At 37.7% G+C, this 121,896-nt stretch overlaps 3 protein-coding genes and 1 long non-coding RNA gene across 8 annotated transcripts; 3 read left to right on the top strand and 1 right to left on the bottom strand.

The window, feature by feature from the left end:
* Positions 1-368: 368 nt before the first annotated feature.
* On the top strand, positions 369-16,782 carry opn6a (opsin 6, group member a). Its single transcript, XM_007246116.4, has 6 exons — positions 369-701; positions 2,910-3,115; positions 10,360-10,459; positions 13,192-13,296; positions 15,004-15,227; positions 16,109-16,782. Exons 1-6 carry the CDS (start codon positions 575-577, stop codon positions 16,619-16,621), a joined length of 1,275 nt encoding a protein of 424 aa, XP_007246178.3. The 5' UTR covers positions 369-574; the 3' UTR covers positions 16,622-16,782.
* A 2,155-nt stretch (positions 16,783-18,937) lies between these two features.
* On the top strand, positions 18,938-33,505 carry LOC125782190 (uncharacterized). The gene is made up of 6 exons (XR_007424785.1): positions 18,938-19,116; positions 23,590-23,656; positions 27,080-27,199; positions 30,172-30,343; positions 31,712-31,902; positions 33,389-33,505. It is a non-coding gene; the product is annotated as an uncharacterized LOC125782190 (long non-coding RNA).
* On the bottom strand, positions 27,457-89,220 carry strn (striatin, calmodulin binding protein). 2 transcript variants are annotated; one of them, XM_049465423.1, is made up of 18 exons: positions 88,791-89,220; positions 56,618-56,721; positions 52,427-52,500; positions 50,381-50,462; positions 43,372-43,548; positions 42,510-42,645; positions 42,220-42,382; positions 39,124-39,234; positions 37,896-38,039; positions 35,983-36,119; positions 34,889-35,064; positions 34,565-34,612; positions 33,635-33,756; positions 33,368-33,535; positions 31,717-31,863; positions 30,215-30,316; positions 29,493-29,579; positions 27,457-28,297 (listed from the first exon to the last, which is right to left on the bottom strand). In XM_049465423.1, exons 1-18 carry the CDS (start codon positions 89,004-89,006, stop codon positions 28,128-28,130), a joined length of 2,364 nt encoding a protein of 787 aa, XP_049321380.1. In that variant the 5' UTR covers positions 89,007-89,220; the 3' UTR covers positions 27,457-28,127. The 2 variants fall into 2 exon arrangements, with proteins under 2 accessions (XP_049321380.1, XP_007246180.3); XM_007246118.4 differs by lacking the exon at positions 39,124-39,234.
* Positions 89,221-91,851: 2,631 nt separating this feature from the next.
* map1lc3c (microtubule-associated protein 1 light chain 3 gamma) lies at positions 91,852-93,991 on the top strand. 4 transcript variants are annotated; one of them, XM_007246121.4, is made up of 4 exons: positions 91,852-92,006; positions 92,096-92,151; positions 92,288-92,394; positions 93,577-93,991. In XM_007246121.4, the coding sequence occupies exons 1-4, from the start codon at positions 91,949-91,951 to the stop codon at positions 93,758-93,760; spliced, it is 405 nt and encodes a 134-aa protein (XP_007246183.1). In that variant the 5' UTR covers positions 91,852-91,948; the 3' UTR covers positions 93,761-93,991. The 4 variants fall into 4 exon arrangements, with proteins under 4 accessions (XP_007246183.1, XP_007246182.1, XP_007246181.1 ...); XM_007246120.4 differs by having other exon boundaries at positions 91,871-92,006; positions 92,093-92,151; XM_007246119.4 differs by having other exon boundaries at positions 91,871-92,012.
* Positions 93,992-121,896: the final 27,905 nt, after the last annotated feature.

The raw sequence follows: 121,896 nt of genomic DNA, 5'->3' as shown, positions 1-121,896 counted from the left end.
TTCAATTTCAATTTTAAATCTATTAAATAAATAATAAAAAAAAAAAAAAAAAAAATATATATATATATATATATATATATATATATTTTTTTTTTTATTTTTTTATTATTTTTTTTTTTTTCCCCCCTCGTTTGGGCTGTTGGGGCGGCGGAAAAAATCCCTTATTTTTAAGTCCAAAACTTGACAGGTATGTGCTGGGTGATGTGTCTCGTTAGTAAACAGTCGCTGGTGATCTGCGGATCTGGCTGGTGTTAATCTTGTCACTGAACTTCCACCTGCTGGGGGGGTTAGCTGGATTACCGAAGCCTCACGTCACCGCCTCGAGCTGCGGGCAGCACCGCGCGGTATTTTAGTGGGGATTTGTGTGTGTGTGTGTGTGTGTGTGTGTGTGTGTGTGTGTGTGTGTGGAGAAGCAGCAGGGAGTCCAGAACGGCTTTGGAGTTTTTTTATCAGCAGCAGCTCGAGGCTCAGCCGCTCTGCGCTCATTCAAGCCTGTGGTGGTCTGAGGTGGAGGTGTGTAGAGGTGTGTGGTGGTCTGTGGTGCAGGTGTGTGTGGTGGTCTCGCGCTGCCAGCATGTCTCTGAGTCCGCCGCAGGTGGGGAACATCCCCTGGAGGAACAACAACTTCAGCCTGACGAGTAAAGACCCTCCACTGTCCGACCAGGGGGAAACCATCATAGGAGTCTACCTGCTGCTGCTGGGTGAGTTTCAGCTCGGTCTCGAGCTTTTCTCTGAGTTAAGATCTTTAAGCTTTGGTTTTAATTTAATGGGAGGTTTCTGGTGGATAATATTTACTAGTTTAAAGGCAGATAGATCTGTGCTCATACAGCCTTTCTGTGTTTTATGTGTGACTGATTTAAGGCAGTAAACAGAAGGTAGCATTACGTTTTATGTACTTTAATAAAATTTACCCGTATTAACTTTAGTTTGGAGCCCTGATACAGTAATGTAGTTTGTATGATTATTTTTTTTCTGGCAGAGAGTTATGGAAATGTGTGTACTGTATCTGTAGAGAAAAGGAGAACCTAATATATGATATGATATGTAGCACCATGCAGGGGTTATGATTTAATATATGGCAAAATATATTGTGAGTCTGTAAGCATGGGGATTTATTGAAATTATTTAAATCAAAATTTTGGAAAACTGTCATAGTATAAAAATATATATTTATGCAATTGGGCAAAAAATACTTTATGCAATCAGAACAGTGAGAACTAATGTCAAGTCCAAGTCAAGACCAGATTATTATTTATTTTATCATATAAAAATAAGAAAATAAACTTGATTCCTGCTACACTAGTGGGAGCTGATGAGTACAACAGTACTAAACTAGCAGTCGGGGCTTAAACACAACACTAAATCCTTACATGTAAACTAATAAATAAATCCCAATAGATTACACTGGATTTAAAATGGGTTCAGCAGAATTGTAAGCTTCTTCTACTCTAACCCAATTCATCCACTCATTTCTACAGTACTGTGTATTTAAGTACATACATCTCTGAAAAAAAATTAGATCACTTCAGTTTTTTTCAATTTATAGGTATACTGTATGTTTGAATACAATTAACATTGTTGTTTTTTTCTATAGAATAAAGACAAAATTTCTCCCAAATTCCAAATAAAAATATTGTCATTTAGAGCATTTATTTGCAGAAAAAAGCTTTCAGACATCAAATAATGCAAAGAAAACAAGTTCATATTCATAAAGTTTGAAGAGTTCAGAATCAGTATTTTTAGTGGAATAACCCTGGTTTTCATGCATCTTGGCATGCTCTTCTCCACCAGTCTTACACACTGCTTTTGAATAACGTTATGCCACTCCTGTTGCAAATATTCAAACACTAAAATTACAATAAAGATAAATAACATTCATTCATATTCAGAAATTCTCTAAAATAGTCTGTAGACTATTATTTATATTAGTATCCCACACCTGGTTTGAAAAATCAGTGTTTAATGCAGCACAGTACTTGTATTTCTCTATATATGTGTATGTTTCTATATATATATTTGTTTGGTTCATTATTCATAGAATATATTCATGTTTACAGAAAGAGGTCTGACTTTTATTTATTTATTTAAATTTAAATCTCATAAAGCACCATGTGTGATTTCGCTGCTGGTTTATCAGGATTTATGCACAGTCTGGAGCAGATTTCAGGGTATCAGCAGGTATCAACACTGTGAGTGTGCGTGTGTGTGAGAGTGAAGGGGTTTTGTTTATTCAGTCCTGTCCTGTGTAATCTGTATGGTGTTTTAGTCACACGATAAAAGCTGAAACAGGGTTTTGCACTCTTAAAAATGTATGAATATGAACTCGTTTTCTTTGCATTATTATTTTTTGTTTTTTCAGTCATTTCTCATTTTCTGCAAATAAATGCTCTAAATGACAATATTTTTATTTGGAATTTGGAATAAATATGTCCATTGTTTATAGAATAAAACAACAATGTTCATTTTTAATTAAACACATACCTATAAATAGCAAAATCAGAGAAACTAAAGTGGTCTCTCTATTTTTTTCAGAGCTGTATATATTGTATTTTAATGCATTATATATCTAATTGGGCTTAAATGTTTTATTAAAAGTCTAATAACTAATTAAACAACTGCTTATGCAATTTGTAACTACTGTAAATTATTCAGAAAGTTATTTAAAAAGTTAGCTTTGTAAATAAATGATTAATTACTGTAAATAATTTGGATACTATTTTAATTGATTCAGGAACTACTATACATATATTATACAAAGTCACACAGCGTAAGGGATAAAGTGTTAAACGCTTAATTTAAAAGAATACAAATAATTACCTATGCTTTACATTTCATACAGCTAGTAAACAATTATAAGGTCTGGTTGTTTTATTTATATATTCTGAATCTTTGTGTTGTTAATTCTGCAGGTTGGCTGTCGTGGTTTGGAAACAGCATTGTGATCTTTGTGCTGTTTAAGCAGAGGGGGTCTCTGCAGCCCACGGATTACCTCACTCTAAACCTGGCCATATCTGACGCCAGTATCTCTGTGTTTGGATACTCACGCGGGATCCTTGAGATCTTTAATGTGTTTCGGGACAACGGCTACCTCATCACTTCTGTCTGGACCTGCCAGGTACGACAGTGTGGGTTAAAGGGGGAAAGTCTCATTTTTTTCTTTTATTTGTACTTGGTTTTGGACTTGAGGTCCACTTATTGTGTTCTGTGGGTGTTCTATTTATTTCTTAGAAGGAATAATCTGAGATACACTACTGTGGGTTAACAGTATGTAAATTGATCATAAAGGGTTACCTCAGGGAACAGCTTGGGAACACATATCTGTTATGAGGTGTTATCTTGTGAGTGAGGATGAACACCAGCCAAAGAGCTCATGGCAACAATGTGTGGGTATTTAAAATTCCTCGCTTCACAGTGTAAGTCTGTACCAGGAATGTGTCAATTAATTAATTAATTAATATGTTTTGTTAGAATTGTCTGTGCCAAATAACATTCACATTCAATGAAGGAATCCACATAGACATATTCCATAGGTCAGTTTAGCATGCTTCAGTCACTAGTTTCTGTCCAATGAAATATTAGTATATACAGCTTTTTAAAAAAAAATAAGAGAACACTTCAGTTTCTGAATCAGTTTCTCTGATTTTGCTATTTATAGGGATATGTTTGAGTAAAATAAACATTGTTGTTTTATTCTTTAAACTACCGACAACATTTCTCCCAAATTCCAAATAAAATATTGATAAAATAACAAAATAACAAAAAAAGATGCAGAATGTTCAGACCTCAAATTATTTTATGCCACTACCTTTTTTGATCATCCATCTCCCTCTTGATTATATCCCAGAGATTTTCAATTTGGTAAAATCAAAGAAACTCGTATTTATTAAGTGGTAGTGCTGTATATGAATGATTTCTGATAAATTGTATTGTTTTGTGAATACGTGAATAAGTGAAGCTAAACTGCAGTAGGCTGAATAGTAGGTGTATATACTGTATGAACTGTAAATATGTTGGTAAAACAGTTCTCCTTAACACAAGCAGTGGAGGTGAGAATCAAAATCATGCTGGAATAAAGTCGTTTTCTCACTGTCTCGTCTGAAGTGGACAGACCAGACAAAGTGCCCTCCTGTTTTGGCTGGATTTGCACAAACATTGTTATTACCTTGAGATAGGTGGCAATCCACAGCTCTGTTAATAGGCCATTAGCACGGCTAGTCTCATTTGAAGAACAAACTGGACGTCCTTTGTGACCCAATGTGTCTTTGAGCCAAAGGACTCTGGGTGTGGTGTTAACAGCCTTAATGCATCCTGGTATCACGTCCCGCTAAAAGCAAAGTGACGCGCGACTCATTTGCGCTCATTGAAAGGTGCAGAATGGGTCTGAGAATAATGACATTTCTATGAATAACCCTGAGATTACAGCTTTAGAGCCGAGTTCTTGCCGGTGGATAGGTAATTTATCAGTACCTCCCTGTGTAATTTCTCATAGTGAATACAGAGTTTTTTTCAAGTACAGAGGACCTGTTATAAAGGGACTAAACAGACATGAAGTGGAAGTCTTTTTTTGAGGTGATTAGACATAAAGTCTAAAAAAGTCAAGTCTTAATAAGACAGTCGCAGAAGGAAACTCAGAATTTTCAGAAACTGTTAAAATAATATCCAAACAAAATAGGACAACAGTGGAAAGCCGTGTAGATATTCAAAACACAAAGCATTCATCTTTGATAGTGAGATTAGAAACAAAATCCAGCCCCATTAATCATATCTGTGTTAGATCTGTAAACATCTACAGATATTTCTGTCTCTTTTTACTGACAAAAAAATCATTGGTCAAGTCAACCTGCTGAAGCTGCTGCTGCTGCTGTTCTCAGAACAATGCACCAACAACATCAGTCCAGACCTCAACATCATTGAATGTGTTTGGAACAATACCTGCAGAAAAACATGGATGCAGTGGCTCCATTCCTTCCCATTGTATATAAATTAAACTAAAATATCCCCCTTGTTGTCGAATTTGGATCCAGATTTGCATAATAGAGACCAGAGTTAGAGACAGACCTGTGTACTCATCTGAGATTTCCCCCTAGACTTTACTGTACGTCTGAGGAAACCAGAAGCAAAGTGCATTTTTCCACCTGATAGTCTAGTGATTGTAATGTTTCAACTCTGGTTAGACGAGACGTTACATTTGGAGAGAGTGCTGGCTGAGACAAAGTACAAAAAATACCAAGTCCAGCACATTTAACTACACTAACACCTCTGGCTAATATCCAATCACTGGTCATTTTTTTATGCCAACATTAGACTTATAGTAAAAAATGCACAATGCACTAATGCAGTTCATCTGACCAACAGCACAACATCACCTGTTTAGTAATAGTATAAATGTAATAATAAGTAATAATAGTTTAAGTGAAAAGCTAATACTTGTTTCCTGATATCTCAACTCATCCAACCAATTCGATTTTTTTGTAATTAAAGTTTTTTATTACACATTTCCTTCATACAATTTACAATAAACACAGGCAAATCAACAGGTAGATAAGGGCATAAGTATATTTGTCAGCATATCTATAGAAGGAACAAAATAGTTAAATAAAATAGTAGTGGAATAGTGGATAAAAAAGTAAATTAAATGAGTCAGAAGAGGATTGGGCAGCCGAAGGGGTGCGATATGCTTGTATTACACTTGTATTAGGTTTTGCCATGCCGTATTTCTAGTTATGCCTTTTACCGACATTCTAGCTAACATATTTTCATAAGAAGCAGTTTCTGTCATTAAATTCAACCATTCTTTTAACTCTGGTATCTTAGTTTCCAATGTTTTAAAATTATTCACATTGTTGTTCATCCAGTTACCCTGCACTTTCAACACCCCTTTCCAGAACAATTGTAACAAAGCACATGCCCATATACAGTGAAAAAAGGTGCCCCTCTCTTTTAGACATCTCAAACAGCAGTCATTGTTTATAAGGCCCGTTCTATATAGTCGGCATGGTGTCCAATAATATCGATGTAATATTTTTTTATTGGGTAAATGTAAATAATCTAGTAAATAATGAGGGTACACTTTTATGTTTGTTTTATGTCTGATGTTTATCAGATGCTGCATTTTTTTGTCTATCCCTTTTTATTCAGCCAGTTGCTCCCAGGAGAGACTCGTCTATCACTTTACTGCATCTACTTTCTTTAACAGTTCCTCTAAATGCAGGCGGTAACTACAAATCATACTGCAACCAGCCAGCAGAGGCATTAGAAAGAGTTATGAAACAGTTATGAAATACTCCCTGAAAACAACGAAAATGATATTTAACAGAGATATTTATCGCTAATTTGCCCTCAAAAGCAGATTAATCTGCTCCAATAGCCACAACAGGTTGTGTCTTCTGGAAGTGAGCGAGAGTGAGTGAGAGAGTGAGGCTGAATTAAAGAGGATTACACAGAGTAATGCTGGCTGAATCACAGGACGTGTGTTGGACAGACAGAGACAGTGGATACGCTTAGACATGACCAGTCAATCTGTCTTTAAGAGTCTTGAGAGGATTCCCGTCTCCTGCCTGCTGATCAGCTTGTTTGATGTTGTTGTTTTACTGTCTGTGTGGAAAAACTGCTTCATTCTTTTAGCGTTAGTTTGGTTTAAAAAAACGTAATATAATAAAGTCAAGACTTGTTCAGTGCCTAAGGTTTGCTTCTTTAGTATAAAACTGGAACTATGAGTCTATCTTAGTTTACATGTAAGGGAAGATTACACAATTTACATAATCCTGCGTTTTATTTGAAGTTTTATTTAAAAATTTCAATTGGAACACCTGCAAAAGTCAGATTGTATACTGTATCTCATTAAGTCAGTTGTACCCACAATACTGTCCAGCTTCTATCTGTGGAAATGTTTTAATGTTGTGCAAGACATGAAAAATGCCATATCTACTGAAATCACTAACAGTGCTAACATTGAACATGAATAGTGTGACATATTGTTACTGGATTTACAATAAAACACCAGTTTTGGTAAACTTCAGCTGTTTTTGAATTGTTTTAAAATTTAAATACATTAAAACAGTTATCGAAAGAAGCTTTTACTACTGTTGATGTGTATTGCAGACACTTTTTGGATTTTGGTAAAAGTAAAAATAAATATATTGTCAGGCTGTTCAGTTTTAGCTTCAATAAAGCATTACGCAGACCAGGCACAGGGAGAATAAGAAAGGTAAAGATTAATTCGGAGCTAGTGAAATTCACACTTAATTTGTATGCAGTGTTACCTACACTTTTAGCACAATGAGATCATTGGTATTTATGATTATATTATCATTATTATTAACACTGGTTCAACTTAGGAACAAAATGTTATTTTTTTTAATTGAAACAAAATGATCTAGGATCATATTTTCACCATTGTTTAAGACATGGCTGTCAAGTTTTGAGATCAGTTTAAAGTAAGAGAGATTGTCGGAAAGGGCTGGGTGGTATGTACTGGCTGGAGACAGTATTACTCAACATGAACTTTCATTATTTTTATGATGCAAGTTTTCATTTGATCAGGAAATACAAAATTAAATTATGACATTTTTAAAATGTTCTGTACTGTAGGCTGCTTATTGAATATGGTGTTCCTGCATCCTTCAGTCTGTGTTGGTCTGCATCTTCTTTTTTGAAACATTATTGGCAGGATCACAAAAATTTAACCAGAATACAACAATGCATGAGATTTCTGTGCATGAGAGATACAAGGTGTAGTTTATGAGCATGTGCACTGCTTAAAATGTGCGTGCTTCACGCCCAGTTCGTGAGACTTGAGAGCCCTGTTATGACTTTTCCACCATCATCAATTCAAAAGGTATAATATTTTCCAAAATGAGTGCAGACCAATGTCAACTTCCAGGCCTGGAGAACTAAAGGCCATTGTTTCCATATTATTTGAACATGTGATATAAATTAATTGAAACTTTTGCTTACTGAACCACCTGCGTTCCCAAGGCTCTGTATCTTTTCCTGATAAATGTGGTAATGGCTTAGGGTGAACTCAATGTACGCTTATGGCCACCACTAGCTAACACAGCTAACAAGTAATGGAGTCTTGAAGCAGCACATTTGTTCACATAGAGAAGACCTAGAGAAGATTGTTGAGATACATAGAATGTGATATTATTGTGATTTTCACAAATTTGACCCACATTATACTAGAGTTGCACGGTGTACCGAAGGTTCGATTCTTTTTCGATACTACGTCATCACAAACGATTCGGTTCTTTAGCGTTCGATGCTTTCGATACTATATAGCCCAGTCACTAGCTTCAAATGAGTCAAATTAGTAGGCGCGATTTGATTCAGTTCATAAGAAAACTGATTCACACCGCAGCAGTCGGTGTGGCAGGATTCAGATAAACTTAGTGTTCTGAACAAATGAATCGATTCACGTGTGAATCGATTCATTTGACTCGCTTGAGCGACACACGCACGCGCAAGCCAGCAGAGCAGCGGCGAGTGTAGAATGGCGACGTCTAAAATAACAGATGTCTCTCGTCCGCGAATTGTGGACAAAACGGGCGCGAGGAGTGAAGTGTGGGCAAATTTTGCTTACATCGCTGATGAAGAAGGGAATCCGACCAACACCACAAACCCAGTTTATAAACGGTGTTATAAGTCTATCCAGTGCAGAGGAGGGAACACCAGCAACCTGGCTACGCATTTAGCAGACAAGCACCCTGATCTCTACAAAGAGCTGAGAAGTCGACAGGTTAGTGGAGTTAGTCAAGATACACTCTGTCTGTAGCTTTACTAAGATTTACTAGCCCTGGCCCGCCGGCGGGCCAGAAATTTATAATATTTAATATCTGGCTGTGTTTATGAATAGTTATAGGTTCAATATAGACACCCAATATGCCATTTTAAAGCTTAGAATCTCGGCTTTTCAGTTATCCAGCCTATTTAGCTGGATCTCCTTTCAGAAAATAAACATTTAGGGCGAAATATGCCTTGCTTCTGAAAATATGAAATCATAATTTTCATATTTCCGTTTCTCGTACGTCCATATTTGATCGAATGCGGACATGTTATACACCATTCGAACCGTCTGTCTCTCCGGATTCGCTCCGTTTTACTGTAGGATGTACGGTTCCTGAATTAGAGCTGAAAGAGCGCGTGTTCAGAGTTAAAAGCTGCTTGTTTTTCGCTGCAGGGTTACCTCAGGTCACTCCCTCCACCCCCTCAACCCCCACCAGCGGCTCCCCCACGCTCTTACCTTCAAAACCAGACTTAAGAGAATCCATCAATCCAGTCTCCTGCAATCCCCAATTATATACAAACAGCGCATGAAATAAACTGAGGCAGAAAAAAAAATAATATCCACTTTATCTCCTTATTAAAAGCGTAATTTTCGAGGCTGCATGTGATAACGCACGTGTGGTTAATCTGCAGTCCAAGGAGAACAAGGTTGACAGAAGACCATGTGGACACACTTGTTTTCCTGGCTAAGAACCTTAAACATGCAAAGAAACTTCCCACAGTGTAGTTTCAGAAAAGAAGAGGTTTTAGTTTTTAGGAAGTGTTTAGATAATTATGTTATAGTTAAGGTTATAATAACGAAACTTGTTTTTTGTTCAAATGTTTCATTTTAGAATAAAAACGTTTGCACCGATTGTTCAGTGTTCAATACAGTCCAATCAAAAATAAACATTTTATGTTCAGATATTTTTATTGTTTTTTTTTTCTTCCAAGTATCGTTTTGGTATCGAGAATCGTGATACTACAGTTGGTATCGGTATCGAAGTCAAAATTTTGGTATCGTGACAACCCTACATTATACAGTGTTCATCAGTACTGTAGAGAGGGTTTTTGCCTCTCCACCAACTTTCCCAGTGACAGATCAATATGATTCGGAAGCTCCTATTTTAGGATACAATTGCTATGCGAGTTTCTTTTAAGACATTTTAAATTGTTAAATGCTAAACACACTTTTCTCCTTTTGTTCTTCTTCCTATTGAAAAGAATAGACACATTTCCCCCACAATTAGCACCAGGCAGTCTCTAAAGTGACTTTCTGAATCAAGCCTTTTAGACGCCACAATTAACAGTTTATGAATCATGTTCCAACAGACGTACACCATTAAGAGCCAAGCGCATTTACTTTTTGTGCATAATTGATTCATCCATTTCAGGAGACAAATTTGACAAGCGGCCACCCCAGCAAACAGCACAAGAAGTGGTTTCTTAACAAACAGGAGCTCTTTAATGTGTCTGAGTTCTCTATGAATGGCTTAATTCTGTATTTGAAATGACTGTAGGCCTACATTTCCTTAGCTGCTAATTGGCTTATTCAGTACTGTTATGTGTCATACTTGTGTTTGGTGTTTTCTCCAGGTTGATGGATTCTTCACGCTGCTCTTTGGTCTGGGCAGCATCAACACGTTAACCGCCATCAGCATTACTCGATACATCAAGGGATGCCACCCGAACAAAGGTGAGGCGAGAGATTAGTGACCTTGGCTTAAATTTAGGAACCTCAGAGCTTCAGCACAAAGCGCTTCTGCAGGCCAGTCATGAATAAGGTCAGTATGTCACAACAGCTAACATCACTGCTGTCATGAGGAGACGTTTTACCTACAAAACATTTATTCCAATATATTACGATATGGTTCATCACTTATTATGAACAAATAAATAAAAAAAAATACAATAAAATTAAATAAAATAAGTAACGCAAGGCTTCCGCTTTTATATGATTGACAAATATTTCACAAAATTTCCAAAATGTAGTATTTTCTCTGCAATGAACAGAAGTTTAAACATCCACATGGGATGATCATACATTTGCTGACTTTGTGCAACAGCTGTGATTGGCTGGGCAGTTTCAGGGGAGCGGAAAATGAGCATTGTGATTGGCTTTTAATATCCTATTAAAAGGGATCAGGTGTCCCATTTCCCCATTTACTACTTCTCCTTCTCTCCTTTTCACCAGGAGGAGTAGAGGAGGAGTAGACAGTTTGAATAAAGGGAATTCTTTGTCACATTTAAATATATCGTTTGATATATTATGAAGTTAGCTTAATGAATGTTATAAAATTATATGAAAACATTGTTACATTTGTAAGATATATTTAACACTGTATAAAAGGTACAAAATGTACTTTGTTAATTGTAATAATTTGTGTTCATTCTGAGTAAATCTTGAGAATATTTTGTTATACAGTGTTGGTATAAAATGTAAACAGCTAAACTAAGTTTAGTTTGATTTTCAGTCATTTTTAATTAAAATACTGCTCATACTGCAGACCGAACCTGCTCCAGGTTAAGCAGGTCAGATCTTGGATTTTGGATCATCAACTGCTCTTGGGTTAATTAAGGCTGAGTCTGACCTCTCAAGTCCTTTAAGCCACTTTTATTCTCTTCCTCGTGACACTTGTAGCAATAGACACGTGAAACCAGATGATAAAAACTCACATTTTAACCCAAACTCTGTGCTGTGGAGGCTTTGTTTTCCATAATTTCTCACAACGAATTGGCTAATCAAAAGCCTGGAAGGATACATCAGTTGTGTCCTTAAAAATCGTAACTGAAATCTGGGCTGCATTTCTCGGTTGGTTGTTGATGAAGCAGCTGAGAAATATAGCCTAATTTGGCTGCAGTCTAAGCTCTGGAACACAGCTACTGATCGGCTGTTTACAGTAAACACTACACTTTCATGAGCACAGAGATTAATCCTGGCTAGATCTAAACCTGGGTTGACAGAAAGTTTGTTAACTGCTTTCGTGGAACGAGTTAATCTGAAACCTAACAAGGTTGAGCTTCACATGGCACTCTCTGTTTCCCTGAGACATTATCACCACCTTAACCCAAGGTTTGGCGGAGAGGTATATAGAGAATTCTGTTTGACAAAATGATACCCAAAGAATTTCATTATTTTTTATATAACATCTATTTTACCATTATAAGCATTACATATAAAACTCAGTTTGTTCACTGAGTGTAATCATGTACATATTGCAATCTTGATATACATTTAACACCAATTTCCTATATATATATATATATATATATATATATATATATATATATATATATATATATTTATCCAGTTTATTATTTCTTGCTTTATTGTATTTTTCTACTTTTCTCTTTATCTTGGCAAGAGGCAAGAAATCATTTTATCCTTACTGTGCAGATGACAATTAAACTTTGTACTGTGTTTTATAGTAAACAAAACCATTAGGTTTGGGTTCCTGTTACCACCAGTATAAAAAACATTGTTCAGTCTATTTCTCTATCAATTAAACATTTCACATCAGATCCATTCTGAATGAATATTGATTTACCCCTTAAAATGCCATCTCCCGTATACAGAATACAGGTGTAGCCATTTTTCTGCAGTAAAATAACTTATTTACATTCTGAAAATTTGAGGGCTTTGAAATCTCCTACAGGACACCTGGAGAAGCTGCCTGTTTTCTCTCTTTTCCACTTAATAATTCCAGATCAGTAACAGGAATCAACCTAAATACCGCACGTTTAAAAATAGACGTAAAAAGTAGACAAGCATAACAAAACTAAAGGTTTGGAGGACATGAACTGTTTAATTTGTATTCAGGAAATTATTGATCTTAAGATGAAGTTCAGGAAAGAGACAGTTTTATGATTTTATTCATTATATTTTGACATATTTACTTAAATATTAAAACTTAGATTTCAATTATGCTCTTCAGTAGTGTTCCTTACCAAGCATGAACGCTCTTTATGTAATGCTTGAATAGAAATCATCAAGATTTAGTGGTGTAATGTGAGGCAGACAGGAATGTTAAGGAATGTGGCGTGTTAAGGAATTTAAATGATTCATTCATTTGTAAACTTTTGAAAGCTGGGAAAAATGGAAAAATATAACATTGTGCTGAAACAACTTAAATTATTTGCTACTTTATATTTTAATGGTCGATTCATCTGGAATACAATGTAAAAGGCTTTTAAAGTAGAGCATGGCTTTATTTATTAATATGCCCTCAATAATTATTAAGGGCCCTTGACAAAAAAACGAAATAAATACAAATGTTTTACTCAAAAGCTTTCTAATTATTGGCACAGAGGCATTCTCACAAATACACTTATTGGTATTTTTGTATATTATTTAATATATATATTTTTAAAAAATCAGTTAAATTAGTAAAAATACTCATTTAATTTGAATGTGTCTTCTGTTCACAGCACACTGCATAACCAATGCCACTATAGCCACCTGTGTGATGTTAATATGGGCTGGAGCTGTGTTCTGGTCTGGATCACCGCTGCTGGGATGGGGAAGTTACACAGGTCAGTATAAATGTCAGTCAGTGTTTTACCAGTGAATATTTAGACTCCCTGATCACTTTATCAGAAACATCTCCATATCCTCCTGAGACACAGACTTTTGCTTAGCGTGTATTTTTTATTTATCCCAGCAATTTGAGATTAGCAGGACCAACCAAGTATAAAAACTAAACTTCGACTTTTTACAGGAACTTGTTTTTGCAAAAAAACAATGTCCTTATATGGGGGCAGTAGTAAAACAATTAAAAAATATCCTTGCCTTTTAGGAACAGAAGGCCCCAACTCTACAGTGAATAAAATGAACTACTTTCAAACATAGAATTAAATAACAATTGTTACCTGGACCATTTATCTGCCTGGACTGGCTGTAAAATCTTCTGAATGGGATTCCTTCTTTTTTTTTAATCAATTGAGTATAATAACTAGTATATAACTAGTTTTTATGGACAGTATCTCTATATGTCTCTATAAAAATTCTAGATATATTATAAATGTAATTTATTATCATGGTGCAGAGAAGCAGAAATTTAATGTCCACTTATGAGGACGTAGGGTCTCAAGAGGTTATAGGACCACTTGTACTGCTTTATAGGAACATTGAGGTTCTTTATATACAGTAAATGTAAAATTACAGACCCATCGGATATCATGAATTATTTATCACCCCTCTGCACCTCATTCATCATGTCAATGATGAAGTTTGATAACCCTAAAATATCCAGCCAAGAGCAGCACTGTGGTCGGAAACTGACCGCTGATGAAGGCAGAGAGAGCAGGGATATTGATTTATAATCCTGTAGGGCTGGCTTTATTCCTAATTTCACTCTCAAGCACAGCAGGAGTGAAATTAAACACCCCAACTTCAGCTTTTCATTAGCGGACAGTTCCTGACCACAGAACTACTCTAGAATACCTCTGGGCTGAAAAAAAAAAACAACCTTTATAAATTGAGTATTAGTGAACGGGCTACAGATACTGAGCATGTTCATGTTCAGGTTTGTGGACACCCCTTTTAAATCATGCATTTAGATTCTTTAAGTTACTCATTCATTACTTTTGGGATGAGATGGTGATGAGAGAGGGTTAAGGGTGATCATTAAACATCCTGACCTCACTAACGCTGTAACTGTTGTATCTGAATGCAATCAAATCCTCACAGCAATGCTCCAATTTACGTAGAAAGTCCTTTCTGGGTAGTAGAGACAGTTACTCCAACAAAAGCAGGATAATTTATCTTTATAATTTATATTTTAGAAAAAAATACCAATATTTCTGTCTGTATAGTGTATTAAATAATGTGAATGGTGTGGATTTGGTGATTTAAAAAATACCTTTTATCAATTTACAAAATTACAATTTGGAGCACTTAACAGGATTAAAGAGGATTTATTAACTGTTTAATACCTCTTTGAATAGAAAAGTGCAGTTGGTTGGTATTGTTTAAACAGTGATGATATCCACAATATACTTACTATAACAAAATGTATCATATAATTTATGTAATATTGTCATGTTGCCCACCTTATATCCCACAGATAAGCCCCAGTTTAAACCCGTCAATTAACATTACATTACATTGAACAGCCTTTAAATTGACTTAAGTTGTATTTGACTGGTCAGAGCGTAACTTATATAAACTATAGGTATATTTAAATTTCCAAAAAAAAAAACAGTTTAGTTAACATAATCTGTCATTCCTCTCTTCTACAGATCGAGGGTATGGTACCTGTGAGATTGACTGGGCAAAAGCAAATTACTCCACTATCCACAAATCCTACATCATCACCATCCTCATCTTCTGCTTCGTCGTCCCTGTGCTGATCATGCTCTTCTCCTACGTGTCCATCATCAACACAGTGAAGAGAGGAAACGCCATGTCCGCAGAGGGAGACCTGACAGATAGACAGAGGAAGATCGAGAGGGACGTTACTATTGTGAGTGCAGTTTATTCCTCTAACATCTTGCTTTTCTGATTAATATGGGGGAAAACAGATTTTACCAATGTATCCATGATAAAACAGGACCTTAAAATACATGTGAAGTTTTAAAGAGTTCAGATAGATTAAATAATTTAGATGTGAAGAATGTCATTCAGAGGGGATTTGTGTAAAACCAGAAAGGAGTATTTTTTTAGTATGAAAATTATTAAACGTTTATAGAGAATGATTTTGCTCAAATGGCCCATATGACCCATTCATTTTGGACTCGCTTTGGAGCACCTTTAGTGTCTGACGAATACAAAAGACAGATTTTCGAATACTGTTCATGCAGCATGCCATTGGCTACCGGAGCCCTGGGAGAGCACAACTGGCCTTGCTCACTCTGGGTGGGAATATGGGGCTCTCTCCCCTCATCACTCCAAAAGGTTGATGTCGATCAGCACAGGGTGTCTGTGAGCTGATGTATCAGAACCGAGTCACTGTGCTTTTCTCTGAGTGCACTGTGATGCTACTTAGCAATGCTGCATCAGCAGCAGTATGCAAAGAGGCGGTGTCTGACTTTACATGTATCGGAGGAGGCATGTGCTAGTCTTCACCCTCCTCGTGTTGGGGCATTACTAGGGGAGTCCTAATGAGTGGGTTGGGTAACTTGTAAATTTTGGAAGAAAATGAGGGGGCATTCTCAGGCAGTAATTCACCTTTAAAGAGGTTTTCTGGGCTTTGTATAGAAATGTACCAAGTTATAATTTTTCAAAGCAGTTCTCAAGTCTACATTTCACATAAGCAAGTCTATTAGAGATGAATTAACAACTGTTTATTCACTCTAACTGCTTTATGATTGATAGTCTTTGACCTGAATGCTCTCTGTATCTCAGGTCTCTATAGTAATCTGCACAGCTTTCATCCTGGCCTGGTCTCCGTATGCTGTAGTCTCCATGTGGTCAGCCTGGGGCTTTCATGTGCCCAACCTGACCAGCATCTTCACCCGCCTGTTCGCCAAGTCAGCCAGCTTCTACAACCCCCTCATCTACTTCGGCCTCAGCTCCAAGTTCCGCAAAGACGTGGGTGTGCTGCTGCCCTGCGCCAGAGAGGGCAAAGAGGGGGTCCGGCTCAAACGCTACAAACACATCAAAGGCAAAGGTGAAGGCCCGCCCCCGGACATCCTGCGCCACAGGCCCAGAGTCGAGGGAGCGGAGAATCGCGCTCCGGCCAGAATAAGCGGTGAAAAGAAGCCTCGATCAGGTGGAGAACCTCCTAACCCTGCTCCCAGCCCTGACTCTGGGGTGGGCAGTCGGCCCCCCAGCCCCCCACCAGCCAATCAGGAGGTGTACTTCATTGAGGTGCCCCAAGAGTCTGAATCTGCAGAGTATCAGTGCGACAGATTGTAGAACATGTTTGTTTTTAATTCATTATTGTATTTATATGAACTGAATGGAACTGAATTACTTGAGACTTAGAGAATTTAAAATATTATTTTTCTATGATATTATTAAATGTGTGAGATTGTGTTTGTAACAGTTAAAATCTGAAAATAAATATTTTAATCCAATTTGACCCCAATTTTCTTCATCCATTTCTTTTGATAGATTAGACTAATAGATAGATGGATGGATGGATGGATGGATACACAGTTTGTTATTTTGTTGGAGTAAGTCACTAGGATTTGTACTAGGTTTTGGAACATTGCTGTGAGGATTTGACTGCATTCAACAAGAAAAGCACTAGTGAGTCCAAACTTTTGGATGATCACACCCAAACCCAAAAACTCCAAAAACATGTTGAATGTAGTACGGTCACCCTCAGTACTGGGGGGCTTTTTACCCCTCTTGCCCACACCTGTCGTTAGGCATGATGCCAAATATGCTCATTTTTATTTGCTCCAGTCAGAGACTCCTATTCTATTAGCAATACTTCTCTAAAGGGTCTACACTGTAAGCTGTCAGTGTGTGCATTTGCACATCTGTGTCAGCAATGGATTTTACCTTAAGTAGCTGAAAAATACACTCATTAGAAGGAGTTTCTACAAACATCTGGACATTTTATATTATAACAATCTTCTGAATGAAATCTTCCGCCTGCTCATCTTTCTTATAAAGTTCATCTAAAGGTGTGATTTAGTCATCACACACTCATTCACACACACAGTCTCTTCCCAGCCTGCGTTCGGACCATTTCCCTTAATGAAAGCAGTCAATGAAGCATCTTTAATGGAGTAAATGAGATTTGAGTCAGTCGATCTGAAGCAGCCACTGAGACGAGAACTGCACTTCCAGCTTTTTCTAATGGACACAACCAATAGATGACGACAGAGCGTGTGGGAGTAAAAACCTTGACATATAGACTTAATGCAAATTAATAATAATAAAAATATGCTCATCATGTTTTATACACAAGACTGAGCCTCATTTAATTTCACCCACTGGGGTGAGTTTCTTAAGATGACCTGAAACAAACTTTAAAGTTTTCTTCAACTTTTAGACTTTTAGAGTTTTTGAGGTGAAGATTTTGAATAATTTAAAAATAAAATTCATCATCATTTTATGGAAATGAAAATTGTCTAAAGGCCCCTTTTTGTGGTAGAAACAACTTCCTGCAGAAGCATGGCCATGGAGCAGGCCAGTGTTTCTCAGTGCTGGTGCTGGAGCACTCATGCCCTGCACATTTATTGCTTATACTTCTCCCAACACACCTGATGCAACTAATATTATATAATATGACATAGTGTATGAGGCATCAGGCAGTTTAAAAAAAAAACATTTCATGCAATAGCTTTTAGTGGTAAAGCTTTTAGTGGCTTTAGACATTTTGGACATCTAATTTCATTCACCAATACTGAGAAATATTCAGACTCTAAGCCCCTGTCCACACGCATAACCTTTTTTTAAAACGCACTGTCTAAAAATGCTTTCATACATGGATATTTTCTAGATAAAATCTGTTTTTATTGTTGATATGCGGACAGAGAAAACTTACTGCTTAATGAGCTTAATGAAAATGATGCTTTAATATGTTATTATTATTTCTGGCGGTATCTCATATAACTCCTTACTCCCTATAAATGTACAGCTCTAGAAATAATTAAGAGAGCACTTCAGTTTCTAAATCAGTTTCTCTGATTTTGCTATTTATAGGTATATGTTTGAGTAAAATTAACATCATTGTTGTATTCTATAAACTACAAACAACATTTCTGTCAAATTCCCCCCAAAAATATTGTGATTTAGAACATTTATTTGCTGAAAATGAGAAATGGCTGAAATAACAAAAAGATGCAGAGCTTTCAGACCTCAAATAATGCAAAGAAAACAAGTTCATATTCATAATTTTTTAAGAGTTCAGAAATCAATACTTGCTGGAATAACCCTGTTTTTTAATCACAGTTTTTATGCATCTTGGCATGTTCTCCTCCACCAATCCTACACACTGCTTTTGGATAACTTTATGCCACTTCTGGTGCAAATATTCAAGCTGTATATATATATATATATATATATATATATATATATATATATATATATATATATATATATATATATATATATATATATATATATATATATATATACAGCATTTATAATAAACAGCTTTATTAAATAATAATAGATGGGTTACATTGTGGATTTTTTGGCCTGGATTATTTGGGCCTGGTCTGAGAGCTCTACTGTGTGGACAGTTTTTGTCACAGGTAGCTGCAGTTCTTCATCCTGGGGCTAGATGGACCTCAGGAGCTGGAGAACACCTGCAGATACTCACAGCAGCTCATCAGCGGCCACACGTGCTACACACTCAGCTCAGCATGATCAGTCAGGAGAAAGAGAATGAAGATTTTAACACCAACAACCGGATAATACCGCTCTCCAGAGTCCATCTTTCACCTTATACTGTGAGTAGCAGAGCTAACAAACACCACTAACCACACACACAAACACACCAAACACTGCAGACCACATTTAAACTTCACCCAAACTACAGCAGCTACAGCAACCACCAACAGTTGCAGGAGTCAGACAGATAAAGGAATCATCTCCAATCTCATCTCTGTTTTTAGTGCTTAATAAACAGCAGTTTATGCACAAGCAAATAGACAAGTTTATAGACAGTTTATGCATATTGTTTATGCACAAACAAATAGACAAGTTTGGTACTGTTATCTCATTGCATTAAAATAATACAGTAATATTATTTGATACTTTTATCAATAATTCTTCTTTAAGGATTTCATGGTGTTTTTGGATAACAGATTGAATTGCTGGTTTTATAGCACTCAGGTTTTTTTTTAATGTTTTTAGTGTTTTTATTTAATAAACAGCAACTTCATGTTGTTTACCTGATCTCCACAGTTTAGACTCTCTCAGATTCTCTCAGCTGGAGCTAAGCTGAGTGGTATGTTATATTGTTGTTATAATTAAAGTAAAATCAGGAAATATGGGCTGTTTTAAGCAGTTAAATAATTCCGGGAAACACGCAGTGAGGCGATTGATGTTTTGATACCCGTTTAGGCTCCTAATCTGCATTTAGAAAACGCTCGGTCAAAACACGACTGCGCGTCTAAAACGTGTTTTACGGAAACCGCGTGCACAGCGGAGCTGATTATTAATAGATTAATTAAAGATATTACGCGACTTTACGAAATTCTTAAAGAAAGCTTTTAATATTCATGATCTTTTTTTTTTTTATAATATTACTGTAAGAATTTCGAGTAATGGGAAGGCATTGGGAATGGGAAAATTCCCAGCGTCTTATTCAGATATTCAGTAAAAATATAAAAGAAGCACTATTTAGGGCATGTACCCAGTGAAATTCCAGTAGATGTACGTAATTAGATTTGGATTGCATAATTAATTGTATCATGGCAAAGTTATAGTAAATATAGTTCATTACAAACTGCTTTTGTATTTATTTATGATAATCATTGTAATTTTTAGTTTCCATTGACACGTTTGTGCAATGACAGTACGTTCAGGTTGTTTTATGCACATAAACCCCCCTAAAACAGATTATAAATAAAACACGAGAATTAATTAAATTGTGTAGGTCAGCGCATGCGCAGTACCTTTGGGAAGCATGTATCGATGGGTAGGAGAATTCGACAGAACACCGGTCACCTTAAAAACTAAAAATACCAGCGATGCGCCAGTAGAGAGCGGGATCGGGCCGAGTAAAACGTAAAACGCATTTAATTAATATAAATTGAGAGTAAATTGCCTACTCTGCGTATTTCCAGTTGCTCCAGATTATCAAACAGTCTGTTAAAGTTGACACCACATTATGAAAATAGAACTATAAAGCTGTGAATACCCTAAAGATCAAGAAATATTACTGTACCATTTTATTATGACCATCTGAACTTGGCACTTGAAAATGTTTTAAAGGAGAATAAATTGCTTGTTCTGCGTATTTCTAGCTGCCCTAACTCCTGATTATTAAACAGTCTGTTGAAGGAGACAGTACTTTATGAAAGTTTACTAATTAGGCTGATAATATCCTGAACAACAAGGAACATTACTGTACATTCTGTATTACTGCTAACTTCAGCCTCGTGAGAAAAAGGGTGTTCTATAAATCAGTAAAATCAGCTGAAATATCACTGGGGGAAATATCACTAGGGGTTTTTACTGATATTTGAAAAAAACATTTTGAATACAAATGTTAATGTTTAATGTTATATAAACCTTATATAAGTGCTCCTTGTATTAATATTTGTGTAAGTGCTATTAATAAGTGTTATAAGTACTGTATTAAGGTTAAACTAACTACTTTGCTATTTACTTTTTTTAAATAATTTATCTTTTAAGTGATGTAGAGTGAAAGTATTGTTTATGATGTCAAAGCTAATATGGTGGTAAACAGTAATTAAGTAAGTGTGAATACTCTACTTACATAGATCTATAGATTAAGCTTAAAATTGAGCTTTAAAAAGTGACTAATATCAAAAAGTGGTTGTGTGATTGGCTTCGGTCTAAAATAATTGTTGTGTCCTCCATCCATTAATTACGCCCTCTGGTAAAAAAAAAAAACACCACTGTCTTTTCAGTTTCACGTGTTATTACTGAATTAATGAGTCAAAAGAATCCCTATTCTTTAAATCATACTTTAAATGTTATAAAAAAAAAAGTCCAGTAATAAAATTGTTTTCATAAAAACTCTGGATTTTGAGGATTTTAAGGATTTTATAGTATCGTTGGATAAAGGATTGGTTTGTTGGTTTTATAGAACTCTGAAATGTTTGGCTTCACCTTATTTTAAAATGTGACAGAAATATCACTTGATGCTTCTATGTAACGTACTCTTCAAGAATTCCATGGTGTTATTTGATAACTTGATTTCTTGGTTGTATAGGACTGCAAAATCTGCTTTATGCAAAACTGAATGGAATTGAATAAGGTTTTGTAAGACTCTGTATTCTGGTTTATTTACAACCCGAATAGACATTAATTCTAAGTTTGATATTAAAGCATTCAAAATTAACTCAGCAAGAAGCATAATTTAGTAGATCTGACAAAACAAATAACAGTAACAGAGCAATAAAAAAAACTTCAGATGTGAAATACAACATTCTCTTTTATTATTGTATTATATTGATAAATGTCTTCCATCTGAAAAAAGAAAAATACAACATGAAAAAGAATAAACTATAGTATCCATAATAAAGTATGTACAAGTGAATTCATATATTTATCCAATCTGTATGATCCTCCATACTCTCTACACAAGCACGGGTTAAAAATCCAAAAGTTCATTCTTTACAGAGTGTTTGTGTAAAAAATGAACAACAAAAAAACATAAACAAAAGAAACTTGTCCGCAGCTCGATTTACTACTTATATAAACCCTGTTTGCTCTCACACTGCCTGTAGTGATGGCATACGACTGCAAAGCCACTCTTGGTCAAAGTGTACTGATGGTGTTTAAAACTGAACACGCTATAAATAAGCCTCTGTTTATTCTGATCAATGCTGACTGCTTTACACTCACTGGTTCTAATCACTAGGATTAATCGTCAGACTTTTCACTTTAAACAGGCCATATTTCAACCGGTGTCCACAGTCCATGCTGTGATGCACTGATTATTACAGACAGCCTGTCCTGTGGTGGATCTTTCATTTAAAGTGCCAGAGTAGGTCTTTCAGTCTTTGTGAAAACACCAGAAATCAGTAAAGTGTGTACTTTTTTAGGCTGGGTCAGCTAAACTTTCCCCATCTCTGACCAGCAGGGGGCACTATATTTAATTGTGAATTAATAGAAATTAATCCGACATCTGATAATCCAACTACTTCATTAGTTTGCCATGAAATAAATGCATTAGGATAAAGTATGTAGAACTCAAATAGAGATATGTTGTGTTCTGTTAACCACAAATTGTAGATGTTGAAGCTGGGAATGAGGTGACAAGGTTACAATTAAACATTCAGATTCTACATGATTTCAAGCTATAAAAACAGTCATTTAAAGACTTTGGCGTTTCCCACATCTGACAATTCTTTACTGGGGTTTTATGACCAATCTACCTAAAGTCCAATCTAAACTCCCAATGTCTTAGGTTAGCATTGTCTCAGGTTAGCAGTTAACATCAGATTATGTAATATTTTCACATACGTAGAAGTTTCAATGAGCCACAGATAGATATGTGATAATAAATTGTATAATACTACTGCTTTTACTAGCTACTGTTGATGTGCAGTGCAGCCATCTTGGATTTTAAACTGCTGAGATTCTTCTTACTTTCTAAATAAGAATTACGAATTGTGAGGCTGTTCCAGTTAAACTAGGAAATTTCAACATCCAAATTAAAATGGAACGCTGAATTATAATCACTATTACTATTAACAGAATATATACAGCTCTGGAAAAAAATAAGAAACCACTTCAGTTTCTGCATCAGTTCCTCTGATTTTGCTATTTATAGGTATATGTAAAACTACGGACAACATTTCTCCCAAATTCCAAATATTGTCATTTAGAGCATTTATTTGCAGAAAATGAGAAATGGCTGAAATAACACAAAATAAAAAAAGATGCAGAGCTTTCAGACCAAGTTCATAATTATAAAGTTTCAAGAGTTCAGAAATCAATATTTGGTGGAATAGTCCTAGTTAATAATCACAGTTTTCATGCATCTTGGCATGTTCTTCTCCACCAGTCTTACACACTGCTTTTGGATAACTTTATGCCACTCCTGGTGCAAAAATTCAAGCAGTTCAGCTTGATTTGATGGCTTGTCCTCATCCATCTTCCTCTTGATTATATTCCAGAGTTTTTTTAATTTGGTAAAATCAAAGAAACTCATTATTTTTTAAGTGGTCTTATTTTTTTTTTCCAGAGCTCTGAGATAATTTCTATCATTTTCTGGTTCACAGAAGTTCAAGTGTGTGCACTCATTTATCACATGGCAAACCAGTGGAGCAGCAGACCATCTGCCAAAAGGTCAGTGTTGTCCTGTTAAGACTGTTCACTACTGAAACTCGCATTATTATTATTGGGTAACATTTGTTAGATTTTTGCAGTTTATTATACACTGTATACTGCACTCATAAATAGGTTGTTTGTAAAGACTGTAGAACTGTACATATTTAATTCAATCTTTTCCCACTTTTAAAATAAAATGCACCAGAATAAAAAACAAAAGGATACACATATTTACCAGTATGATACACATACACACATTCTCACACGCATTTTCTGCCACTTTCTCCGGCCATTTATTTATTTATCCATTTCAGATCTGTTCAGATTCTTATTTAATGGCTATTTGTAGAGTAAAAAGTTAATCTATTTTAATCCCATTAAATTAAGACTAAATTACCTGATAAAACTGCTCTCTCTCTCTCTCTCTCACACACAGACACTATTTGTTTTGTAGTGCTTGAGTTATTACAGAGGAAAATCCACAGATTTTAAACTGTATCTGCATAACTGAATTGTACATGGACATGCCAGATGTCATGGGACAGGAACTAGTCCTATGGAAGATTATAATAAACTCTGCTCTGATCGTCTATTAGAGTCGTTTGTCTGTTGGCACGGACAATTCTAGCCAGACACAACTTTTACCAGTTACAACTCACGATCAGGCCTTGCTTACACTCTGATAAAAATCTGATAATTAACACTGCCTTGCCATGAGCTCACTCACAAGATAATACCTCACAACTTGCGTGCACAGGTGTGGGTGTTTCCAAGCCACCCCAAGCTTAAAAAAAAAACACTTAATGACCAAATTATACACTGCTATCCCATGATTTCTGGCATGTCTCTGTGTACATCTACTGTACTTCAGTCATCTGTGTATCTGTGTTTCACCTTTAAAAAGGCATAGAATTCTGGGTAAGACTGGCAAATCTTGCACACCTCAACTAAATAACTAAACAGGAAAATAACAGGCACCCCCGGAGAGAGAAACACTCCTACATTTCAAGTAATCAAAGATGGAGAAGGAAAAAAAAATCATAATAAAAAAATCATAATAATTCTGCATTAAATCTGAGTTACGATTCGTTTGTAACCATTAGTCGTTGAACGTACAGAAAAGAAATAAAAAAAAAAAATAGTATTTTGCTTCAGAGATATATATATATATATATATATATATATATATATATATATATATATATATATATATATATATATATATATATATATATATTCCAAACAATAGATTTATTTAGAATGTGTAACCAACCACTCCAGCAGGTAAGGGTGTATCATCAATGCAGGGGTGTAGCTGAATGTGCAAAAAGGTAAAAAAAAAAAAAAAAAAACACATTGAACTTTGCATTGATTGCAGGATTAATGTGTAGTTTTCTGGATTCCATCATTTCCTCACATTCCACCCGTTTTTAAGCATCTGAAAACCAACACTTTTCATACAGGTTCAACACAAAGTTTTCAATTCTGAGCTTCGAAAAAGTCTGACGAAAAAGGCGAACATAATAAATTAAACAGAAAACAGAAAAATCTGTAAATCCCTTAAAACCCATTATATAAAAAGCTATGTTCAATCACTGCAGCTTCAGCACGTCCTGAAAGGTTTGTTTAAACACAAGCAACACAGGATCACTCTGCGATCCTTCGCTCCAGAGCATTATCGACTCACTGTGTTTGAATCCAAAACACACGACGCACCATTCATACGACTGATCTAAAGCTAGGCAATTTAAAATCACATGACAACAGTTTTCAATTGGACTTCACCACTTTTCTAAAGTCTGTTGGAACATTACAATAACGTTGGCATGACAATATAGTGATGGTGTCTCAGGTGTACAATAAAAAAAAAAACCTAGAATCATCCAAAATAATAATAATAATAATAACAATAATATTTAATAATAAAAACCCCAAAATAGAACATAATTATACTGTAGATGTTGCATAAAATACACAACCCTACTGGATCAGTTGGTGCCCTCTTCAGAAAAGAGGGCAGTGTAGGTTTAATATTGAGAACTACTTTTTCTAAAACCAAGCTTAGATATCACCACCTAAAGCTTTAAAGAAAAACAGCGTAAAGGAACCTACGCAACAGTTAGACTGACCGGATCAGGGCGGGTAAGTGGGGTTTACTAGCTACGTTAAGTTAAAGGTGCTTAAGAAATTAGAGGATCAAGAGGATCAATGCAGCACGATAAAAATTCATTCGTATTTAGATGTAAAGCCACAGAGAACATTTTGGTAATGGTTTCATCAATAAATAAGTTACTTTAATATCATGTCATATCATCATTCATCCTATGTACAACTCTAGCCCTGCTTGAACGTTAAACTCAACTATGGATAATAACTATATTTTAAGATGATGTATAAAAAATATATCAAACTCTACCTCAGAGAAACCAGTTTAATTAAACACGTCTTCTTTAGAAGAGACTGCTGACTGAATGGGGGAAAAGTATGGAAAAAATAAATGTTTTTGCGCAAGTCAGCTTTGGGGGGTGACTTTTTGAAACGCCACACTGTGTTACACAAATTAAAGCATCAGGTTGGTAGGGATATTTGTTGAGAATGATGTAAGGGTGTAACAGTGCACATACTGTCAGATTATGGATGTCTCCATAATTTTGTTTGTTAAACAGAGAATATATGATAGATGCTAAACTGCGACAGAGTTCTGGAGACATCCACCCAGTGATCAAAGACTAATGGATAGGGCTGCAACTAATGATTATTTTAATAGTCGACTAATCTGAAGATTATTTTTTCGATTAGTCATTAGGCAATGATTATTTCTGCCATGTCCTCCATCTCTAAAAACAATAGAAACAGCTGAACATGAGATTTAAAAGGCATTTAAATGTCTAGATGTTGTATAAACTTAGAAAGTACTGAATATTTAGTGATTGAATATGAAATCTGTTGAGTTTGGGCACTTTTGGAGACACGGACTAAGTTGAGTGTAAACTCTGTGTGTGTGAGTGTGAGCCATCTAACCATCTACAATTGCGCTTCTGTCTCCAGCACTTTGTGTAATACAGCATTGTTACAAATTATTAATTAATCAACAATGAAATTTGTAGTCGACAAATTTAAATAATCGACATTGTCAATTATATCTACTAATCGTTGCAGCCCTACTAATGTACCTAATACTTGAATCTGAAACCTGTTAGTCTTTGGAAGTGTCAGATTAGCTCAAGTTGATTGGTGTCTGACTATGGCGAGTGCAAACGACCTTCCTATTTATTTTTATTTCAGCCGAGCAGGAATATTTTAGATTCCCAGGAATAGAATTTGGAAGAGATGGTATTCTGGGTATTGTAGTGAATGCACAAGTCATGATCATTATCACATTTCTGTTTTTTATCTCTAGCGTTTATATATATATATATTTAAATATATTTTTATCCACAGACACCTGTGCTGGCCAACATTACACAAGGATTGATGAGAGGAGAGAGAGCTATCTATCCAACAAAGGGGATCAGGTCCAATTGTGCTCTCTTTAGCTCCAACTGCTCCCAGAATTGTAAGGTAAGGTCTGTGAACCAGCTACAAACATTAGGTGGAACAAACTGTAAATTGCTTAATAGTGTATTTTAAGGAATTTAAAAGAAATTAAGTAATTCAAATTAAACTGCGAGGTCCAACTGCAAGGCGAATCACTGAAATGTGATTTTGTGTCCTGTTACACCCCTAATTTACAGCTAGGCTCTTTATGCCTATAACTAAATGTAATAAAAGGAATAAGGAATAGTGGGTAGTGGGGAATAAAGTCCAGTAAGCTTGAATTCAACTGAGATCTACACAAACTGTATTTGTAAGCAAAGGCACATCATCATTAAACTGATTCAAATGAGAGAAGATAAAAGAGGCTCTCTGGACAAGGAACTGATGTGTGAGCAGCTGAGACTCATCCAGCTCTTTGATGATCTCTCATTTAAAAAAAAGTGAAGTAAAAGTAGAATAAGAAGAAGAAAATGGAGGGGGAAAAAGTGTGGGAAGCACCCAACTTCCGGTGAGGCTGACAAAAAAAAAGGGAGCAGCATTGGCACCCCCTGGTGGTGGAGAAGAGTAATGTTTGGTGTTCTGTTAAAAGTTTTTTTGTTTTTTTTTATTGTTGTTCCAACATCCTGCACATGTCCACATTACACACCCAGGCCTGCCCGGATGAGGGAGGTTATGGATTTCAGCCAGGGGTTCGTGGGTAAAAACGGCTGGAGCGAAGTCTGTGCCCTTTTTTTTTATTTCTTCACGCCACCCACCATCACCACACATTCCAATCCAACCAAGCCGCAACCCGCCTCCTCCAGCCTGCACTTCACCAAGCGACCTCCTCAGCTCAGCTCCGTCTTAAAAAAAAAAAAAAAAAAAAAGGCACCTCCTGCCCGTCCTGTTCGGGTCCTGTTGGTGTTCAGAACTCAAACCCCCGCTGGTCCGTGGAAGGAGCAGAGGTCTGAGGTCATACGAAGACTTTGGCCAGGGCGTCGGCTCCGGCGCTGCCGATGTAGCACTTGCTGGGGTGGAATGCCACATCGTTGATCGACTCGTCAGACTTCTTCCTGTGAGCCGTGAACTCCTGAATGCACGTCTTGCTCTCCATGTTCCACAGGCGGATGGAGCAGTCATGACCTGAGAGAGAAAGGGAGATGGTTAGAGATGTTATAGAAATAATAATACCAATAATAGTAATAATTAGGGGTGTAACAATGCACTTTGCTTTGATTCGATTCCAGATTCAATTTTCTCACAATAAATAGAACAATTTTTGATTGAGAAAAAACAAGGAGATCCATTCCTCTTTTTTGTTTCTTAGTATGTAAACAATCAAAAATACACCTTGTAAATAAATGCTCCCTGTACTGTTATAGGTGTAAACAAACTTCTGTGCTGTTTTATTTCTCAGTTAATCACTCGTTTATTAAGGCAACCAAGAGTGAAATTATCATTGTCTAAGGGGACAATAACAAGAAAATATAATATGTTACTCTACATAAATAGGTTTTTGCACATCTTTTTGCACAAAAATATTTACTTTGTTTGTGACCTTTTTAAAATTAATTTGGCTGCATTTGAAATTTAAACATCTTACTTTTCACTCCACTACATTAGATCTAAAACTTGCGACCACGGTGAGCCGCCCCCACATAGCGGAAAAAAGCACTTGTATGATTGGCTTTGGTCTACAATCACTGACACATCCTCCGCTCTTTGCTTACGCCCACTGGTTCTATAGCCAGCACTAGCAGGATTGCAACCCCTGGTGTTCAAACAATGCAACAGTATAACATTGAAAAAGAAGAAGAAGAAAAAAAAACAAAACAGGATTGGATTGCATGTTTTCAGAAGGGATGTTAAAAATTTCCATCGCAATGCATTGTGTGATGATGCTGTTACACCCCGAGTAATAATAATATAGAGATGCAATACATGTACTGTACTACACTACTAATTAAAGTCATAAGGTCATAACACACTAGAATCTCTACAGTTCTATACAGATGCTTTTTCGTCACGAAGCCATGAAGAATAATATAATCCTAAAGTGGAGAAAGTAAGCAATGTAGGGCAGAACAGGATGTCAGGAAATTTATATAAAAATAGAAAAAAACAATATATATAAAAAAATATGAATCTAAAAAAAAAACCTAAGATTAGATACAAAAAAATCCCAGGAATGTATGTATATTGTGGTAAGCACATAAGTTAACAGCAAATAAATATTAAATAAGTAGTCCTATTGCACACAGTGATGGTAAATGGGTTTTGCTACACATGGTGAATTGACAGATTGCGCAGTAGAGCATATTAGACAGCGAGTACTTACTACCAGACATCAGGTACAGGCCATTGGGGTCCACTGCTAAACTAGTCACAGCATCGAGGTGGGCCACCATGGAGTGAATCAGTTTGCCTGAATATAAACATAATAATATTACATCAGCTTCAATTGCTTTTAAATTGCTAATAAAAAAAACAGCTTTAAAAGTATTGCTACAAAAGGGTGTTCACAAACATCAAACATTTAGACATAGTGTATTTAAAAACTTTTTCCGGTTTTCCTGAAAATATCTCCAGCCACACAAGATTACATGGAGAGCACACTAGCCCAGCAGGGGGCGCTATAAAGTTGTATATGAAGTTTAGAAAAAAAAAAATCATAGAAGTCAAAGCAGACATTAATACAGCCTGAATTCCACTCTATATATGTATTTAACCAGCAGGCCTTTATCTCTTATTTTTATATTCAGAATCACACACAAATCCTAATTCATACAATAAAAAATAAAAGAGTTAAAAGGCTCCCTCGTCCTCTTTTAAATATATATTTGAGGTCAGTACATTCCTAAAGTTTTAAAAAAGCTGAGCTTTGCCTGTTAACACAAAAAAATGTGACAAACAAAGTGACAAAGTCCTCATCAAAAATCTCCAATCTGCAGTAGTGCTACACGACTCCCCTGTGTAAAATATTGATTTTCTCTTTGTTGTTTCTGATGTGTGTTCAGGGCTTTTGGGAAATATCTGAGCTCTAGCCTGGACTGGTGTTACCTGTGTTGTTGTCGAAGAAGCGGATGTGGCGGTCCTCCTGCGCTGTGATGGTGATGGGCAGCGTCGGGTGACTGAGAACTTTATTGATCTGATGAGGAGCATCTGAGGACAAACAGGACAAAACATCAGGTAAATAAAGTGCTCACAGCTCTGTAGAAAATCCTTATATGTAAAAAAAAAAATATTTTAATATTCTGATACTAAAACAGTTTAGGTGTCTCTAGCTAATGACACATTAAACAGTGTAATTGTGTCAAATTCTAATGTCTGAATGCAAAACAAAAATGATTAGTGTGACTTAAAAGTGCTAAAGTTTAAAAATCTTCACCCATAAGAGCTCTGACCCATTTCTAAGGACAGATAAATTCAGTGAGATTTTTTTTCTTAGTGTAGTAAAGAGAGCATAAGACTAAATATTATATAAGGGTAAGATCCTGATGTAACATACAGTGCGTGACAACAATTATTTAACTTGTATTATTAGCATTTTGCTCTAGAAATCAGGTCAGAACTAGTTCTACTGAATGTACAAAATCTAATTAAAACATTTAAATTGTTAAACCCTCCTGTTATGTTCATTTGTCAGGAACAGCAATGGTGTTACAGGGTCAGTTTGACCTGGTGCATGTTTAATTATCCAAAATATAGATAAACCCCCCAAAAATCCTTACAAGCAGTGTAAATATTTCATTACTAACTCCATTACTAATTATTCGATCAATTTTTAGTGCAATGGTGTTCCTTACCTCTAACAGGTATTTCAATTAGAATAATTCACTCGTTTTTCATTTAAAAATATATGTTCAAACTTTGTAATGTTTCACAACTTTACTATTTTTAAAAGACCAACATATAAAACAATAGTTTTACATAGCATTGAAACATAACATTGCAATTTTGTTTTTAGTTTTAGTTTTTGCAGGGGGTGGTTGCAAATATGTGAGATTAACCATTTTCATAATATATGTTGATTACATGCAAAGAAAAAGAAGTTTCATACTGAAAAAATACTTGGAATTTTTTTTTTTCTAGATCTTCAAACTTCAAAACGGATCAAATTGAAAAGGGACACAACAGGAGGGCTCAATAGTTGAAAAAGACCAAGGGATGCAAGTAATATCATTTTAAGAAAAGCTAGTTTCATCTTTAGCACTAACTCAGCACTTCTACATTCTGTAAATAAGGTCAGATGAATGATTACAGATTCACAATTTGTTCTGTAGTGATGTTCTCAGGTCGTGAGAATTTAACACAGCTTTTAAAGGGTCTGTGACACATATGTCACCATGGGCTTTGTTGGGTTAAGTGTTTGACAGCCTCAGACTTTTATTAGCACATCAGTATTTGACTGCTAAGAACTTGCAGGAAGTACCATGTGACTTTAACAAATAGAACTGGTGAATTTAAAATAAAAGAAACTGCATTTCATTAAAAGAACACCATGCCATGCCAGGGGTTCTTATGCAACATGTACTGTTTATCATCCTGTTCTATTAGTGTACCTGGCTCCCCTGCGTTCTGAGACTCCAGCTCCAGCACCAGCTGCTGCGTCTCCATGTTAAAAATGCCCATCCTCCCATTGCTGAAGGCTGTGACCATATGAGCCGGCTCACTGCACACCAGGTCCACGGAGGAGGGGATACCCAACTCTACCACACACAGGAGCAAAATACTAAATTAATACACAGGTAAAAATTATTACACAAATAAACATGATTTACCGCACATTAGCCAAGAGGTTTCTGGTATTGGACGTTTGCTGCTTTAGTTTATAATGAGAGATGACTAGCCTAATGCAACAAACACTGTACTTACATGCTTTTATATATATATATATATATAAAAAATTGTATGCATGTTATTTTACACCCCTTTTTAAATGTACCCTTTCTTTCAAGAAAGCAATATTTTTTAACTTAAATCCTAGGAATTTTTATGATTTTAATGAACCAAAATACTAAATAATATATACTAAACAATGATTAATTTATTTGAAATCATATTGTACCATTTTCTTTTAAATCAGTGTCCCCCAAAAAAGCACAAGTTACCTTTATGACTAGAATAGCACTGCTTAGGTAAATTTACACCTAAAACTGCACTGCTGCGGTAGCTAAATGTGACTAGAATTGCTCTGCTGATGTAAATTCACAATTAGACTAGCACTCCTGATGTAAATTTATTATTATGACGTTGGTTTGTCTATTGGGATAAATTAATATTTTCCAGTAAATATTTTTCAATGGCTTTTTTGAAAATAGTTTTAAGCTATATCATTTATTCAGTGGTGAAAAAAAAGACTAATTTAATGAAAATCTGTGGAAAAACTGTTAGTCCAAATTAATACTGATGAATCAAACCTATGCCTTAGCCTGACACGCACCTCCCTATAAATGCAACTATGTGATGTAAAGAGCAGCAGCTGTGATTGGTCTGATGAATCTTGTTTCCACCCACACCTTCACAGTTTAAACTGCAGAGCAATACGCAGTAGGCCATAGGCACTCACACAGGCTACGTCATAGACAACTGCATTGACTCGACATAGAGGTATAAATTGGCCTTAAGTTTTAGTTGAAACTATTCCTTTAATTGTAATGAACATACTAACAGAACACATATCTACAGCTCTGGAAAAAATAAGAGACCATTTAAAAAAAGTTTCTTTGATTTTACCAAATTGAAAACCTCTGAAATATATTAATTTGTGCATTAGAAGTGGCATAAAGTTATCCAAAAGCAGTGTGTAACACTGGTGGAGGAGAACATGCCAAGATGCATGAGAACTGTGATTAAAAACCAGGATTATTCCAGCAAATATTGATTTCTGAACCCTTAAAATTTTATGAATATGAACTTGTTTTCTTTGCATTATTTAAGGTCTGAAAGCTCTGCATCTTTTTTTGTTATTTCAGCCAATTTTATTTTCTGCAAATAAATGCTCAATGACAATATTTTTATTTGGGATAAATGTCCGTAGTTTATAGAAAAAAACAACAAATGTTCATTTTACTTAAACATAAACCTATAAATTGCCAAATCAGAGAAACTGATTCAGAAACTGAAGTGGTCTCTTAATTTTTTCCAGAGCTGTCCAGAAATTAAGCGTGTTTGTCCAAATGTTATAATTTTTATCATCATCATAACTGTTACCTTTATTCTCGTTGAACACAGCGAGAGAGGGCGACGTATCTGCAGCGTTCCACAGTCGCACCGTCCCATCCCCCGAGCAGGACAGCACCCGGTGGTGCGCCGAACTGTACACCAAACCCCACACAGCATCCGTGTGACCACACAGTGCCCCCCTCAGCACAGAGGGCTCTATTACAAATGAAGAGAAACAATAAAGAGTGGGTGGATCAGTGTCAGGTTTTACATGCAGGATTCCCACAGCTGCTTATGTGAATGAAGTAAACGTACCGTACGAGTCGTAGGGATCAATGTTGGGATTTGGAGTGTTCCAGCTCTGAATGGTTCCATCCACTCCCCCACTGAAGCACTGCTCTCCATTACCGCTCATCACCACACACAGAACGGCACCCCTACACAGGAGAGGAGAGGGTTAATTTCAAATATCACAGAACGAGTTTTATACAAGACAAATGTTTATGGATGAAGGAAAGACATTAATGATATGAAGTTATTGGTCTGAGATTTGACCTAAAGTCCCATTTGTCTTGGACAAAGAGTAGTAAATTAAAATAATAAACCTTTTATATAGAAACTCTCAAATGTAGTATTTGACTTAATAATATATGACTTTATAAGTCTACTACTACTACTGCAAAAGGGTTGATATTCTGTGGCTCCTAATTCAGGTCTTAAGCCCTATTCGGATGGGATTAGTTTCTCAGGAGGTCCAGGGGTTATTTCCTCTTTTATGAGGGGTCCTCTGTGATTTTATTCCCATCCAGAATTACCATACAAGTAATTTTTTCTGATGTCCTCTGAGAAAATTACAGGCTAAATTTGCTACTCCGTAAACCTCCGGTAATTTTAGTCCTGTCTGGATCCAAATCTGAGTTTCATCACCTCACGTTTAATAAAATAGCTATTTGTCCACTGCCACGCACCGTAATTACACTTTGGGTTTGCGTTTCCACGGAGATCCACGTAAACACAACAGCGAGTGGAAATAAAGGAGCTACTGAACGCGATGTTGTGACCGAGAAAGCCAAAAACTCACTGCTCCTCTTGTTTTTTTTTCAATTGCATTCCGGATACATGACTTTTATCACTGAGTAAAAGTGTGAAATATTTTTCACAGACGTCCCCCTGAGAAAATAATCCTATCCAGATAGGGCTTAGGTGTATATTCAGTGTGTATGTGTATGTTTAGTAGTGACTCACCTGTGAGCTCTGAATGTGTAAATGGGCTCCACATCTAGAGCAGCACACCTAGACAGAGAAAAGAGAGAGAAGAAATAGAGACAGATTACACAACTGATCATTTGTACCCATCACACCATTTAAACTTAATCCATCTCTACATTAAAACCTGCAATTCAGATAAACAGTCCTAATGACAGTATGAAAGTCAGAAACCAAATATATGTGAATATTTATGATATTGCTTAAAACCTTGATACAGTTTGAGGCAGGTTAGGACAAGTTAGCACAGCGCTAATTGTCAGAACACATGCTACAATGCTAAAGTGGGAGGAAAGCTCGTACTTCTTGGTGGGGGCAGTCTTCTGCAGGTTCCACATCTTCAGCGTGTGATCCTCTGAGGCCGTGACCAGCACCGGCTCTACTGGGTGGAAGGCTAGACCGCGGATGGAGTCGAAATGGCTCCTCAAGGTAAACTTGGGGTTCCATGTCTTCCTCAGAGCATCTTTGTTATTGGTGATCTGAAAGAGAACATAACTTTAGAGTAGTAAACACATCTAAACACCTGGCATAAAAAGCTACACAGTTAACTAAGGCATGTTTGAGCTGGATAATCACCACACTTAGCAGGAATCTGGCCCACCCTGTATGTTTACTGTGTAATTAGCAGCATAATAATGTGTGCATATGAGTAAAGCGGGTGGCTCTTAGTCCTGATCCTGGTCCTGGAGGCCACCCTATCCTGAACGGTTTTGTGTTTTGCACCTGATGTGTTTCATTGGGTAATTAAACAAGCCTATCTTCAATTGGGTGTACTGGGAGCAGTGAAAACACTATACTGTACAGAGCAGGGAGGCCTCCAGCACAAGGGTTGGAAGAGCTAATGGTGTAGACAAAGCAAACATGTGCAAAAGCCATGCTTATATATACACATACACAAACACACTGGATGGACAAAAGTATTGGGACACAAGCTTAATCATAGTTTGATTGATTCTTCCAAAATCAAGGGCATTTGCACACTGGTGTCATCAATATGTACAAATATATACAGTAACTATATAAATATAGATATATAAATATAACACTAAATCTAAAGAGGGTGACCACAAATAAATAAAGAACAATGAAAATGAGTGAATATATTTGTGAATACAAGCTTTAACTAGTACTTGTAGAGAGGTACTGCCAATAGAATAAGACTTTCTGGGGTAGAGAAAAGTGCCAGGCATGGGTTAGAGGGGTATAAAGAGCTGTGGAGCAGTGAAACTATATTCTCTGCAATGATGGTGCTCCATTGTTCACATGAATGAATGATGGTGTAGCTGTTTACTTGATCATCCTGGTCAAACTAGTCACACTGGTAGACATGTTTGGTCTCCATCAGAGATGTAAGAATGGTAAAATATATGTAGCTGCATATAACTAGAGGTACTTACATCATAAGCCAGGCTCTCAGCTTCATTGGCGACAGTGAGACCAGCCAACTCTCCCAAACCAAGCTCATTCTCCAGTGCTTCATCTGCTCCCATTATAAATGATTTACCAGAGGAGGGGGGAAATGTAAGAGCTTCCACTGCAACACAGACACACACAATCACAAACAATACCACATTAGCTTAATAACTCTAATAGCTTACTATCCTATTACTTGTTACTCCGAATAATTATCCATAACCATGTCTTTCAGGAGCTTATTAGCTAGATCCTGAGGCATTTAAGTGTAATTTAATTACACTGCTTGACTACTTTCTAAGTCTTAGCTAAAACAACAGCTGAAGTTCATGTTTAAGAGAGAAAAAGCATGGGTGAGATTAAACAAGCCTTTAAAAAGGATGGTATTACATGTATGTACAAATGTTTGTGGACACTAGTGCTGGGCGGTAGTGCTGCTGCGGAGCGCTGAGTTAAACAGCACCGCCAAAAGAAGCATACAGCTTGTTCACTAACGCTAGACAGTTAGCATAACAAGCTAACAAACTGGAGTGAGAGGAATAGAATTGTACAATCGATCCACAGCTCAGAGAAAAGTTCCTCTCATTCCCCGGGCGAGCCCAGAATCGGTCCTGAGCGCGGAGTCATTTATTCATCATAAGAGATAAAACTCCCTAAAACTCTGGATACATAGAAGTACCTGTAGCCATTTTAAATGTATGAATACTTTAGCTTGAAGGATAATATTAATGCACAGTGAATTTAATTAATTTGTTAATTGGAGAAAGGGAATTGACGCTGATTTTGATACTGTAATGTCTCTAGAGGCTTTGATAATATCATATTGTAAATCTATATTAATTATATGTCTTAATTGTTAAATAGAGCTTTTGGGAAATATTTCTTTAAATACTTACATTTGGAGTAATTTAGGACCATTTATAGTGTTTATGGAACTATTTGAATTATTATATGTTTTAAAGGTATATTGTTTACATTTTTCAGCTAAGTTTTCTGCCTCCAGTTTTTAAAAATATCTTTGTCCACACGAGCAGCGTTTTCAGAAATATCCCCGTCCACACGAAAAACGCTATACCACTTAAAAATGCTGAAATGAACAGTGATTCTCTAGACATTTAGACGTTTTCTCGTCACTCCTCAGCAAAAACTACTTCATTTTCAAAATTCCCACCAGGTGCTTAACGGTACAGGCCTGGTCCAGAATCTCCGTTCGCGGTAAGGTTTGGACCACCGGACAGGTCTCTTGTACCACTCTCAGTTTTCCCCCGTCCACACGGCTCCGTTGGGAGCAGAGGTTTCAAAAATCTCCACCTTGCAAGGCGTTTTCGAACACATCCATTTTCAGAGACTGAAAACGCCGTTTTCGTGTGGACGGAATTCCAAAACGGAGACAAAAACCTCTGTTTTTAAAAATATCTGGCTTCGTGTGGACGGGGCCTGATTTCTTCATATATTGTAAAATTTTGTGGGACAAAGTAAACCCTATAATCAAAGCCTTAATTTAAAGCCTTACTGTTTTATTTTATATGTACTCCTAACAGTACAGTAACAAACCTATATAAAAGCCAAGTCATGCAAAAACAAATAAATAAATAAAATACATTTTAAATACTGATAAAATAAGACTGTGATATAAATAATTGGTCATACCGCCCAGCACTAGTGGACACTTGTTTTAATGAAAATGCAATCAGCATTTCTCTGAAATGACTGTATTCCATTCAACACTTCTGGGAGGTCAGCATGAGTCAGGATGAGTTAGGATAAGCTAGGGAGTTGGGGATGAGTTAGGGTGGTGATCATCCAACATCCCATCCCATCCACACTCACACTTACTTTACAGTTACTTTAACAAAAGCAGGATAAACTCGCAATACTTCAGCTCATCTATCGTTACCTTCGTCAGCACGGCCCAGTTCATGCTCATTGAGCCGGGGCAGGCTGGGTCTGGCAGGGGGTGCCACTGGAGGCTGCATCGAGGGAAGATCCTCAGCATCTCTCAGATTAGCCAACATGTCCTGTAGCTTAGACCTGTTTGGCCCTGCAAAGAAAGAAAGAGAAAGAGAGAGAGAGAGATAGAGAAAAAGAGAGAGAGAGATAATAGTGATAGAGACCAATAGAGACAGAGGTGGAGAGGCAAAAAATATTTCACATTATTAATGACTTTATATAATATCTTCTGGCAGAACTGACTTTGCAATCTTTATGTCGATAAAAGCGATAATAAATGACTCTTTGCAAAAGAGTGAGATAGATGAAGGCACTTCAAACAAGACGTATAAACTTCAGAGGAGGAAAAAACAAAGCAATCAAACAAGAGGAGTGAGGGAGTGAAGAGTGAGAGACATTCCAAAAGAGCTGAGCAATGTTTTTTTTTTTTTTTTTTTTGCAGTGGGGTTTTTTTCCTTCTTTTTATTTGCTGCAGTTTCTTTGCTTGTGAGTCAGCACGAAAGATGTTAGGATTGTCTCGTCCAGGGCGGAGCCAACGTGAGGCCACGCCCCTTTCGAAAACTCCACCCTCTTAGAAAATGCGAAAAGAGGCGCTTTAAAAGGCAATGAAAGAAGGAGAAACAACAGAAAACCGAGCAAAGCAGAAAAACAAACAGAAAACCAAAGAAGAACCAAAGAACAGAAGACAATGCTGTCCTACAACTGTGCAGCAGAGGAGCCTAAAAAACAAAGATAATGGGAGCAAAATAAAGAGAAAGATAAACAAAGGCTGTGTGGAAGGAGGAGAGGGAGCAGGTGCGAAGCTTGCTTATTCCGAGCATGGCTGATTTAACGGAGAGATGAAGGGAAAAAAAGAGAAAGGGATGAGAGAACAAACGAACGAGTGTGGAAAGGAGGGAGGGAGGCGGAGATGACAGTAGAGCTGAGAATACGGATGGATAAAGGAAATAGCCTCTACAAAGAAATCCCATTAGCATGGTGGTGACACACACACACACACACACACACTCACACACACACACCAAATGAAGGTGTCACCTACACAAAGCTACAGGAAGGGAAGAAGAGAGCTGAATGGATCTGCCTCTTTTATCGTAGTCTATCTAAAGAAAGCTTCTCAGACTGATGCTTTTCAGAGAGAAAGAAGCGAAAGACGAAAGCCTGGCCCAACTTACTCTTCACCCCCTTTTTGCCCTTGCGCTCCTTCCTGTACTGCTCCTTGAGTTTAGAGATGAGGCCCTGGTCCACCTCCCAGGCCTCGGACATGGGGCTCTGCTCCTCTTTGTCTATGGGGGAGGGGGAGGGAGACACCATTCAGTCCCAGAGCATAAACGTCTCCTCTTATGACCTCACCTGCAGAGCCTACCTTTCGGTAGAATGAAAAGCCATGGCCCAAAACCAGATCTGCAGCATGAAGTTCTTCTTATCTCATATACTGTATTGATCATTAATCAACTGAGACTTATCACCTAACTATTGTTGCACTGCACTATTAAAAACAAGAACCACTTTTGAGTTTTAACTCATGTATTAGACAAGAAAATAAAAATGTATATTTATATTGTAGACACTTGACCTTTGCTTCTATTTATTTTCATTGTAAAAAAAAATCCAAGTTATAATTAATTTAAATAGTTTAGTTAGTATAGGTAAGAAGTTCTTAACCTTGGGAGTCGTGACCCCCAAGGAGGTCCTGACAGAGCTGGTTTATCTAGAACCTGCCAACTTCATATTTCCCTCGGTATATCAGTACATTAGTCCTTTCATTTTAGAAAGCAGAATGATGTATCTCACCAAAAACACAAAGAAAACATACCTGTATTTACCAGTATTACTCAATTATCGATTTAAAATTGCACAGTGTTTAATTAGTCTGTGACCCTGTAGGCAAACAAAACTTTGTATTTGGCAATAATACTAATAATATTACTAATAATATAGTAATATTGTATATTTCGGAAGAGTATTATAGTAAGAGTTGGGCAATACCCACTCCCCCTCATCCAATTACACTAGTCTCTAAGCTCCTTCACAACTAATTAACTAAAAAAAAGACAACCAGCATGTCTCGGTTGACTTTCTGCACATGGGTAATATGATAAATATTGTAAGATTGAGTGCATTTTAATTCTGGTTGACTGTTTGAATGAGAAAGAAACAGTAACTGACACTTTTTTCAAGGAGTAGTTTAAGAAAGCCAATAGTTATAGAAGCATGTAGGTGCCAAGACCCTTTTAATTTAGTTTAAAGATTAAATATAATCCCATGGATTGACATTCTTGGTCCTGGATCTACCCCTGTTCTGCATATTTTGGCATCTTCCCTGCTGAAACACCTGATCCAACTTAACAGTAAGTAAAAGTAGGTGAGTTGTGGACCAGAGTTGTGACCCAGTAAGCTTATCTCCCTCACAGTAGGTTAATTCAATTTAATACACATACAAAGGCTGCTGCAGTTTACTGGACTTTTCCACATCCACAACCCTGAAGGGAAATTCTATATTTTAGCTTTCATCTCTTCAGACATGTCTCTTGCTTTCTATTAAAGCTGCATCCAAAGTACCAATTCCTGACCCCAATCCAGTGCAGGGATGACAAACATGTAAGGAGAAATTTCTGGGGGAAATTCACGTCAAAAACAGGGATGGAAATACTGAGAGGCTGCTACTGTACACACACTTCAGCGTCTATACTCCAAGTGTGTGAGATCTGCCATAAAGGGGAGACACAGAGGAAAGACTTAAACACAGCCTGACAGGACGTTCCACTCCACACATCAAATACATATTCACATATTAGAGGACTTTAGACACAGCCATCCTGGAATGAAAAGACTGATCTCAGTACCTCTCTAGGTTGAGGAATGCATGCATTAAAATAAAGGGAACAGCAGTGTGTGCTACAGTGCATGGTGCTGGAGGGGGAACAGTGCAAACTTAAGGCACAAAATTAAATAAGAACCTTTGTATTGAGGAACATATAAATCTTCATACCCTGATTGGTTAACATTTAAATTAAAAAACTTAAAAGTCCCTTATTCAGAATTTTACCAATACCAGTATCGCTATAAGTAACCATACTGGTATTTAAATGCATTATTGATATCTGCTCTGAAAGAAAGTTAAATAGGCTCAAATCTGTCAGCATGTTGGGGTTACTTTACACTAAAGACAAGAAGTAGAAAGTGTAACACCAGTGTTTTGGTAGCTGAATCATTTAAATATGCTGCTGATCTCTATCAATGAGCTGGAAAAGTACATTTTGTGTAGCTGAGTGGTGAAAAAGTAAAAGTTTTAAGTTTAAGTTAAAGTCAACCAAAATACAGCTTAGTATATTTACACAGATATTTGTACCTTAACATTAAAGTGCTGCACTCTATGTTGTTTAAATTATTTTAGTTTTAAGTGTATTTTTCTCATTGCCCTGAAAGGAAGTTTAATTATGTTATGATATATGACTTGTCCTTGTTTTTCTATTAGGGCTACACAATATCAGTATTGTTATCACAATATGCGCAACAGTCACGTTGCAAAAGTTCTGGTAAAATTCCTGTGGTTTTAATCACAATAGAGACCAGAGAAAATATTGACATCTCAGTTTTTTGTGCTATTTTTTACTTTGTGAAAATGTTTATTTTTTCAAAGGCTCTGAAATTATTTAACTGTGAACCAGTAAGTGTTTTAAAAGCTTACCATATTTTACATGCAACATAACACCCCTTTAGCGAAATAATATAGAAAAAGAAAATTGTGTAGCGAGGTTAGTTTAAGTTGGTATCAGTTTTTTCGGGAACAAAATACAAATACTGACATTGATCACGGATTGCATTTAAGCATTATTAGCAAATTAAAGAACCAATCAAGGGTGAGGCTGGATGTCACATTAATCTTTCCAGGCAAAGCTCTTGGTGCATCATCATGCAGGGATTCTGCAATGTGCTGGGCATTGTCTCTTTAACTATTTGTACTCCAGGTGACACTAGTGCTTCTGAAAATAGTGAATTTACCTTCATAAAATTAGCTTTATGCGACTGCATGTACTAAACCATGACCCCTCTACCATGATAGTTTGGTACAAATACACATACTGTTTCAACCCTACTACATACAATAACATTTCACAACCAATGCAGTTCAATTGGCCCGTTCAGAATGCAATTTACCTTCCTTTTTTAGTATTAAATCAGGTGAAGAACTGAAGTGTGTCCACATAGTGTTTAAACTGAAAAACATCATGATATTCAATGTGTACAAGTGCAGGTGTGAGTCTTACCCCAGTCTTGTGCATCTCCTCCACCAGGAGAGTCTGACGACCCCTCCATTTCTTCACTGCTGGCCAGGAAGTCGAAGCCCTTCAGAGCCTCCTCAGTGTCTGGGTCATCGCTCAGATCAGCTGAGGAGGTGGAGGGAGACGGGGACACCTTTTTCCTCACCATCTGAAGGACAAAGAAGTCAAAGGGTTAAAAGCAGTTTGATGGAAAACACTGAGGCACTGCCAGATCAAACTGTGTATTTGTGTTCTGAATGTGTGTGAGAGCATCTGTGTGCTCAGCATAAACACACCGTGGCCAAGTCTATGATAGTCTTCTCCCTCCCTTCACTGTCTTCTTCATCATCTTCATCACTGAACTCTGCTGCAGCACTCTCGATTAACTTGACGGCCTCCAGAACTGTCGCAGAGTCCGACATCTCTTGTTTCCTGAGAAGAGAAAGCAGAACATCACAGGCCAATAAATCACACAGTTCATCCACTCACTCACTACCTTGGTGCATGACAGAGAAGAGTTGGGTTTTCTGTCTTCTGCATCAAGTATGAAGGATCTGGTTTGTTTTTTTGGCTTTGTAGGCCAGTGTCAGGGTTTTTTGATACTGCGGAGGGAACACAGTAAAGGTGTCATACAGACGTCTGTGATGACCAATTTCACACTAGGAGAGATTGTGCTCTCTCGGACTCCAGCTGCTGATGGAAAGCAGCATGATGCGAGATTTAAACCGGTGATTATTGGATCACAGTGATATAGCCCCTTGTCTGTTGGACCACTTGAAGCACTTGGGAGTCTTGTCTGACTGACAATACAGGGTTAGTCAAAAGTCACAGGACATGCTTTTATATCAGAAATGAATTGGAAATTTTTATATCTGAACACCCTTTAAAGTAATGGGTTAAGCAGCCTATCTTTTAGGCTGTGTTCAGAATATGGTCACCATCTTTTAAGCCTCCATATTTAGTTTTGAAAATAAAAGGGCGTCCTACTTTTGACTCATAAAATTTTGAAGAGACAAACTTTTTAAGCAACCCAAATTTATAAGCAACACAAGTCTGTATCTCTAATATTCTGGGAAAAAAATCTGGTTCTGCCAAGTGGTAAAAAAGTTAAAAATAAATAGACACTCTTTATAAATCACTTCTCAGCAACTCACTCACCCCATCATGGTGTTGGTGCTGTCCTTCAGCGATGAAGGCTCCGTGCCGTTCACCATTGGCTCTGGCCTCCGCTCTCCGGGCCGATCCACGCTGTCCACGGCCAATCCCAGCAGAGCTTTCACCCGCTGCGACTTCACATCCAGGATCGTGTCCGTGTAGCCCACCTCCTGGAGGTACCTGGATAAAGAACAAAGAGATGTCTCTTTTTTTTTTTTTTTACATGCTGGTATTAAAATGTGCTTTCAGAAGCAGCCGTTTCTGAGACTAAACCTCTAAATTAAAGAGAAGAATACGTAAAGAAAAAAAAAAGATTAACAAAAGACTATGTAAGAGTAAGCACTGTGGAAAAAAAAGAGCAAAAGGCTTGAGGAAAGAAAAAGAGAAGGAAAAGCTAACATAGTTAACAAATCCGCTCGCTCAAGGTCAAAATTAAGTAGGCCAGACACAAGCTCCTTACATCAGACTCATATATTAAATATAGCATTAAACACTACAGCACATATATACTCAGTAAGTAAATCAACTCAATAACTCACATTAAGCCTTAACAGCACACAATATTCCAACATATTCCGACAGCATCCTTCATTTAGAAGCATTTTTTAAATCTCGCAACGTACCTTCAAAGCCCTTAAATAAGTTCTCTATCCTCTGCAGAAGTTCCCTCTAGTTCTGCTGAGCAGCTCTATGGCTGAAGGATTCGATCAGAATCTTTAGGAGCCAGATTTAGGAAAGAAAAAGGGCCACAGAGGGGGAGGAAAAAAATAAAAAAACAGGAGAAAGAAAAGCGTTCCGTCTCTTGCTGTACCAGTCTCTCCAGGCACAGGAAGGCTGAATGCCCCAACACAATTCTCCATTCATTCTCCTTCACTGTCTCTGACACTGTGCTCTTCTCTCTCTCTCTCTCTCTCTCTCTCTCTCTCTCTCTCTCTCTCTCTCTCTCTCTCTCTCTCTCTCTCTCTCTCTCTCTCTCTCACAGACACTCACACACACTTTTGCACTACAGCTGTCATGGCCGTCCCCTCCATGAACCCTAGCTCTAACAGTATGCAGGTTTCCTACATTCAGGATTTTTTTTCGCAAACAAAATATTTTTTATTGCTTCATCTGCAAGCTTATTACATCATACACTGACATGCCACAAGCCATGAGACCAGTATGTAAACTGATTGGGACCCCCATCATGGGATGGCTTGGGAACACCCACAGCTTTAGAAGTTTTTAGGTGCTATCTTGTGAGTGAGGTTGAACACTGGCACTAGCATGCTCATGACAAGCTAAACGAATTACTAGAGTTGGAGCGAAGCCTGATTGTGGACGCCAATTGGACCGATTTACAAAATGTTAAATGTACACTGAAAATACATCGTAAAAGGCATTACCTCCCACAGTTGACAGCTCAGTGGATGGTAATGATCATAACTGTTGGTGTGTGGTCTAGAATTGTTGAGTTGTTCATAGAATAGTTCTACCCAGACAAATGAGGTGTTGCTGTCCTGTAAACAACTTAACAAAAAAGGCAAGAGGGGATGGGAAACAATTCTTAACTTTCAATGAAAGTCTTTCTAAACAAGATTTTATTCCAAGTCATATTTGGAGCTTTTCTATTGGTCCATTCTTTATGAGATTTTGGAACAATGTGCAAATCTCGTTCATGCAGCTTGCCATCAGCTGCCGGAGTCCTGAGAGAGCACAACTGGCTTTGCTCTCTGGGTGGGTAGATGGCGCTCTTTCCCCTCATCATTTCAAAGAGTGATGTTGATCAGCACAAGGCATCTGTGAGCTGATGTATCAGAACAGAGTCGCTGTGCTTTCCTCAGAGTGCGCTGTGATGCATGTGCTAGTCTTCACCCTTCTTGTTTTGTGGCACCAGTAGTGATGGAGGATATATAGTTGATATATAGAGCTGAATAGGTGCTACTCAGAGATATAATTGATATAGGTGAAATATTGGTGTTTGTGCAAAAGAGCTAACTTGTGATGTCTTTTGGCTGTATCTGCTCAGGAGTGTGCACATGCACATGTGTGTGTGTGTTGTGGGGGTTGGTGCTGTGTTGTGTTCAGTGCCAGTCTCAGAACTGTGTATCTTGTGCAGAGCACACACACCCACACATCATGAGTGCAGAGATAAGGGAATAAAGGCTGCTGTTAGGCCACAGTGTGCTGAACCATTCACTGCAGGGTCTGCACTCTTACACACAGACACACACAGACACACACAGACACACACAGACACACACAGACACACACAGACACACACACACACTACCTGTTTGCTAGCCCCAATGCTAACTGCTTCCTCACATTCTGGAAAAGGACATGAAATCAATAGAAGCTCTAAGGGCGGCAGCGGAACTACAACACTTGAGTTGATGTTAGGGCCTGGTGTGTGACAAACTGCAAAAGACATTCCCACGTATTTAGCTGACCATCTTCTTGAAAATCAATCAACAGTAGCAGCCAAAGGCTATGACCATTTCTTATAAGGCCCTAAAATGGAACCCTTTGGAAATCCACAAGATGAGCTAAACCAAACTGTTACCAAATAATGTACATTAGTTTCTTAATAACCAAACAATAAAGCTAATTTCAGAGAAGTAGGCCTGTCAGAATCTCTACTAGACAATTTTCTGTCCCAAAAATTATTGAGATGAACAAAATTTTGTCTCAGCTAACTTACGCCACAGATAGGTTGATAATATAGTATGAATGTGTTGCAATTCTACTTTTAACTGCAACAAATATAATTGATTTCTTTATTTAATTCATTTCTTGAGTGTACTGATTTGAACGTATATTAGTAGGAACTATTACTAGAAACTAAGTTGCAACCTGTGTTGTGCAGAGACCTTTTATTATTATTGTTATATTTTTCCTCTGTGAAGACATGTTGAGACGGGAGAAGTTTAGTAAACTTGAAAACTTAAAACTTAAAATTGAGTAAAAGGAGTAAATGCTGTTCAAAAGTGGATTTTCATCACCTGTACAGAGGTTTTGCGGCAAGTGAATTCCCTCTTGGTTGTGTGCAGCCAGCGAGGTATGTGTATTAACGCTGTATTCAAACTTGCACATTTTTTACTTTCGTTTTCTATTACAATGATGTATACATCATTGTAACGTGTGCTTGTTTTGTACACTGTGTATTTAAACAGTTCGGCGGTGGATTAAAGAAAAGTGAAGTGCAAGCACAAAGAGTTCAATTAAATATATCAGTAATCAAAGAACTAAAGCGTTGTGCGTTTCCTGGAGGGAGTAATACTACCATTTTAAAGAGCAATTAACTATTGTTTTTCGGCAATACAGCCCATCAAAATTTATAGCATATTTTTAACTGTGTTTGATACTGATGTATTAATCATTGAGCAAATAACAACAATATTGGTGACATACATTCTGATTTCAACTAAAGTCAACTGATATCAATATGCAATCAAATTCTCACAGCAGTACTCTGTCCAATTAGTATAATAATAATACATTAAAACTGTATTGGATCGATCAGAATAAAAGTAATTCCCATTTACTCTAATGTAGTAATGTAACAACCTGTAGTAATAACCTTTCTGTTGCACTGAGTATAACCTTGATTAACAGATGAGCTCTGCACATTATGACCTGGGGAAAGCATTATGCCTAATATTGATTTATGCGCTGGGATGATGTTTGAGCACTATTTGCTGTGTACTGTTTACTTAGTGTGTGTTTATTTTCTCATTTAAATGAAGAATGATTCAGAATAATCCTTAACCTACGGGACATTCAAGAGAATGAAAGCTCTTGACAACGAGCTAGACAGGTGACATGGATGAATCATGTGAGAAACACTTACTGTCTTATTTTTCAAATTGCACCATGCCTAATGCCAGACATGGGTTAGAGGGGTATGAAGGCCATGAGAATTTAGTTGTGGAGCAGTAGAACTGGGATAATGGTTCTTTTTACAATACTTTTGGATGATCGAACATCCTGACCTCAAAAAAGATGCTGTCACTGAATGCAATTAAATATTTACAGCAATGCTCCTAAATCTGGTAAAACGCCTTTTCTGAACAGTTACTCCTTTTTAATATATTTGAGTTTGAAAAAAACAATAACTCAACAGGTGTCTCAACACGTTTGTCCATATAATGTATCTACATTACCCTTTCAGTAGCTCCAGTACAAAATAAGCTCTGGAAACACACAGCTTGTCTCTAAGAATCAACTACATATGAAGGGCAAAATTGTATAACATGCTTTTACAACAAGAATGTGTTGCATGACTGAACAGGCGCGTGTGTTGGGGTGGGAGATAGGGAGGAAGACAGGAAAGGAAATAATTCTGCAGTGTGATCAGGCTTTTCCATGTAGCCTGACAGATTACTTCAGGAATACACTTACAGTGAGGGATTATATCATAGGGCCTTTACAGAAAGGCTTATTTTAGCAACACTTGTTCATGTCTGTGCCGTGTGTGTGTGTGTGTGTGTGTGTGTGTGTGTGTGTGTGTGTAGAAGAGCGAGAAAGAGAAAGTGAGTTCACACACCATGGGCACTGCTGAAGAGCACTTCTTAGTGATTGGAACAATCAACATTACATAACGCGCCAGTTCCTCTAACTGCCTACTCAGGGCAGGGGCGGTCACTGAGGCCCTGCCTACATCCGAGCACGTAGCTGAGTGTGTGGAGGTGTGGGAGTGTGCTCTCTGCTCCGCACGTCTCTGTGTGGGAGTGCACTACACTGTGTGCTAGTGCCCGTCCATGGGTGTGCAAACATGCAGAAGTATGTGCTGGAATAGAAATGACAGGAAGTCTGATGTCTGAAGGTAAGGGAGACTCAGGCTCTGTTCACACAGTAGGTGTAAGAGGCCCAAATCAGATAAGATGTTTTTTTTTTTTCTTCATGGGTCACTAAAACTCTAATAACATCTAAGGGGACACAGGCCTCGCTTGCACTGTTTACTGCTAATGTTCATGAGTCGGAAAGAATATGGAAGAGTTTTGTCCTATAATATACTGTGTTATCAATGAAATAAACAATCAGTATTTTATCTTAATCAATATTTAGCATGACTAATATGTTATCCAGTTTTAGTTTATGGTATCAGGTTAATTCTTCTGATTGATTCATATGTAACAACAGGTAAGATTTATATTCTTTGTGGTTGGTTTAGCCGAGACAGGCTCCAAGGCCTATTCTTGGAACCTAGTTGGTACAAAAACTGTGATTGGTGGAACAGGGTGGGCAGAGGTCCGCTAAATGTAGTTTAAAAAATTGTCCAGAACAGGCTGGAGTTTAGACTGGCCTAAAGTTTAGAGAGGCCCTGGTAACTGGTCAAACCTTTCATAGTGAAACCTCACACTTTTGGTGTCGTCCTTTCTTAAACTTTGATTTATTCTTTCTATATTTTTCATTAACAACTACATTCCAGACCAGAAGATTAATAAACTGGCAAAGCTATTTTTGGACTGGGAGTAATTCACACTTAAATCAGATACAACATAAATCAGGATATCATTTAAATAAATTAGTATAAAACCACTACTTGTGGTGTACATAATAATGCACTGACAGAGCTTGGCCAAACGGTACAAACATTATATCAAAAAATTTAAGGCATTTTCAAGATACAAAATTCATTACAATATGTGGACAATATGTATCTGCAGTGACTGCTATTGAAATACTTCCTAATGTATACCAGTTTTACTCAGTTCTTGCTGTAGGTCTTCCAATTAAACAGGATTTTTTTTTCATGCTCTAAAATGAAATTTACAGTTGAACTGTTTTAAAGCACTGATGATATACTTGATATGCATTTTAAAGCATATTGTCAATACGTTAAGAAAATGTATCACAGTATGAAAAAACAAGAGGGGGGTCATGATTCTCTAAATCCTCGATTCTATTTTATTTCCGATTTTCTTTTTCCTTTTTTTTACAGCAGAGAAGCCTATGCCAGTTTTTAGATTAGTCTATGGTCAGTCATTGGTTTGATTAATCAAATTTACAATATCTTATTTCAAAAGATATACGTGATGCAAAGTGATACAAGTGATCTGTAACAACACTAGAGGCACTAATGGTCAAATTTAAATAATTTAATTAAGATATATTTGTAATGCCATCTAGTGGCTTTTTTGGTAGCAGCAGTGTGCACTATTAAAATAAATAATAAAAAAAATACAGGAACAGTCATGTACAAAATAATAGAACAATTAGAGCCTTACCAAACTGAACTGTATCCTACTATAACAGTTAAACATGAAAAATAAGACTCGGTCCCTGAGAATGACAAGTTTCTTTTCTTTAACAAAGATATATTATTAACTTTATCTGAGAGAAAGATGCTCCTTAAGGTACCAAAACTATTAACATATTTGAGGCTACACAAAACAACTGTTATTTTATGTATTTTCAAGTTTTTCTTTAAGAAGATGAGAATGTCCACATTCTCTGGAGAAAGGGCTGCTCTTTGAGCTACGGCGTGCTGCGCCATTTGCGTAGCGTGCTGCGCCATTTGCGGGAGGGATCATCGATCCTCTTTTTGACTTCGATGATCGAGACCATGACATAATTTTGGTCGATTTCGATGAAATATCGAAATCATGACACCCCTAGAAAATAGGATATATTGCCCGGTTCTAGCTTCAACTCACTTTCACAAATGATTGCCGGTTACTGGAAATATACAAAGTAATTCCTGCTCAAGGAGATCATGCTTGCTACTACAAACATAAGGCCCGATGAAATTCGTTTTATTTTCCTCATTTTAGCTGTTCGAGGATATTACACAGACAACAACAATCAGACAAAAGCTGATTACTAGTGTAATTATGAATATATCTAAAGATGTTTACAGACTTGCATCAATGTGATGTTTAGCTTTTATGATGTACATTTTTCTCTTCAAATCTGAAATCTGTTTTATGCTTTAAATCCCATATTCTGTCCATATTCTCTGTATCATGTTAATTTTGTGTTTACAGTTTCCATCTTTTTTTTTTCTTTTTGTGTGTATATCACTCACTGTCTCAGAAGCTGCCTTCCTTGTTTCCAGCTCAGCTGGCTGTTGGGTGGTTCTGGAAGAGCCTCATTCTCGTTCCCATCATCTGGTGGAGAAAAAGGTTCAAACTTAATCAGAATCACATTCAACAAACATACACACAAACGCAAGGTACAGTTTGATGTACTGCATCTGTACAAGGCCCAGCATGGCCTGACTACGAATGGGTAGTTTGGATGTCATGTTTTAAACAGATGCTGGACTCTAATTTCATGTTTGGGTTTCTTATACTGCGTCCTTTAATAGATATTGGCCTGCATTACTCCCAGTGTTAGTTTCCCCTCACACTTTAACTTCTGTTACCTTCACTATATTTATCCACCATGATGGAGTCAGCCATGGTGTTGAGGCTGGGGTTAACTAAGGTTCTCTGAGGTCCATGAGGCTAGCATGATATCCTCTGGAATAGACTTTAATACCTGGTCTCATTACACATCTTGGTTAAAAGTAATCAATTCCTCATGGCAATGTTCCAATGTTTAGTATTAAACCTTTTTAGAAAAGTGCAGGAAGTTAATGCAAGGGGACAATGCCACTGGTAATATTCTGTATAAATGTATAGAGCCAGGGCTGAGTACAAGCACTGGAATTTCCAGTGTGCTAATAACTAGTAAACTGGGAGATAATATCTGACATTAGCACTGGATTTAAAAAAAGAGTCTTGGTTTCAAATTATATTCAGCACCTTTAAGTAGAACCTTATCAAGTCTTAGTTGATAATGGCGAGATCTGTAGAGATACAGTCGGTCACAGATTGTCGGTCACAGGTTTTTGTTAGTTTCATATTCTAATCAAAATTTAGGATGGATTAAAGCTCCAGTATAATAAGAGACCACTTAAAAATGATGAGTTTCTTTGATTTTATCAAATTGAAAACCACTGGAATATAATCAAGAGGAAGATGGATGATCATAAGCCATCAAACCAAGCTGAACTGTTTACATTTTTGCACCAGGAGTGGGGGAAAGTTATCCAAAAGCAGTGTGCAAGACTGGTGGAGGAGAATATGCCGAGATGCATTAAAAAAACTATGATTCGAAAAAAAACAGGGTTATTCCACCAAATTTTGATTTCTGAACTCTTAAAACTTTATGAATATGAACTTGTTTTCTTTGCACTATTTGGGGTTTGAAAACACAGGAGTTTTTTGTTAATTTGACAATTTCTCATTTTCTGCAAATAAATGCTCTAAATGACAATATTTTATTTGGAATTTGGAATTTTGAAATGTTGTCCGTAGTTTATAGAATAAAACAACAATGTTCATTTTACTCAAACATAAACCTATTAATAGCAAAATAAGAGAAACTGATTCAGAAACTTAATTTTTTTCAGAGCTGTATATTTACAGCAGCATATAGCTGTGCAGGCAGAGGACAGGCAGAGGTGAACGAATAAAAAGAAATGCACTAGTACATGACATAGGGCCTCAATGACAGGCAAAAACCAACGATGCTCTATGTATGATACGAATGTGTTACTGATACACAAGTGATACACCAGATTATCAGTAATAATAGCACCATTAATCATGACACCCACACCCATCACAACCATATCTGGCATTCATTAAGCCAAAATTTTTGAATTTTTTGGGCAGTACAGGTCACATTACAATAATTTGTGGCAAAAAAGGGCTCCCTGAAATGCAATGAATGGCATTTTTCCAAGTTAAGGTCAACCAATATGGCACTTTTATGGTCATTTTGCCACTTGAGCAAGCACTTTTTTTTTTTTTAAACGTGTAGGGCACAAGAGGGGGCGGTTGCCCACCCTGCCCCTCTCAGAGTCTGCCAGTGGAAGCCTCCAAACAATCTAGATCTGAGACCAGACCCTCATGTCTGTCAGCATTCCTTTCATAGCCCACACGGAAGTGCCGTTACGAAACAGAAAGGATAAAAAAAGAGCATTTTCACCATGACCGTGCTCTGCTGAAGCTGCTCTCAGCATGGCCATCATTTATTCTCAGGTATTGACCCCGAGGGTCTGTGTGGTGTGGGGAAGGCCTACCTGAGTCATAGCTGGGTGCCTTCATATCTCCCTGCTGGAGTTCAGTTCCATACTTCAGCTTGTGGTATTTCGCCCTGAAGAAAAAGGAGGGAAAAAAAAAAAAAAACATGCGTTAGTGGTCCTGTTGCCATGGTTACAGCTGAACGCCTACTTGGTGTTCTGAAGTTGCATTGAATCCGCTGCTGATTGAATCTATAAATTGCTCACAAAGTGAGATGCCTGTGGTACTTCAGAACAGCCAGGAATTAGGAGAGCAACTCAGCTGATAGGAAAGCAATCCCTCCCCACTGGAACGTGACAGTTGCCACATGAAAGATTGGAAACGTTTGATTGGTTTTGGACGCAGTGAAGGGTCTGGCAGCTAAGCCGATGTGTGATAAAATTGTGTCGTTAAATCGTGACCGTGGCCTTCGGCTGCTTTTTGTCTATGTGATGACTAACCCTCAGCATCATCTCCTGCATGGTACAGCAGAACGCAGTCACGACAAGAAGACACAATGACTTCGCAATGCAATCTTCCCCAGCAGCAACAATACGCCTAATGTAGTTTAACCTATTGTAGCCTATATTCCAAAATACAAAACTCTACATTTTGCTTGATGCACATGTTCTGAGTCATGGCTAAAAAACGAGATCGCCGCTCCGCCTGGGCTGTTTAAGCAAGTGAAATCTGATCAGAATGATGTTAATTCACATTGCAACACTGAAGCAGCATAGATCTATTACTTGAAAAAAAAAAGGTTTATTAAGAACAAATCTCCCAAAGATTAAAACACGAACAATGCAAACAATGATACACAGTCCTAAACCTCATTAAATTAGGCTACAAAAATGATGTCTGAACAATTTTCCTCTAATGTAATAAAAGTTTGGGTCGGGCCTCAGGTCAGTCCGAAAAGCTCTAGTTCGAACACTGCTTTCTCTTATTCACTTATTTTCAAATGCTGGGCAACATGTAGTTAATGGGTGACTCAACACGCTTGGATGAGAACACTAAATTTAATAGTTCTTGCACCTAAAATAAATGAGTCATTTTTCTATATAAATAATTCAGTTTTTTTTACATATTCGGCCAAAACAGAGAAAGAGCATTTTTGCCATTTTTGCCTGAATATTTTCAGTTGCTAAATATTCAGTACACCACAAATAACTATGACCAAAATGTATTACTACTAAAAATTTTTGAATTAGAATATGGTGCAGCACATTAGCAGCAGATCATTAGAACATGGTCAAAATGATTTTGTTTTTATTTGAGTCATATTTTATTTGATGGTTAAAAAGTGATTTTAAATCACTTTGATACTGTAATGAAAAGTCACACTACTTAATTTTTTTTAATGACATGGCTGCATATATCTATGCATATATAAAACAATTTACTCCCACACTGGCGGGAAATTATTAATATGCTTGATAACACATTCCATGCTGGCTCATTGACTTCTGCTTTGCTACCTTAAAAAAAATCCTTGTATTAAAAAAAATAATAATAATTATACATTTTAGATTTTCCACCAATGTGCAGCCCTAATTAAAGCTACGATTGGTAGACCCCTAGAACCAGAACCAACACGAGGACTTTTTGCAGCCATGCTCTAAATGTACATTTTCATCACTTCAATTAAAGTCAATTAAAACATGTTCTGAAGCATAGTTCCATTATCATGCTAAGTTTAGCATATGGTCACAGATGGCTCAACAGCAGCAACAGCAGTGAAAGGCTAAGAAAGTGATGTAGCTGTAGCTATAGCATATTCACCCTGCACATAGACAGACATGCACGGGTGCTATATATATAGCATATATATGACGTTCCATATTGTCCCTGTAACAGAACAGCCTTGTCTCACAGCTCCTGCTGTGGCTGTAAACAGATGTGAACACCTGGAGGCTGGAGAGCAGCATCAGCTCCTGCATCAGCTCCGTACCATAAACCCATAAACCCAGGCCTACTTCACCACAGCCCTGTGCACATGATGTAGATATACAGTAAAGCAGAAGTAGTCATTTTATTCTGTATTTAAAGTAGTATTTAGCTACTGAGTTACATACAGTCATGTGAGATAAAAATTACTACACCCTATTAACATAACTGTATTTAAATAATATTGAGAGATGACGATAATATAACTAAAAATACAATTGAAGAAATATCTTTTTATTTTATTTATTTATCTTTTTAAACTAAATGTAACATTTAATCAAAGAAGGATTAGCAAACATGTTTTTATGCAGGTTTTCATTCATTTTTACACCACTGTTTTTTTTTTTTGTTCACCATTGAATTAAATTATATAGCCTAAATATTTTTTTGTGTTTCCCTTCAATTCCCTTTAATTATAAAACTACATTTAGTCATATACATTTACCACAGTGGTAGCTACTCACATATAAGGCCTGGTTTAGCTCATATCTCTCTGAACGCACTCAGTTTATCCAACTAAAAACTTTCACGTCTAAGCCATCTCCCCTCACTTCTGGTGTTCCCCAAGGTTCCGTCCTGGGTCCTATTCTTTTCATCATTTACCTTCTTCCTTTGGGTCACATCTTTCACAAATATAATATTCAGTTTCACTGTTATGCGGACGACACCCAGCTGTACATTTCTAGCAAACCCACTTCCAACCTTCCTCCCCCTTCCCTTTGTGATTGCCTACAGGAAGTCAAGTCTTGGTTCTCCTCTAATTTTCTCAAACTGAACAGTGATAAATCAGAGGTTCTCCTCATTGGTTCTAAATCTGTTCTTGCAAAAGCAAATAGTTTTTCCATCCCCATTGATAATGTTTTGGTTTCTCCCTCCCCCGAGGTAAAAAGTCTTGGTGTCGTCCTTGATAGTACTTTGTCTTTTCAAACCCATATAAATAACATCACTCGGTCGGCATACTTTTATCTTCGTCATATAAACCGCCTCCGTTCCTCTCTCACTTCGGACAATACTTCCATTTTGGTTCACTCTCTGGTCACTTCCCGCCTGGACTATTGTAATTCTCTTCTGTTTGGTCTCCCCCTCAAGTCCCTTCATAAGCTACAACTGGTGCAGAATGCTGCTGCCCGTGTCATCTCTAGAACCCCATCCTTTCACCACATCAGTCCCGTTTTACAGCAGCTCCACTGGCTCCCAGTTAAATCCCGTATTGACTATAAACTTATACTTCTCACATTTAAGGCTATCCATCATCTCGCCCCTCCATATCTCACCGACCTCCTTCACATAAACAGACCTAGTCGCACTCTCAGATCTTCCTCATCTGTTAGTCTCACTGTTTTCCCAGCCCGATTGACCACCATGGGGTTAAGAGCTTTCAGCCGGTCTGCCCCCCGTCTTTGGAACTCTCTCCCATCAGACATCCGTAATATTGACTCTCTCCACATTTTCAAATCACGCCTCAAAACGCACCTGTTTAGGATAGCATACAATCTTTAGTCTGCTCCCTCATTTTATGATATTTTTAAATTGCTTCCCTATTTTTACTGTTGTTTTAATGATGTTTGTATATGTTTTCTGCTTTATTTTCATTGTATTATGTACGGTGACCTTGAGAGTCCTGAAAGGCGCCTTTAAATAAAATGTATTATTATTATTATTATAAGGGAGAACACAGACGGAAACACAGAATTGGTGAAAAAAAAAAGAGGAAATTCAGATATAAATGTCAAGATACAAAGAATTAGAAAAATATACTTGAAAATTAGAAAATGCAGCCTGATGCTGGTGTTCTAATCCTTCTAACCGTAACCGTTACATTATTCTGATATAAAAAAAAAAAGCAAGAGATTAATTTAGCTCGGAAACAGATAGCATCCAAGCCAACACCCGCTAATTCTAAAATAACACTGCTGAGTTTGGCTGTTAGCTAGCACTGAGACGCTAGCTGCTAGCTTCGGTGTTCAATAACTAAAGACTGAAGTAAACTAAAGCTATAATCTTCTAAACTAACCAGCACAGTGCCATCCATCCATCTGTTATCAAATATTAGCTATTAATTCAGCTCAAAAAACAGCAGCGACAGTTAGCTGATAGGCTAATCCGCCATTTTGTGCTGTGATGTTAGCGGTTAGCCTGTAAGCAGGTCTAGATTTAGGTAGCTATATAATATACATATCTATTTGATATACAAACACTGAAATTCAGAATCAGAGGCACTGAGTATTTTAAAGAAAAGGGTATAGAACAGTACAAAATCGAACCTTTCTTGCTTCAAGGCGTACTCCAGCATCTTGATCCTCCTCACCAGGTCCTTCTTCAGGTTCTCCTGGCCTTTCCTCTCACCCTGCAGGAAGGCGATCTGAGCCTGGTAACAAACACACAAAAAAAAGGACATTTATTTAAAACGTCAAAATGCCAGAGTTTTCTGAGAGGAGTTGTTTTATGTGCATCTGTTTTTTTTTTAATGCACCAAATAAACAGTTAAGCCAGATAACTTGCACCCAAAGACAAGAACCGTCGTATATGAACGCATCTTAGCTCTTTTTCTTTCAGACAGACTTGACTTTTGTTATCTTGCTCAGAGAGAAAATCTAGAGAATATTCTCAGCGCTGATGTAAGACAGCAGCAAAACTGGCTCCTGAGATGTTTGTGAACAGAACTTCAGGTATAGATGATGAAACTCTACCTCATAATATTTTCTTTTGACGTTTGAAAACACAAAGGACAAACTGTTCCACAAAACAAACCCAGCTGAATGTTGTCATGTGTGGGCATGTATTTGGCGTGGCTGGTTAGCATGCTGGTTAATCTGGCAAGCTACCCATCAAGATGTCCTTTACTTTCTTCCATGCTTTATTTTTCACCGGTTCTCTGTACAGCTCTGGAAAAAAATTAGAAACCACTTCAGTTTCTGAATCAGTTTCTCTGATTTTGCTATTTATAGGTAAATGTTTGAGTAAAATTAACATTGTGTTTTTATTGTATAAACTGTGGACATTTCTCCCAAATTCAAGATAAAAATATTGTCATTTAGATAAAAAGATAAAAATATTGTCATTTAAAAGATAAAGATAAAAATATTGTCATTTAGAGCATTTATTCGCAAAAACCAAGAAATGGCTAAAATAACAAAAAAAGATGCAGAGCTTTTAAGACCTCACATAACACAAAGAAAACAAGTTTTAAAGAGTTCAGAAATCAATATTTGGTGGAATAACCCTGTTTTTTAATCACAGTTTTCATGCATCTTGGCATGTTCTCCTCCACCAGTCTTACACACTGCTTTTGGATAACTTTATGCCACAGGTTTTCAATTTGATAAAATCAAAGAAACTCATCATTTTAAGTGGTCTCTTAATTTTTTCCAGAGCTGTATATGTTCAGAATCACACTGTTCAGAAAAAGGGTAAGCTACGCTCTGTAGTGTTATGGAAAGGAAATTTTCCCTTATTTATAGATTAACTCTGCAAGCTAAAGGCAGAAGCCAAAAACCCATTTGCATGTTTTGCTCTTGTTTGCTGATTGTTGTGTATTGTGTCTTAGTGCAGGCTTCTGGGCTGCATCCACACTGCCTTGGACAAATGGCCCATCTGTGACTTAATGCCTGCCTCAGTGGCAGCCTGAATTACAGCCTCAGGCCCAACACTGATGGCACTGAGCAAGATTAATCAAATTTAGAACACCCATTCATCCACCAACAAGCATGCAAACATACGCATTTAAACAATGGACCAGATTTATAAAGCGTACAGACGGATTTACAATGACACGAAGACAAAACAGCACTGCGATAACATGTTTGCTAAACAACGAACCTGGCAAACACTGAACCTGAAAACCTGTAAAACTGATGCAGATTTTAATTTCTTTTCTACACATTTACAAACATGTAAACAAAGTATCACAGGTTAGTCTTAATGCTGATACAGTCTTAAGTTGTTCCTAGTTCAGATTTCTCTCTTGAAAACTGTTAATTTGGGTGAGTAAAGCTCTTCCGTTTATTTACAGTAAGCTTAGATTTCCAGATTTTTACTTAAGCAGTAGCATTAGCGGCTAACCGCTAGCAGTAATGCTAATGCTGGTCCAGCAGTGCTAGCTGGGGTTAGCAGCAGGCTACAGGCCGATAATAAAGACAGAGCTAGACGAGTGTTTGGCTCCACACAGAGCTAAACTTCCAGTGCATTAGCTTGTTATGCTAACTGGCTAGCGTTAGCTGTGCTAGTGTGCTTCTTTTGCGGTGCTGTTCTACACTGTGCTCTGCAGTGCCTCTAGTGGTAAGGGAGAAATGTGAAAAATGTGTTTCATGCTTTTGTTGGAGTGACTGTCTCTACTCACTAGGCTAAAAGGTTGTTCTTAGTGTTTGATTGCTCACAACACCACAAGAGTGTTAGTAAGTGAGGGATATAGGATGATCGGATTGGACATAAAGAGCATTTTACATTTAGCTGGGAATGTCCTAAGGTCTCTCATTCTCTGTTGCACTGTCCATAAATAGAGTAGGAGGCCCACTGACCTACCCCAGTGGCTTTAACTATATGCTGTGAGCCTCCTGACCAATGCCAACACTAAATGGATGGGAACTTTTATTTTGAAGTCCATTTTAGGTCCTCGCAGCTGTCCTGCTTTACACAGAAAACTCCAAAAAACAAGGAGAGAACTGTGTATAGGTCATGTTGTAGAAAATGTAGTAGGCGAAGAGCTGTGCAGGCTTGCTAGCTTACATGCTAGTTGCAGGTAGCGTGAGACATAGCCATGTTATTTTAAGTTTAATATGAAGCACTTTGAAATATGTTGTCATATTCAATTAAATTGCTAAAAATAGCTTTACTTACTGTTATTGCAAAGAAGAATGCACCGTGATTGGACCACTGTTTCTGTTATTTTGTATTTTTGTATTATTAAGGTTTTCAACCTAATTATAAACCTAACGAGGAGAAATCCTTCAATAAATCACTTGAGAAGGAGCTTGAAACTGGTTTATTGAGTTGTGCCGTAAAATCCCTGTAGTTGGCCAAGGCTCTTTTAAAAGTAAAGCAGAGGCTGGAGGAGATTTTGGAGTCCCAGAGTATAGTTTCTGCTAGTGTTCTAATGCACACATCAGCTCACATACTTCTACCAATTCTTCAACACAAGCCAAACGAGGCGGTTTTCTGAAAGCCGACAAAACTGAGTAATTAGCAGAGCAGGTAGCGCATGTAAGAGGATGAAATGGAGCTAAACTGTAAGCACTGAGGAGGAGGAGGACGAGCAGTAGGTGGATAATGTGTTTTTAATCACAGACAACTCCATTATAAGCCAGTTACACTGTAAAAGCTGATAAAGCTGCCTCTGAATGGAGAAATAATGGAATAAAGAACCACCACAAGCTCATAAACAATCCAGGCCTGTATTCATGTCACACCACTGGCTCTCTCACAGACACTGCTATCCAAGCTAATGATGACTGCTGGAGCTGTAACGTGGGAGGCACAGCAATGGTTTAACTGATGCATGCATTTGAATTTTTTTTTTTTCTAAAACATTATAAAGACTCATCCATACACCTCCATACCTTATTCCTACAATCATACGCCATGGACTGAGAGCACAGTATTTATCCATGCCCCTGGAAGCTAAATAATGCTCCACTGACCTACAGGATATGTGTGTGGGGCTTGTCTGATTACAAAAACAATTCTAGCTAGATACAAGCAGTCGTGATCATTAATAAATACTGTGCTATCATCTGCTCTGATGATACCCACTGTACTAACCTGAATGATGCACCTCTTGAGAGGGGTATCCAGTTAGTGGTGTTAAAAGTCTTTGCTCTGGCTTCCCCATAAGACACATTTTAGACTTATCTAAGATTGAGTTAGATACAATAAAACAGAGTGTATTTTAACACTGGGTTTCTGCAGGTGAACGCAGAACTGCAGGTTCCTACGAGAAAAGCAAAGAAAAGAAAAACTAGGGCGGCACGATATGGGAAAAATGTTAAATTGCAAAGGTTTTTTCTTCGACGATATATTTTGCGATATTAAACAATGCAGGGCCCATTATGTCACCAGCCCTGCTCCACCCGTGTGCGGTGGATGTGGATGGAGGCCATGCGGCTATCTCGTGTTTACTCCTGCCACCCCCTCACGCTCCCCTCACCCTCGCGCTTCTCAGGCAGCAGCAGCCTGTCACTGACACGGACACAGAGACAGCACTGTGTATCTACTTCTTGCGTCAAGAATCAAAACATTGCAACATGACGTGATTGATTTAATTGCCTTAACACCCTGTGATGTGACTATTGCACATGCATACATCGCAATGAATATGCTTAAACGATATATCATGCAGCGGGAACTCATTAAAAATGATTTGACCAGAATAGCCTAAGAATAGGCTATAAATATTGGCAGACCCCTAACTGCACATTTGGGCTGAAAATCTGCAGATACTTACGCAGTTCAACAATACTTCAATCTCTAAATGTACTTTACTTCATGAAGAAAAACATATTAGAAGACCAACACTGATAAAGCAATGAACTATAGCTCCCCAATGCTACAATGTGTACAAGTTTGAAGAGTTTCTGCAGTTTCAAAAATAAGAAAACTGAACTGGAGAATCAATAAGCAAGTGACCTTCAGCTTTCTGATCACAAAAGTAACATATTTCACTTTGACAAAAAAAAAACCTTCTGAACTTCGCCCTCTATATAGCCAGCCTTCGCTGTCTTGCCATGCACTTATAGTTGCATCTGCAGAGTTGCCAGGGCAACCACTGAGATCTCTACGGGTCGAGACAGTAAGTAGCACATGAGCAAAATGACAAGACAGGGACTCTTCATCTCAGTACTCTCTCTATTGTTGGGTTATAACCAACACCCAGCTGGACATTACAGATAAGTCTCGAACACTAGCTTATTAAACCTGCTAACTGCATGAGTCACAGTGTGTTAGCATACATGAAAAATATACATGAGCAAATTCTGACTGAATTCGTTTTACACAGCAAAGTCTAGCAGAGGCTGAAATCAGGAGACACTTCAAAGGGAACCTCCAACATAGAGGCAGGGTGGCCTACATGCAGGGGAAAGTGGGTAACCCAGTTGATGAATATTCACTCATTTCTCATTTCAAGGCCTTTGAGTTCTATAAAAAGAGGTGGGTGTGTTTCGCTAGCGATGACTGTCTGGAGCTTGGATCTTTCATGTGCAAGGACATCTATCAGAACCAGAATGTTTTAGAGGAATATATATATATATATATATATATATATATATATATATATATATATACATACATACATACATACACACACACACACACATATATATATATATATATATATATGACCATCACTATGTACTAATTTGTACACTCTTTTTAAAAAGCTCAGTAGCGTTGGGTCCTGTGATTTTAATTTTTTCTACTGAAAGTACTTCTTATGATGGGGTCCTTTTAACAAAAGAATATAACTTTACATTTTATAGCATGCTTATAACATGCTTTTCATTGCAGGGTGCAGATTTCACTTTCAAAATAAAAGTATATTTTAAAACAATTTCTGTCTTTTCTGTGGTATCATTTTTGGAGGGACAAATACACCTATTTCTGATATAGACCAGTATATTTGTTATTTAGGTCACTGAGGTCAAAACTAGTTCAAAATCTGTACCTTTTTCAAAGTATTTTACTAGAAATCTGCTGCTTATCATACAAAAATAAAAAGGTCAGCCTATATTACATTAGGCAGGCATCTTCTTTTGAAGCCAATCCAAAAAACACTGCCCATTGTTTTTGCTCTACTGGCTCTGTAATGCAGAATGTGCTTGGATCCCAATGACCGCCAGTTTAAATTATGAATACACAAAAAATGATTTCAGAATTTACATGCATGTGCTAGCGTATGTGACTTGTGCGGGAGATGCTTGTCCATCTTGTTCCTTCTTTCTCCAGTTCACACATACATTCTGTTCAGTGTGCATTAATATTATCCTACAGTATCCTAAGCTACAGTATTAATATATTTAAAAGAACTATAGTTTACTTTTTCATATCCAGAGTTTGTAAATGACTCCAAAACCAGGACCGATTCTGGGCTTGTGTGGGGAACGAGGGGAACGCTTGTCAGAGGATTGATTGTGCAATTCCATTTCTCTCACTCCAGTGGGTTAGCTTGTTATGCTAACTGTCTAGCGTTATCTAGCAAGCGGTGTGCTTTTTTGGTGCTGTTCTACACGGCGCTCGTCAGCGCCTCTAGTGGTATGGCAGTATGTGAAAAATGTATACTGGTTCTAAATTCCCATCCGGTAAACCGTATGAACTGTATACCACCCAGTACTACCGGTCACAATTATTACCACCCACTGCAGACAGCGCAGAAATGCAAACAGAAAAGTGACTAATCAAAAATGCCTTCTATGACAGACTCCAAACACACATGATACACCGTGGATGGAGGAATGCTTAATGTGTGTACAACTTTGGGAATAAAAAGCTCCATCCATCTGGCACCCTCTGTCACTCTGATAATGATCATGTCACTTTACTATAATCAAACTGACCAGTGTCCAATCTCATTCACAGGTGTAGGCATTCCCAAGCCATCACATGAGGGAAAACATTAATAAACAATTTACTTTACTTTCTCTCTCATGACTTTTGGCTATGGCGGCAATTATAGTAAAATTGCTTTAGAAACCCAGCTTTAGTGACCAATGCTACACAGCCAATGGCTTTACCAGACAGCTAGGCTTACCTAGTATTGTCATTCAGTTGATTTATACTGTATCTAAACAACTAAACTAAGCAAAGTGCATGATGTTACTCTACAGGCCTCCTTTACTTCCACATCCCAAGAGGCTAAGCGTTCTCTGCAGAATCAGGGGGGAAAGCCCTCCAAATCTGGGCCATGATGATGACTCAGAGAGTGGGCTCGCAGGGGGGAGGAGAAAGGGGGCTGCTGACTGAAAGAAAAGCAGAAGACACAGTCCTCCCTCAAATCACCCACCCCTTAACACAAGCATACCCAGTAGTGCACATAAAGCAGCGTGCACACTCGAATTCCCCAGATTTCCCTCTGAGGAAATTATGCACTAAATTACATTTGCATCTCTTCCATTGAGCCAGGAATGAGTCGAGACGACCTCAATAAAACTGATGCTCAACATTCTCCCATTCTCCCATCCCATCCCATCCCACTCTCTCACTCTGTCTGCTGTGTGCACCGCGGATAATCCGGGAGAGCCTGTTTAAATTCCTCTCTTGCAGCTCCTGAGGGACAACAAGCCAATTTACTCCTTTATTTATAAAAGAGAGGCCTGCACAGAATCCCGCAGGACGTGCCAGTGGAGAACCCATTGTAATAACAGGGCTGAGTCTGTATTTTCACTATAAATGTCCTGAAATAGATATACCGACCCACAAACACACACAAAAAAAAAGAAAACCACGCAAAAACCCTACATTCATAAAATAGCAATTTTACAAGAGGGGGAAAACCTTCTTAACTTTCAATGGAAGTCAATGTAGATTTTGTTCTAAGCCATTTTGGAACATTACAATTGGTCTATTACAGCTATTATAACCAGATACAATGTAGACAACATTTGGACGATACACCTCATTTTAAACATTAAAAAAAATAAAACCAAAGCGGCTGTGTACACTAAGATTCAATATAAACAAATAAACACTTTATTGCAACACAGGCGCCCCCACTTTCTAAGACTCGCCCACGAATTTGACTTACTAAAGTTACTGCTTCATTACTCCACGTGGTGGCCTTAATTAAAATGAATAGGGTAAACCTGCTGTGAAGAATATTGGTTGTGTAACTCTGTGAAACTGACACCAATAAATAATTCCATCTAAGTATTTTATTCTCTTTAGTATGACAGATGCTGTGAAGCATTGTAGAGAACTTACTTGTGATATATTTAGTATTTCAGAATTACTGTAGCATGATATCATCATTATCGAGGGCAATGTATCATGATAATATTGTTTCGTAAGAAGGTGATCAGGTTCATAAGAATGTGAATCAGGTAAATGGCATTCTAAATGGAGAAGAAAATGAGATAAAATCAGAAATAAATTAACTATACAAATAATTTAACTTTTTCTTGCAGTGTCATAATTTTAGATATACATGTTTTTCATTGTACAGAGATTATATTTTAACTCAAACAATGTGAGGTGAGCTACAGTATAGATTACAGGATTCATTTATTCTGTATTTTTGCATTGAGTGAGACAGCACGCGAGTTAGGGAGATAGGGAGGGAGAGAGAGCACGAGAGAGAAAGAGAGAGAGAGAGAGAGAGAGAAAGAGAGAGAGAAGGAGAGAGAGAGAAAGAGAGAGAGCACGAGAAGGAGAGAGAGCACGAGAGAGAAACACAAGAAGACAGAATATAAAGGGATGGATTCAGGAATAGCACTGTGACGTACTCCGTACCCACACTGTTCCCCCAGAGACTGTATCTGACAGGCCTGTCTCGAAGAGGAGAACACACACACACACACACACACACACACACACACACACAAAAGCACTGTGCCGAGGAGGCCAGCAGCAAGAAATAACCACTCACTATAATCCACTGATTACAACTGCTGCTGCTTCTGTGAAGTGAAGCCAGTGCTATTTAATACCTGAATCAGGGCTTGTCTGATTCTTGCAGCCGATACTACGGCTTCACAATTTTTTTTATTATTATTATTTTTTTTACATTTTACAGATTGTCTTTTTTTTTTTTTTTACATGTTTTGTTTTAATGTTTATCAATTATGCATCATAAATTTCAACTAAACAGACAAAATTAAAATTGTATTTTGTGTATTGAGCATAGCTCTAATTTTCAGTTAGTGGCCCTTAATGTTTACAGTGTTTAATTTCATTGTTCAGATCGGTTCAGATTTTTGGGAGATAACGGAGCCAATTTTAACTGTAATTTAGCTTTTAGTTTCAAACAATACCATTATACTGTGAAGTGTATTTTGTTTCCAAGTTTTTGCAGATACACCCCCTTAATTAGTGACTTCCATTTGTATTCCAGACTGTTATAGTTAAACATTAACAATTAAGTGTTTTAAAAGAAAATGATTTTGATGTTGGCATGACTTTTTTCCTTTATATTTGAAAATCGATATTCTAAAAATGAAAAGGTCCTATGATACCAATACTGGTGCACATTGTTTCAGCAATGGACACAACTAAAGGCAGTGGAATATTTCATTAAAAGGGGTGTCCATAAATATTTGACCATATAACACATCCTCTACATCTGGACATATAATGGAGTAGAGATTTTTTTTTTCCTCACTTTTTGACATAATCTGACAGTTAAACATTATACAATGAATTGACCAATAGAAATGCTCCAAAATTACAATTTCTCCTGGAAAAGTTGCCTGTTTGGCTTTACAATGTTTCAATATGACCACAATGACATATATTTCCGATATATATATATATATATATATATATAGAAAAGTGTACGGTAACAATCGTTCACCCAAAATCGTAATTTGTGTTTTGAGTTTTTCTGTAATACAGTGTGCATCTAAAGTCTGCAACCGGAGCAATTGGGGAACCAAAACAAGCACCTCCTGAGTAGAGGCCATGTTGGCAGAGCCGGAAACCAGCAGGAATGTTTTTATATAGAGAGGGTTCTTCACCAAACCACAACAGACCATCTATCCAGAGAGACGGCACAGTGAGGAAAACCTGACGAGATGTAAAACCCTGAAATAAAAGCAGAGCAGACAAATGAGAACTACTTAACCCGAGGCTTCAGTCAGCAGCCGATGTGAAACCGCTTTAGATGACATTCACAGTCCATTTGCCTGCCCTGTTTCAGCAAGTTAGCCGTTAATTTTAATGCGCAATTCCTCTGAAGACATTTCCAGGGAAAAGCGAAAGACATTTGTTCCGGCAGCTGCTTTTATCACCACACAGCTCTGTATAGGAGAACATATGTTTATTAGAGGTATATGTACTGTATGTGCTAGTTCATAAGGGTCAGGTGTTCATGCCCTACAGTAGAGTAAAGTAAAGGCTGAGTAAAGGCATGTCTGGTATGTGAAGCTGCTAGCTGAGGTGTTTAGAGAGCGGTTAGTGTGAGCTACGGACACACAGTGCTGCACTGTGAGTTTCACCCAGTGCAAAGGCAAAAGGGCTCATTCCAAGGACAACATCAGCACACACTGAGGGCATTGAGCACTTCACTGAGCATTTGGTTCTGTCTGAGTGATGCAGAGGATAGACGAGAGTTAGCTTGTTGGCTTGTGTGGTCGGTACACCTGAGGGGCTGAGTGTGGCCTTTTTTGGGAGGGAAAGATTTATTGTTGTTTTTATTAATTGCTAAGCAGTTGTTTTGTGGTTACAAATGTGAAACATGGGGTTCCTATGGTATCCCCCTAAGTTGCTTGACTGAAGTGTAGATTCTGCCATGTAGTTACTATGGCAGTTGTAGGAGGTTATTATGCTATGATTCTTCATGTGGTTACTAAGATGTCCTGGGTGGTTGCTAGGGTGTTGTAAAGACTGTCTGCAAAGTAAACTGTATTTTTTAAGCTGTTCCTATGTGTGGCTGCTTTGTAATACCAAGCAGTTTCTAATGTGTTTTAGACGGTTGATGTAGAGACAAATTTTCAGGAAGTTACTAAGAAGGTGTTTCAGGTGGTTGCTGTTAAGTGTTTGAGGACACAGAAATCTTAACTATTCCCTGTAAATAAATACTGCCAATACAATACAACACTCTAAAAGTGATAAACGTCTACTGGCACCTTGTTTAATAACAGGCATGAGCTAGATGGGTAAAAAGCTCCACAACATTGAGTTGTACAGCTGTGGAACTGTATTCTCCAGAAGGATGATATTCTGGGATGAGTGGGGGATGATCCAACATCCTGGCCTTACTAATATTCTTATCAGAATCAAGTACAAAGCCTTTACTAGGTAGTAGAAACAGCTACTCCAACTTTTTTCCAATGCTTTTGATATCAGAAGAAACCACGAATAAGAAGATGTATAAATACTTGTCCAAACAGTGTATCTACAAATTATTACTACAGAAACACACTGTAAATTTGTAAACAATTAAAAAAAAAAAAAAAAAAAAGAATTGGATTTTTTTTCCCGGTGATATTTATCACGATTTTAAACAATGCAGGGCCCATGACGCCACCAGCCCCGCCGCCACTCGCGCGCTGTCTCGCATCCGAACTGATCAAGAACTTAGTCAGTGCCGAGCACTCAAAACTCGAGGAAAACAGCAAAACAATAGTAATAGGATTTTTAACCAGGCACTTAAATGGCTTTTTAAGAGATAAATTAAAAGCGTGAATTCAGCTGTAACTGGAAATATCTGCACAAAGCTGTGCTGGACTGAGGTGCACAGCTTTTGACATGTGCGTTTACAAGCACGTGCCCAACCATGTGGATGGAGGCCATGCGGTTACCTCATGTTTACTCCTGCCCTCCCTGCAGGCAGCAGCAGCAGCCTTTTACTTACACAGATACAGAGACAACGCTGTGTATCTACCTCTTGTGTCAAGAATCAAAACATTGCAACAGGATGTGTTTGATTTAATTGCCTTAAGTGGTATCTCTTGCGCATGTGCACATCGTGATGACAATGCTTAAAACGATATATCGTGCAGCCCTAGTATCTACTGTCTGTGGCAAGTCAGCAGATGAGGGAGATGCAAGTTATTTCAAATAATGAGTTTTGTACTTTTACTGCAGTTAAGCATAAACTAGCTTGTTTGTGTATTGCCATTTAGCACAAGCTAACAATAGTGTGTGGTAAGCGCATATACACAGCATGGCCAGCAACAGCTTATTTGCATAAAAGTGACAGAGCCTTTAAACAATTCATTCTGAAAAGAACTAAAACTGAGCTGGTGAGATTCTTTATGTGAGAGTGATTTCGTGTAAAGAATTTATGAACATGTTTTGTAAAGTCCAAAGAATCTTAAATATCTTAAATCTTAAATAACAGATGCAACACATAACATTACATGTGAGTGCAGTGAATTCCCAGTAAAAGGGTTGGGATCACTGATCTAAATTCCACACAGCCTAATTTACAAAAAATCAGCCAAGAGAGGCAATAAGCCCTTCCATCAATAAACTTCCTAAAAACTTTGTAAAGCAAATGACAGCTCAGAATAAACTTTTATCAACACAACAAAGCAGCACAATTAGAAATGTCCACTGTTTAATATAGCAGAATGCCAACACATATAAATCCACCCTGGCACAGGCCAGTCTGCTGCAATTAACATGCACCAAAACGCAACCAGGGCAAGTCCCAGTAGAGCCACATTCAACACACTCGTATCTGACACAGGTGTATATGTACATGAGAACCTCTGCTGAAGAGCTTACTAACTGAAAGCTTGTTGGACGTGCTGTGTTCATAGGTAGAGCCTCCTGTGAGCATAATCTTCAGCACATCTTTAACATACAGCACAGGGATTAGTGTCTGAGCTGATCTCCAGCCTAAATCCTCCGTTAATTCCACTTCAGGGTCCTCCAGCATGGAGTTTACAGACCCCACTGGGAGAACAGGCCTCAGTGCTGTTTAAAGACTTTCTGCAGATCAGCACTTCAACTCTATTCCTGAAGGACCTGCAGCATCTACTCAACACAAGGCCAGATTCACACAGACGACCTCATAAGAAGTCTGAGTGCTACAGCTCCAACATACTGAGCAGCATTTTAAGCTGCTGAGTGAAGCAGCTGGAAGAACAGTGGTTGCTAATAAGCACAGACTCAGGCATAATGTTTGCATAATTATAAATAGTGTAATCCATTACATTACTAAATTGGTATAGAAATATTACTTGTCTTAAAAGAGTGTGTTGAATTTGTTAGTCCTCACCTGCAGTTTTGACTTGAAATTATTAGTAAATACGTTTTTAATGTCTTCAGTGGCTTTTCTCCAGACTTTGGGTCATTCCAGGGAAGTGAACGCATTGCTGCATCAAAGATGTACCCTTCCAACATCTGTCCAAAATGTTGGATATACAACAAAAATGGTTTGTGCCAGCAATTTTTTAGTAAAATTTACTAATTTACAATACTTTATGTAAGCAGTTTGTATTATTAATAGGACTAAAAATAATTACTTTTAGAAGCAAAAACAATCTAATATTCTAAAATAAAAATATATCTGTAATTTTTTTTTAATAACCAAACAATCTATTTAGTTCAATGACAACTAAATTTTACAAATCCTGCACCCACAGAGAAAAAATCTAATGTGAAAATAGGTAATCAAAAATTTTAACTGGTTGTATTTTCCAGTTAAAGCAGTTTAATAATTAAAATCATGTTTGTAAATCAAGAAAGACTTAAATTATTAACTTGTGTTACTTTAAATAGTACTTTGTTTATCATTTACTGACCTTCTTTCAATTTTCACATTTAGCTAATTGTCCTTATTTAGCAATACTGGTTTAATAGATCACAAAACAGAAGAAAGGAGAGAAGCTGGGGCAGTAATTTTAGTTTTTAGTTTAAAATGTTTTTTTGGTTCTAGCCTTGTTTGTTAATTGTGACTTTTATTTTGACATGGTGCATCTGGTTGTTGGTATTAGTCCTGAAGCAAGTAATAAAATATCATATCCTTAGAAAAAGAGCAACAAAACAACAAAGAAAACTCAGGCATCATTATTTTGCATGCAAAAATGACATAACGTAGTAAAATCTAAGTTGAATTTTTGTTTTACAATTTACATCTAATTGTTCTCAAAAACCAATGTAGAATGGACCAATCGTAATAGTCCAAAACGAATTCCACTGAAAGTTAAGAAGGAAAGAAGTTGCCTTGTTGGAGATACATGGTTTTGTGTGACAGTGATGATACGCAAATCTGTTTGGGATTACTTAACAACTTAACCTGTCTTAAAATAGTGTAAAGATTTATGCTTGCTAATGCTAACCTGTCAATCATAAATCCTATTACATAGCTACCTACTAGAGATATAGATATTTGTGGAGCAAAATAAAAGTCCCAGCCAAAAATTACAGTAAAGTACATTTTTTTTAACAAGGTGTTTCAATGGAGTTTTAGATGAGAGAAGTTCAGCATTAAGACAAAATGAAGTTGAAATCTGAGTTTCCCTGAGAACAAACCACCAGTGCCTGAGATTGGTCACAGGTGGGCAGTGATGGTATAGTTACTTTGAAAAAGTAATCCGATTACTGATTACTCCTTTAAAAAGTAACTTAGTTACTTTATGGATTACTTGATTTTAAAAGTAACTAAGTTACTTTACAAGTTACTTTATTAGTTACTTTCAGCAGCTGCAGACACCACCTCCCGCCGCCTTAACATAAACATTATAACCAGTTTTGCCAATACTCCCTTTATTGGAAAATGCATTTTAACAGCAACAATTTATCTCTGTTAAGTTGAACTATTTCCTAAAAAAATACGTTTTTTTTTATAAAAATAAAAAAATTAACATGACTATATTTTTTTATAAAAAATAAAATACGGTCTTTCTTGATTTTACTAAACATAAATACTTGTTTTTATAAAAAATATATAAAATAAAGAAAGTCTTTCTTGACCCGACATATTTAACACTGTAAAACTGAACATTGAACCTGTTGTTCTCAGCAGGGCAGCAAGGAGTGGTTTTATAAAACAGAACCGTGTCTAGACCAGGTATCACATATTTGCAGACTGGGGTCCGGGTCCGGACCCAGACGTTGTCCAATACGGACCCATACCGGACCCAACTACTGAGAAGGATTTAATTCTGACAGTGTTCATTTAAAGCACCGGAACTTTTCTTGTCTTTACGGTATACGCGCAGTGAACTTCCAATCACGTGTGGTGTAAAATCTTTAAATGCTCTCCTCTGCCAATCAAATTTGTGGCAGACCGCTGCCCTGGCTAGTGAATTGGGACGCGGCCGCAAAAAAACGCCTTTATAAAGAGATAGGGCGCCGAGAACTGGCGGAAAACGAAAACGGGCGGAAACTAAAGACACGCCGAGCGCGAGAGAGAGAGACAGGGGAGAAAGCGAGACGCGTGTGATTGGGGAAGAGCGGAGGGGGAATGGGTAAGGGAGCGGTGTGTGTGTGTGTGTGTGGAGGAGATGAGGTGGAGAGAGAGAGAGAGAGAGAGAGTAACGCACAGTGACTTAAATAAGTAACTTTAATCTGATTACTGGATTGGAAATAGTAACGCGTTAGATTACTCGTTACTGAAAAAAAGGGTCAGATTAGAGTAACGCGTTACTAAGTAACGCGTTACTGACATCACTGCAGGTGGGTGTTTTGAGTACAACTCGATCATACAAGCAACATTTTTAAAGCAATGGGATCTGGTATAAACCACTTTTGGCTGTTTATATTGAGGACATTATGTCCTGTTCAACTGGATTTTTATTGCAAATGTGAACATGTGAGATACAGTTCAAAGGCTGGAAGTGTGAAAACATTAGTGGTAAAGGTATGCCAGTAATGCACCAGCGCTTAAGACTTAAGAATGTAAAACATTTCACAGCCAAGAGCAAAAGAACTGCCTGCTTTTAATCAGTTACCAATAAAGACATAAAAGAACGACCAGAGCTAAATCAGACCAAACACGCAAGACAAGCTTAACGCTTAATGATCCCCTGCTTGATGAATAATGCACTTCTCCAGGGGACCCAGCCAATGCTTTTTATGCTCTAAATAGTGCACTGTGCAAGATGTCAGTTAATGGCAAATACCCTACCAAGTGCTACACATAGTCTCTCTGTTAATAGCCCCGTACGCTACACTGTGCGATAAAAACTACTTAGGGAGTCTGGATTCCCTGGGGGCAGCCTGATGCTTCAGTGTGTGGGCGGCCTCCCCGTGTGTCATCTTTTTTTTCTGAACATGTCACAAAAAGAAGAAGAAGAAAGCAGCATCTGGAGGACACGCTTCTGCCCGAATGATCATTTTGCAATTCAAATCAACACGAGTGTTACATGAATCACACCATTAAAGAGTGCGCCCACACGGGCTTTACCCCACACAGGAGCAGAGCAGAGCGGAGAGGAGAGTTGAGGGATGTTTTCCAGGCACAGGAAGGGTTATTTTGGGCATGTTGGATTTGCTAAATGTGGATACTGGTGGGGATTTTACACACCGAGGTGCAAAACGCTTTAAGCGCTTTTTAAGCAGCGAGACGAACCACAGCCATGAAATATTTAAGCGAGCGGGAGCTCGGCTTCCTGACCAAAATGAAAAGCAGAGCAGGTGGGAATGTGTTAGAGTAGTTCTTTGTCAAGTCAGATTTAGCTTAAAGGGACCGGATGATCTGGATTGACAAGAATGTTGAATCATAATTAGAGCTGTACCTTATGATCATTGATCATTATGATTATTAACCTAATGATTAATAATGAACATAATTTCAACGTAATGAGGAATATGAACACTTCCCTTAATATTTCTTTGAACATCTTCTCTTACAAATACAGTATACAATATAGGGCATTATTCTGCACACAGGAAAAACAATATTTCTATGTTAACAGGTAACATCTGTTTAATGTAAAAGAAGCCCTATGTATTTTCCATTTGTATTGTTTCTTTATGTATTTCTTTGTATATATTGTCTCCCAGAGATAACTGTAAAATATTAGAAAAAAAATAAGTTATTAAAAAAGAAACCATTTACCTGAAATGTACCTGTTGAGTTATCCCTACTTTGGCTATTTTCATTTGCACTATTATTTTTGCAGTTAACTTTTTACGACATTTGTGCTCTGCCATGTGATACCTTGTCTTGTTTTGTATATTCTTATTATTGTTTTGTATAATATGATGATTGTCTGTTTACTTAATGCATAGAGAGTTAACATATACTAAACTTAAATTCCTTGTGTATGGTAAGTATGCTTGGCCAATAAAACTGAAATTTGAACTTGAACATGAACATTGATATATTTACATAAATACTAGAATTCAAACTTTAAACTTAAAAAGTAGCTTTTAATGAGATTTTTTTTGAGCTTTTTAATGAGATTTATTTGTTGTTCATTTGAGTGAGAAGAGGCAAAATATTATAATAAATGTGATCAGTGTATTTCTGCTACCATTCCTGCAATGCCATATATATATTTATTTAAAAAAAGAAATGTCTGGTAGGTGTCTGGTAGTGTCTGCTTCCCTTTTTTAAAATATGCTTATCCCAGTTCTGGTGTTTAACGAAACCATATTACCCCCCCAAAAAATAAATAAAGAAAAGAAAAATAATGGTCCCTATTATATGCCATCCTACTGACCTCTGTCCAGCGGCTGTCCCCTTTTGCTGATTTGATAAAAATCAAAATCAAAACAATCTCCTGACCCTCTGTCCCCCTCCGCCTGGCGCTGAGCCGTGACGAGGCCTGGCTAAAAGAGGTGATCAACTGGAAATACAAAACAAAACCACAACAGCAAAATACCCCTGACCAGCTCATGTTCTGTACCCAACAATAAAGAGCAGAGCCAATCAGGATTCGGGTATATACTGACCTTTTATTACACTCTCTCTCTCTCTCTCTCTCTCCTGCTTTTTTTCTATCTGCACTTCTTTCCTTAAATCCACTTACATCTCCTGTAGAAGCAAAGTGAATAATAAATGTAAAATAAACAGGCAGTGCATGTGCGTATTACACTAACTGCTCCCCGGCACTGCCTCCCTTCGCACTGTACTGCTAACGCTCCTAAAATCAGGTCATTTGTCTAAACACATCAGCCACAAATATGCTCTGAAGCCACTGGCCTTCAACGTGGGACTCCAAAAATGCTCCTGGCTCCCAGGGCACCCTGCTGCTCGGCCTGTGTGTGATGTGGTCCAAATTTGACTCGGATGAATTCTTGACCTCAAAGGCAAAGCATAACATCCACAAACGGTTATATGCAGACATTTAGATCCTCTTGTTCAGACTTTATGTTCTGTTGATTTTCTAAGCGAAAATAACCTTCACTATTACAGGGGCTCCAGAACGGAAAACTGTATTTTCCTTGGCAAAGTTAAATAATAAAAGTTCAGTACATGGAAGTGACTCACTGTGAAACTCAAACACTGCTGTTCTTTCTTCAAAAGAAAAAAAACAAAACAAAAGAAAGCTATAAAACATCTCAATTCCAGAAACACCAAACCTGTAACATAAAAGTCATGGCTCCTCAAAATTTAATCCCAAAATATGAAAATGTTTAAAAATCATGACAAAATGTAACAAATTGTTATACGTTTACATATATATATTTTTATATGCAATCATCAGCTCATTATAACAAATTTTCTCACCTTTGCTAGGCAAACACAATGGCCATTAGTGAGGTCAGCATAAATGATTTAGATCAAGACCATATATTGTATAATTGTAAGTTAAAAACCTACTTATTTAAGGAAAACCAGGTAAAAAGCAAAAGTAACTTCAGGAGAATAAGGTGTATATGGTGTTGTTGATACTGGAGAGCAGCTTTTCACCTTTAGACTCTCTATGCACGTTATGGGAAAGTGGGTTGCTACAAGAAAGAGAAGGGCCTTGACTGTGTTTTCCTGTGCAATAAAGTGAAGGTGAAAGCCAATGATGTAAACCGGGATCTGATCTAGGCTATAAGCTAATGCTAGCAAAACAGCTTTTACAGTCTCTCCTTTCCATTATTCTACTCCTCAAACAGCCTACTACAACTTCAGCTGAACTAAAATTAAGCAGCATTTTTTAAGGGAAAGAAGATGTCTATTATTTTACTGCTAAGACTTAAGAAAGTCAATCCCAGGAAAGATAAGCTTGTGGAGGCATTGCAAAAAGCTAACAAGCTACAACCCTTTCAACTTGATAACAGTACATTGTGATGCGAGGACACTATACAGTCAGACAAAAAAATAAACTGTGTTTTTGTTAGTGTTAAAACTATGCTACATGTTGGCTCTCTAAATTATCTCTGGTGCTGTAAGCCAGACAATTAGGCCCAAACAGGATGTCCATAAAATAAAAAAATAGTGTTAAATGTTGAGGCAAAATAACAGGGTGGTAGACTCATAAAATCTTACATAAGCCTTAAATCACATACTAATAAACCTTATATACTAATAATTACACAACTTACAATAATATAAAATGCTCAGTATGTTTAGTTTTAGCCATTTTTAACAAAAGCATGACAGACAGCAAGTCCAAATATGCAAAGAAAACAGAACCAACACCACCATCTTGTCTGAGACACAAAAAAACAGAAAGCCGCAATTACATTTTCCACATTCCCTCTTTCACATCCACATTATAAGACAGCAGCTCTGGTGACAGGAGGTAAGGTGTGTATGTGAGTGTTTGTTACTCAGGGCGTTTCACAACCTCAGTCTCATCTGAACCTGACTCAACAGGTGTGCATACCTTTCCATACAAGGCCAAGCCTCTCTAACTCCTAACCTGCAGGTCTTCCTGCTGCCAGCCTGCTGAGGAAGAGCAGGTGAAAGCCAGGCCACCGTGGGAACACTCGATTCACGTGGCGTCACTATTCTTGAGGGACAAGCAGCATTCCAGCTATCACTTTTTCTCAGAGTCACGGTCAAGAGCTTAAGGTGCTAAGCAGGCTAAGGTCAAGTTTCAATAGCTAATTGGCTGTAATTCCTCAGAAATCAAAGGAAACACACTCAAAGTCACCACTGCCGGGAATTAACCCACTTATTCCAATGCAATTTATGCTATTTTAAACTGAATTAAGGTAATGTTGATCTGCAGAATTACCTCCCATGTGCTAAGCTGATCGCTGGCGAGCTAAATTGGCCTAAATGCGAATGCTGGGAATGTTGGGAGAGCATATCGCGCAGCTAAACCGGTCTGAGTAGTCATCTTAAAGTCTGAACTTAGTTCACACTTTTTTATGTTTAAAAACAAAACGTTAAACATTGTCATTACCCAACGTCTCATCTTAGTGCTCTGAGGCAAAATGTACTTAAAACTGCTAATGTCAGTTTACGTTACTGACACTTGTTAGGTGGCTACATAAGCTTTGTAGCTCCCCTCATAATGGAATCTCATGAGGTGTAAAAAAAAAAAAAAAAAAAGTTGATGGAAGAGATGAAAGCTTAAAACTATGTGTTTTTTCATGAACATACTAGTACATTCTGCAAGTTATTTTGGTGGATTAATTTATGTATTACTGGATTCCACAACTACACAAATACTCTTTTAACATAGCTAATAAATAGTGTCAGCCTAAAATCACTTAAAGATTTGTGCCAGACTGTCTCAAAAATGAAGAATTGAGCTTGGACCCAATTATTACCACTGGCAACATTATTTGAAGAGGGATGCTAAATTATCATAGTGGTTATGAAAGTCCACACTGAATGGTGTAATCTCCAACAGTTTTAGACCAAAAATAAACCTCATGTGGGTGTCCTAGGCTACATTCACATTACCAGGCTGAAGTGATTCAATTTTTTTTTTTTTGCTCAATGTGGCTCATTCAATTTAGATTTAAGTCACTTTTAAACGTGGTTCTAAATTAGAAACATATCTGATCCATGGACATGCGACATGAATGTGAACGGTCAAATCGGAGTTCATGCGTCTTTTTGCTTTTACGCATGCGCTACATGCTTCTCTCTCATACCCACACATCTCTTGGTGCAGCTGTGCAGCTATAGCTGCAAAAACAGCAAAAGCAAACCGCCTGGCCTTTTTTCTCCTCCTCGACCTGAGCTTCAGTACTTCAGACCAGCTGTTTCTCTCCACTCCAGCAAAAGATGCTCCACATATGAGCTGCTTATGCATTTATTTCCCTTTATAAAGCTACGTGTCGTCTCTCAAATATGAGTTATTTTGTTGTTGGTGAGGAAGGCGACGTTTATATAAGTATCAATGTGAGCATGTGAGGCGTTTCAGGAACAGATTTGTTCACATTACACACAGATACAGATCACTGACATCAGTGAATTTAAACTGTGGAATCCAAACTGAGCAAAAAATCAGATTTGAGCAATGTGGCTTTTAATGTAAAGGTAGCCCTAGTTGCTTCTAATACTACTAGTTTTGACTTAGTAAATGTGTACCAGACAACATTAGAAACCAGTAAAGAAAGAAATCTTTCAAATTTCAGATTAAATCTACCTGCCAAATATTGTGTACCCCCTAATACCACACGCTTTGTCTGTCTTCGAATTGTGCTGTGTGTTTTATTCAACTAAGTAATAACACTAAGCTGAGTGTGAACTGTGTGAGCTAGCCATTTACGCTGTATTATGTAATTGTGTGAGCGAGCCATTTTATTTGTGTTTCTGTCTTCAGCCCTTTATGTAATGCAGTACTGTAAAAATTAACGATTAGTCGACAATTTTAAATAATCGACATTGAGGATTATATTAATTAATCGTTGCAGCCCTAGTATGGACATCATCAATGAGCTTTGGATGCCCATGACTCTGCTGCCGGTTCACCACTTTTGGTAGGTACAGACCACTGCTATCACAATTTGATTCACCAAATCACTTGCTGTTTAATACAACAAATCCAACACCTTGATAGATAGACCTACCACTGAAACCAGATTATCAAATATATGTTATCAACTTCACTTGTCAGTTGTTTTAAAACCATGAGAACAAAATTATATCACCAAGCTTTTCTTTTAAGAAGTGAACGTGCCGGGCTAGCCACACTGAAACCTGAGAAGGGCTGAGTTTTAGCTGCACCACTCTAGATGTTAATTTGATCCTGTAACTGGGGTTTGCGCTGTACCGCTCCCACGGGGTTCCCTGCCCGAGTCGTGTCTGATGCTATAGATAACCCTCCTCCTCCTCCCTCTCGCTCTCTCCTTCTCTCTCCGACACACACACACACACACACACACACACTACTGGGGAATGTCCCAATCAGAGGTTTTTGTCCCTGATTTTGCTCTCAGCACAGTGTTTCCCAAAGCAAGACTATACTTAGACAGACTCCCCACACCCCCCAAGTGAATTGATGACCTATAGCCTACCTACTCTCATCAGGTTTCCTCTTACTGCGCCTTTATGACTCATGGAAAGACCAAGTAATTAAAATTTTAAAGCTCAAAACCAGCTCCTCTAAGAAGCTGACTAGCACTAGGGTTCATGTTTAATGGGTTAACCTACAATTAGCATGCTATCTAATGTTTAACACATTACCTCAGAGTAGTGCTGGATGGTATGAGCAAAAATGTATAGAATATATATATTTTTTTTTTTACAAGATTCTGGCGGTTCCACAGTATATCACAGAATTTTTATTTTATCTTAATTATTTTTATTTTATATTTTTTTGTATGACCGGGCTTTTATATAGGTTTGTGACTTGCTCTACTGCCAGGAGTACATATAATATAAAACACTTTATAGGCTTTAAATTACATTTAGGTTTACTTTATCCCACAAAATTACACAAAATATAAAGGAATCAGATTTCATTAGCCGAAAAAGAGCTGAAGAATGTAAACATTAGACCTTAGAAAGATTAGCACATCTTTTTTTAAATAGTTCCATAAACACTATAAATAGACATAAAACAATGTTTAAGTATTTAAGAGAGATATTCTTCAAACGCTCTATTGCATAAGTCAGATACAAGTTTAATATCAAACTCATTTCAGTGTGCATTAATATTATCCTATATGTGGCAATATTAATATATTTAAAAGGGATATGGTTACTTCCCCGTATCAGAGTTTTAGGGGCTGTGACCGAAATGGATCCCTATTTACTAGTTAGAGCACTATTGAGTATGTCAGCCATTTTTCTTTGAGTGTCCGAATCTTAAGGGGGGATTCGAACGTGATTTTGAGGGCACTAAAAACTCCCATAATGCATCATGATTTATAGTAGACTTCGCTGCTTACTAAGCGAGCTGAATGTGTCCCAAAATGCATTGCGGGTCTCGCTACTAAGCAACAGACAACCGAAGAAACGGAGCGGACAGCGAGCCACCAGGGTTGCCAGATTGTTACAGTGGGATTCAGATAAAACCAATTCACAGGGTAAAACATGTTTCAGATCCACAAATTTACTGAAAAAACCACCCAAACAGCTGATATTCGTCATACTAACAATATTACAGGGTTTATTCCAACATGATCTTAACTAAAATATCATAAATATCTTAAATATCACTGATTACCAAGAATGATATTTAAATGAGTTTATCTGCATATTTGTATTATGTGTTTTGTGCCTTGTATCATTGGACACATGAAACAAAAATGTAAAAACAGTACATAAAAACAACCTCGCAAGCAATGAAAGAAAGAAATAACTTACTCACATATAATAACGAACATAAACACAACTTCAAATTTCCATCAGCAGGACTAAAAGCTCTGTCTCTGCAGGGTTAGATATCTAACTATAACACCGCCGAGTTAAATTTCCAAACTCTTTACATTTGGTAGTTTTGTTCACCTGTCAAATCACAGCGTTTCCTCCAGACAATTTCAGATACAACTCGACATTTGGCATGATACCACCCAATCTGGCAACAGAGCGAGCCGGTGTACGCTGCTATTTTTAAGAGTTTCTTCATGTAGTTCAGTAATGTGAGGATCATCTTTTAAACAGCGTGAATATAACAAGCAGATAAATAACGTCATGATCAGCTCAGAGCTTCACTATCTTTAATTCAGTGCTCAGTTCAGTGTGTTTATGGAGTTTTAAACACGGCTCAACCCCCTCACCTGTGTGTGTTTATGCGACTGGTGCTGGCGCATGATAATGATGAGTTAGTGTCCGAATTCACTCCAGTTTTACCACTAATTAGTGAACTTATTAGTATCTCCCTACATAGCGCAATACTAATGAGGGAGTAGGGAGCCATTTCGGTCACAGCCAGGGAGTTTTATCTAGCAAACTGTGTGCTTCTTTGGCGGTGCTGTTTTACACTGTGTGCTTCTACACAGTGCTCCACAGTGCCTCTAGTGGTATGGCGCTAGAGGCGCTGTGGAGCACTGTGTAGAAGTACTACACTGTGTAGCCCAGCACTACCTCAGAGTTAGCACCAAACCTCAAATTTAGCCTATTATTTAACATGCAATACATAAAAAACATTACGTTTAAAACAGCAATAAAGTAATGGGGTGTGTCTGTTTTGCTGTTCAGCTCAAATATCAGCAGTTATTTCCAAAACGTATAGAGCACCTTTAAGTAAAGCATTACTTTACATTACTTTTACCATGGGGTCAACTCAAAGCCTACAATTCACTTTTAGCCAAGTCTGGAACACTGAAAGTTTAAGAAGAAATCAAATGTTGTTGCACAATCAAAATCCAAGATTCAAGAACCCATAGAACACCACTGGCAAAAGAAAATGAAGCATTCAGATTTGAATAAGTGGTGTATCCTCCTGTTCACTTCTGGCCCTCTTCTCAGCCACTCGAATGCTTATTCTTCCAGTTGAGACGAACATATTTCTAAATGAACGCAGCTGTAGAAATGAACAGCTCTGAAAAATAAATTAGCGCACTGACCTTTGGCTAATTAGTGGCTCAGACCGGTACTGCCTGTAGTGATGAGCACAGCTGAGACACTGTGGACTCAGTGTAATAAAGTCTGCTGAAAAGTGGAATGCCCATCACTGATATTTAGACGCTAGAAGTCCTTTTGGATGTCCTCAACCTCTGATATAATGTAATTACTACGCAGTGCTCAGAGGAGTGCAGCTCTGGATGAGAAGTAGGAAACACAGTGCTAAAATACATACTTGTAGATATTGACCTGCAAAATATTAACAGTAATTGTTAAGTACGCACCAGAATTGTACTCTGTATTGTACTGTATTGTTCAAGAGGTACAGCAGCCTTGAATTGTTTAATATATTACTACTAGAGCCAAGTTCAAAAGAAAGGAGCCTATGTAGCATGGAGCTATGGACTTGTAGGCTCATAGTTAGCATTCTAACTTTGTTTGATGCATAAGCTTACAGTTAAAGTGCTTTTTTACACTTACATAAATAAAGCACCTCACAGTTATCCTGTTATTTTGTCTTTAATACATTATCCAAGTTGTTACAACAGTTTATGTTTAACAGGTTAGCCTATAAATAGCATGTTAGCTTACATTTAACACATTAGCTTATGGTTAGCTTATTAGTTCATGTTTAACACGCTACCTCACAATTAGCATATCACCTTACAGTTAGCACATTCTCTCACAAATAGAATATTACTTTATTTTAAACAATTTACCTCAAAGTTAAGACATCACCTTATAATTAGCACAGTAACTTAATGTTAAACACAGGACATCACAGTTAGCACACTACCTCACAGTTAGCTTAACTTACAGTTTGTGTGTTAGTTCATGTTTAATAGGTTAGCTTGCGGTTAGCATGTTAGTTCATCTTTAACACATTAGCTTCCAGTAAATACTAAAGTTCGTGTTTATGAATGTGAGGTACTGGTTAGCACTTTAGCTCAAAATTAGCATAAACTACATCCTGTAGTTCCAGCTTGGGTTTAACTCTTTCATATTTAATGTATTAGCCTGCATTTAACTTGATAATTGGTGGTTTGCGTTTTCTTGACTTGCAGTTTCCATGTTAGTTTCTATTAAACAAAAGTGTTTAGCTAGCTACTCAGGCAAAAAAAAAAAATATCATTTTAAAATGGCATATATTTTCTGATACATCTTATTTGTCAAATTAAGACACCGCTACATCATTTCAATATGATTATAAATTTATTCATTCATCTTCCCTGGCTGTTTTAGGGCATTTTCACACCTGTAGTTAATTACTCTGAACCGGATCAGTCGATGAGTTTGTTTACTTGGAGGGTTTTCTCCCTCTCTTTGGTTTGGTTTCACACAGGCACAAACCTAAACGCACCACGATACGCACCAATAAACCACGTGAGCACACTGTCTCCTCAGATTGGTCAGAGCTGTCTGGGGTGTAAGCAAGAAAGTAAATATATAGTAGTACATATAAATATAATAGTAAATATAGTGTAGAAAACGGACTCACTCGGCTGCAAGCAGTGAACGCTGCACAGACCGTGAGTGTAAATAGCATGGAACAGAGACAGCATGCCAGTCCAGTTGTTTTGATCCACAAGTTAGATTACTGTTTTCACACCTGCTCAATCGACCTGCACTAAGGGTACGAATGAACCAGTGTTCGTTTTAAACAGACCAAATTGTACTGGTGTGAAAACGCCCTTATTTTACCTGCAGCCATATTCAGCCCTACTCTGCTGAAGTGCATTCCAACTTGGCAGCAAACCTTAGAAATTAAATATCAGACATACTGATGTGAATACTGAGAGGTCACTGTATCAGACACCCTTAAACAGGACCAAATTTTTTTTCAATTTTTAAATATTTCGCAGTCTACACAGAAGAGTTAGACATCCATGTTTATACAGATACACACACTGGTTGTGAAAACAGCTCTTACAGTGAGGGAAAGAAGGAAAGGGAGAGAAACCTGTCGGAGCAGCTGCCAACTAATACATACCCCCAAAACACACCTGCAAAACAAACTACCGCTGAGCCCGGGACTCTCATTAGAATACCAGACAGGGTTACTCATGGCATAAGCAACACAGTAGTACATCAGTGCGGAGGGAGGACCTCCTGACATCACTGGAACATGCAGTCATAACAGAGCTCAGATACAAACACAAAGACTCCTCTATTACAATTCAGAAACTTAGAATATATAACTTAAAGGGGCCATGATCAAATTTAGGTTAACTGAACAAATGCTAAGCTAAATTTGCTTAGCTAGCATTATTATCTTAGCCCTGAACAACTCATAACTTCCTCCAAGCATGATGAGTGATTCTGAACTCTTTATTTCATTTCTGTGTGCACAGTTGGGGTGGGCAATAGAGTCCTAAAATAAGATCACGATATTTCATGGCATTTCCACGATAACAATATTCTTGGTGATATGACAAAACACTGAATTAAAAAAATTATTTCAAGAACACACTACTGCAACAAAATTAAAATTAAATTTTATTACTGCAAACAATATGATATTGCACACCCCTAACTGAGTTAAAAATACAAGAAATTTATCAGATTTGTAACAAAAGTCAATGGTCCAAAATGTCATGATACTAATAATGCACTTTAAATATATTCATATATCCAGGATTAAAGTAAAATAAATGATACTGGACAGATAGAATCTGTCTCTAGTAGATATATAAAAGCAAATAAGAACAGCGTGAATTTCTTTTTTGCTAAAAACAGTAAAAAAAAAAAAAAAAAAAAAAAAAAAAAAAAAGTAGTAACCCGATTAGATAATTAGGGGTGAGTGATATGTCGCGCTATTTCAAGATATAATATCGTTCAAGGTATTCAAAAATGTTGGTGGTATTATTGTGTATGATACGAAATGGCACACCCCTACCGCACAGCATGAAAATGAACTTCAACCTGTCGTTTGTCTGCACTGTATTTAGAAGTACAGGGGCTGGGTTGGAGGGTCACGGTTTGGTTTGGGGGTGTGGACTAAACACTGCAATATGGCGGATGGAGCCTTCCACCTTTAGTTGGTGCTCACTTATTGTATTTCTGCACAATTGGAGAAAGTAATACAGATATTGACGGAATGAAGCAATACCACTGGAAACAATGGGGGCAGTGTAGCCAAGTAAGACGAGATTACTGTTACATAGACAGAACAAAAACAATCTCTGGAGGAAAAAAGAAACTTATGGGCTATATATGCTGCTACTTTAATGTCCTTTTTATACTACATTATTGTGACCTTCTTCACTTCCACCAAGCCTGTATGTGGACAGAGATGGTGACATTGTTTGAAATGGACACATTCATTTTTATCTGTAAAACTGGAGGCAGCAACAGAGCAGCAAGTACGAACTCTGGCCTGGGTGCCCATAAAAAGCCCCTCTAGAAATGTTCTGACAGAAAAGGGAGTGACATTTTCCTTCTTCAGTAGCAGCGTGTGTAGTGTACGTGTCTCACAACACAGGCCTCAGGACAATGCTACTCCCACTGAGACCATCCCTGACAGGCCTGTCCTGAAGAGGGAAACAGCTTAAACAGCTCCAGTCAGGAGCTGCTGAAACAGCACTGCTGCTGAATAGTGGTGTGGCATTTTGTATGATTCTGCATGGAGGAAAGTGCTGTTTGAGTGCGTTTGGAACTGGCTTTAAGACCTAGTTAATATCTGACCTGTCCATTTATGAATCCCATAAGACCTCTGAAGGTGTCCTGCAAGGTAGGACTTTAAGAGATCAGCAACAATGAAAATGATTCTGTTGCTTTAAAGCACTGTCCACTGTATCCCAGAAACAACCAAAAAGACCTGCAATTTTTAAAAACTGACCCCTGAGTGAAGGTCCAGAGCAGTCAAAAGCTTTCAAGTCCAAAGCCTTGGTGATTGTTAACTGAGTTACTTTTATGCGGTTATGGTTAAAGCTTGCTGTTCTTATTTCTTTCCATGCAACCCAAAGCAACAAACTAGTATCACCACACATGAAAGTAAGCAAAGCAATGCATAGGAGGGGTGATCTGTCATCAGGCATTAATACAGCATTTTTTTTTTTTTTTTTTAGAAATGCAGTTGTTGAATGAGGATGCAGGTATCATACCTGTACCAAATAGCTATCTACATGCATCTGTATGCAGTGTTCATTTATGAACACCCTAGGAAGGCAGTGTCAGGTTTAGACATCACACTAAACAGTGTCATGTTTCGAAGAAACATGTTTCGAATACACGCAATTAAGACCAGTGGGCAGGAACAACCATCCCTGCTAAGCCTAATATATACTAATTCTAAAAACTGGGGTGTTGAGCCTTTTTTTGAAGGAGTTCTTCTGGCCATGTCACACGTCTTTACGTAATTACGTCACATGTACAGCCTCTAAAAGAGGATCCAGCTCAGTTTTACTGAACGCGAGCGGCTGGTGGAGCGATGGAGACTTCAGAAGGTGAAACCCAGAGCTCAGTAGATCATTTACTCATAGTAAAAACAAAGTGTGTAGTTGAAGTGAAGATTCTGACTGAGTGCTCTCTCTCTCTCTCTCTTTGACTGAACATAACCTGGAATCGGATTCATCCGCATGCTTGGTGCAATCACCCATTCTCACCAGAGAGGACCCTAAATCCCAAAACGTATATTTATTACTTATACTAATTTATATATAATATGTATAAGTGTTTATAAAATATAAAAATGTGTAAATGAAAATAGTAAAAATGGAGATGATGGTGATTTTCTTTTGCCCGAAGAGAGGTGCTATCAATAAAATATGCAACTCTGGAGCACATAATCATGAACCTGTTGGCACCCATGCCTAATGCCAGGTGTGGACTAGATTGGTATAAAACACCCCAGAATTTAGCTGTAGAGCAGTGGATCTGTGTTCTCTGGAACGATGGTACTACCTCCAGAACTTTTGGGATGAGTTGGGGTGGTGTTCATCCAACATCCTGACCTCACTAAAGCTCTTGCTGCTAAATGCAGTCAAATCCTCACAGCAATGCTCCAAAATCAAGGAGAAGCTTTTCCTGCACAGTAGAGATAGTTACTCCAACAAAAACAAGATAAACAATGAAACAGCTGGTGTAGCAATACTTTAGTGCTTATACAGTGTTATATAGAGGAAGACAGGAGGGGAGAGGAGAGCGAGAGAAAGAGAGAGAGAAACAGAGAACACTGTGCAGTGCAGTAGGATGAGTCACCACAGAATCCAACTCAACTCGTAAATCCCAGCTTCTCCACGCTCCATCCTCTACCACAGAGCCAGTGCTGGAAATACCTGCAAGCTGAGCTTGAGGTGCTAAACACATGCAGAACACCAAGTTCTGCTGTGGCTGATCTTACTGTGATGCTTTGATCTGGGCACTGCTCTTCAGGGCCACACATACACACAGTTGCTACTGATCATCAGCACATACATCACTTTATTATTAACCATATTAACGTAAGGGAAGACACAGCTCTGCTGTTTTACTATCACAGTGTGTTGTTACTTTGACAACACCAGGAATCAAAGTGGGGGAAGGGGGGTGCCAAAGTCTGGCCTCCTTTATGTGCCATCTTCTGCATGATCATATGGGCATGCTGAAAAGCATCAGAAACATTCTGGCAATGAAAGAGCTTTAACAAAACGAGCCAACAGCCAGAAGGGAAATGCTAGTACATTGGAACCATAGTGTTCATATCTTGCTGTTACCACCACGTTTTCCACCTTATAAAGCAATTTAAAAGTTCCGTCTCCTCTGGCAAGTAGGTGACATACAAACAAAGCTGGCCTGCTCAGCTGAGGGGTATTCCTATTGGACAATTCATCCTCAGCTTTGGAATTAAGATAGTTGGCTAAATAAGACTTGCTTTGTGATACACACCTCAGGAGCGGACACAATGCTGGATCAGCATGGGATTTTATGTCTTTTTACTTCAAGCTGCTTCTGAGTCAGCAATGCACAAATGCCAATCAGACCCACACACCATTTGTTTTAAGCTTAATGAACCAGTGGCCTTTATACCATTCACATAAACCATTTAGACATTGTGCAAGCAACTGTGTGCTCTATGTAAATTTTACAACAGGACTAGTGCATGATTTTACCACAATAGCGTGTTGAACAGGGATTGCCGTGATCAGTGAATAAGAGCCATACAGCCACAGTGTTCAAATCTTGTTCATACTATGTTAACATCTTACTGTTCATTTGGAGATGATGTTTTGTGCAAACTGTATGTACCTAAGCTTAACAGGTATGTTTACTTATTTTACAAATAAGTTCCTAACTAAATGTCAGATATGTAAACATGCAATTAAGAACTGGTTTGTTGTAAAACTGCTGATTTTAAAGAAACTTACAGACTTGTAGAGATGTTGTGTATTGTGTTGTGCATAACACTAATGTATTTTCTAACTGACATTCAAATTGACTGGTAAACCTTTTTATGTTTTATATGAAATGTTGCTAATGATAAAATAGTGCCAAAATGTTAGATGTGGTAAAAAAGTAGTCTGATAAAATATAGATTCTATTAGGGTTTTTCTTGCAGTTCTAAAACATGTTCAATGACTAAACTCAATCTAAAAGTTATGATAATACTAGGTTATGTCTATGACACCATATTCTAAATCAGGGGTCACCAACATGGTGCCCGCGGGCACCAGGTAGCCCGCAAGGACCTTATGAGTAGCCCGCAGGCCTGGTCTAAAAATAGCATTTTTGTTGCTATTCTTTTTTTTTTTAAATCACAGTTGCATTGATGTAATTTTAGATTATATTACATTAATATTAGCTTAGATAGCGCCTATAGTTTATATATTATTATACAATATAATGTAATATAATATGTAATATTATATTAAAATATAATATAAAATGTAAACACTTGCAGAGATTTATAATAATAGTGTTGCCTATTGATATCTGTGTCTTCACATAGATGAATGTCATTAATTATTAATAATAACATATAATTAAAGGTAAATTGAGAAAATTTGTAATTTCACGAGTGTGTATCAAACTGGTAGCCCTTCGCATTAATTGGTACCCAAGAAGTAGCTCTCAGGTTCAAAAAGGTTGGTGACCCCTGTTCTAAATAATTTCAAAACACAGCCTGCAGTGACTTGGCTTGCTAGCTTGTTAGCTTTTACACATCTGGTTCCAATCACTGTAAGCTGCTGTTTACAGCTGTGACCCTGCAACATTTATGCTTTTTACACCAAACCTTTCCACATAACTCGATTTATATACTTGCTATATTTACTTATAAAGACAATTTGACACCAACGATATAACGTCATTTTCCTTTAAATGCTCATGTATAGTATTAATGCCAGATCTATGGCAGGGCATTTAAGAGACACTCAAAAAGCTACTAAATATTTAGTTAGTGTTTATTATTGTTATGAGCTAACCTAGCTAGCAAACTAACTAGTTAACCTACCTATTTTAGCTAAGAAACACTTAGCTTGCTAGCTATCCTAGTACGACTCCAATACCACCTTCAGTACCACCTAGCTGTCTGTTAAGTTACCTATCCCCGGACCTGCCTCCACCTAGACAGCAGCAAAAATCTGAAAAAGACAGAGGTTAAGACTGTTTCACAATCCAGCTCAAGCCCATAAATGGAAGGGATTGTGAACCGGTTGTGTACAAGATCAACAGTTAGAGCATTTCTGGAATGCCATCACAGCTCCATATCTCCCAGTCAGGCTGCTATGCTAGCCTAGCTAATACCTACCTGCGAGTACTGCAGCTCTCAGAGGCTTTCAGTAAGCATTCCTTATCAGAAAAGGGTCTGACTGGAGCTTTAAGATATGGAGTAAGGCGGTCAAATCTAAAAGTTTAGCTCCCTGTGACGATAGGCATTGTTTTAAAGCAGGCCTGAAGCTAGGTTAGCTAGCAGGCCCGCAGCTGCGTTAGTTTGCGTTAACTGCAGGAAAACAAGCCCAGGAACGCTGGAGTTCCCGGAGCAGCAGGTTAAAGGAATGTGCGTTCACCTGTAATTCGGCCCGCTCCACCTCCCACTGCGCCCTCTCCACCTCGAACCGGGCCCATTCGTGCTGCAGAAAGTGCAGGATCCCCGGGATGCTGTACTGCGCCCTGGCCGCCTCTCCGCCTCCCACGTCGCCCGGCTGCGGCGCTTTCCCCCCTCCGGGGAGCACCGAGTTGTTGTTGTTGTTAAAAAACACGCCGGGGCCCGCCTGCTCGTCCATGGCCGGGCCGGGGAGTGGGAGATCCGGTTCGCCCAGATTAGGCACGACCACCGTATCGCCCAATGCCCGCTGTCTAATGCTGCTAAAACACCGATAAATCCTGCGGAAGGAACCGGAGTGGAAAACCGCTAACGACGGCTCTACTGCTACCGCTGCTGCTTCTGCTGCTGCTCGACCGCGCGAACTCAGTGCGAAGCTGCCGTTGACGATGCCTGACTCGTGAATGATTCGGTTCGTTTAAAATGATTCATTTAATTTCATCGGGCGACCGATTCACTAGAAGCAACTGAATCAAACTTTTTTAATGCCTTCTACTACACAATAACCAATAACATATTTAAATGTACTTTTTAAATTCTTTTATTATTAGTTTTTTTCTTTTATTATTATTCATATTCGTTGTCTTTTCTTTTTCTTATTATTAAAAGTAGTATTAGTAGTTAAATATAATAAAAATGTTTATTATGCTGTACTCATGTTATTGTTTAGTATTATTATTAATAATATATTTTGCATTATTCGTATTATATTTTGCTACAATTAACTCTTTCTTTTATTGTTGTATTTATTTGCTTAACTATTTTTCCGGATTATTTTATTTTTCTTATCATTATTATTATTCATATTATTATTGTTATAATTATTACACGGTACTCATGTTATTGTTTAGTATTATTATACAATAATAATATTTTTTGTACATTTTTGTATATAATTATATAGAAACTCTTTCCTTTATTATTGTCTATTATTATTTGCAGTCTTTGTTATAGCAATATAAATTAATGTATCTGTAACAAAAAAGGGACACCCTCCATGTAAACCTGAGGCATGACAATCATTTGAGTAACCATAATTACGCAATATTTAATATTTACTCTGTAAAAAATATATATTAACTTGAATTTTTAGTCCCTTTTTATTTTCATATACAGTTTAGTTGACTATGATGTGCTCTAAAAGAGCCGAGTCCCCGCTGCCTTTATTGTGAATACAAGGGTATATCAGACTGATTTGCAGAAGACATGAGCCAAGTGAGAGTGAAGTTAGCTTGACTTATGAAACAATGAATCAATCAGCTGAATCGCACGATAGCTTGTTTTTTAAACGAAAAAAAGAATCGGCTCACTTAACTGATTTGAACTTCCCGTCACTGGTGACCGTTGTTGTTTCGTTACGTCGCCACGCCCACAAACATAGCGTATGTGTCGACACGCTTCTGATTGGCAATAGAAAACGACTCCCCGAAAACAACCAATCAGAGAGCAATGTGCGATGAGCCGCGCGCAAAGCATGCTGGGATATGTAGTTAAAAAGTCCTTTGGGTCGTTGAAAAACGTGACTATATATAAGGATCAGAGATAATGCCTAAAATCTTAAAAAAAAAATCAGAAATATATGACTAATTGTTACATAAAAGAATGCATTAAAACCTTAATTATTACTTACTTTTATAAAACAAATTATATTATCTAATCTAATCTATTTTAAGCTGCTGGGAGTGAACTACCCATTCATGGTACATCAACTTAGTAGAGGGATATTTTACAAAGCAGAATTTTGCTGACATGAATGGATGGATATGTTTATCCTCTCTCGCCAATAAGAAATCTGGCTGTAAATGAAGCTGGCCTTACTGCAACACAAAATATTAGGGGTTGGACAAAATATCAATATCCTAATATATCATGTACTTTTCATTTGTGACACATTATTGTATGTGGTGTCAAATATCTATATTTTTATTCAAATATAGATGCTCCAAACTCCCTAATACCCCATTTTAATTAGCTTATTTAGGGGTATTTTATCCTCTTTAGTGACAGATGCTGTGAAGTATCATAGAGAATTGTCTAGTAATATATTGAGTACTGCAGAGTCACGGTGTCCTGATATTATTATTATCATGAGCAACATAGGATGGTCGTATTAAAAATATTTTTGAAAGGTTTAACTTTGGGTGTAGAAACAGTGCTGGAAGGTTTTGAATGCATCCAGCCCCAAGAGCATTAGTGAGGTCAGGTACCAGTGTTGTAAAATGAAACGGAGACACAATCATGCATGTAATAATTGGGGTTCCACATACCTCCCAACAGTATTTAGTTGAATTAAGGCATTTATTAGACCCACAGTAGTTACAGCAGCAAAGCAATACAAATAATTTTTTAAAACACAAAAATAAGCAGACAAGCATTGTTTAAAAGAGCAGACAAGAAAAAAGTGTATATAGCGTCATTGGTAAAGATAATTTAAAAAATTTGGACAAAAACACATTTCTTCTTCACTATACTGAAAAAAATAATTTTACACCCAATTTTCTTAATTAAAAAAAAAATCCTTTCTGCCTTTCACAAACAAAATTTTAATAAAAATGAAAAGTTGAATCTTCTCTCGATTTTCAGATTTGTTTTAGTATTTATTTTAACACAAATCTGATCTTATAATCCAACTTGCTAAATGCAAAAATGGAAAATTCAGAAAATAAAGAATATATATATTTTTTTCATTTTCCGTGAAATTCCGATTGTGAGGGGCAGATATGAAAAAAAAAATTTCCTGTACACTGCACTACATTAAAAAAAAATGTTTTTTCATCCAGTTTTCTATTTTTGCATTTAGCATAAAACGGTCAGAAAATGTAATTAATAATAATCGTTACACTGACCGTTGCTTTTCTGTTTTTCTGTCTGGACCTGTTTTGAACTTTGAGTTATGCTCGTATTGGCTGCATATTTTTTACAGTACTCACAGGAATGGCAGTAAAATGCCCCGATTTGTGTTTTTCTTCTGGTAATTCTTGAGGAGCAGCATGGGAAGGATCAGGCCCGGTTACGTCATCACACCGGGCGCTATTTAATATGAGTTAGCTGAGCATCGTGAGCAATCAGGCCGAGCGGGTCAGAGGCCGTGGGAAATCCGTGGGGAGACACTCAGCGTCCAGCATGCCTCCGTTTGAGAAAACCCAGCACCCCAAGCCCTTCAAACAGAGGAAGAGTTTCGGTAAAGGTATTTTCACACCTCACTTTACCGCCTACAGCGCTTTACTGAAGCGTTTAACCATCTTTACCTCTGTTTCTGTAAACAAGCAGCAACGAGAAAGCAGGAGGTGGCAGGAATCCGGTCCAAGTTTCCAACCAAAGTCCCGGTAAGATCTCAGTAAACTTCGCACTTCTAGAGAGCTAGCTGCTGGCTGGGTTATACTGTGTGTTTTGTTTTTTTCTTTGTAGAAACTGTGTAAAACTCTGTGTAAACTTCTACTGTGCTGTTGTGCTGCTGTGCAGGTGATAATTGAACGCTACAACAGAGAGAAATATCTGCCTCCTCTGGATAAAACCAAGTTTCTCGTCCCACAAGAGCTAACCATGACCCAGTTTGTGACCATAATTAGGTGGGTTTGCTTTTCAGTTTTTCCTATTGTACTGAAACTAGACTATTTAAACCTTAACTTTTACTCTTCTGGTAGTTGTATCTACAATATTTGTACAGAGCAATGCTTGTAGCTTAACTTTAAGAAGCTGATCATTCCATTATTTAAAGAATTTTTCTTTAGGTTTTTGTTTGCAGGTTTGTTAGGAATAAATCTGAAAAGTGTGGAAAATGATAAATGAGCAATCCAAATTACTAAAGAGGGGTTTTGTCAATGATCTGGGTCAGTGTAATGTCTAACAACTAAAATTTCAGATAACTTGAAAATAGAAAAATTGGCTAAGGCTTTTATATACTGTTTTCTATTTAATTTGGTGAAGGCTTTGAGGTTTTTATCCATTTTCTAGTTTTTCATTTCTGCTATTTTATTTATTTATTTTTTGTAGTTGTATCTACAGTATTTGCGCAGAACAGTACTTAAATGTAAGAATAATTGCAATTCCATTTGTTAAAGATAATTTCTATTTATTCTGTCTGCAGGTTGGTTAGGAATAAATCTGAAAAAAACTGCAAAATGAGCAATCCAAATTACTAAAGTAGGATTTTGTCAAAGATGTGAGTCAGTGTAATGTCTAACAGTTCAAATTTTGAAAATAGAAAAAACTAGAGGAAAAAAGTTTTCAGTAGCTAGTTCCATTATTTGAAGATCGCTTCTCTTTAGTCTGTTTGCAGGTTGGTTAGGAATAAAGCTGAAAATATGTGCAAAATGAGCAATTCAAATTAATAAAGTGTTTTCTTATTTTTATTTATTTTCTCTCTCCCCTCAATGATCTGAGTCAATTTTTTCTAGGTTTTTTCCCCCTTTCATTTTCTCCCTATTTTTTGCATCTAAGGAGGAAAATTATTAGTTTGAAAGGATTTTAACATTCTAACAATCTATAATATGCTAAGGGATTTTATTTATTTATTTATTTAACCATCATTAAATTCCTAGATTATTAACGTGCACTTATTTGGTATTGACACAGAATTTAACAGCACAGTAGATTAATAGGTTGCCCACTATCTTGTACCAGCTTCTCAATGTTAACTCAAGATTTTTGACCAACCCAAGAAAATGTATTTTATTTTTATTTTTTTGAGTTCATTAATGCACTTGGTTCATTTGCACATCTGCATTATAAGTTGCTTTTCTGTTTTTCAGAAACCGCATGACCTTAATGCCGAGCCAGGCCTTCTACTTGCTCATCAACAACTCTGGTATCGCCAGCATGTCCCTGACTATGGCGCAGCTTTACAAAGACCATAAAGATGAAGATGGCTTCCTTTACATGACCTATGCCTCTCAGGAAATGTTCGGGTATTGGGATGAGGGACCACTGAGATAGAATATGTAGAATATTAACTGGGTGAACAGGTTATTTAAAAAAAACATTTTGCACTTGGCAAGAAGAAAAGATTGTTTCTATTATTAGCCTTGGACTGTAAACCTGTTTAAGTGTTTGTATATAGTGAGTATTTTTTTTTTTTAAAGAATGTACATTCTGTATGAATTTGTCTGTCTTCGAATTGTGCTGTGTGTTTTATTCAACTAAGTAATAAATTATATTTGTCACTGATTTTGGTCACTAGAGAGCAGTCTTGAGTCACACGTGTGACGTGATTTTACACACACTCATTAAGTACAACATAACTTTGTCATTTTCACAAGCAGTGAGAAGGTTAGATATTTATTATCTGCTTTCGCAGTTCTGTTCCTATTGCCACTGAAAATAGATCCAGAACTTTTCACAAGTGTATACGTAATCATAGAAAATAACATTTTAATTATAGCTTTTGTCATATCAGTAGCATGATGGACTTTGAACAAAACAACCTCAAAAGTACTGCTACTTCAGTGTATTCTGTTTTAGCCAGTGTATTTGTAACCACTTTAATTAATTACTGAGGTAGATATTGGAGGCATGCAGGTGTTCATACGTCTAGTTTTTCATTGTTTCTTGTAACCTTTTCATAACAATCCTTTCTTCCCAATTTAGCCCTTTTGTCCTCATAACTTATCTTCTAAAATGGTTAATGCTAACTTTAGATTAATAAAGTGTTTTGACTAGCACACAGATGCCCAGGCAGAATTGCGGAACTGGGTTTATATATCTAGTTAAAAATAGTTGGTTAAATGGGGGAGGGGGAAATTAATGTAAATAAAGCCTGTAGATTTTTGAACCTCTAAAAACTCATTTATCACACCATAAGGTTATGAATACACTACCTGATGGTCAAGACACAGTTTTACCAGAGTTTTGAGAAGATTTTGGGTCTAAAGCCTGTTAACAGGAAATATTAAAATACAAGCAGGGCTTAGTACAAGTAATAGTCCCCAAAGACAAGCTGTTGGTCCACACATATCCAGATATAGAAAAAAAGTCTGCAGTTCACTGTACTGCTTATAGTAACTATCTTAAACAGGGTGTTTTGGTAACGTTATGCTATTAGTTGAATCAGGTGTGTTAACAGCAAATGTGGAGGACTGGGTGGCTCAAGGTTCAGGACTGAGAAACACTGGCTTAGTTAATATATTAAGATAAAAAGTAATATATAAGATTCAATAAAAGGAATAAATATATACTTGTCCTTGATTAGCATGGCAATGTGTGCCTGAAACTCATGAAATGCTGACTTGATGCCTTGCCGTTTACACGGTCAATCTTACTTCATAATTCTCTATATATCCAAATTAAAAAGGAACAATACATCCTAGCCATGTCAAAGTTTGGACAACTCATCGTTAGATATGAGCGTTTTTAGCTATGTTATTAATATCTGTTAGCATTTTAGCCCAATAATACAATAAAAGTTATTTACTTTAATTCACTGTAGGGAGTGAATGTTGCAAAGGTTGGGAGGGTTACCTTTTAAAAATGTATTTTGATACAGATTAGTGATGATTATCTGTTTAAAAATGTGGTTGTATCATAATCCAATGCTAATCTAACATCAAACCCTAGGGGGACATTTCCCGGACAGGGATTAAGAATAGTCAAGAATAGGACTAGCATAATCCCTGTATGGGAAAATTGCCCTTTGCTGGTTTCCAATTTTCTTCATTCTCACAACTCAACAAAAAAAAATAAAAAAATATTCTTCATGGACATTTAATAACTTTCAATCTGACCTAAATCTGTATTAATTAGTATATTAATATCAGCAGTAAAAACAGTAATGAGCTGCCAGTCCCAAAGTCCCACCCCTCCCCAAAATGGAGATTCTGATTGGCCCACCACCATCTGAATTACAGATTTTTTCTGACTGTATTCATTTGTGCATATAGACCAGAGTTTGCATGTATTTCATTATATGTAAAATAAATGTAAATTATATTGTTTTGTTTTAAAAGGTTTTTCAAACAATTACACTACAGTAGCTTCAGATAAATAACTTTTGTTTTGCCATTTTCATACATTTTTAAATACAGCTCTGGAAAAAAATAAGAGATCACTTAAAAATGAAAAGCTTTCTTCGATTTTACCAAATTGAAAACCTATGGAATATAATCACGAGAAAGAAAAATGATCACAATCCATCAAAGCAAACTAAACTGCTTTTGCACCAGGAGTGTCATAAAGTTATCCAAAAGCAGTGTGTAAGGCTGGTGGAGGAGAACATGCCAAGATGCATGAAAATGTGATTAAAAACCCGGGTTATTCCACGAATTATAGATTTCCGAACTCCTAAATCTGTAATAAATGCTCCAAATTACAATATTTTTTTATTTTTGATTCAGAAACTGAAGTGGCCTTTTAGTTTTTCTGGATATTTAATAAACACACACACATTTTACACACATTTCTTGGCATCATTAAATAATACCTTTACCAAGCCATATGACACCTTTAAATGTACAGTGTCTAACTCTTTAGTTAAATGGGAAATGATTTTTGTACGTGAACACAGATCCTGCAGATGGCACTGTTGACCTGTCATAGAACTCATATAGAAAACAAAAACCTGCTTACTGAAAGCACAAGTGTCATGGACTCCTGCTCATGGCTTGCTGGCTTAGTAACAGTGAAAGCAGTAATGATTCAAAGCAGTAGCCTTTTCTTTCCTAGAGATTGTCCAGTTCTGTTTCAATTCAGTTTGATTGCTTCATTGAGATTGTTTAGGAGACGAGGCCTTTCTGCATGTTGTAGATGATGAATGGTTTATGGTACAAGATGTGGAGATATTGAAATTAATTGTAGCTGCTTTGCCATCAGCGGCTGGAGCCTGAGAGAGCATAATTGGCTGTGCTCCCTCTGGGTGGGTAGATGGCACTCGCTTTCTGCACTCACACTCCCATTGTGATGTTAGTTGGCACAGGCATCTGTTGGCTGATGCATCAGAGTTGGGGATGTGGCATTTTCCTTTGAATGTATTAGCTGCCTATTGATGCTGTTTTGGAGTAGATACCTTATTATTATGAGGAGCCCAATAGTGAGACCACTGACAAATGTATTAATGGGAATTCTGTAATGCTAATTTTGGTGCCAATTTAAGGAAAAGCCAAAACACAAAAAACAGGGCTCTCGGTTGCATTGCAAAGATGGCTGCTGAGTGAACTGACGTGCTTACAAGGACTTTGATTAGTGGCAGTCTGAAATAAGGAGGTGGCTGACGTCACATATATAAGAGGACACATGCACTTGTTCTCACCATTCCAGTGTCATAAACATTGCAAATGTTGCAAAAAAACAAAAAACAAAAAAAACAAAACAAATTGCATGTAAGTGTATGGGTTAATTAGCTCAAACATTTGCTGAGAAAATTAGGTAAAAAAAAAAATAAAGGTTCCTTATTGTCACATTTGACCGTGTATGTGAACTATCCCTTATATAAGAAAAGTATATTAAGTATATATATTTTTTAAAGTATTCTTAACATGGAAAAGTACAAACTTTTAAAAAATTAATACATACTAAAAGTACTATTTTGAAACAACTTATGGCAACTTAAATTGCGATTTTGAATGCTTTTTTCGTACAACTTCTGTAAACTTAAGTAGATATAAGTGTGTGTTTTAAACACCTTTTTAAAACACTTGAAGTATATTGTAAATGTACTACTTTGCATATTGATGCACATACTGAAAAAAAATACACTAAAGTGCACTTTAAGCAGTATTTAATGCCACCATATATATATATACATTTTTTATATTTTTGGTTGCTTAAAGTACATTTTATGGAAACACAGAAAAAGTATATTTAATGTGTACATACTTTTCATGCTCTTAAGTATACTTATTTTTCACAAGGGATGCTGCTTTACGCTTTGTCTACAGCAATCTAAAAAAAAAAAAATCCTGCAGCCCAGCCTCTAAGTCCAAGGCCGTATACCTAATTTCCTGTTATCTGCACAACTCAAGCAGTAATTCTGCTGACAAAGCAGCATATTTGAGGCCATGTCAGCTCCATACTCAGCCAAAACGATCCTAGCTTTTCACAGGCTGTTGTCTGTATTGGTGCCATGAGGAATGGAAAGTTCCACTGAGTCAACAGTGAGCCACATACGTCTATTTGTGTAATGGTGTAGGGATCTTAATGCAGGGAGTTTAATGCACCATTGCAAACTGCGACAGCAGACCAGCTCTGAAATCCAGATTCCCAAAGTTAATGAGGCCAGAAGTGCTTCAGGCTCTGCAAAGGACCATTTGAAACACTCTGAGGACATGAGGCTCCGGCCATCAGCCGCATCGTACCATGGCTTGATGGGGAAAAAATGCCTTCAAAACAACTTCATTTACTGGTAACTGCAGTACCGCAATGACATTTTCGCAACAGAGAGAGGAAAAGGTGTTGTGGGACGAAAAAATAGATTTTTATTGCCGTAGATAGGAATGAAAGTGAGATTTCAGAACATGGAAGTGACAAACTGTGAATATCCAACACAGTTGTTTCTTACTTCATTAAAATATCAAGCACAACCTAAACAGAGCTGAAACAATAGGCAAGACGTTTCCAAAACCCCAAAAATTGTTATGTAGCAATCTTGTCTAAGTATGTTTACACTCCCAAAATTTAAATAACCGAGCCCACTAGTAATGAAGCCCTTGTCTAAGCATTCTAAGTAAACCATGAAAAGATCACGGCAAGTTTAGGAGAATATGGTGTTGTTGATACTGGAGAGCAGCTCATCCCCTTAAGAATCTCCAGAATTATTGCAATATGGGATGATAAGTGAACCAGACCTTACGACCAAGGATTTTCCAGTGCCAGATATCAATATTAAGCTAAAAGCTAATACTGGCCAATGCTACCTTTTACTTGCCATCTTTTCACTCTATCATCCAATGCCTCTAAAAAACACATATCATACTGCCAAAGCTGAACTAAACAGAAGCTTAACACACATTAGAAAAAAATACAGTTTATTTATCAGTGAGACTTGTGAAAGTCAAACCTGGGGAAGAGAGAGTGCAAGCAAGGCTAATAGCTAAGCTGCTTCAATCTATGCAAGCTTGCTAATTGCACATTGCACTGAGAGGGCACAGCAAGAGAGACTATGAAACTATGCTATAATACATGGCTTATTTTTTTTTTAATAAAAGGAAAATTAGCATGTTTTATTTAGACGCAAATCATTTGGATTGTAAATCCCCTTGTTGCCAGGTATGGAACATGACAGCATGCAAACAGTGTGCTGCAGCCAAGGATTTTTCTGCTGAACGGGTTATCACTGAGCTTCAGCAAGGTTGCTAACCATAACAAGGTAATTTATCACCATGTTTTTTAAAATTAATTTAATTTAATTTATCATCAAAATGTTTCATTAGTTTAGTAGGGATAGGCATTTTGGATATTGAAATATATATATTAACTGATCAGCTACAGAGTAAGACTTGTCAGTGTCTGCCACTATGTTTTAATCTGGCAACTTGCGTGACCTTCACGCCTGGGAAAGAAAACTTTATCCAGTGTTGGGAAATTGGACTCCTTTAGCCATTTCACACAGTTGATCACATTTATTACTGATTGTTTCTTTGAAATATTCAATAAAGGAAAATCTAATTTAATTGTCACCTACAATTCAATTAAAAATACTATATTTTACTATATTTCATAATTATGTTTGACATATTAGTATAACTCAAAAAAATATATATATAATATACTCAATATACTAAGTGTGACTGAGGCAAATATATAATCAGTAGTGAAATATAGACTTTATTCACATTTTTTGGGATTATCACAGATATAAATAGCCTAAAATGTACATGTATTTAAATGTACAAAATTAGTACCTACTTCATTGATAAGTATTGATATTGAATTAATATTGGTCCTAACATCTTCACCTTTACAGTACTTTAGAACTCACAGCCCTTTCAAATTTTATAGCTACTGCAGCTTCTGTGACTCTCTCTTACTGTCTGTGTTTCTAATAATGGATGCTGATCTTGTCACGCTCATCAGAGCTGCTATTGCCTTCGCCCTCCTCGTCCTCTGGCTCTGCTCAGCCCTGGCGTGCGAGTGTGTGGGCAGCTAATAGCACTCTGACAGGTGATGGCAAACCTGCTGCCCCCCGTGTGCCAGTCTGTAGACAAACACTTAATTGTCTCCGATGCCAGCCGGGCACACACAGTACTATAATTAACAGACTGCCAACACAGTAATGCCAACCCTTCAGAAGAGGGGCAGAGAGTGCACTGACAGTGATTTCGTGTGCGTGTGTGAGTGTGTACGTGGCTGTGTTGCTGCAATCTGACGGTCTCTTACTGGGGGAAAGGAAATTATACACTCTGTGCTCTTTTACTTGTTGCTCCGAGGGTCCATCCTTCTGTTCTCTCTCAGCTTTACTACATTTATTGAACGAGGAAGCACAGAGATTGTTCAGCTAAAAATAAACTAGAATTACAATCAGGATTTACTGACCAAGTGTTTGTCATGATTGATAAGGAACATTACTGTAAAGCATAATTCAATCTGTTAATGTTAAAATATAATAAAAATCATGAAATTGTCTCATGACTTCATTGTAAAATCAACATGTTCCTAAATACAAATCAAACAGTTCATGTCCTCCAAACCTTTAGTTTCATTATGTTTGTCTAGTTTTTGCATCTATTTTCAAACATGCAGAATTAGGTAGTGGAGCAGAGAGAAAATAGACAGCGTCCAGCCCAAGTGTCCTGTAGGAGATTTCAAAGCCCTCAAAATTTCAGAAGGTATCACCTACACCTGTAGCCTCTGTTAACCATACTTGGTAAATCTCAGAAATACAAGCCTAAAAATGTTATTTGTTTTAGAAATCTCTCAGATATGATACATTCTAGCTTCCAAAAGATCAAGGCCATTTTGGTAGCTGGAAGCAGGTGACTTATGTTTGAAAATCTGGTTATCGAGGAGAAAGCATATCCTATATTGGTAAGCTAACTGGTTAACCAGCTATTGACCAGTGTATGTTTTTGTGTAAGATTTTGGTCGTTTATTTGTGCTGCTCTAGTTCTTCCATGGGGGTGCTGGTCAAACTTAAATGAAACTTAACCCATGTGTGGTGTTCGGGTCTGTGGGACCCGTTTTCATTTTTCATCAAATGATACTAAAAAAATATTATTTGCCATTGGCTCATTTTTTGTGAAAAACATATATCAAAACACATTTTCGATAAACACACACTGTACACCCCCCCTACACATTTATATTACATACAGTATGTTTGGCCAAGGGCTAATAAACATTGCTTCATTTTTAAATTTGAAACTAAACAAATGTTCTACTCATATCTTGAGTTTAATTCATTTTCTTTTACATTTTATTAAAAAAACTAATAAAAAAAAGAGTAGCACTTTTTAAAAGAAATGTAACATAAGAAAGGTAAAGGGCAAATATTAACCATGTAAGCTGTTTATATTGCTTGCAATTTAAGTGAAGCAAGCATGTGTAAAGCATTTTAATGTAAAATTGCTTAATTTTGCTGAATTAAATACAAGTAACAAAGTAAACGAGTAACAAAAATATGAACACCACACAAGGGTTAAATGAAAACATATTGGCCAAAAGCCAAGCTGGTCAATCATCGTAACCAGCTTTAGAAGAGTTAGAGTGTTTTTGGCAGGAAAAAACAGCATAAATAGACCATATAGAAACATTTTAATGTCGAAACGTTATAGAAACATCTTGATTTAACAAGTGCATACGTGTTTACTAAACTGCATCAAACTGCATTTTTCAAACAGATAAATATCTGGATATCCATTTGTGTGTATAAATTGATGACAGTCCAGGACCAGTGTTTATTACCAGTGTTAGCCTAGCGTCTCCCATTAGCATCACCCGTTGCAAACTAAGAAATCTTTAAACTTTAGATACCAAATATGTCGTAGCTGGTTGACTACATCTGGGGCCAGTGATCAATCATGTTCATCTTTTTTTTATGCTGAGCTTTTCTCGTAAGACATCCCCCTCTTTGTAATTTGCTCTGTTCAACCAACTCTCACAGAAGTTAACAGGTTGTTTTACATTGCTGCCTTCAAGTCTGATATATGCAAAGTACCTCTGTTCTTCTCTGTTCTGATTGATTACCTTGCAGGGTGGCTGGTTCAAACAAACTCCATTCAAAACTCTGGATTGCTTTGCTATAGGCTGACATGCCAAAAGACCTGGGATAGCAGGATAGATATGTAAATGGATGATGAAGTGTTACCTCAGGGGAAGAACACCTGCACCTGTATTAGTTGTGAGGTGTTATCTTGTGAGTGGGGTTGAACACTTGGCTAGCGTGCTTGTGGCAGGCTGACATGAATTATTGGAATTAGACTGAGGACTGAGGACTGAGTTGGTGGAAAATGGATTGAATTCAATTCCTGAAGTTGTGTGGGCATTAAACACAAATTCCTCGATCCACAGTGTCATAGCCTTATTGTTTTTTTTTTTTTTTGTGTTTTGCTGTAGACTATATGTTTAAAATAAGAAAAAAAATGTTTGTTCAGAAAGTGTTTTATATTCTAAAACATTGTTAATTATATTAGAGTAGATGGGGATATCGGTTCTTAATAAATATTGTTTTTAAATAATAGGTCTATGCTTCTTCAGTGTTGCAATGTTAATTAACATTATTCTGAACATATTTCACTCATTTAAATAGTTTGAAAATGATTTTACAAAGCTTAGTTTTAACACTCTATTTACTAAAAAAATGTCTTGTTTAATTCGGGCTTGGGCTAACAGAAACAGTTTATAATGCAGGTTGGAATGGTCAGGCTGGATTTTTGGGCCAGATCTAAGCTCTAAGCTGTCTGAGATTTCAGTGTAAGTTTATATGTATTCATGCTTGTGACATCATAACTATGGTGAACTTACTGGCATGGTGAAAGGACTGAGTTTGCGGTGTAGTTTCCGCATGTATGGACTTCATGGACCGTGGAGTGACAGCTGTACATTTTGAAACATATACTTAAAACTATTTTATTTCAAAAAGCATGGGAAATTTAATTTTCCATCAAATGATCCCTTCACAACGTTGGAATCTGGATGAGAGGTTTCAGTTATAGCCACTGACCTGCTGCAGGACCTGCTTGCGGAGTCCAGTCCAGAGCTGCTGTGTGCAGGGAGGGTCATTCATTAAGCCCTGGCGCTCCTGCCCGTCTCAGCTGGGACTGGCGGAGACATTCTCTCTCATTAGAGCTCTTTCTTCTGGGGTTCCTCCTCTGGCAGCCACATAAAACGGCCCTCTCAGGCCACTGGAACGCACCCCGAACACAATCAAGCTGCCTGCCGTATATCATCTTAATTGCATTTTTGCTAGTACCATGTCAACTCATTCAGCGGCCGTCCGCAGTGGAGAAGCCCGTGACACAGAGCCGGTGACTCAAAGACCAGGCAGTGATTCAGTAATGGCCAGCCGCCATTCTGACCAGCCTGGCCTGCTGGAAATGACTCTGTGTTATTCTGGAATGGGGTTTAAGTGGAGTGTGATTGGGTTTTGCTGAACCTGAGATTCAGAAGAACATCTGTGAAGCAGGAGTTACACGCAAACACTGGGTTTGGTTCATGGCTGTGTAGCTACCTAAACATTGCTGTGGTGAAGCATGAGTAGTAGATCAGAAATTATAGAACTAGAAAAAAGTACGTGTTAGAACTGTAATGTGCCTAATTTCTGTTAGTCATACTATGGGATTCGAGTATTATACTAGCACAAAGCTAGTGGCAAAGCCTTTCATCATTTTTGTCTATTCCAAATTTAATATGAATATACAAAGCTTGATTTAAAGCTTCGAAGACAGGGGTCGGCAATTAAGTTTGGCCGCGGACCAGATATTTTCCAAGCCATTACTAAAAAAGTGTAATGGGATGGAGTACTACAGACTAGTAGGTCTTCAGCCCAGAGGGTTGTTGAACCCAATTGCAGAACAGTTGATCTTAAAGCAGGTAAACCCAAGAAGAAAGGAATAAATAAATAAACACATCGCTCCTCATGTGGGTTCAAACCCGTGTTGTCAGGGTCACGGTCCAATACACTACCGCTGCCCCGGCTAGTGAATTGGGACACAGCCGGTAAAAAGACACCCTTATAAGGAGATAGGAAGCCCAAGAACGGGCGGAAAAATGAGAATGGGCATAAACTAAAGTTACGCCAAGCGCAACAGAGAGACAGGGGAGGTGTGTAAACAAAAGCTCACCAGAGAGCTTTTTATTTATTATTTTTTAAATGATCGTTTATTATATTTCAAACAACCTCACGGGCCAGATGTTTCAGAGGTCGCCTATTGCCGACCCCTGTTCTAAGGGACCATGAAAGAGCTGCTGCCATTGTCTTCTAAATCCAAATCTCCCATCATCAATACAAGATCTTGGTGAAAAATAAATGCAACACTGGGTTGAAATAAATCTTGTGACATTGCAGAAGCTTATTGAAACAATGCTACAGTGAATGTGTGCCGTAATTAAAACTAAAGGCGGTCCAACCAAATTTGAAGTGTATGTTATTAAAAGTATATTTTGTAACATATGTATATGCTAATGTACTTATGAATTTAAAATATAATTACATTATAGTTTATTTACACACTTGAAATTAGTATGTTAACCTTCAATTGAACACCTTTTGATAAATTTTAAGTTTCAAACACTGTCATTGTGTGATGGTGAGGGAGTCCGAGCTAAAAGGATGAAAACTGGAAAAAAGAATCCTGTAAAAATGAAAAACGACATTAATACAATAATAACACAGAATAGTACAACAAAGATGTTTTTTATGTTATTTTATATGTCCATTATGATCCTTTAGAAGTGTGCTACAGTATAAAATAAACAGATAAAATGGAATCGGTTATTTCCTACCTCTGCTCACAGCCGATTTATTCTTTGTCCCTGGTGAATGTTACCCACAGCTCAGAAAATACCACAGCGAGGTCCGCCTGATCTCTGACCCCACCTGACCAGATTTAGAGCGTCCACGTGTTAAAAATTGATGAAGACCTTTCAAGTGCATAACCCTCAGCGGAGGTGAGGTGAGGACATTAATAATTAACTTTTTCTCCGTGGAAATGACAGTCATGCTCTTACATCACTGCTCCCAGCATGCCTTAGGCCCTCTCCGGAGCAAATCCTTGTGGGTAGGTTTGGGGCTGCAAAATTTTTTTTCCTTTTTTCTTTTTTTTTCTTTCTTTTTGACGAATCACTTACGTAGTATGAAGATGAATATTTCATAATCATCCCTCGAGGTCTGCAGAAGGAACACATGATTATTTAATGTGCGCTGGGGTTAAATGAGACATTCTGCGGAGTTAAATGGCTCATCAGTCGCTCGGCTTTCTGGCGTTTGGCCTGAGCGTCAGTGAGCCGCTGCTCTGAGTCGCTTCCCGTAATTAACGGCACGGTCGAAACTGACTACAGGAGAAATATTAAACACTGAACAAGTTCAGCAGAAGCACGGAACATTTCTGCTCACTTTCAGAACATAATCACTCTAACGTGTGTGTGTGTGTGTGTGTGTGTGTGTAGACAATGCTGGTAATCGCAGCCCCTTGATAGAGTCAGTTTCTGTGTAATTGTGGATGACGTCTGAACACGAGCGCCACTGCCGGAGCCTGAGGCGATACCTCATATGAGCCGCATTAGATTACTGAGCACGGAACGGAAATGAAAGACGTTCCGTAATGTTCACAACCAAAATAAGAAACGCAGCAGAAGGTGGGCGGAATATAACTCCATCATCATTACTCAATTCAACTCATTTACTCGGTTGTAGAAATATCATTGATTAAAACTGACTTTAACAATGAATCAGCATCATTACTTAATCATTTTCATGATGATGATCATAATGATAATGATTTGTTAGTACATTTATTATTATAGCATGCTTACAGCTGTCCAAATTCTTCCTATATTTTTTGTATTAAATCTATACATTATGTAAGTGGTACAGTTTTATGCAACAAACAGCCATAATTTTTATGGACCATTTTCCAACTGTTTATTCCTTAATAAATTCTCAATGAAGATTACATTTAAGATGAAAAAAATAAAAATTAGCCCTTTTTTGGCTACCATATAGTGTTTCTTTTTTTTTATTTTATTTTATTTCTAATTTTTTAATTTTATTTCTAATGGCCAATTACCCAACCCATTCATTAGGACTCCCCCTATCACTAGTGATACCTCAACACACCAGGAGGGTGAAGACTAGCACATGCTTCCTCCGATACATGTGAAGTCAGCCACCGCTTCTTTTCGAGCTGCTGCTGATGCAGCATTACCGAGCAGCCAGCGCGCTTGGAGGAAAGCGCAGCGGCTCGGCTCCAGTACATCAGCTCACAGACGCCCCGTGCTGCAGACATCCCCGTAGGAGTGATGTGGGGAGAGAGCGCCATCTACCCACCCAGAGGGAGCAGGGCCAATTTTGCTCCCTCTGACGCCGGCAGCTTGATGGCAAAGCTGCATGAGCTGGGGTTCGTACCATATAGTGTTTCTTATTTCAAAGCAGTCCATGCTGAAATAATCTATTTAATTGAAAAGGTGGGGCTAAACTGGTGTAATGATACTTGATTCTTGTCCTGTTCTGTGTCTCTTCTGTCTGTCTCTGTATTTTTCCTGCCCTCCTCTTAGTTTATTTACCTTTCTCCACCTCCTTGTTACCTGTCCCCAGGTGTTCCCTGTTTCCTGTCCTCTTCTGTGTGTGTGTGTGTGTGTATATATAGTCCCTTTGTTTCCATGTCCCTGGTCGGTGCTTGTACGTATTCATATCTGTTAGTCTTGCGTTTCTTGTTCTAGTTTCTAGTTTATTCCTGTATGTTTGTTTTTCTACTTTTGTGTTTATCTGGTTTCTTTGTCATTAAATATTACTTGCATTTGTGGCTGTCTTCATGTCTCCCATGCTGCAATCCTGACATTTAAGTTAAAAAGGCAGGTATATTTACATGAGTATATTTTTATGATTCTCTGACATCAAATAAATGACAAATGTAATTTTGTCATTTTGTCAGGATACGTTTAACACTATATAATAATATTGTTTCTAGTTCTAATTGTGTAACACAAGTAAAATGTACGACATAACAAATAAAAAAAAATCTTCTAAAAATCTACTAATATTCTGTCAATAATCTCAGAAGGATAAATATTAGAATATTAATCAGAATTTGGGGAAGTGTATGTGCATTTTTCATGAACCAGAAGCTACTTGTATCGTGTCCCATGACTTTTGCCATATCCCATGAAAGCTAAAGAATGTGTCACTCGTCCGTGGGATATGTGTGTGGGGTCTCCTGCATTGAATGTGGATGTGATTTCAGCCACAGTTGCTTGTCTGTTTGCTGGGACAGTTCTAGGTAGACGCTGCCAGTCACAATCATTACCAACCACAGTGGACAGTGCAGTGGGTGGTAATGATCATGAGCAGTGGTGTCTGTGCCATGACTTGTGGTATGTCAGTGTTAAACTGACATTGTCTGTATTGTCTGGCCTTTATGCTTCTATTTAGAACTTTGACAATGTGAGGAATTGTTAGCTTGTTAGCACAGCATAATATCTAAAAACAGAACAGAGGAATAAATGTCTGGAGTGTGTGGCATAGCTGAAAATGTGTCATAGGCTGTCTCATACACAAACACACACACACACACACACACACACACACACATTTTTATTTCAGTGACAACAGTCAGCCGCTGACAGTTCAGTCACAGGGCTTTGCCAGAGGCTGTATGAAGTGAGCAAAAACATTCTGTGGTCGGCAGTGTGCTAGTCAAACTGAAAGCATGGGGTAAACAGGGCTCAGCTCAAGGGGGCACTGTTGCTTCAAGCAGGAAATGGTTAGGAGCTGCCATGCTTCCTTCATACTATCTCTCTCTCTCTCTCTCTCTCTGTTTGTCTCTCTCTCTGTAACTTTAAGCCTCCCCCGATATTAAATTTCACCAAGAGGCATTGCATGTGAAAGCGACCGTGTTGTGCGTGTGCTGACCTCAGAGGAGGCCCTTTGTCTCCATTTTGAGCGCTGCTGGTCACATGAGTGCGCGTCTACAGTAGATGAACAGCTTTGGCCTGGCCCTCCCCTCGTGACATGGGTCCTCGAGCGGTGACAAATCACTCCCGACGTCATTGAATCCTCCTGTGAAAATGAAAGCAACGAGCCTCGCCGGGCGCCATCGCCACTTACAGGCCTGACATGCTAATAGCCACGGCTAATGCATTCGGCTAATGGATATGGGTCAGAGTGCCTCTCGCGTAAAGGTGCTGGCCTAAGCGAGCACTCTGTGTGCCGAAACCGGATCTGTTGTTTACGCGCAAATTCACGGAGGAGAAGCGGCTCTGGGCCGTCTCGCCCGACCCCTGACCATTCATCCGGTTTACATTGGACTGTGAGGAGAGGAAGAAGGCCAGGGCTGTGGAAGAGGACACTACAGTAGTGGGTTAGCTGTGTAACCAGCCTGAAACTGTCTGCCATATGGTCCAGTTTGGCCCAAATACTAATGTCCACCTCTGTCACTACAGTGACGTGTTTTTATATTTTATGCCAACGTTTCTCAAAAGTGAATCCACCACAGATGTAGCACCTCTGCTAGCTGGTTGCAATGGGACATGTAGCTCCACCCATGCCCATATATTGCAATGGCAAAACAGCACAATTTTCATCTTGTTTTGCTCCTTATTTTTGTTAAATTTGACTAAATTGTCTTTTCCATTCAGTCAGTTTTAAAACTTTTTAAATTCTTTATTCTGCTGTTACCCATTCGAATAAAGTGATTGACAACCTTGACTGGAGACGATTGTTTATCTGCCAAGCCTTTCTGTTGTAATTAGCTGAATCTGCTATGGTTCTACACTGTACGCTCAATGAAAGCAGTCTGAGACATGCTTGGGCTGAGAGAAGGTGGGTGGGTCTACCAAACGAGTCTGGTTCTGTGTTTTTGTTTTCTTTTAATTGCATCAGATCTGGAACTCCTGACCTTACTAAATAATGTAAGCACTGACGAGCATGTGGATTCATATGATACTGCATTTGGTGTCATGGCCTTTATTTTAAAACATTAGCATGGATGAGTCAGTGTTTGTATTTTGACTTTATTTTAAGGGATTGAGTGATATTTTGACAAATTGCATCAAGGTTTTGCTCTAAATCGCTGTGAAAGACCCGTTTGAACCTAAAACTCCTTATATGGACATGCCACCGCCTGCAGAATGAAACTTAACTTTATAGAGGAAGACATCAAGGCATGCTATTTGAATTTATGTAATAAAAACAGAAGTCTGGGTTTGCAAATTATAATAATGCAAATAGCTAAATTCCCATCCAACAAACTGTGATTTTTGTAATTATATCTCTTTTTTCCACAGCTTTCACATTCCTATATGAACAAATATATAAACTGACTTGTAGTAAACCTACATTATACTTTAAAATGTAATAATCAAAATAGACCTTCAAAGTAGCTTTAGATATGTGGTATATACTGTACATTAGGTTTAAGTTAATATACCTGCCATGGAACAGTATACCACCGATCCTTGCCTGAGGTAATCTCTACAGGCCAGATTAGCATGCCCACAGCCTCACTACACTCATCTTCTTGTGTTCCGTAGATAAAAGGAATTCCCTGTATTTTAGCTCTGAACCGCCCAGGGTGTCCCATGGTGGACGGTCAGGATGATGAGAGGATGTGTGACTGAATGGGGACCATTTGTTGTTGGAAAAAGACTGAAAAAAAAAACAGAAAGATGAACATCAAAGGTGGGAAACAAGAAGTCAAGGCTGCCCCTCTCATAATGAGGTCATTATGATAGTGTAGGTTTTCCTTGTAGGTCAAAGGTGAAGGATGGCTTTCATTTTGTCCATTCCCTCAGAAGTGCTGAGCACCAGGGCCAAAAACCTAACGCTAATGGGAGCAGGATGCCATGCAGTGACACTGTGTCATTTGATACAGTGATTCAGCAAACAGCCAGATTATTATATGTGGTGATGTAAGCTCTGCTCGAGGTCTGTCCTCCCCCACACTGGAGAAAAGCCAGGAGTTTAAAGCAACAGTGACGGCATAAATCAATCCAAAGTTAAATCCAGTTTAGTTAAACAGCCTGAGACATAAACAAAGCACAGAAGTAAAAAGGTTATGAGAAACTATAATGTTTTTATTTGGTTCGATATTTTAAAGAAACAATCACTAATAAATGCGAGCAAGTCTGTGGATCTGCTACAAGAGTCAGATTTTCAAGACTAACTCTGTAGCTAATCAGTGAATACATATATATAAACATTTGCAGTGATCATAATGCCATTCTCTACTATGCCGTGGTGGTAAATTACCTAGATATGGTTAATGAACCTTACTGAAGCTAAGTGATTACCTGTTCAGCAGAAAAAAATAGCCAGCTTGCCTGTTTCCATGGCTACAGCACACTGTTTTCATGGTGTATACCTGGCATGGTGTATACCTGGCAACCCAGGGTGTGGAAATGGGACTGGGGGAAAGGCAGGGGTAGATTTAGAGAGCACAACCACACATAGATTTCTGTCACACAGTTCATATAAAAAAAATATCTGAAGCTCTGCTGTCTAGAGCTGACCAAGCTTTAACTCAGCATGTTTCCCTAATATAATAATAAAAGTAATGTAATCATTATATCATTGGTTTATAGTAATAAAACCAATGAACTAATCTGAGAAACTAATTTACTAAAAACAGAAAACATGGCAAAAGTAATGACACTTCAGAATGTAAATTAGATACCTGTGAAGTATAACCTCAGCTTGAGAAAGACCACAAATGTACAGATTGTGAGGTGTTATCTTGTGAGTGAGGCTGAACACTGGCCAGCATGCACATACAGTAGTAAGGCAATGTGAATTATTGGAAGTTGAGCCAGGCCTTATATTTAAAGGAGTGTTGTTGAGCTGTTGGTCTATGTACAGCATGGTAGTGGGGTTGTCCACTTTGTTATCCAACCACTACAGCCCATAGACCACTGGTCATAGTACACAATACTAATACTAGTTCCTATCTCATGACATTTGGCATGTTAGTATTTAACAAAACAAGGCTGCTACTAATGTTTTAGCTATGCTACAACATTTCTATCTTTTCTAGATAGCATACAGTGTCAACACATGTATAACATATCGTCACTGTCCAATGAAAAACACTTATCTCCAAAACAGCAACTTTACAGGAGAGAGAAACAACCTTGTAAACTTTCAATGGAAGTCAATGTAAAAAGAGATTATTTCAGGTAATTTTGAAGAGTTTCTATTGGTCTATTCATGAGTGTAAGGGACAGTTTGTCTGTTCAAATTATATAGTAAACTAAAAATCGACAAAAATGGAGATAAGTGTTCTTCATAGGACACCGAAGATATGCATTTGGAATTAATTTGTAATTAAATCATCTCTTTATACCCCTGAAGCCCAGATAGTCTGTTTTATAAGTCATATTATTCAGTACTTACTATAAACAACCTCTAGTTAGGGCACTAATATGTACACTATGTAGTTACAAGAACGAGGAAATGAAGAAGTGAAGTGTTTTACGGTTTAAGGGGTTAATCCATTATGATGGCAACCTCGTTGGCACCTTGCCCGGCTCCCAAACAAATAAACACTTCTATTTCGGTCAGAGTCAGATTGCGGCTTACATTGTTCCTGGCCTTTCTTGTGCCAGCTCTGTTGGAGATATCCTTTAGTGGAGCTGAGGGAGGGGGGAGTAGGAGGGGAATTGATGCAGTTCGGAAATCAGATATGGCGAGTCGATTGGGACGCAAACAAGAGGACATGTTTCGGTGTCTCCGGGACGACCGTATCCTATTATCCCCAACCCTGCACCTCCAAAAAAACCCCGCACCCCAGCCCACCCTGCCCCAAGCTTTAAGCTCATGATGTCATCCTGCTTCCCACGAGGGCAGCGCTTCAGATTTCGCCATTAGTTCAATTATTTACAGTGTTTAATTGAATCAGTCAAGTTCAGGAGAGACCTGCCATGATACGTTAGAGCCCCCCCTCCGCCCCCCTGACCGCGTCTCACTAAAAAAGAGGAAACTGGATCCCTCCTCTGGCAGCGAGGCGGCCCTTCATGGACTCCCCAGCCACATCAATGATGCAAGACAAAGATAGGGCGAGCGCAAAAAAACAAAAAAAGAAAGAGAGAGAGAGCGATTGTGCAACCAAGACATGCGCGACAGATGCCAGGGGAAGGAAACACTGAGTCGTCCGGCCTTCTTTCTCTGCGGTCCCTGACCAAGGCATTGTGTCAACCCAAATCTCACGCGCCCACACAAACACACAGCTAGCAAACACCCGGGTGCACTTCCATCCATCCATACACACACACATATACACATACACACACTCGCAGCCGCAAAGATAAACACGCATACACACACACACACACATACACATACACACGCACACAGCCAAGTCAAGAAACAAACAGGTCGTGATAAACAAAGTAAGACACTGTCATATACACACAAGCACACACGCACTCAAGCATGGCCACAGACAGACAGACAGACAGACAGACAGACAACCGCATACAAATATAATAAACTGGAATATAGTAATGATGGCTGCATAAACAAGAACGCCTTGGCTGTGCAGAAACACATTTCACATTCATGCATCTGCCCGCTGTTTGCAATTCTGTGATTTTGTGTCCCAATTTCACTCAAGACTTTCTAGGCCAAAAATCTTTTTGAAGTCCAGATGCCGCCGCCCCCGAGCCCCCCGCCCACACGTCATCGTAATCTCAGCAGACCCAGCAGAGTTCATCTTACTCGCCTTATTTCTCAGTTCTGATTATTCACTCACATTCCATACTATTTATGCCTCGGTTCTGTTTGTTAGTGACCCATTACTGGGATTAGCGATGTAGCAACGCACAAATTTCACAATATGATATGTATTTTTACTTTTGCAGCGCAATATCTTACAGTTTGGATATGAAGGTAAAGAAAAATGTAGGGACTATTTTCTCTTATTTTTTGTGATAGTACAATTAACACATTTTTAGCTAATATATTTTTTATTTTATTTAGAGTAAATGTTATCATTTATATTTATTAGCCATGTAAAAATTTTGTCATGTAAAAATCAGTTACCTACCTGGTGCAAACCAGATGCCCTAATTAATGCCCATTAATTAGCCTTTTCAGAATTGCCTTTATTGTCACATGGTCACAAGTACCAGCGAAATTAGCCATCAACCCATCCAGCACAGGAAGACATGGTGAGCTGCAGCATGCACACACACCGCCACCGCCATCTTTACTTTGGAACGGGAGATGCTAGGCTAGCATGCTAACCTGCATTTTTTAACCACAGCCTGCTCAGTTTCCTGCATTGTACAGATGCGTTAAAATCTCGCTGATCAGTCAGAGCTCTACTTTCACTGTTGCTGACCAATCAGAAAAAGAACAACATGGCAGCAGATACATATTACCTATTACTCATAACCATAGCTTCTTTATGTCAGCAATTTTGGTGTTCACTTTGACTTTGCTTAGACCAAAAATGCACCTTTTTACCTCATAAAAACTGTGCTTGGTATAAACCAAGATAAAATTAGTTCTGTTTAGTAAAAATAGTTGCTATACAGATGAGATTATCTTAAACAAAAGTAAGTCATACTCTGTTCTAAACCACACTGATTTATCAACACAGAGCAGATGAAGATCTGGATGCATTATCTGCAGGTTTCTTGTTTTCAGATCGTTTCAGATACGTTTCCACATATATTATTGGACACAAATTAAAAAGACAAGACTGGTGACTCACAAAGCCCAGTGTTTGTTAAAAACATTAGCCTAGCATCTCCTCTAGCAAAAGCAGAGATCCCCGCCTATCACTGAATTTAGGGAGTCTCTCACATTTTAAATTCTATACAATATCTCAGAAATCATCTTTTAGAGCGAGCGAGTGAGAGATAACACATGCAAGAAAAAAGGGCAAGTACTGTACTCTATTCAATCTTTTAAAATGATGTTATATAGTAAGTACAGATTTTAATAAAAAACTTTATTTTTGTTACCATAGCCAAAACAAACGTGAGACACTTGAATGACAGACTGCATCTGAGATACGAAATAAATCATGAATGTTTTGTTGAATTTGAATGAGTAGCAATCTATTATTAATAATTTACTGTATTATTTTGTCAATTATTCAAGTAAGGTAGCATTAATCATCAGCCGGTTATCTCTCCTGATTTATAGGATGCAAATTTTAAAATTAGTTACCAGAAAATATTTTGCACTATAAAATCTCTTTAAAATAATAATAATAATAATAATAATAATAATAATAATAATAATAATAATAATAATAATAAAATGGATTTTAAAAAGCAATATACATTAATGTGTGTCGTGATACCCTTGCTGGATCATGAGGTCAGTAACATGTCCTGGTACAGTACAGTGTACAAAAAAATCCAATATTAGATTGAAAAAAGGAAATCAGATTTGGGTTTAAATCCTATAATGTGAATGCAGCTGAAATCTCCACTACTCCATGAGTGTGAAAAACCTGCCTCTGAGATTAATTCAGTCATCGAACCCGTAAAGCCTCCCCCACTCACTTCCTCCAGCAAATCCAGCTTCTTTTAATCTCGCAGTGTTTTCCTTCACAATCTGACAGCTGCTTACATGTGAAAGAAGTAGGGCAGAAAGCAAAGATTGCAGTTTTGTTCAGTTTTATTCCATTCACATATGACAAGCGTAACATATACTGTACATACTTTATGTAGATAAAATAACTAATATCCAGTAACAAAAATGTATATCTAAAATCTGTAAAAACAATTGAAGTGTCATTACCATTATAACCTTCGTTTTTTTCACACCATAGCTGTAAATAAAAATAAATGTATAGATTTCATAAAAACTGTGTAACAATACCTTTTTTATTATAATTATTATTTTGAAATAAACACATTATTAGATTATTATTATTATATAGAATAATGTTTACCTTAACTTTACATATATTTTTGTACATTTATATATATATATTTTTGCCCTGTCCTTAGTGCTGACTGGTAAAGTTAAATAAATATTTTAACCCTGTCAACTTGGGATAACCTCGCTCCTTTAACAACCTTAAAGGAGAAACCTGGTGTGAAATGGGTTGTAGTGAAACAGAATTACAAGTATGAACTTTTATTCAATAGCATACCTCCATTCTCTCCCAGCCTTCTGAAATAAAGCGCTTTTAGCTGATGCTCCCAACAGGCTTACATGCTAATGATTGGGGCATAGCATTGCCCATACAAAGAAATCACTATTTTTACATCATTAACAAGCTCAAAGTAGCTTCACAACTCCGAGGCCACTGACATATAAAACGAGGCACTAAGAACATAGATTAGATTATTCAATCTTCAAATTAAGTCACGGTAAATCAAAAATGAGCATAAACAAATAGGTGTATTAGGGAAACAGATTGCAAAATTAACTAAGTGGAAAGGCATGAATGTTATAAAGATATTTTAGCAAAAGCTGGAATTTATGCATTTCCTACCTATTCGTTTATTCTTGTCAGTCAGTTTATCTTAACTTAATTTCAATGCTATGCCCCTATCACTAGCACTGTAAGCCTGTTGGTAGCATCAGCTAAACAAGTTGTATTTTGGAATGCTGGGGGGGAACACAGGTGGGCTGTTCACCAAAAGTTTGTACTCGTAATCATGTTTCACCTCACCCCAAGTCCACTTCACACCAGACTGTTTCATTTTGGACCTACTAAAGATACTTGATGAATGTTTAGAAATTATTCATATTAATTTCAGTTGAGGTAAAGCTTAAGATGTCCACCCTGTCATGGTAAAATATCAAGACAATTAAAATATACTGTCAGAAAATGTATCTCTAAAACAGAACAATATAATTGTGAACAATTTTAAATCTTTGTAATTCTAGTTCAGCCACATTTTCAGTAAATGCCAGTTTTCTGTAAAATTGTGCACCCTGTCACTCAGTTGACCATGACAGGGTGGACAAATACGTTAGAGCTTATTTAAGGAAAATGTTTGTTAAGAATAGACCTCTGAAAGATTGAAACACTTACAATGCGAACAATGATCCACAGCCTAAACATCGTTAAATTGGACTACAAGTAGGATGTCTAAATGACTTTACTCTAATCTAATAAAATTTAACATGGTTTAAGAATAGAAAATAAATTCTAAACAAACACATTTTTTTATATTGAATTTTTATTCTATGTGCAAAAACACACACACAAAAAAAACAGTAATAAGGCTATACACTGCACTGCAAGTCAAGTGCGTAATACAGACAGGTGGAGTGCACACTGCACACTTGCGCAACTTTTTTAAAACACAGTTTGATTTGTTACTTAGCTGTATTGTGATTATCACGCTAAAGCTTTATATAAATTAATATAACATTAAAAACAGACGCCTACATCTCAGACTATTTTTTGTTGAGCCTTGGGTCGGGTTGGGTTCGGGCAGAGAATCTAAACTTGTGCAAATGAAAATATGAAGTGATTAATCTGGGAAATATTATTTCTGTGCAGTCTGAAGTGAAGCCTCTGAGTAATTTTGATAATTATTAAAATATTAATAAATGAATGAATTCTAAATAAAGAAGCTTGCAGGACCAAACAGCAGCAGCACTTTACTGAGATTATCGTCACACACACTCAGGATTGCTGCAGGGTTTAACTAATCACGCCGGTGCTTCTGCAGGAGAAAGGGAAAGGGCACTCAGGGCTGGAGAGTTTTAGTAGCCTGCTTTACGCTGGAAAGCGGGTCAGTTGTCTCCACTGGGACGCTGGCGTTTTTAGAGAACCCGGTCAGCCTGAGCACAGACACGGGGAAATCTGACCTCACTGCGGCCGCGGCTGCACTCAAGCGCTTTGTGTGGAAGTGACACGGCTCAGAGACAGCAGAGATAAGAGATGCTCTGTGATGCCGGTGGGGGTTAGGCATTCATTCTGTTGTTGTTCCATTTAAAAGTGTTCGTGATGTATGAACGGTTTCACTGCTACGAAATTAAAATGAAGCCAAGCAGATATAAATGTTACAAAAAGCACATCTGACAAACAACTTTCAATCAACATCTTACTGCTCTCAGAAGACTGATATATATTCATAAGCCATATTTACAGCAATGCTTTGACCCAAAACCTAATCGCACAGTTTTCCCATGACCAGAAATGTTTTGAGAATTAACAGAGCAAGTTAGGTTAGGGTGACATTGATGAGAACCTTGTCCTAAATAATAATATTAATAAAAAAACATTCTAGGAACATTAAGACAACTGGACAGATTCTCACTGCACTAAACACTTCACTGCAACATTACTGCAATAAAAAAAAAAAAAAAAAAGTAAGCGGAACGCACTGAGAACTTCATTTTCAGACATCCCAAGTTGCAAAAGTTGATTTCAGGGAGGTTACACCCCAACTTTACTTTTATATTAATTAATTTTAATTAAATTAAATTTAGAGTATTCAGAGGTGAAATGAGTTTTATCTTTTTTCTTTTTGGAAGGCCCTGCCTCTGCTTTCCTTTAAAAAAAAAGCCTTTATTTGACAAAAATTGACAGTTACAATATAAAAAAAATGCACAACATCAAAAACATTTCATATCATATTACAATACTTATTAATATTGCCTCCGCCATGATCTGCTTTCTCTCACTCACTGAACAAATCCCGTCTGGGAGGGGGGAAAAACACTGCCCGCCCACACTAAAAACTCGAACTCTCTAACTATGAACCCTCTCTGTTTTCTCTCTCTCCTTCCCACACGCAATTAGAGAAAAAAAAGTCTGTGGCCTGTGTGCGCATTTGTGTGCAGTGCACTCTTGGGGCACTCATTCTGAATTCCGGGAGATTATATGTGACTCGCGGGCATCAGGGAGCCACTACCGAAATGCGGGAGACTCCCGCAGCTTCAGGGAGACTTGGTTTGTCTGCATTTTTAATGTCAACATTCAGTAAACGTTTATTTTGCTCTGTGTCACTGTGTGCTATATAGTGTCAGAAATAACATAATCCGCTTAGTTTGAGATTACTAAACAGCACAACACAATTCAGGCAGTTATCTATATTAGCTGAACTAAGACAACAGTCTTTGTAAGCTAATCGTGTTTTGGTTAATCAGGTGTATTTAAGGAAGAGTATAAATGTGTTGAATTAGATTTCAGTCTGATGAACTGTAGCGTTTATTCTAGTGTAGGTCACGCTAAAGGGCTGTGTGAGGGCATTGAGTTTAGCTCACTCATCACGTGTTCTGCTTCACAAAGACGGGCTTGTGCTCTGGTTCAGCCCATGCTCTGAATGGGCATCCCTCTCCTCACACATGCACATCATGCTTCATCTCTTACCCCTCTGTGAAGCGGAGAGGAGGCAGTCCACTGCAGTCACATGCTCCCACAATCAGCTGATTCTCAATCCGGGTGGACGAATCTCTGTAAAAAGATTTTACTTTGACAGAATTAACAGCTTAAGAAAGAGTTTCAGTGAATATTTAGTGAAATTAATATTAATAATTGCTAAACATTTAGCAAGACCCCCGTTTCTTTTCCTCGTTCCAGTATTGAATCTAGTTCTTAACACTTCTACCCTGTGTTTCTTTTGTTCATTGCCCTTTTGAAAAAAACTATATAAAAAATGTCAGACATTTGTTCTTGGCTGCTCTTTGTGAAATTATTTAAAACAACAGTACTTTAAAAAGTTTTGGTGAAACCTAGGGATGCCACTATGATCAGGAGATTGCCAGTTCGAATCCTGTTAATGTAGCTTCCCATCGACTACCGGAGCCCTGAGAGAGCACAATTGGCCTTGCTCTCTCTGGGTGGGTAGATGGTGCTCTCTCCCCACATCACTCTAAAAGGTGATGTCGATCAGCACAAGGCATCTGTGAGCTGATGTATCAGAACCGAGACACTGCGCTTTCCTCCAAGTGCTCTGTGATTCTTTTCCGCAATGCTGCATCAGCAGCAGTTTAAAAAGAGGTGGTGTCTGACTTCACATGTATCGGAAGAGGCATGTGTTGGTCTTCACCCTTGAGGCATTACTAATAGGTGGGATAGGTGGAGTCTTAATGAGTGGGTTGGATAATTGGCCGTTTAAATTGGCGAGAAAACGAAAAGAAATATGGATATATTTTTAAGAAACAGATATGTTAGGGATACATATAATTCAGAAAAGAATACCATTTAAAGATTTGATTAATAAATACATAAATAATAGCAAATGTCACAATGGTCAGTAATAAAGAAATATGCAAAATTCTATGTACTGATGAAAATATTTAGAACAGTGTTTATTCACATATTGTATAAAAAGTAAGACTTTTAGAAGAATATTTTTTTTTTTGTTAAGATTTGGAAACTTTGGAAAAGCTTTGGAAACCTTTGGCCCATTTTTGTGCGTTATAATGCATTTCATTAAACATTAAGGACACAAATGGGACTCGTTTTGTGAAACGTCTCTGGTAAGAATAAGAATATGAAAGAGTCAGTGTGGTGCTGAACATCTCGTTATAATCTGGGTATATTTAGTTCTATTTACGCTTTGCTGTCATTATCAGTAAAAATAGTTTTGGACGGTTTCCGCTGAAACAGCTGTGGAGGGTGGAAGGATCAACATTAGCAGAGTAAAGTAGGTCGTGAAAGCAGGAAGGCAGAGAACAGGGGTATTCTTTGTGTGGAATTTGATGAGGCCTCTCTTTGAGGTGGGAATCGCCTGGAACTGGTCTAATGTCGGCTTAAGTCTAAAACCAGAATCGCTATCCAACCAAAATACCTACACAGCCAACCATAAACGTACAATTTCCTGAAAACACAGCCTCGCAAAATCCCCCTAAGCTTTCGCCACAAAATATGCTTGGCTCAGACATCCACACACTATATACACACACACACCCTACACACCATACACACACACACCATTCTCACACACACGTCCGTGCATTCCTCCATTCAGGCCACTGTGTTGTGACTATGCAAATGGTTGTTTTTGAAAGGCTTCCACCTCTCCATACAAAGCAGAGATTATGGGGGCTTTGGGTTTATATGCTTAGTAGACCGTCATATACACACACATATACACACACACACACACACAAACACACACACACAAATACACACTGGCCTAGAGTGAATTTGATGGTGTATGTGTGTGGGGGGGGGGTTACGCTTCGGGAAAGAACATTTTGTCTTGCTCGCTTTCTCTTCATCTCCACACACACACACACACACACACACACACACAACTACACACAAACACACACACACATACACACACACGATGTCTCACACACGCTCGCACAGAAAGCCAGGAGTCTGCTCTATTTTCCATTAATGGTAACTGGAGCTAATCCTCAGTGCATGGGAGGTCATGCTGCTAAACAGACCAAAACACAGTCCGGGCCATAATCTACCTCCCGCACGCAAGAGAGAGAGAGAGAGAGAGAGAGAGAGAGAGAGAGAGAGAGGGGAGGGAAGAGATAAACACAGATAAAACCAGTGAGAGAGTGAGAGAAAGAGAAATAGAGATTAAACTTGCACAACTATACATAATATAAAGGTGTCATAATGAGTAAGCAAGATATTTACACTCTACGTATACGTCTAATATATGTCTAAACGTTTGTGATCACTTGAGAAAGAGCACATCATTGAATTGAGAAAAGCAGGATGCTTGTTTCAACAAATTTCTCATCATCTTTAGTCTTATTTGGCATTGGTGTTGTGAACAAGAATCTGAAATTTTATCTTCTTTAGCAATGAATCCAGGTTCATTTTGGGGTCAGACGATGGTCAGATTTGAGTATGGAGGCTTTGTGGTGAGCATAAACCTCCATCCTGTCGTTGCTGTGGATATAGACACAATCAGTCACTCCTAGTAGCAAGTTAAGGGACACTAACAGCTCAACAGTATGTGCAAAGAAACCAGTGGCCACATATGTTTTTAAAAAGATAATGCTCGCCCACACACAGCAAGGGTTTCTCAGCCATGTCCCAATCAATATGCATCACTTCCTTGCCCTGCTACGTTGCCAGACTTAGTGCCAATTGAGCATTAATGAGAAAAGCTGGGTTGCCAGCTTAAGCAACCTACGATTATGTAGGATCTACAGGCCCAGCTGCAAAGGATGCAGTTCTTAACCTGTATTCCTTCTTGGCCAACCAGTCTTTGAGTTTTTTTCCATTACAGAGCTACAGTCAGTTTGACCCACAGAAAAAGAATCCTCTTTGTTTGTTTCTAGTATTAGTTTATAGTATCTTATTTCTGCGAGAGTCCCTAGACACTTGATTTGGCATCTAAATATTGAATGGCCGAGGCAAGAAAAGAAGGTCATGTTCCTGTAGGTAATCTTAGCTAATGGAAACGCCTCAGACCCAGCGAATCAATAATGCTCAGCAGTGCTGCGAACTGCCACGCTCGGCTTCCAGGAAAATAAAGCCTCCTTCGCTTCATCTGCGGAGTTTCCACGGAAACAAGGTCATCCAGTTCTGGACAGGGTCCAGAATGCTGTTGAGTTTCCATCACCATACAAACAAATGCAGCAGCGGCTTGACCGTACAGCCAATGGCAAGCCTCCATTTGGGAGCAGTCCCATTGAACAGTCACATGCCTGCAAGCGCTCGGGTTTCGGCAACCTACTGTATCTTCTTCCTCCTGTGTAGAAGAAGGAGTGGTTCAGTCAGTACTGCTGTTGTTGCTAACACTGAACAGAAACAAATAGGCACTAAACTTACACTAAACATAATTAAAATGACATCTTATCTTTTGTAGTATTAGTGACTACAAAACATAAAGCATATACACCCTCAAGTCTATACAGTACATAATTGCTTAATCTGTGTAGGGACTGCAATAAACATGGCACAATAACTATTTTTCTTTTCTAATACCAATCAGTATTGATATCTTGAAAATTGACCAATACAGATCCAACATTTCTTATTCGAAAAAGCATTTTAAAGTAGGCTATTATGCTCAAACTACTCAAACTACCATTTCCCTTACCCCACAGGAACACGCTTACAGCTCACACCCTCACCTCACGCAGTGGG

This window comes from Astyanax mexicanus, chromosome 16 (genome assembly GCF_023375975.1).
Source record: "Astyanax mexicanus isolate ESR-SI-001 chromosome 16, AstMex3_surface, whole genome shotgun sequence".
Lineage (NCBI taxonomy): Eukaryota > Metazoa > Chordata > Actinopteri > Characiformes > Acestrorhamphidae > Astyanax > Astyanax mexicanus.
This window is presented reverse-complemented; position numbering and strand designations above follow the sequence as displayed.

Coding starts and splice junctions, on each gene's coding strand:
- map1lc3c (XM_022669896.2), top strand. CDS start 91,949: ATGCCTCCGTTTGAGAAAACCCAGCACCCCAAGCCCTTCAAACAGAGG. Junction 92,152..92,287: donor AGTTTCCAACCAAAGTCCCG/GTAAGATCTCAG, acceptor GCTGCTGTGCAG/GTGATAATTGAACGCTACAA. Junction 92,395..93,576: donor CAGTTTGTGACCATAATTAG/GTGGGTTTGCTT, acceptor TCTGTTTTTCAG/AAACCGCATGACCTTAATGC.
- opn6a (XM_007246116.4), top strand. CDS start 575: ATGTCTCTGAGTCCGCCGCAGGTGGGGAACATCCCCTGGAGGAACAAC. Junction 13,297..15,003: donor GGGATGGGGAAGTTACACAG/GTCAGTATAAAT, acceptor TCTCTTCTACAG/ATCGAGGGTATGGTACCTGT. Junction 15,228..16,108: donor TCGAGAGGGACGTTACTATT/GTGAGTGCAGTT, acceptor TCTGTATCTCAG/GTCTCTATAGTAATCTGCAC.
- strn (XM_049465423.1), bottom strand. CDS start 89,006: ATGGACGAGCAGGCGGGCCCCGGCGTGTTTTTTAACAACAACAACAAC. Junction 50,463..52,426: donor GGCACCCAGCTATGACTCAG/GTAGGCCTTCCC, acceptor TTTCTCCACCAG/ATGATGGGAACGAGAATGAG. Junction 43,549..50,380: donor GGAAGGCAGCTTCTGAGACA/GTGAGTGATATA, acceptor TTCTTTATCCAG/GTACCTCCAGGAGGTGGGCT.